The sequence below is a fragment of the Tinamus guttatus genome, unplaced genomic scaffold (assembly GCF_059628265.1).
Source record: "Tinamus guttatus ecotype Peru unplaced genomic scaffold, ASM5962826v1 Tinamus_guttatus_pri_ptg000356l, whole genome shotgun sequence".
Classification (NCBI taxonomy): domain Eukaryota; kingdom Metazoa; phylum Chordata; class Aves; order Tinamiformes; family Tinamidae; genus Tinamus; species Tinamus guttatus.
In genome coordinates this window covers 2,888,100-3,028,258 of record NW_028288890.1, presented here as the reverse complement: position 1 = coordinate 3,028,258, position 140,159 = coordinate 2,888,100, and the positions used below count along the sequence as shown (strand labels likewise).

The 140,159-nt window shown below is 50.7% G+C and overlaps 3 protein-coding genes and 1 long non-coding RNA gene across 4 annotated transcripts; 2 read left to right on the top strand and 2 right to left on the bottom strand.

Moving 5' to 3' along the window:
• Window positions 1–36,206: 36,206 nt before the first annotated feature.
• On the bottom strand, window positions 36,207–81,012 carry MYBBP1A (MYB binding protein 1a). Its single transcript, XM_088529952.1, has 27 exons — window positions 80,869–81,012; window positions 80,702–80,797; window positions 80,164–80,247; window positions 79,705–79,779; window positions 79,340–79,447; window positions 79,065–79,255; window positions 78,559–78,726; window positions 77,951–78,068; window positions 76,318–76,607; window positions 75,706–75,813; window positions 75,103–75,228; window positions 74,498–74,704; window positions 73,741–73,849; window positions 73,255–73,342; window positions 72,778–72,929; window positions 71,961–72,053; window positions 71,128–71,268; window positions 70,423–70,587; window positions 69,545–69,702; window positions 68,544–68,678; window positions 68,295–68,406; window positions 66,052–66,183; window positions 64,422–64,490; window positions 47,803–47,916; window positions 38,008–38,109; window positions 37,349–37,473; window positions 36,207–36,794 (listed from the first exon to the last, which is right to left on the bottom strand). The coding sequence occupies exons 1-27, from the start codon at window positions 81,010–81,012 to the stop codon at window positions 36,326–36,328; spliced, it is 3,879 nt and encodes a 1,292-aa protein (XP_088386078.1). The 3' UTR covers window positions 36,207–36,325.
• Window positions 81,013–81,925: 913 nt separating this feature from the next.
• On the top strand, window positions 81,926–92,766 carry EIF4H (eukaryotic translation initiation factor 4H). The gene is made up of 7 exons (XM_088530098.1): window positions 81,926–82,071; window positions 87,194–87,375; window positions 88,343–88,407; window positions 88,513–88,609; window positions 89,275–89,340; window positions 91,299–91,457; window positions 91,584–92,766. The coding sequence occupies exons 1-7, from the start codon at window positions 82,013–82,015 to the stop codon at window positions 91,718–91,720; spliced, it is 765 nt and encodes a 254-aa protein (XP_088386224.1). The 5' UTR covers window positions 81,926–82,012; the 3' UTR covers window positions 91,721–92,766.
• A 14,667-nt stretch (window positions 92,767–107,433) lies between these two features.
• On the top strand, window positions 107,434–112,827 carry LOC148593667 (uncharacterized). Its single transcript, XR_015913656.1, has 5 exons — window positions 107,434–107,504; window positions 109,045–109,110; window positions 109,694–109,756; window positions 110,638–110,710; window positions 112,308–112,827. It is a non-coding gene; the product is annotated as an uncharacterized LOC148593667 (long non-coding RNA).
• Window positions 112,828–115,551: 2,724 nt separating this feature from the next.
• On the bottom strand, window positions 115,552–122,238 carry RFC2 (replication factor C subunit 2). The gene is made up of 11 exons (XM_088530085.1): window positions 122,057–122,238; window positions 121,612–121,681; window positions 121,010–121,051; window positions 120,521–120,627; window positions 119,427–119,528; window positions 118,702–118,802; window positions 117,839–117,996; window positions 117,418–117,483; window positions 116,926–117,006; window positions 116,605–116,718; window positions 115,552–115,889 (listed from the first exon to the last, which is right to left on the bottom strand). Exons 1-11 carry the CDS (start codon window positions 122,170–122,172, stop codon window positions 115,779–115,781), a joined length of 1,068 nt encoding a protein of 355 aa, XP_088386211.1. The 5' UTR covers window positions 122,173–122,238; the 3' UTR covers window positions 115,552–115,778.
• Window positions 122,239–140,159: the final 17,921 nt, after the last annotated feature.

Sequence of the window (140,159 nt, the reverse complement as noted above, 5' to 3'; positions counted from 1 at the left end):
TGCATCCGCAGCCTGCTCTGGACCTGCTCTCCCAGCTGCAGCCTTGAGCGGGGATGAGGGTCTGCGCCCCGGAGCCTGCCAGCTCTGGCAGCCGCGTGCGGTCCTGGAGGCCGAGGCCTTGTGTGGGGCGGCCCCCCGCGCCGAGGAGCCAGTTTCCTCCGCCGCCTGCTGTTATCGAAGAAGCTGGAGTCGGATGAAGACGACGACTCCTCGGAGCTGGAGTCCCAGAGCTTCTTCCACCCCTCCGCCCGCAGCCAGCGCTGCCTCTCGTGGGCAGCCTCGCTGCAGGGCCTGCAGCTCGGGTCGTAGCAGAGGAACGTGCCAGGACCCCTGCAGCCGAACACGCGCTGCCCTCCACCTGCAACACAGCGGGGAGCATCCTGAGCAGGGCCGAGGGCAGCTGCCCTGCACGCGGCCCCGAGGGGACGGTTGCGGGTTTGGTAGTGGGGAGCAGAGCTGGGTGGGAGCAGGGAGCAGGGCAACCCTCCCCTGCACAGGGCCCCGAGGCGGCCCGCAGCGAAGAGTCCCCCACCCCGGGAACGGCCCATCCCCACCAGAGCCTCCTCCCGCAACCCCTCGGCAGAGAGCAGGGACACGGCGGGCTCTGCGCTGTCCCCACTGGGAGTCAGCCCACACGGCGCAGCCTCACCTGGCTCCTGCGCGTGCGAACGCCTCCCCTCGCGCCAGCTCCAGCCAGAGGCCTGCAGGCAGAGGGGTAGGGGCAGCGTGAGCACGGCCTCGGCCGAGCCCGCCCTGCCCGGGCCCGCGGCTGTGCGCGGCTGGCCGCCCTCCTGCCGGCTGCACAGGGGAGACCCCGAGGCGCCCTCCTACCTTACGGCCCTTGGTGGAGCGGCTGTGCCTCCTGTTCACGGCATCCCAGGCCTCTAGCAACAGGAGGAAGATGGGGCAGAGGCAGAGGAACCAGCCGCTGCCCCAGAACAGGGAAGCCCAGGTGTGCAGGGCCATCCCAAACATATCCAGCATGGCTGGACGAGTACAGAGGGTTCAGGAGCAGACACAGCCCTTTGGAGCTGCTCGCACTCCCCACGCAAACCCTCTGCGAGGCAGGGCCGGGGCCGGCCCGCTTAAGTCCCTGCTGCAGCACTGTGAGGCCACAGAGGGCATCACAAAGGCCCAGCAGAGGGGACAGCTGCGGGGGGGGGCACGAGGGGAGGCCATGGCTGGGCACCCGGCGGACGCAGGGACCGTGAGGAAGGGCCCAGACGCACAGAAGGCTTGAGGGTGGACGGGAGCTCCGGCGAGCAGCCGCCCTGCTCAAGCAGGGTCGCCCAGTGCTTGGTGCCCACGAGCCAGCCCCTCTGAGCACAGAGACTCCGCGACCTCTCGGGCCTCCTGCTCCACTGCTCTTACTGCTGCAGGAATCCACTTTTCCCTTGTGTTCTCGCAGACCTGCCATGTTTCACTTGGTGCCTGTTGCCTCTAGCCTCTCACTGGGCACCCCAAGAATGGAGCCTGTCTCCATCCTCCTTGTCTCCTCCCTTAGAGCCTGGGACACACTGGTGGGATCCACCTCGGCCTTCTCTTTCCCAGGCTGAGCAGGCCCGGCTCTCGCAGCCGTTCCTTGGGAGTGAGAGAGATGCTCCACGGCCGTCATCCTCTCGGCAGCCCTTTGCCGCACTGGCTCCAGTGGCTCCCTGTCTCTCTTAGCCTGGGGAGCCCCGCACTGGACACAGCACTGCAGGGGTGGCCTCAGCAGTGCTGAGTAGAGGGGCATCCAAAGCCGATCGCGTCCCCCTGGCTGCGACACTCTCCTTCCTTATGCTTTCCTGCCCAAACTCCCCTCCGCGCCACTCTCCTCACCCGGCCCGTTTGTGCCCGTTTTCTCTTGTCCTGTTGGTGGCCAGCGCTGAACACAGGCCGGTCCCATCCTCCTCACTCCCTCTCTTGTGGTATTTCTATACACTGCTCAGGTCCCCTCTCAGCCTTTTCTTCTTCAGGCTGAACAGGCCCAGCTCTCTCCACCTTTCCTCTCAGGGCAGATGTTCCAGGCCCCTGATGGTCCTCGTAGCCCTGCGCTGGACTGTCCCCGGTAGCTCCACATCCTTCTTGTACTGGGGAGCCCAGAACTGGACACAGGGCTCCACACGTGGCCTCACCAGGGCTGAGTAGAGGGGCAGCATCACCTCCCTCAACCCCTCACGGAGACGCTCTCCGTGACATCCCTTATTTGAGCCCCTGGCGGGCATGTCTCCTGGATTGTCAACCAAACTCTTCTATGTGGTGGCCAGTGGCAGGACAAGGGCTAACGGGTGCAAGTTGAAACCCAGGAAGTTCTATCTCCATGGGAGGAAGAACTTCTTTCCTGTGAGGGTGCCAGAGCCCTGGCACAGGCTGCCCAGAGAGGCTGTGGAGGCTCCTTCTCTGGAGATCGTGAAACCCACCTGGATGCCGCCCTGTGCCCTGTGCTCTGGGCGTCCCTGCCGGAGCAGGGGGCTGGACTAGAGGATCTCTAGAGGTCCCTGCCAACCTCAACCATTCTGGGATTCTGGGATTGTCCCCAGCCGTCCCCCCTTGGCCATGTTGCTCCCCTTCTGTCCGCTTTCCTCCCTGCATGACCCTCTGCACTCTTTTCACCGCATGGCCGCTTTCGGGGGGCTCCTGGGTCCCCTCCCCACATCTCCACTTGCGGGCCCTAGTGTGCATCCCATGTAGGTGCGAGAGAAAACAGTGTACATTTTATTTTTCTACTAACAGATCTAAAGGGGATAGTAAAGTGTGGAGTAACTAAGGAGAGCCTTGACCCTTTGTGGTGGATCTCACTGGCGAGGGGGTAAGAGCCAGGTCTCTCTCCTTGGATGGATGGAGTTGCCAGTTGAGATGTTCCTTCCTTCTGGCTTGGGTCCTGGTGGTCCCTCCGCCTGTCCTTGCCCCCCGGTGCTGGCCGGCTGTGCTTAGTCGAAGGAGCCGTTCTTCAGGCGGGTTAAGCCCAGGATCCTGAGGATGATTGCCCTCAGGGAGCGCAGGTTGGGGGTGAGCCGCTGGGCCATGTAGATGACGAGGCCCCTGGGGTCGCTCAGGCTCAACCTCACGCCGCGGGTGCCCTCTTCCTCCTCCGAGTCGCTGTCCTGCTGCCTCTTTGGAGTGAGAGGCCGGCGCTGCAGGGCGGTGCACTGCTGGGCGGCCTGCGCAGGGCAACGCGGTTGTGGGATCCGGCGCTCTTCAGCCTTTGGAGCGGGCTGGGCCTTCTTGACCTGGCGCTCTTCAGCCTTTGGAGAGGGCTGGGCTTGCTGCACCTGGTGCTCTTCGGCTTTTGGAGCAGGTGGCTGCAGCCGGCTGCCTTCCTGCTCTTGAGTGCCTTGCTGGACCCGTCCACTTGCAGATTTTGCAGCGGGGAGCTGGACCTGGCTGCTTTGAGGAGGCCGTGGTGGCACTGGGAGCAGTGCGTGACGCTCACGTCCCTGCTGTGACTCTGCAGCCCAGCCCCACTGCTGCTGCAGCCTCTTGGCGCGGATGTGGAGCTCCAGGGTCTCGCGGGTGTCGTCGGGCAGGAACAGGGCCTCCGAGGCGTGGAAGTAGCGGGGCATCCTGCCAGAGCGCCTGGGTGCAGGGGCTGTATGACGCACCCATCCGCGGGCCGTTATCTCGTGGGATCGTCTCACGAGGATGGGGAATCTCCTGAGAAGGATCTCCAGAAGCTTCCTCCTCAGGTGCATCCGCAGCCTGCTCTGGACCTGCTCTCCCAGCTGCAGCCTTGAGCGGGGATGAGGGTCTGCGCCCCGGAGCCTGCCAGCTCTGGCAGCCGCGTGCGGTCCTGGAGGCCGAGGCCTTGTGTGGGGCGGCCCCCCGCGCCGAGGAGCCAGTTTCCTCCGCCGCCTGCTGTTATCGAAGAAGCTGGAGTCGGATGAAGACGACGACTCCTCGGAGCTGGAGTCCCAGAGCTTCTTCCACCCCTCCGCCCGCAGCCAGCGCTGCCTCTCGTGGGCAGCCTCGCTGCAGGGCCTGCAGCTCGGGTCGTAGCAGAGGAACGTGCCAGGACCCCTGCAGCCGAACACGCGCTGCCCTCCACCTGCAACACAGCGGGGAGCATCCTGAGCAGGGCCGAGGGCAGCTGCCCTGCACGCGGCCCCGAGGGGACGGTTGCGGGTTTGGTAGTGGGGAGCAGAGCTGGGTGGGAGCAGGGAGCAGGGCAACCCTCCCCTGCACAGGGCCCCGAGGCGGCCCGCAGCGAAGAGTCCCCCACCCCGGGAACGGCCCATCCCCACCAGAGCCTCCTCCCGCAACCCCTCGGCAGAGAGCAGGGACACGGCGGGCTCTGCGCTGTCCCCACTGGGAGTCAGCCCACACGGCGCAGCCTCACCTGGCTCCTGCGCGTGCGAACGCCTCCCCTCGCGCCAGCTCCAGCCAGAGGCCTGCAGGCAGAGGGGTAGGGGCAGCGTGAGCACGGCCTCGGCCGAGCCCGCCCTGCCCGGGCCCGCGGCTGTGCGCGGCTGGCCGCCCTCCTGCCGGCTGCACAGGGGAGACCCCGAGGCGCCCTCCTACCTTACGGCCCTTGGTGGAGCGGCTGTGCCTCCTGTTCACGGCATCCCAGGCCTCTAGCAACAGGAGGAAGATGGGGCAGAGGCAGAGGAACCAGCCGCTGCCCCAGAACAGGGAAGCCCAGGTGTGCAGGGCCATCCCAAACATATCCAGCATGGCTGGACGAGTACAGAGGGTTCAGGAGCAGACACAGCCCTTTGGAGCTGCTCGCACTCCCCACGCAAACCCTCTGCGAGGCAGGGCCGGGGCCGGCCCGCTTAAGTCCCTGCTGCAGCACTGTGAGGCCACAGAGGGCATCACAAAGGCCCAGCAGAGGGGACAGCTGCGGGGGGGGGGCACGAGGGGAGGCCATGGCTGGGCACCCGGCGGACGCAGGGACCGTGAGGAAGGGCCCAGACGCACAGAAGGCTTGAGGGTGGACGGGAGCTCCGGCGAGCAGCCGCCCTGCTCAAGCAGGGTCGCCCAGTGCTTGGTGCCCACGAGCCAGCCCCTCTGAGCACAGAGACTCCGCGACCTCTCGGGCCTCCTGCTCCACTGCTCTTACTGCTGCAGGAATCCACTTTTCCCTTGTGTTCTCGCAGACCTGCCATGTTTCACTTGGTGCCTGTTGCCTCTAGCCTCTCACTGGGCACCCCAAGAATGGAGCCTGTCTCCATCCTCCTTGTCTCCTCCCTTAGAGCCTGGGACACACTGGTGGGATCCACCTCGGCCTTCTCTTCCCCAGGCTGAGCAGGCCCGGCTCTCGCAGCCGTTCCTTGGGAGTGAGAGAGATGCTCCACGGCCGTCATCCTCTCGGCAGCCCTTTGCCGCACTGGCTCCAGTGGCTCCCTGTCTCTCTTAGCCTGGGGAGCCCCGCACTGGACACAGCACTGCAGGGGTGGCCTCAGCAGTGCTGAGTAGAGGGGCATCCAAAGCCGATCGCGTCCCCCTGGCTGCGACACTCTCCTTCCTTATGCTTTCCTGCCCAAACTCCCCTCCGCGCCACTCTCCTCACCCGGCCCGTTTGTGCCCGTTTTCTCTTGTCCTGTTGGTGGCCAGCGCTGAACACAGGCCGGTCCCATCCTCCTCACTCCCTCTCTTGTGGTATTTCTATACACTGCTCAGGTCCCCTCTCAGCCTTTTCTTCTTCAGGCTGAACAGGCCCAGCTCTCTCCACCTTTCCTCTCAGGGCAGATGTTCCAGGCCCCTGATGGTCCTCGTAGCCCTGCGCTGGACTGTCCCCGGTAGCTCCACATCCTTCTTGTACTGGGGAGCCCAGAACTGGACACAGGGCTCCACACGTGGCCTCACCAGGGCTGAGTAGAGGGGCAGCATCACCTCCCTCAACCCCTCACGGAGACGCTCTCCGTGACATCCCTTATTTGAGCCCCTGGCGGGCATGTCTCCTGGATTGTCAACCAAACTCTTCTATGTGGTGGCCAGTGGCAGGACGAGGGCTAACGGGTGCAAGTTGAAACCCAGGAAGTTCTATCTCCATGGGAGGAAGAACTTCTTTCCTGTGAGGGTGCCAGAGCCCTGGCACAGGCTGCCCAGAGAGGCTGTGGAGGCTCCTTCTCTGGAGATCGTGAAACCCACCTGGATGCCGCCCTGTGCCCTGTGCTCTGGGCGTCCCTGCCAGAGCAGGGGGCTGGACTAGAGGATCTCTAGAGGTCCCTGCCAACCTCAACCATTCTGGGATTCTGGGATTGTCCCCAGCCGTCCCCCCTTGGCCATGTTGCTCCCCTTCTGTCCGCTTTCCTCCCTGCATGACCCTCTGCACTCTTTTCACCGCATGGCCGCTTTCGGGGGGCTCCTGGGTCCCCTCCCCACATCTCCACTTGCGGGCCCTAGTGTGCATCCCATGTAGGTGCGAGAGAAAACAGTGTACATTTTATTTTTCTACTAACAGATCTAAAGGGGATAGTAAAGTGTGGAGTAACTAAGGAGAGCCTTGACCCTTTGTGGTGGATCTCACTGGCGAGGGGGTAAGAGCCAGGTCTCTCTCCTTGGATGGATGGAGTTGCCAGTTGAGATGTTCCTTCCTTCTGGCTTGGGTCCTGGTGGTCCCTCCGCCTGTCCTTGCCCCCCGGTGCTGGCCGGCTGTGCTTAGTCGAAGGAGCCGTTCTTCAGGCGGGTTAAGCCCAGGATCCTGAGGATGATTGCCCTCAGGGAGCGCAGGTTGGGGGTGAGCCGCTGGGCCATGTAGATGACGAGGCCCCTGGGGTCGCTCAGGCTCAACCTCACGCCGCGGGTGCCCTCTTCCTCCTCCGAGTCGCTGTCCTGCTGCCTCTTTGGAGTGAGAGGCCGGCGCTGCAGGGCGGTGCACTGCTGGGCGGCCTGCGCAGGGCAACGCGGTTGTGGGATCCGGCGCTCTTCAGCCTTTGGAGCGGGCTGGGCCTTCTTGACCTGGCGCTCTTCAGCCTTTGGAGAGGGCTGGGCTTGCTGCACCTGGTGCTCTTCGGCTTTTGGAGCAGGTGGCTGCAGCCGGCTGCCTTCCTGCTCTTGAGTGCCTTGCTGGACCCGTCCACTTGCAGATTTTGCAGCGGGGAGCTGGACCTGGCTGCTTTGAGGAGGCCGTGGTGGCACTGGGAGCAGTGCGTGACGCTCACGTCCCTGCTGTGACTCTGCAGCCCAGCCCCACTGCTGCTGCAGCCTCTTGGCGCGGATGTGGAGCTCCAGGGTCTCGCGGGTGTCGTCGGGCAGGAACAGGGCCTCCGAGGCGTGGAAGTAGCGGGGCATCCTGCCAGAGCGCCTGGGTGCAGGGGCTGTATGACGCACCCATCCGCGGGCCGTTATCTCGTGGGATCGTCTCACGAGGATGGGGAATCTCCTGAGAAGGATCTCCAGAAGCTTCCTCCTCAGGTGCATCCGCAGCCTGCTCTGGACCTGCTCTCCCAGCTGCAGCCTTGAGCGGGGATGAGGGTCTGCGCCCCGGAGCCTGCCAGCTCTGGCAGCCGCGTGCGGTCCTGGAGGCCGAGGCCTTGTGTGGGGCGGCCCCCCGCGCCGAGGAGCCAGTTTCCTCCGCCGCCTGCTGTTATCGAAGAAGCTGGAGTCGGATGAAGACGACGACTCCTCGGAGCTGGAGTCCCAGAGCTTCTTCCACCCCTCCGCCCGCAGCCAGCGCTGCCTCTCGTGGGCAGCCTCGCTGCAGGGCCTGCAGCTCGGGTCGTAGCAGAGGAACGTGCCAGGACCCCTGCAGCCGAACACGCGCTGCCCTCCACCTGCAACACAGCGGGGAGCATCCTGAGCAGGGCCGAGGGCAGCTGCCCTGCACGCGGCCCCGAGGGGACGGTTGCGGGTTTGGTAGTGGGGAGCAGAGCTGGGTGGGAGCAGGGAGCAGGGCAACCCTCCCCTGCACAGGGCCCCGAGGCGGCCCGCAGCGAAGAGTCCCCCACCCCGGGAACGGCCCATCCCCACCAGAGCCTCCTCCCGCAACCCCTCGGCAGAGAGCAGGGACACGGCGGGCTCTGCGCTGTCCCCACTGGGAGTCAGCCCACACGGCGCAGCCTCACCTGTCTCCTGCGCCTGCGAGCGCCTCCCCTTGCGCCAGCTCCAGCCAGAGGCCTGCAGGCAGAGGGGTAGGGGCAGCGTGAGCACGGCCTCGGCCGAGCCCGCCCTGCCCGGGCCCGCGGCTGTGCGCGGCTGGGCGCCCTCCTGCCGGCTGCACAGGGGAGACCCCGAGGCGCCCTCCTACCTTACGGCCCTTGGTGGAGCGGCTGTGCCTCCTGTTCACGGCATCCCAGGCCTCTAGCAACAGGAGGAAGATGGGGCAGAGGCAGAGGAACCAGCCGCTGCCCCAGAACAGGGAAGCCCAGGTGTGCAGGGCCATCCCAAACATATCCAGCATGGCTGGACGAGTACAGAGGGTTCAGGAGCAGACACAGCCCTTTGGAGCTGCTCGCACTCCCCACGCAAACCCTCTGCGAGGCAGGGCCGGGGCCGGCCCGCTTAAGTCCCTGCTGCAGCACTGTGAGGCCACAGAGGGCATCACAAAGGCTCAGCAGAGGGGACAGCTGCGGGGGGGGGGCACGAGGGGAGGCCATGGCTGGGCACCCGGCGGACGCAGGGACCGTGAGGAAGGGCCCAGACGCACAGAAGGCTTGAGGGTGGACGGGAGCTCCGGCGAGCAGCCGCCCTGCTCAAGCAGGGTCGCCCAGTGCTTGGTGCCCACGAGCCAGCCCCTCTGAGCACAGAGACTCCGCGACCTCTCGGGCCTCCTGCTCCACTGCTCTTACTGCTGCAGGAATCCACTTTTCCCTTGTGTTCTCGCAGACCTGCCATGTTTCACTTGGTGCCTGTTGCCTCTAGCCTCTCACTGGGCACCCCAAGAATGGAGCCTGTCTCCATCCTCCTTGTCTCCTCCCTTAGAGCCTGGGACACACTGGTGGGATCCACCTCGGCCTTCTCTTCCCCAGGCTGAGCAGGCCCGGCTCTCGCAGCCGTTCCTTGGGAGTGAGAGAGATGCTCCACGGCCGTCATCCTCTCGGCAGCCCTTTGCCGCACTGGCTCCAGTGGCTCCCTGTCTCTCTTAGCCTGGGGAGCCCCGCACTGGACACAGCACTGCAGGGGTGGCCTCAGCAGTGCTGAGTAGAGGGGCATCCAAAGCCGATCGCGTCCCCCTGGCTGCGACACTCTCCTTCCTTATGCTTTCCTGCCCAAACTCCCCTCCGCGCCACTCTCCTCACCCGGCCCGTTTGTGCCCGTTTTCTCTTGTCCTGTTGGTGGCCAGCGCTGAACACAGGCCGGTCCCATCCTCCTCACTCCCTCTCTTGTGGTATTTCTATACACTGCTCAGGTCCCCTCTCAGCCTTTTCTTCTTCAGGCTGAACAGGCCCAGCTCTCTCCACCTTTCCTCTCAGGGCAGATGTTCCAGGCCCCTGATGGTCCTCGTAGCCCTGCGCTGGACTGTCCCCGGTAGCTCCACATCCTTCTTGTACTGGGGAGCCCAGAACTGGACACAGGGCTCCACACGTGGCCTCACCAGGGCTGAGTAGAGGGGCAGCATCACCTCCCTCAACCCCTCACGGAGACGCTCTCCGTGACATCCCTTATTTGAGCCCCTGGCGGGCATGTCTCCTGGATTGTCAACCAAACTCTTCTATGTGGTGGCCAGTGGCAGGACGAGGGCTAACGGATGCAAGTTGAAACCCAGGAAGTTCTATCTCCATGGGAGGAAGAACTTCTTTCCTGTGAGGGTGCCAGAGCCCTGGCACAGGCTGCCCAGAGAGGCTGTGGAGGCTCCTTCTCTGGAGATCGTGAAACCCACCTGGATGCCGCCCTGTGCCCTGTGCTCTGGGCGTCCCTGCCGGAGCAGGGGGCTGGACTAGAGGATCTCTAGAGGTCCCTGCCAACCTCAACCATTCTGGGATTCTGGGATTGTCCCCAGCCGTCCCCCCTTGGCCATGTTGCTCCCCTTCTGTCCGCTTTCCTCCCTGCATGACCCTCTGCACTCTTTTCACCGCATGGCCTCTTTCGGGGGGCTCCTGGGTCCCCTCCCCACATCTCCACTTGCGGGCCCTAGTGTGCATCCCATGTAGGTGCGAGAGAAAACAGTGTACATTTTATTTTTCTACTAACAGATCTAAAGGGGATAGTAAAGTGTGGAGTAACTAAGGAGAGCCTTGACCCTTTGTGGTGGATCTCACTGGCGAGGGGGTAAGAGCCAGGTCTCTCTCCTTGGATGGATGGAGTTGCCAGTTGAGATGTTCCTTCCTTCTGGCTTGGGTCCTGGTGGTCCCTCCGCCTGTCCTTGCCCCCCGGTGCTGGCCGGCTGTGCTTAGTCGAAGGAGCCGTTCTTCAGGCGGGTTAAGCCCAGGATCCTGAGGATGATTGCCCTCAGGGAGCGCAGGTTGGGGGTGAGCCGCTGGGCCATGTAGATGACGAGGCCCCTGGGGTCGCTCAGGCTCAACCTCACGCCGCGGGTGCCCTCTTCCTCCTCCGAGTCGCTGTCCTGCTGCCTCTTTGGAGTGAGAGGCCGGCGCTGCAGGGCGGTGCACTGCTGGGCGGCCTGCGCAGGGCAACGCGGTTGTGGGATCCGGCGCTCTTCAGCCTTTGGAGCGGGCTGGGCCTTCTTGACCTGGCGCTCTTCAGCCTTTGGAGAGGGCTGGGCTTGCTGCACCTGGCGCTCTTCGGCTTTTGGAGCAGGTGGCTGCAGCCGGCTGCCTTCCTGCTCTTGAGTGCCTTGCTGGACCCGTCCACTTGCAGATTTTGCAGCGGGGAGCTGGACCTGGCTGCTTTGAGGAGGCCGTGGTGGCACTGGGAGCAGTGCGTGACGCTCACGTCCCTGCTGTGACTCTGCAGCCCAGCCCCACTGCTGCTGCAGCCTCTTGGCGCGGATGTGGAGCTCCAGGGTCTCGCGGGTGTCGTCGGGCAGGAACAGGGCCTCCGAGGCGTGGAAGTAGCGGGGCATCCTGCCAGAGCGCCTGGGTGCAGGGGCTGTATGACGCACCCATCCGCGGGCCGTTATCTCGTGGGATCGTCTCACGAGGATGGGGAATCTCCTGAGAAGGATCTCCAGAAGCTTCCTCCTCAGGTGCATCCGCAGCCTGCTCTGGACCTGCTCTCCCAGCTGCAGCCTTGAGCGGGGATGAGGGTCTGCGCCCCGGAGCCTGCCAGCTCTGGCAGCCGCGTGCGGTCCTGGAGGCCGAGGCCTTGTGTGGGGCGGCCCCCCGCGCCGAGGAGCCAGTTTCCTCCGCCGCCTGCTGTTATCGAAGAAGCTGGAGTCGGATGAAGACGACGACTCCTCGGAGCTGGAGTCCCAGAGCTTCTTCCACCCCTCCGCCCGCAGCCAGCGCTGCCTCTCGTGGGCAGCCTCGCTGCAGGGCCTGCAGCTCGGGTCGTAGCAGAGGAACGTGCCAGGACCCCTGCAGCCGAACACGCGCTGCCCTCCACCTGCAACACAGCGGGGAGCATCCTGAGCAGGGCCGAGGGCAGCTGCCCTGCACGCGGCCCCGAGGGGACGGTTGCGGGTTTGGTAGTGGGGAGCAGAGCTGGGTGGGAGCAGGGAGCAGGGCAACCCTCCCCTGCACAGGGCCCCGAGGCGGCCCGCAGCGAAGAGTCCCCCACCCCGGGAACGGCCCATCCCCACCAGAGCCTCCTCCCGCAACCCCTCGGCAGAGAGCAGGGACACGGCGGGCTCTGCGCTGTCCCCACTGGGAGTCAGCCCACACGGCGCAGCCTCACCTGGCTCCTGCGCGTGCGAACGCCTCCCCTCGCGCCAGCTCCAGCCAGAGGCCTGCAGGCAGAGGGGTAGGGGCAGCGTGAGCACGGCCTCGGCCGAGCCCGCCCTGCCCGGGCCCGCGGCTGTGCGCGGCTGGGCGCCCTCCTGCCGGCTGCACAGGGGAGACCCCGAGGCGCCCTCCTACCTTACGGCCCTTGGTGGAGCGGCTGTGCCTCCTGTTCACGGCATCCCAGGCCTCTAGCAACAGGAGGAAGATGGGGCAGAGGCAGAGGAACCAGCCGCTGCCCCAGAACAGGGAAGCCCAGGTGTGCAGGGCCATCCCAAACATATCCAGCATGGCTGGACGAGTACAGAGGGTTCAGGAGCAGACACAGCCCTTTGGAGCTGCTCGCACTCCCCACGCAAACCCTCTGCGAGGCAGGGCCGGGGCCGGCCCGCTTAAGTCCCTGCTGCAGCACTGTGAGGCCACAGAGGGCATCACAAAGGCTCAGCAGAGGGGACAGCTGCGGGGGGGGGGCACGAGGGGAGGCCATGGCTGGGCACCCGGCGGACGCAGGGACCGTGAGGAAGGGCCCAGACGCACAGAAGGCTTGAGGGTGGACGGGAGCTCCGGCGAGCAGCCGCCCTGCTCAAGCAGGGTCGCCCAGTGCTTGGTGCCCACGAGCCAGCCCCTCTGAGCACAGAGACTCCGCGACCTCTCGGGCCTCCTGCTCCACTGCTCTTACTGCTGCAGGAATCCACTTTTCCCTTGTGTTCTCGCAGACCTGCCATGTTTCACTTGGTGCCTGTTGCCTCTAGGCTCTCACTGGGCACCCCAAGAATGGAGCCTGTCTCCATCCTCCTTGTCTCCTCCCTTAGAGCCTGGGACACACTGGTGGGATCCACCTCGGCCTTCTCTTCCCCAGGCTGAGCAGGCCCGGCTCTCGCAGCCGTTCCTTGGGAGTGAGAGAGATGCTCCAGGGCCGTCATCCTCTCGGCAGCCCTTTGCCGCACTGGCTCCAGTGGCTCCCTGTCTCTCTTAGCCTGGGGAGCCCCGCACTGGACACAGCACTGCAGGGGTGGCCTCAGCAGTGCTGAGTAGAGGGGCATCCAAAGCCGATCGCGTCCCCCTGGCTGCGACACTCTCCTTCCTTATGCTTTCCTGCCCAAACTCCCCTCCGCGCCACTCTCCTCACCCGGCCCGTTTGTGCCCGTTTTCTCTTGTCCTGTTGGTGGCCAGCGCTGAACACAGGCCGGTCCCATCCTCCTCACTCCCTCTCTTGTGGTATTTCTATACACTGCTCAGGTCCCCTCTCAGCCTTTTCTTCTTCAGGCTGAACAGGCCCAGCTCTCTCCACCTTTCCTCTCAGGGCAGATGTTCCAGGCCCCTGATGGTCCTCGTAGCCCTGCGCTGGACTGTCCCCGGTAGCTCCACATCCTTCTTGTACTGGGGAGCCCAGAACTGGACACAGGGCTCCACACGTGGCCTCACCAGGGCTGAGTAGAGGGGCAGCATCACCTCCCTCAACCCCTCACGGAGACGCTCTCCGTGACATCCCTTATTTGAGCCCCTGGCGGGCATGTCTCCTGGATTGTCAACCAAACTCTTCTATGTGGTGGCCAGTGGCAGGACGAGGGCTAACGGGTGCAAGTTGAAACCCAGGAAGTTCTATCTCCATGGGAGGAAGAACTTCTTTCCTGTGAGGGTGCCAGAGCCCTGGCACAGGCTGCCCAGAGAGGCTGTGGAGGCTCCTTCTCTGGAGATCGTCAAACCCACCTGGATGCCGCCCTGTGCCCTGTGCTCTGGGCGTCCCTGCCGGAGCAGGGGGCTGGACTAGAGGATCTATAGAGGTCCCTGCCAACCTCAACCATTCTGGGATTCTGGGATTGTCCCCAGCCGTCCCCCCTTGGCCATGTTGCTCCCCTTCTGTCCGCTTTCCTCCCTGCATGACCCTCTGCACTCTTTTCACCGCATGGCCTCTTTCGGGGGGCTCCTGGGTCCCCTCCCCACATCTCTACTTGCGGGCCCTAGTGTGCATCCCATGTAGGTGCGAGAGAAAACAGTGTACATTTTATTTTTCTACTAACAGATCTAAAGGGGATAGTAAAGTGTGGAGTAACTAAGGAGAGCCTTGACCCTTTGTGGTGGATCTCACTGGCGAGGGGGTAAGAGCCAGGTCTCTCTCCTTGGATGGATGGAGTTGCCAGTTGAGATGTTCCTTCCTTCTGGCTTGGGTCCTGGTGGTCCCTCCGCCTGTCCTTGCCCCCCGGTGCTGGCCGGCTGTGCTTAGTCGAAGGAGCCGTTCTTCAGGCGGGTTAAGCCCAGGATCCTGAGGATGATTGCCCTCAGGGAGCGCAGGTTGGGGGTGAGCCGCTGGGCCATGTAGATGACGAGGCCCCTGGGGTCGCTCAGGCTCAACCTCACGCCGCGGGTGCCCTCTTCCTCCTCCGAGTCGCTGTCCTGCTGCCTCTTTGGAGTGAGAGGCCGGCGCTGCAGGGCGGTGCACTGCTGGGCGGCCTGCGCAGGGCAACGCGGTTGTGGGATCCGGCGCTCTTCAGCCTTTGGAGCGGGCTGGGCCTTCTTGACCTGGCGCTCTTCAGCCTTTGGAGAGGGCTGGGCTTGCTGCACCTGGCGCTCTTCGGCTTTTGGAGCAGGTGGCTGCAGCCGGCTGCCTTCCTGCTCTTGAGTGCCTTGCTGGACCCGTCCACTTGCAGATTTTGCAGCGGGGAGCTGGACCTGGCTGCTTTGAGGAGGCCGTGGTGGCACTGGGAGCAGTGCGTGACGCTCACGTCCCTGCTGTGACTCTGCAGCCCAGCCCCACTGCTGCTGCAGCCTCTTGGCGCGGATGTGGAGCTCCAGGGTCTCGCGGGTGTCGTCGGGCAGGAACAGGGCCTCCGAGGCGTGGAAGTAGCGGGGCATCCTGCCAGAGCGCCTGGGTGCAGGGGCTGTATGACGCACCCATCCGCGGGCCGTTATCTCGTGGGATCGTCTCACGAGGATGGGGAATCTCCTGAGAAGGATCTCCAGAAGCTTCCTCCTCAGGTGCATCCGCAGCCTGCTCTGGACCTGCTCTCCCAGCTGCAGCCTTGAGCGGGGATGAGGGTCTGCGCCCCGGAGCCTGCCAGCTCTGGCAGCCGCGTGCGGTCCTGGAGGCCGAGGCCTTGTGTGGGGCGGCCCCCCGCGCCGAGGAGCCAGTTTCCTCCGCCGCCTGCTGTTATCGAAGAAGCTGGAGTCGGATGAAGACGACGACTCCTCGGAGCTGGAGTCCCAGAGCTTCTTCCACCCCTCCGCCCGCAGCCAGCGCTGCCTCTCGTGGGCAGCCTCGCTGCAGGGCCTGCAGCTCGGGTCGTAGCAGAGGAACGTGCCAGGACCCCTGCAGCCGAACACGCGCTGCCCTCCACCTGCAACACAGCGGGGAGCATCCTGAGCAGGGCCGAGGGCAGCTGCCCTGCACGCGGCCCCGAGGGGACGGTTGCGGGTTTGGTAGTGGGGAGCAGAGCTGGGTGGGAGCAGGGAGCAGGGCAACCCTCCCCTGCACAGGGCCCCGAGGCGGCCCGCAGCGAAGAGTCCCCCACCCCGGGAACGGCCCATCCCCACCAGAGCCTCCTCCCGCAACCCCTCGGCAGAGAGCAGGGACACGGCGGGCTCTGCGCTGTCCCCACTGGGAGTCAGCCCACACGGCGCAGCCTCACCTGGCTCCTGCGCGTGCGAACGCCTCCCCTCGCGCCAGCTCCAGCCAGAGGCCTGCAGGCAGAGGGGTAGGGGCAGCGTGAGCACGGCCTCGGCCGAGCCCGCCCTGCCCGGGCCCGCGGCTGTGCGCGGCTGGGCGCCCTCCTGCCGGCTGCACAGGGGAGACCCCGAGGCGCCCTCCTACCTTACGGCCCTTGGTGGAGCGGCTGTGCCTCCTGTTCACGGCATCCCAGGCCTCTAGCAACAGGAGGAAGATGGGGCAGAGGCAGAGGAACCAGCCGCTGCCCCAGAACAGGGAAGCCCAGGTGTGCAGGGCCATCCCAAACATATCCAGCATGGCTGGACGAGTACAGAGGGTTCAGGAGCAGACACAGCCCTTTGGAGCTGCTCGCACTCCCCACGCAAACCCTCTGCGAGGCAGGGCCGGGGCCGGCCCGCTTAAGTCCCTGCTGCAGCACTGTGAGGCCACAGAGGGCATCACAAAGGCCCAGCAGAGGGGACAGCTGCGGGGGGGGGCACGAGGGGAGGCCATGGCTGGGCACCCGGCGGACGCAGGGACCGTGAGGAAGGGCCCAGACGCACAGAAGGCTTGAGGGTGGACGGGAGCTCCGGCGAGCAGCCGCCCTGCTCAAGCAGGGTCGCCCAGTGCTTGGTGCCCACGAGCCAGCCCCTCTGAGCACAGAGACTCCGCGACCTCTCGGGCCTCCTGCTCCACTGCTCTTACTGCTGCAGGAATCCACTTTTCCCTTGTGTTCTCGCAGACCTGCCATGTTTCACTTGGTGCCTGTTGCCTCTAGGCTCTCACTGGGCACCCCAAGAATGGAGCCTGTCTCCATCCTCCTTGTCTCCTCCCTTAGAGCCTGGGACACACTGGTGGGATCCACCTCGGCCTTCTCTTCCCCAGGCTGAGCAGGCCCGGCTCTCGCAGCCGTTCCTTGGGAGTGAGAGAGATGCTCCAGGGCCGTCATCCTCTCGGCAGCCCTTTGCCGCACTGGCTCCAGTGGCTCCCTGTCTCTCTTAGCCTGGGGAGCCCCGCACTGGACACAGCACTGCAGGGGTGGCCTCAGCAGTGCTGAGTAGAGGGGCATCCAAAGCCGATCGCGTCCCCCTGGCTGCGACACTCTCCTTCCTTATGCTTTCCTGCCCAAACTCCCCTCCGCGCCACTCTCCTCACCCGGCCCGTTTGTGCCCGTTTTCTCTTGTCCTGTTGGTGGCCAGCGCTGAACACAGGCCGGTCCCATCCTCCTCACTCCCTCTCTTGCGGTATTTCTATACACTGCTCAGGTCCCCTCTCAGCCTTTTCTTCTTCAGGCTGAACAGGCCCAGCTCTCTCCACCTTTCCTCTCAGGGCAGATGTTCCAGGCCCCTGATGGTCCTCGTAGCCCTGCGCTGGACTGTCCCTGGTAGCTCCACATCCTTCTTGTACTGGGGAGCCCAGAACTGGACACAGGGCTCCACACGTGGCCTCACCAGGGCTGAGTAGAGGGGCAGCATCACCTCCCTCAACCCCTCACGGAGACGCTCTCCGTGACATCCCTTATTTGAGCCCCTGGCGGGCATGTCTCCTGGATTGTCAACCAAACTCTTCTATGTGGTGGCCAGTGGCAGGACGAGGGCTAACGGGTGCAAGTTGAAACCCAGGAAGTTCTATCTCCATGGGAGGAAGAACTTCTTTCCTGTGAGGGTGCCAGAGCCCTGGCACAGGCTGCCCAGAGAGGCTGTGGAAGCTCCTTCTCTGGAGATCGTCAAACCCACCTGGATGCCGCCCTGTGCCCTGTGCTCTGGGCATCCCTGCCGGAGCAGGGGGCTGGACTAGAGGATCTCTAGAGGTCCCTGCCAACCTCAACCATTCTGGGATTCTGGGATTGTCCCCAGCCGTCCCCCCTTGGCCATGTTGCTCCCCTTCTGTCCGCTTTCCTCCCTGCATGACCCTCTGCACTCTTTTCACCGCATGGCCTCTTTCGGGGGGCTCCTGGGTCCCCTCCCCACATCTCCACTTGCGGGCCCTAGTGTGCATCCCATGTAGGTGCGAGAGAAAACAGTGTACATTTTATTTTTCTACTAACAGATCTAAAGGGGATAGTAAAGTGTGGAGTAACTAAGGAGAGCCTTGACCCTTTGTGGTGGATCTCACTGGCGAGGGGGTAAGAGCCAGGTCTCTCTCCTTGGATGGATGGAGTTGCCAGTTGAGATGTTCCTTCCTTCTGGCTTGGGTCCTGGTGGTCCCTCCGCCTGTCCTTGCCCCCCGGTGCTGGCCGGCTGTGCTTAGTCGAAGGAGCCGTTCTTCAGGCGGGTTAAGCCCAGGATCCTGAGGATGATTGCCCTCAGGGAGCGCAGGTTGGGGGTGAGCCGCTGGGCCATGTAGATGACGAGGCCCCTGGGGTCGCTCAGGCTCAACCTCACGCCGCGGGTGCCCTCTTCCTCCTCCGAGTCGCTGTCCTGCTGCCTCTTTGGAGTGAGAGGCCGGCGCTGCAGGGCGGTGCACTGCTGGGCGGCCTGCGCAGGGCAACGCGGTTGTGGGATCCGGCGCTCTTCAGCCTTTGGAGCGGGCTGGGCCTTCTTGACCTGGCGCTCTTCAGCCTTTGGAGAGGGCTGGGCTTGCTGCACCTGGCGCTCTTCGGCTTTTGGAGCAGGTGGCTGCAGCCGGCTGCCTTCCTGCTCTTGAGTGCCTTGCTGGACCCGTCCACTTGCAGATTTTGCAGCGGGGAGCTGGACCTGGCTGCTTTGAGGAGGCCGTGGTGGCACTGGGAGCAGTGCGTGACGCTCACGTCCCTGCTGTGACTCTGCAGCCCAGCCCCACTGCTGCTGCAGCCTCTTGGCGCGGATGTGGAGCTCCAGGGTCTCGCGGGTGTCGTCGGGCAGGAACAGGGCCTCCGAGGCGTGGAAGTAGCGGGGCATCCTGCCAGAGCGCCTGGGTGCAGGGGCTGTATGACGCACCCATCCGCGGGCCGTTATCTCGTGGGATCGTCTCACGAGGATGGGGAATCTCCTGAGAAGGATCTCCAGAAGCTTCCTCCTCAGGTGCATCCGCAGCCTGCTCTGGACCTGCTCTCCCAGCTGCAGCCTTGAGCGGGGATGAGGGTCTGCGCCCCGGAGCCTGCCAGCTCTGGCAGCCGCGTGCGGTCCTGGAGGCCGAGGCCTTGTGTGGGGCGGCCCCCCGCGCCGAGGAGCCAGTTTCCTCCGCCGCCTGCTGTTATCGAAGAAGCTGGAGTCGGATGAAGACGACGACTCCTCGGAGCTGGAGTCCCAGAGCTTCTTCCACCCCTCCGCCCGCAGCCAGCGCTGCCTCTCGTGGGCAGCCTCGCTGCAGGGCCTGCAGCTCGGGTCGTAGCAGAGGAACGTGCCAGGACCCCTGCAGCCGAACACGCGCTGCCCTCCACCTGCAACACAGCGGGGAGCATCCTGAGCAGGGCCGAGGGCAGCTGCCCTGCACGCGGCCCCGAGGGGACGGTTGCGGGTTTGGTAGTGGGGAGCAGAGCTGGGTGGGAGCAGGGAGCAGGGCAACCCTCCCCTGCACAGGGCCCCGAGGCGGCCCGCAGCGAAGAGTCCCCCACCCCGGGAACGGCCCATCCCCACCAGAGCCTGCTCCCGCAACCCCTCGGCAGAGAGCAGGGACACGGCGGGCTCTGCGCTGTCCCCACTGGGAGTCAGCCCACACGGCGCAGCCTCACCTGGCTCCTGCGCGTGCGAACGCCTCCCCTCGCGCCAGCTCCAGCCAGAGGCCTGCAGGCAGAGGGGTAGGGGCAGCGTGAGCACGGCCTCGGCCGAGCCCGCCCTGCCCGGGCCCGCGGCTGTGCGCGGCTGGGCGCCCTCCTGCCGGCTGCACAGGGGAGACCCCGAGGCGCCCTCCTACCTTACGGCCCTTGGTGGAGCGGCTGTGCCTCCTGTTCACGGCATCCCAGGCCTCTAGCAACAGGAGGAAGATGGGGCAGAGGCAGAGGAACCAGCCGCTGCCCCAGAACAGGGAAGCCCAGGTGTGCAGGGCCATCCCAAACATATCCAGCATGGCTGGACGAGTACAGAGGGTTCAGGAGCAGACACAGCCCTTTGGAGCTGCTCGCACTCCCCACGCAAACCCTCTGCGAGGCAGGGCCGGGGCCGGCCCGCTTAAGTCCCTGCTGCAGCACTGTGAGGCCACAGAGGGCATCACAAAGGCCCAGCAGAGGGGACAGCTGCGGGGGGGGGCACGAGGGGAGGCCATGGCTGGGCACCCGGCGGACGCAGGGACCGTGAGGAAGGGCCCAGACGCACAGAAGGCTTGAGGGTGGACGGGAGCTCCGGCGAGCAGCCGCCCTGCTCAAGCAGGGTCGCCCAGTGCTTGGTGCCCACGAGCCAGCCCCTCTGAGCACAGAGACTCCGCGACCTCTCGGGCCTCCTGCTCCACTGCTCTTACTGCTGCAGGAATCCACTTTTCCCTTGTGTTCTCGCAGACCTGCCATGTTTCACTTGGTGCCTGTTGCCTCTAGGCTCTCACTGGGCACCCCAAGAATGGAGCCTGTCTCCATCCTCCTTGTCTCCTCCCTTAGAGCCTGGGACACACTGGTGGGATCCACCTCGGCCTTCTCTTCCCCAGGCTGAGCAGGCCCGGCTCTCGCAGCCGTTCCTTGGGAGTGAGAGAGATGCTCCAGGGCCGTCATCCTCTCGGCAGCCCTTTGCCGCACTGGCTCCAGTGGCTCCCTGTCTCTCTTAGCCTGGGGAGCCCCGCACTGGACACAGCACTGCAGGGGTGGCCTCAGCAGTGCTGAGTAGAGGGGCATCCAAAGCCGATCGCGTCCCCCTGGCTGCGACACTCTCCTTCCTTATGCTTTCCTGCCCAAACTCCCCTCCGCGCCACTCTCCTCACCCGGCCCGTTTGTGCCCGTTTTCTCTTGTCCTGTTGGTGGCCAGCGCTGAACACAGGCCGGTCCCATCCTCCTCACTCCCTCTCTTGCGGTATTTCTATACACTGCTCAGGTCCCCTCTCAGCCTTTTCTTCTTCAGGCTGAACAGGCCCAGCTCTCTCCACCTTTCCTCTCAGGGCAGATGTTCCAGGCCCCTGATGGTCCTCGTAGCCCTGCGCTGGACTGTCCCTGGTAGCTCCACATCCTTCTTGTACTGGGGAGCCCAGAACTGGACACAGGGCTCCACACGTGGCCTCACCAGGGCTGAGTAGAGGGGCAGCATCACCTCCCTCAACCCCTCACGGAGACGCTCTCCGTGACATCCCTTATTTGAGCCCCTGGCGGGCATGTCTCCTGGATTGTCAACCAAACTCTTCTATGTGGTGGCCAGTGGCAGGACGAGGGCTAACGGGTGCAAGTTGAAACCCAGGAAGTTCTATCTCCATGGGAGGAAGAACTTCTTTCCTGTGAGGGTGCCAGAGCCCTGGCACAGGCTGCCCAGAGAGGCTGTGGAAGCTCCTTCTCTGGAGATCGTCAAACCCACCTGGATGCCGCCCTGTGCCCTGTGCTCTGGGCATCCCTGCCGGAGCAGGGGGCTGGACTAGAGGATCTCTAGAGGTCCCTGCCAACCTCAACCATTCTGGGATTCTGGGATTGTCCCCAGCCGTCCCCCCTTGGCCATGTTGCTCCCCTTCTGTCCGCTTTCCTCCCTGCATGACCCTCTGCACTCTTTTCACCGCATGGCCTCTTTCGGGGGGCTCCTGGGTCCCCTCCCCACATCTCCACTTGCGGGCCCTAGTGTGCATCCCATGTAGGTGCGAGAGAAAACAGTGTACATTTTATTTTTCTACTAACAGATCTAAAGGGGATAGTAAAGTGTGGAGTAACTAAGGAGAGCCTTGACCCTTTGTGGTGGATCTCACTGGCGAGGGGGTAAGAGCCAGGTCTCTCTCCTTGGATGGATGGAGTTGCCAGTTGAGATGTTCCTTCCTTCTGGCTTGGGTCCTGGTGGTCCCTCCGCCTGTCCTTGCCCCCCGGTGCTGGCCGGCTGTGCTTAGTCGAAGGAGCCGTTCTTCAGGCGGGTTAAGCCCAGGATCCTGAGGATGATTGCCCTCAGGGAGCGCAGGTTGGGGGTGAGCCGCTGGGCCATGTAGATGACGAGGCCCCTGGGGTCGCTCAGGCTCAACCTCACGCCGCGGGTGCCCTCTTCCTCCTCCGAGTCGCTGTCCTGCTGCCTCTTTGGAGTGAGAGGCCGGCGCTGCAGGGCGGTGCACTGCTGGGCGGCCTGCGCAGGGCAACGCGGTTGTGGGATCCGGCGCTCTTCAGCCTTTGGAGCGGGCTGGGCCTTCTTGACCTGGCGCTCTTCAGCCTTTGGAGAGGGCTGGGCTTGCTGCACCTGGCGCTCTTCGGCTTTTGGAGCAGGTGGCTGCAGCCGGCTGCCTTCCTGCTCTTGAGTGCCTTGCTGGACCCGTCCACTTGCAGATTTTGCAGCGGGGAGCTGGACCTGGCTGCTTTGAGGAGGCCGTGGTGGCACTGGGAGCAGTGCGTGACGCTCACGTCCCTGCTGTGACTCTGCAGCCCAGCCCCACTGCTGCTGCAGCCTCTTGGCGCGGATGTGGAGCTCCAGGGTCTCGCGGGTGTCGTCGGGCAGGAACAGGGCCTCCGAGGCGTGGAAGTAGCGGGGCATCCTGCCAGAGCGCCTGGGTGCAGGGGCTGTATGACGCACCCATCCGCGGGCCGTTATCTCGTGGGATCGTCTCACGAGGATGGGGAATCTCCTGAGAAGGATCTCCAGAAGCTTCCTCCTCAGGTGCATCCGCAGCCTGCTCTGGACCTGCTCTCCCAGCTGCAGCCTTGAGCGGGGATGAGGGTCTGCGCCCCGGAGCCTGCCAGCTCTGGCAGCCGCGTGCGGTCCTGGAGGCCGAGGCCTTGTGTGGGGCGGCCCCCCGCGCCGAGGAGCCAGTTTCCTCCGCCGCCTGCTGTTATCGAAGAAGCTGGAGTCGGATGAAGACGACGACTCCTCGGAGCTGGAGTCCCAGAGCTTCTTCCACCCCTCCGCCCGCAGCCAGCGCTGCCTCTCGTGGGCAGCCTCGCTGCAGGGCCTGCAGCTCGGGTCGTAGCAGAGGAACGTGCCAGGACCCCTGCAGCCGAACACGCGCTGCCCTCCACCTGCAACACAGCGGGGAGCATCCTGAGCAGGGCCGAGGGCAGCTGCCCTGCACGCGGCCCCGAGGGGACGGTTGCGGGTTTGGTAGTGGGGAGCAGAGCTGGGTGGGAGCAGGGAGCAGGGCAACCCTCCCCTGCACAGGGCCCCGAGGCGGCCCGCAGCGAAGAGTCCCCCACCCCGGGAACGGCCCATCCCCACCAGAGCCTGCTCCCGCAACCCCTCGGCAGAGAGCAGGGACACGGCGGGCTCTGCGCTGTCCCCACTGGGAGTCAGCCCACACGGCGCAGCCTCACCTGGCTCCTGCGCGTGCGAACGCCTCCCCTCGCGCCAGCTCCAGCCAGAGGCCTGCAGGCAGAGGGGTAGGGGCAGCGTGAGCACGGCCTCGGCCGAGCCCGCCCTGCCCGGGCCCGCGGCTGTGCGCGGCTGGGCGCCCTCCTGCCGGCTGCACAGGGGAGACCCCGAGGCGCCCTCCTACCTTACGGCCCTTGGTGGAGCGGCTGTGCCTCCTGTTCACGGCATCCCAGGCCTCTAGCAACAGGAGGAAGATGGGGCAGAGGCAGAGGAACCAGCCGCTGCCCCAGAACAGGGAAGCCCAGGTGTGCAGGGCCATCCCAAACATATCCAGCATGGCTGGACGAGTACAGAGGGTTCAGGAGCAGACACAGCCCTTTGGAGCTGCTCGCACTCCCCACGCAAACCCTCTGCGAGGCAGGGCCGGGGCCGGCCCGCTTAAGTCCCTGCTGCAGCACTGTGAGGCCACAGAGGGCATCACAAAGGCCCAGCAGAGGGGACAGCTGCGGGGGGGGGCACGAGGGGAGGCCATGGCTGGGCACCCGGCGGACGCAGGGACCGTGAGGAAGGGCCCAGACGCACAGAAGGCTTGAGGGTGGACGGGAGCTCCGGCGAGCAGCCGCCCTGCTCAAGCAGGGTCGCCCAGTGCTTGGTGCCCACGAGCCAGCCCCTCTGAGCACAGAGACTCCGCGACCTCTCGGGCCTCCTGCTCCACTGCTCTTACTGCTGCAGGAATCCACTTTTCCCTTGTGTTCTCGCAGACCTGCCATGTTTCACTTGGTGCCTGTTGCCTCTAGGCTCTCACTGGGCACCCCAAGAATGGAGCCTGTCTCCATCCTCCTTGTCTCCTCCCTTAGAGCCTGGGACACACTGGTGGGATCCACCTCGGCCTTCTCTTCCCCAGGCTGAGCAGGCCCGGCTCTCGCAGCCGTTCCTTGGGAGTGAGAGAGATGCTCCAGGGCCGTCATCCTCTCGGCAGCCCTTTGCCGCACTGGCTCCAGTGGCTCCCTGTCTCTCTTAGCCTGGGGAGCCCCGCACTGGACACAGCACTGCAGGGGTGGCCTCAGCAGTGCTGAGTAGAGGGGCATCCAAAGCCGATCGCGTCCCCCTGGCTGCGACACTCTCCTTCCTTATGCTTTCCTGCCCAAACTCCCCTCCGCGCCACTCTCCTCACCCGGCCCGTTTGTGCCCGTTTTCTCTTGTCCTGTTGGTGGCCAGCGCTGAACACAGGCCGGTCCCATCCTCCTCACTCCCTCTCTTGCGGTATTTCTATACACTGCTCAGGTCCCCTCTCAGCCTTTTCTTCTTCAGGCTGAACAGGCCCAGCTCTCTCCACCTTTCCTCTCAGGGCAGATGTTCCAGGCCCCTGATGGTCCTCGTAGCCCTGCGCTGGACTGTCCCTGGTAGCTCCACATCCTTCTTGTACTGGGGAGCCCAGAACTGGACACAGGGCTCCACACGTGGCCTCACCAGGGCTGAGTAGAGGGGCAGCATCACCTCCCTCAACCCCTCACGGAGACGCTCTCCGTGACATCCCTTATTTGAGCCCCTGGCGGGCATGTCTCCTGGATTGTCAACCAAACTCTTCTATGTGGTGGCCAGTGGCAGGACGAGGGCTAACGGGTGCAAGTTGAAACCCAGGAAGTTCTATCTCCATGGGAGGAAGAACTTCTTTCCTGTGAGGGTGCCAGAGCCCTGGCACAGGCTGCCCAGAGAGGCTGTGGAAGCTCCTTCTCTGGAGATCGTCAAACCCACCTGGATGCCGCCCTGTGCCCTGTGCTCTGGGCGTCCCTGCCGGAGCAGGGGGCTGGACTAGAGGATCTCTAGAGGTCCCTGCCAACCTCAACCATTCTGGGATTCTGGGATTGTCCCCAGCCGTCCCCCCTTGGCCATGTTGCTCCCCTTCTGTCCGCTTTCCTCCCTGCATGACCCTCTGCACTCTTTTCACCGCATGGCCTCTTTCGGGGGGCTCCTGGGTCCCCTCCCCACATCTCTACTTGCGGGCCCTAGTGTGCATCCCATGTAGGTGCGAGAGAAAACAGTGTACATTTTATTTTTCTACTAACAGATCTAAAGGGGATAGTAAAGTGTGGAGTAACTAAGGAGAGCCTTGACCCTTTGTGGTGGATCTCACTGGCGAGGGGGTAAGAGCCAGGTCTCTCTCCTTGGATGGATGGAGTTGCCAGTTGAGATGTTCCTTCCTTCTGGCTTGGGTCCTGGTGGTCCCTCCGCCTGTCCTTGCCCCCCGGTGCTGGCCGGCTGTGCTTAGTCGAAGGAGCCGTTCTTCAGGCGGGTTAAGCCCAGGATCCTGAGGATGATTGCCCTCAGGGAGCGCAGGTTGGGGGTGAGCCGCTGGGCCATGTAGATGACGAGGCCCCTGGGGTCGCTCAGGCTCAACCTCACGCCGCGGGTGCCCTCTTCCTCCTCCGAGTCGCTGTCCTGCTGCCTCTTTGGAGTGAGAGGCCGGCGCTGCAGGGCGGTGCACTGCTGGGCGGCCTGCGCAGGGCAACGCGGTTGTGGGATCCGGCGCTCTTCAGCCTTTGGAGCGGGCTGGGCCTTCTTGACCTGGCGCTCTTCAGCCTTTGGAGAGGGCTGGGCTTGCTGCACCTGGCGCTCTTCGGCTTTTGGAGCAGGTGGCTGCAGCCGGCTGCCTTCCTGCTCTTGAGTGCCTTGCTGGACCCGTCCACTTGCAGATTTTGCAGCGGGGAGCTGGACCTGGCTGCTTTGAGGAGGCCGTGGTGGCACTGGGAGCAGTGCGTGACGCTCACGTCCCTGCTGTGACTCTGCAGCCCAGCCCCACTGCTGCTGCAGCCTCTTGGCGCGGATGTGGAGCTCCAGGGTCTCGCGGGTGTCGTCGGGCAGGAACAGGGCCTCCGAGGCGTGGAAGTAGCGGGGCATCCTGCCAGAGCGCCTGGGTGCAGGGGCTGTATGACGCACCCATCCGCGGGCCGTTATCTCGTGGGATCGTCTCACGAGGATGGGGAATCTCCTGAGAAGGATCTCCAGAAGCTTCCTCCTCAGGTGCATCCGCAGCCTGCTCTGGACCTGCTCTCCCAGCTGCAGCCTTGAGCGGGGATGAGGGTCTGCGCCCCGGAGCCTGCCAGCTCTGGCAGCCGCGTGCGGTCCTGGAGGCCGAGGCCTTGTGTGGGGCGGCCCCCCGCGCCGAGGAGCCAGTTTCCTCCGCCGCCTGCTGTTATCGAAGAAGCTGGAGTCGGATGAAGACGACGACTCCTCGGAGCTGGAGTCCCAGAGCTTCTTCCACCCCTCCGCCCGCAGCCAGCGCTGCCTCTCGTGGGCAGCCTCGCTGCAGGGCCTGCAGCTCGGGTCGTAGCAGAGGAACGTGCCAGGACCCCTGCAGCCGAACACGCGCTGCCCTCCACCTGCAACACAGCGGGGAGCATCCTGAGCAGGGCCGAGGGCAGCTGCCCTGCACGCGGCCCCGAGGGGACGGTTGCGGGTTTGGTAGTGGGGAGCAGAGCTGGGTGGGAGCAGGGAGCAGGGCAACCCTCCCCTGCACAGGGCCCCGAGGCGGCCCGCAGCGAAGAGTCCCCCACCCCGGGAACGGCCCATCCCCACCAGAGCCTGCTCCCGCAACCCCTCGGCAGAGAGCAGGGACACGGCGGGCTCTGCGCTGTCCCCACTGGGAGTCAGCCCACACGGCGCAGCCTCACCTGGCTCCTGCGCGTGCGAACGCCTCCCCTCGCGCCAGCTCCAGCCAGAGGCCTGCAGGCAGAGGGGTAGGGGCAGCGTGAGCACGGCCTCGGCCGAGCCCGCCCTGCCCGGGCCCGCGGCTGTGCGCGGCTGGGCGCCCTCCTGCCGGCTGCACAGGGGAGACCCCGAGGCGCCCTCCTACCTTACGGCCCTTGGTGGAGCGGCTGTGCCTCCTGTTCACGGCATCCCAGGCCTCTAGCAACAGGAGGAAGGTGGGGCAGAGGCAGAGGAACCAGCCGCTGCCCCAGAACAGGGAAGCCCAGGTGTGCAGGGCCATCCCAAACATATCCAGCATGGCTGGACGAGTACAGAGGGTTCAGGAGCAGACACAGCCCTTTGGAGCTGCTCGCACTCCCCACGCAAACCCTCTGCGAGGCAGGGCCGGGGCCGGCCCGCTTAAGTCCCTGCTGCAGCACTGTGAGGCCACAGAGGGCATCACAAAGGCCCAGCAGAGGGGACAGCTGCGGGGGGGGGCACGAGGGGAGGCCATGGCTGGGCACCCGGCGGACGCAGGGACCGTGAGGAAGGGCCCAGACGCACAGAAGGCTTGAGGGTGGACGGGAGCTCCGGCGAGCAGCCGCCCTGCTCAAGCAGGGTCGCCCAGTGCTTGGTGCCCACGAGCCAGCCCCTCTGAGCACAGAGACTCCGCGACCTCTCGGGCCTCCTGCTCCACTGCTCTTACTGCTGCAGGAATCCACTTTTCCCTTGTGTTCTCGCAGACCTGCCATGTTTCACTTGGTGCCTGTTGCCTCTAGGCTCTCACTGGGCACCCCAAGAATGGAGCCTGTCTCCATCCTCCTTGTCTCCTCCCTTAGAGCCTGGGACACACTGGTGGGATCCACCTCGGCCTTCTCTTCCCCAGGCTGAGCAGGCCCGGCTCTCGCAGCCGTTCCTTGGGAGTGAGAGAGATGCTCCAGGGCCGTCATCCTCTCGGCAGCCCTTTGCCGCACTGGCTCCAGTGGCTCCCTGTCTCTCTTAGCCTGGGGAGCCCCGCACTGGACACAGCACTGCAGGGGTGGCCTCAGCAGTGCTGAGTAGAGGGGCATCCAAAGCCGATCGCGTCCCCCTGGCTGCGACACTCTCCTTCCTTATGCTTTCCTGCCCAAACTCCCCTCCGCGCCACTCTCCTCACCCGGCCCGTTTGTGCCCGTTTTCTCTTGTCCTGTTGGTGGCCAGCGCTGAACACAGGCCGGTCCCATCCTCCTCACTCCCTCTCTTGCGGTATTTCTATACACTGCTCAGGTCCCCTCTCAGCCTTTTCTTCTTCAGGCTGAACAGGCCCAGCTCTCTCCACCTTTCCTCTCAGGGCAGATGTTCCAGGCCCCTGATGGTCCTCGTAGCCCTGCGCTGGACTGTCCCTGGTAGCTCCACATCCTTCTTGTACTGGGGAGCCCAGAACTGGACACAGGGCTCCACACGTGGCCTCACCAGGGCTGAGTAGAGGGGCAGCATCACCTCCCTCAACCCCTCACGGAGACGCTCTCCGTGACATCCCTTATTTGAGCCCCTGGCGGGCATGTCTCCTGGATTGTCAACCAAACTCTTCTATGTGGTGGCCAGTGGCAGGACGAGGGCTAACGGGTGCAAGTTGAAACCCAGGAAGTTCTATCTCCATGGGAGGAAGAACTTCTTTCCTGTGAGGGTGCCAGAGCCCTGGCACAGGCTGCCCAGAGAGGCTGTGGAAGCTCCTTCTCTGGAGATCGTCAAACCCACCTGGATGCCGCCCTGTGCCCTGTGCTCTGGGCGTCCCTGCCGGAGCAGGGGGCTGGACTAGAGGATCTCTAGAGGTCCCTGCCAACCTCAACCATTCTGGGATTCTGGGATTGTCCCCAGCCGTCCCCCCTTGGCCATGTTGCTCCCCTTCTGTCCGCTTTCCTCCCTGCATGACCCTCTGCACTCTTTTCACCGCATGGCCTCTTTCGGGGGGCTCCTGGGTCCCCTCCCCACATCTCCACTTGCGGGCCCTAGTGTGCATCCCATGTAGGTGCGAGAGAAAACAGTGTACATTTTATTTTTCTACTAACAGATCTAAAGGGGATAGTAAAGTGTGGAGTAACTAAGGAGAGCCTTGACCCTTTGTGGTGGATCTCACTGGCGAGGGGGTAAGAGCCAGGTCTCTCTCCTTGGATGGATGGAGTTGCCAGTTGAGATGTTCCTTCCTTCTGGCTTGGGTCCTGGTGGTCCCTCCGCCTGTCCTTGCCCCCCGGTGCTGGCCGGCTGTGCTTAGTCGAAGGAGCCGTTCTTCAGGCGGGTTAAGCCCAGGATCCTGAGGATGATTGCCCTCAGGGAGCGCAGGTTGGGGGTGAGCCGCTGGGCCATGTAGATGACGAGGCCCCTGGGGTCGCTCAGGCTCAACCTCACGCCGCGGGTGCCCTCTTCCTCCTCCGAGTCGCTGTCCTGCTGCCTCTTTGGAGTGAGAGGCCGGCGCTGCAGGGCGGTGCACTGCTGGGCGGCCTGCGCAGGGCAACGCGGTTGTGGGATCCGGCGCTCTTCAGCCTTTGGAGCGGGCTGGGCCTTCTTGACCTGGCGCTCTTCAGCCTTTGGAGAGGGCTGGGCTTGCTGCACCTGGCGCTCTTCGGCTTTTGGAGCAGGTGGCTGCAGCCGGCTGCCTTCCTGCTCTTGAGTGCCTTGCTGGACCCGTCCACTTGCAGATTTTGCAGCGGGGAGCTGGACCTGGCTGCTTTGAGGAGGCCGTGGTGGCACTGGGAGCAGTGCGTGACGCTCACGTCCCTGCTGTGACTCTGCAGCCCAGCCCCACTGCTGCTGCAGCCTCTTGGCGCGGATGTGGAGCTCCAGGGTCTCGCGGGTGTCGTCGGGCAGGAACAGGGCCTCCGAGGCGTGGAAGTAGCGGGGCATCCTGCCAGAGCGCCTGGGTGCAGGGGCTGTATGACGCACCCATCCGCGGGCCGTTATCTCGTGGGATCGTCTCACGAGGATGGGGAATCTCCTGAGAAGGATCTCCAGAAGCTTCCTCCTCAGGTGCATCCGCAGCCTGCTCTGGACCTGCTCTCCCAGCTGCAGCCTTGAGCGGGGATGAGGGTCTGCGCCCCGGAGCCTGCCAGCTCTGGCAGCCGCGTGCGGTCCTGGAGGCCGAGGCCTTGTGTGGGGCGGCCCCCCGCGCCGAGGAGCCAGTTTCCTCCGCCGCCTGCTGTTATCGAAGAAGCTGGAGTCGGATGAAGATGACGACTCCTCGGAGCTGGAGTCCCAGAGCTTCTTCCACCCCTCCGCCCGCAGCCAGCGCTGCCTCTCGTGGGCAGCCTCGCTGCAGGGCCTGCAGCTCGGGTCGTAGCAGAGGAACGTGCCAGGACCCCTGCAGCCGAACACGCGCTGCCCTCCACCTGCAACACAGCGGGGAGCATCCTGAGCAGGGCCGAGGGCAGCTGCCCTGCACGCGGCCCCGAGGGGACGGTTGCGGGTTTGGTAGTGGGGAGCAGAGCTGGGTGGGAGCAGGGAGCAGGGCAACCCTCCCCTGCACAGGGCCCCGAGGCGGCCCGCAGCGAAGAGTCCCCCACCCCGGGAACGGCCCATCCCCACCAGAGCCTGCTCCCGCAACCCCTCGGCAGAGAGCAGGGACACGGCGGGCTCTGCGCTGTCCCCACTGGGAGTCAGCCCACACGGCGCAGCCTCACCTGGCTCCTGCGCGTGCGAACGCCTCCCCTCGCGCCAGCTCCAGCCAGAGGCCTGCAGGCAGAGGGGTAGGGGCAGCGTGAGCACGGCCTCGGCCGAGCCCGCCCTGCCCGGGCCCGCGGCTGTGCGCGGCTGGGCGCCCTCCTGCCGGCTGCACAGGGGAGACCCCGAGGCGCCCTCCTACCTTACGGCCCTTGGTGGAGCGGCTGTGCCTCCTGTTCACGGCATCCCAGGCCTCTAGCAACAGGAGGAAGATGGGGCAGAGGCAGAGGAACCAGCCGCTGCCCCAGAACAGGGAAGCCCAGGTGTGCAGGGCCATCCCAAACATATCCAGCATGGCTGGACGAGTACAGAGGGTTCAGGAGCAGACACAGCCCTTTGGAGCTGCTCGCACTCCCCACGCAAACCCTCTGCGAGGCAGGGCCGGGGCCGGCCCGCTTAAGTCCCTGCTGCAGCACTGTGAGGCCACAGAGGGCATCACAAAGGCCCAGCAGAGGGGACAGCTGCGGGGGGGGGCACGAGGGGAGGCCATGGCTGGGCACCCGGCGGACGCAGGGACCGTGAGGAAGGGCCCAGACGCACAGAAGGCTTGAGGGTGGACGGGAGCTCCGGCGAGCAGCCGCCCTGCTCAAGCAGGGTCGCCCAGTGCTTGGTGCCCACGAGCCAGCCCCTCTGAGCACAGAGACTCCGCGACCTCTCGGGCCTCCTGCTCCACTGCTCTTACTGCTGCAGGAATCCACTTTTCCCTTGTGTTCTCGCAGACCTGCCATGTTTCACTTGGTGCCTGTTGCCTCTAGCCTCTCACTGGGCACCCCAAGAATGGAGCCTGTCTCCATCCTCCTTGTCTCCTCCCTTAGAGCCTGGGACACACTGGTGGGATCCACCTCGGCCTTCTCTTCCCCAGGCTGAGCAGGCCCGGCTCTCGCAGCCGTTCCTTGGGAGTGAGAGAGATGCTCCAGGGCCGTCATCCTCTCGGCAGCCCTTTGCCGCACTGGCTCCAGTGGCTCCCTGTCTCTCTTAGCCTGGGGAGCCCCGCACTGGACACAGCACTGCAGGGGTGGCCTCAGCAGTGCTGAGTAGAGGGGCATCCAAAGCCGATCGCGTCCCCCTGGCTGCGACACTCTCCTTCCTTATGCTTTCCTGCCCAAACTCCCCTCCGCGCCACTCTCCTCACCCGGCCCGTTTGTGCCCGTTTTCTCTTGTCCTGTTGGTGGCCAGCGCTGAACACAGGCCGGTCCCATCCTCCTCACTCCCTCTCTTGCGGTATTTCTATACACTGCTCAGGTCCCCTCTCAGCCTTTTCTTCTTCAGGCTGAACAGGCCCAGCTCTCTCCACCTTTCCTCTCAGGGCAGATGTTCCAGGCCCCTGATGGTCCTCGTAGCCCTGCGCTGGACTGTCCCTGGTAGCTCCACATCCTTCTTGTACTGGGGAGCCCAGAACTGGACACAGGGCTCCACACGTGGCCTCACCAGGGCTGAGTAGAGGGGCAGCATCACCTCCCTCAACCCCTCACGGAGACGCTCTCCGTGACATCCCTTATTTGAGCCCCTGGCGGGCATGTCTCCTGGATTGTCAACCAAACTCTTCTATGTGGTGGCCAGTGGCAGGACGAGGGCTAACGGGTGCAAGTTGAAACCCAGGAAGTTCTATCTCCATGGGAGGAAGAACTTCTTTCCTGTGAGGGTGCCAGAGCCCTGGCACAGGCTGCCCAGAGAGGCTGTGGAGGCTCCTTCTCTGGAGATCGTCAAACCCACCTGGATGCCGCCCTGTGCCCTGTGCTCTGGGCGTCCCTGCCGGAGCAGGGGGCTGGACTAGAGGATCTCTAGAGGTCCCTGCCAACCTCAACCATTCTGGGATTCTGGGATTGTCCCCAGCCGTCCCCCCTTGGCCATGTTGCTCCCCTTCTGTCCGCTTTCCTCCCTGCATGACCCTCTGCACTCTTTTCACCGCATGGCCTCTTTCGGGGGGCTCCTGGGTCCCCTCCCCACATCTCTACTTGCGGGCCCTAGTGTGCATCCCATGTAGGTGCGAGAGAAAACAGTGTACATTTTATTTTTCTACTAACAGATCTAAAGGGGATAGTAAAGTGTGGAGTAACTAAGGAGAGCCTTGACCCTTTGTGGTGGATCTCACTGGCGAGGGGGTAAGAGCCAGGTCTCTCTCCTTGGATGGATGGAGTTGCCAGTTGAGATGTTCCTTCCTTCTGGCTTGGGTCCTGGTGGTCCCTCCGCCTGTCCTTGCCCCCCGGTGCTGGCCGGCTGTGCTTAGTCGAAGGAGCCGTTCTTCAGGCGGGTTAAGCCCAGGATCCTGAGGATGATTGCCCTCAGGGAGCGCAGGTTGGGGGTGAGCCGCTGGGCCATGTAGATGACAAGGCCCCTGGGGTCGCTCAGGCTCAACCTCACGCCGCGGGTGCCCTCTTCCTCCTCCGAGTCGCTGTCCTGCTGCCTCTTTGGAGTGAGAGGCCGGCGCTGCAGGGCGGTGCACTGCTGGGCGGCCTGCGCAGGGCAACGCGGTTGTGGGATCCGGCGCTCTTCAGCCTTTGGAGCGGGCTGGGCCTTCTTGACCTGGCGCTCTTCAGCCTTTGGAGAGGGCTGGGCTTGCTGCACCTGGCGCTCTTCGGCTTTTGGAGCAGGTGGCTGCAGCTGGCTGCCTTCCTGCTCTTGAGTGCCTTGCTGGACCCGTCCACTTGCAGATTTTGCAGCGGGGAGCTGGACCTGGCTGCTTTGAGGAGGCCGTGGTGGCACTGGGAGCAGTGCGTGACGCTCACGTCCCTGCTGTGACTCTGCAGCCCAGCCCCACTGCTGCTGCAGCCTCTTGGCGCGGATGTGGAGCTCCAGGGTCTCGCGGGTGTCGTCGGGCAGGAACAGGGCCTCCGAGGCGTGGAAGTAGCGGGGCATCCTGCCAGAGCGCCTGGGTGCAGGGGCTGTATGACGCACCCATCCGCGGGCCGTTATCTCGTGGGATCGTCTCACGAGGATGGGGAATCTCCTGAGAAGGATCTCCAGAAGCTTCCTCCTCAGGTGCATCCGCAGCCTGCTCTGGACCTGCTCTCCCAGCTGCAGCCTTGAGCGGGGATGAGGGTCTGCGCCCCGGAGCCTGCCAGCTCTGGCAGCTGCGTGCGGTCCTGGAGGCCGAGGCCTTGTGTGGGGCGGCCCCCCGCGCCGAGGAGCCAGTTTCCTCCGCCGCCTGCTGTTATCGAAGAAGCTGGAGTCGGATGAAGACGACGACTCCTCGGAGCTGGAGTCCCAGAGCTTCTTCCACCCCTCCGCCCGCAGCCAGCGCTGCCTCTCGTGGGCAGCCTCGCTGCAGGGCCTGCAGCTCGGGTCGTAGCAGAGGAACGTGCCAGGACCCCTGCAGCCAAACACGCGCTGCCCTCCACCTGTAACACAGCGGGGAGCATCCTGAGCAGGGCCGAGGGCAGCTGCCCTGCACGCGGCCCCGAGGGGACGGTTGCGGGTTTGGTAGTGGGGAGCAGAGCTGGGTGGGAGCAGGGAGCAGGGCAACCCTCCCCTGCACAGGGCCCCGAGGCGGCCCGCAGCGAAGTGTCCCCCACCCCGGGAACGGCCCATCCCCACCAGAGCCTCCTCCCGCAACCCCTCGGCAGAGAGCAGGGACACGGCGGGCTCTGCGCTGTCCCCACTGGGAGTCAGCCCACACGGCGCAGCCTCACCTGGCTCCTGCGCGTGCGAACGCCTCCCCTCGCGCCAGCTCCAGCCAGAGGCCTGCAGGCAGAGGGGTAGGGGCAGCGTGAGCACGGCCTCGGCCGAGCCCGCCCTGCCCGGGCCCGCGGCTGTGCGCGGCTGGGCGCCCTCCTGCCGGCTGCACAGGGGAGACCCCGAGGCGCCCTCCTACCTTACGGCCCTTGGTGGAGCGGCTGTGCCTCCTGTTCACGGCATCCCAGGCCTCTAGCAACAGGAGGAAGATGGGGCAGAGGCAGAGGAACCAGCCGCTGCCCCAGAACAGGGAAGCCCAGGTGTGCAGGGCCATCCCAAACATATCCAGCATGGCTGGACGAGTACAGAGGGTTCAGGAGCAGACACAGCCCTTTGGAGCTGCTCGCACTCCCCACGCAAACCCTCTGCGAGGCAGGGCCGGGGCCGGCCCGCTTAAGTCCCTGCTGCAGCACTGTGAGGCCACAGAGGGCATCACAAAGGCCCAGCAGAGGGGACAGCTGCGGGGGGGGGGCACGAGGGGAGGCCATGGCTGGGCACCCGGCGGACGCAGGGACCGTGAGGAAGGGCCCAGACGCACAGAAGGCTTGAGGGTGGACGGGAGCTCCGGCGAGCAGCCGCCCTGCTCAAGCAGGGTCGCCCAGTGCTTGGTGCCCACGAGCCAGCCCCTCTGAGCACAGAGACTCCGCGACCTCTCGGGCCTCCTGCTCCACTGCTCTTACTGCTGCAGGAATCCACTTTTCCTTTGTGTTCTCGCAGACCTGCCATGTTTCACTTGGCGCCTGTTGCCTCTAGGCTCTCACTGGGCACCCCAAGAATGGAGCCTGTCTCCATCCTCCTTGTCTCCTCCCTTAGAGCCTGGGACACACTGGTGGGATCCACCTCGGCCTTCTCTTCCCCAGGCTGAGCAGGCCCGGCTCTCGCAGCCGTTCCTTGGGAGTGAGAGAGATGCTCCAGGGCCGTCATCCTCTCGGCAGCCCTTTGCCGCACTGGCTCCAGTGGCTCCCTGTCTCTCTTAGCCTGGGGAGCCCCGCACTGGACACAGCACTGCAGGGGTGGCCTCAGCAGTGCTGAGTAGAGGGGCATCCAAAGCCGATCGCGTCCCCCTGGCTGCGACACTCTCCTTCCTTATGCTTTCCTGCCCAAACGCCCCTCCGCGCCACTCTCCTCACCCGGCCCGTTTGTGCCCGTTTTCTCTTGTCCTGTTGGTGGCCAGCGCTGAACACAGGCCGGTCCCATCCTCCTCACTCCCTCTCTTGTGGTATATCTATACACTGCTCAGGTCCCCTCTCAGCCTTTTCTTCTTCAGGCTGAACAGGCCCAGCTCTCTCCACCTTTCCTCTCAGGGCAGATGTTCCAGGCCCCTGATGGTCCTCGTAGCCCTGCGCTGGACTGTCCCCGGTAGCTCCACATCCTTCTTGTACTGGGGAGCCCAGAACTGGACACAGGGCTCCACACGTGGCCTCACCAGGGCTGAGTAGAGGGTCAGCATCACCTCCCTCAACCCCTCACGGAGACGCTCTCCGTGACATCCCTTATTTGAGCCCCTGGTGGGCATGTCTCCTGGATTGTCAACCAAACTCTTCTATGTGGTGGCCAGTGGCAGGACGAGGGCTAACGGGTGCAAGTTGAAACCCAGGAAGTTCTATCTCCATGGGAGGAAGAACTTCTTTCCTGTGAGGGTGCCAGAGCCCTGGCACAGGCTGCCCAGAGAGGCTGTGGAGGCTCCTTCTCTGGAGATCTTCAAACCCACTCTCCTGGGCCCCATCTGCCACGGCAGCATCGAACGGCTCCACATCCCTCGCGCGCCACACGTGGCCCCCTGCAAAGGAGGGAGCGAAAGGAAGGCCGGTCCCTGCTGAGCCCGGTCCGGGGGCACCAGCCCTCCTTGGCTGCCCTCGGGCACCAGCCAGAGTTCCTGGCGAAGTGCAGCAAGAGCTGGACACTCGACACACAACGAACCTGGCACTCGCCGATGGCGCTCTGGCACTTGGAAGCTCCTGGAGAGGTGAGTGATGCATTTCCAAGCAGTCACTTCATGGGCTGCTAGCGGCTCTTAGCAGGGGCCTCGCAGAGCCAGGCAGACAAACAAACCCCTGAGCAGCTCATTTGTTTCATGGGCGTTAATGGTGATGCCTCAGTAGCCTGAATTCGACCTATTTAAGCCCATTCTGAGCACATGCAGACTCGACTAACCCCCATCCATTTGAGGGGGTCGGCAACTCCCCATCTGGCAAAGGGGAGCGTTGCTGGGTCGGGGCAGGAGGGAGATATCCTCGCAGGGGTCACTTCTGAGCCGGTCCCAGGGCCTGACTCCCCAGGTCAGCAGTGCCCAAACGCCCAGCACTGCTCCCCAGGGAATCCAAGGGCCATCGAGGCCGGCAGAGCCCCAAGTTCTGCCCTAGGAAAAGCAAAAATAGGAGCCCCCAAGCACAGAGTGAGCACCTGCCAGAGCCTGCAGGGGCTCCGACCTTCAACTCTCCCTGCACTTAGCTGAACCACAGACAAAAGACAGTCCTGCAGCTTTAGAGCTCAGTGTCATGGAAAGTTTATTAAAATTCAAGGAGGATGTAAAAAATATAGTTATGTAAGTATTAAAACAGTCCTCCAAGCCACACTGGCCATGCCAGGCCTGGGTGAGTCCACGGAGTTTACTCCTGCAGCACTGGAGCCTTTTTCACTTTCCTTTTCATCTTGGCTTTGCCCTGTTTCTGTTGGGTCTCCTGGCTGACATTCCCTTTGGCTTTCTTTGCAGCTGGAACTTGCTCAGCTTCATTCCCTGCATCCACCTTCCTTTTTCTGTTCCTCTTCTTCCTCTTTTTCTTGTCAGCCACAGCATCTCCTCCATTAACGGCTTCTTCCCCACTGCCAGCCAATTTGTGTTTCTTGTGTTTCCTGCTATTCTTCTCCTCAAGGGTGTCTGTTCCCCCAGACTCTTCCTCTGGGCCGGCTGCGGCTCCATCTCCACCAGCCCCGGGTGTTACCCCGTTCTCCTGGACGCGCTTCTTGCGGTTCTTGCGTTTCTTGCTCTCTGGCAGGAAGCCTTTCCTCTTCCGCTTGAGGGGCTCCACTCCCTGCGCCACCTTATTGGCAACCGCCGTCTTCTCTTTCTTGGGCTTCCTGCAGAAAGAACACCGAAAGCCAAGGGCAGCTCTGGTTATGGATGGAGAACAGTCTGTCTGTGCTACAGGCAGGCACAAGCAGGAGGTGCAGGCACCCCACAAGGACGGGCGCTACCTTCAGCCCCGGTCCTCGCCCCACACGTGGGGCTGGACCAGGATTCAAGCAGGAACAACCTGAGAAAGAGCCCCGCTTCCCCAGATGGGGTACGGCTGCATTCACTGCCTTCTCCAGCCTCACGTTTGTAGTAGCAGCTCAGAGCGATGCGTTACAAGCCGAGGCGCATCACGCGCCAGAAATCCCTCTGCGCCTTTGGTGGCACCAAGCACCCCTCAGAGCCCTGGCAGAAGGGGCTCCACACTCGAGCGATGAGCCCTTCTCTCCAGGCCAGGGAGCAGCCAGATCTTACAATCCTTCCTTGCAAGGATGAACCCTCATCATGTAAGGACCCAAAATAAGTTCAGCCTGTGCTCCTTCCCCACATCAACGAAGATGAGTAGAACAAGCACTGGCCCTCCAGGCAAGGCAAGGGGCAGAATGCCATGGGTACATACGTGTAATTCAACCAGCGCATAACGTTCCAGTAGAGAGAGTCGAGACGAGCGGACGTCCCAAAACCTTCTTGCTGGGGCAGAGCTACCAGCACTTTGTCCACCTCCACCAACTCCACACGCAGCTTCTGCGAGAAGCAAGTAAAAACACCATCAGTGCTGAGAGGAACAGCAGAGCGGGCACTCACGGCATCAAGGCACAGGCCGGCCTCAGGATCGAGCGATGCCAGGAACACCCAGACCTGCCCAGTTCCTCCATGCTACCACCCTGAGCAACATTTAATCTGGGGGAAAAAATCAGTGAGTCCCAGCACGCCACCAATTACAGCTGCTTGCAAACTGCGCCTCTAGCATGAGAGCTCAGACAGCCAGAACTGCACTGGCATCAGAGGTGCTTTGGTCCTTTCTCCTTCCCAGCTAATGGGAGGGAGGAGACACAGGACTACGTGTCCATCTGAAAGATCAACTTTCAGCCTGGTTTCTAGAGGGCGCAGACATGCTGCCTCTGACTGCTGCTTACAGCAGTCCCACTAAAGCGGCCAGAAGGTTACTCAGTTCCTACACAAGCCATGAAAATAATCTCTCTCCTCCATCCACTTTGCCATTAGGTCTTCACAAAGAAACAGGCTCAGCTCCTCGGTAGGAAACGGGGCTTCACTCACCTGCTGGGTCACGGTTTTGAGGAGGAAGTTCAAGAGCTCCAAGTTCTTGGCAACTTTCTCCTTTGCAGCCTTCACCCGAAACTGGTCGGTCCCTTTCAAGCTCTGCAAGTCACAGAGGGAGGTGGAGGAAGAGCATATGTTAAATGGAGAAGCGAATCCCTCTGCTCAAGGATAAGCGGAAAATGAGCCATTAGCAGGATTAATGTGTCACCAAATAACTGTGACCAATAACCAAAATCCAGCAAACTCTGGAAATGTTTAGGAGAGCAGGTGGGAGAAGTGTTGTTGCTGAAGTTAATTAAAAATCAACTGGACAAAGCAAGAGCAACGCACAGCCCTGCTGCTATCCCTAGTTTCTAAGCCAAAGCTCATCTGGGAACACAGTGCTGCCTCCTGCAGAGAAGACGAAAGGCAATATCCCTACCACAGAAAGGCCAGGAGACACTAAACAGCCGCCTTGTATGAAGCTGGGATTTGCACCCAAAGCACTAACGCAGAAACCCATTAACGCTTGGGAATCCCAGTGGGATGCACTAGAAGAGCGCTTGTCGTTCAAGCTTAAATTCACTGCAAAGGACTGGGGGAGGAAAATTTCATCCTTTCTCTTTATGCTGCAGGGTTTCTGAGACACTGAAAGGGCTGGCTTAGAGGCAAATCACTCCAGAGGGAGCTCAGGCAGAAGTCAGGGTTATTTGCTAGTGCAGAAGGGCAGAAAATAGCCCCGAAAGGCAGCAGGATCAAAGATGTGGCCCAGGTCGCTTTGCTGCTGGTTCCTGCAGTCCTGCTTGCGCCGGACTTTCCTTCCCTATTACGTTTCGCACGTAAACGGCCACGTGCCCAGCGGGAAACGGAGCTCCCAGCCCAGCATGACCCGGCCGCTGGTGCCTCCACGCGTCCCAGCGAGGCCAGTTTCACTACGGGAAGCTGCTCCGCCTCCTCGAACTCGCCGGCCCCGCGATGGGCAACGTCCCCGCAGCCTCGGTGCCACGGGCACTGTCAACAAGTCACTCCACCAAGACGAAGCGCAGCGGCCGGGAGCCAAAGGCTGCAGGAGGTGCAATCCCCCGCATGGGACCAACTGCAGAGTTCACTCGGGTCAGACTAGGGGCAACTTCAAGGGCTCTCAGCAAGCTATTTCTGGTCTATATTGGCATAAAGCAGGCGTCCTCCCAGAGGACAGCAAAGAAATATCCCCCAAAGTGAGCTCCAACTCACACAACAGAACATGATGGCCAGCAAGAAAAAGTGGAAAGACCTGATAATGTAACCACAGGAGTCGCAGCTTCCACATAGAAGTATTCACTACCTGTACAGGATTCCACACCCTGTGAGTATTCTTTTTTTTTTTTTTTTTGACATAATAGATCAAACAAGTCCTGTATTAGAAAGTCACCATGATCTGCTGGCTGCAATTCATGTTGCAACTTCATCTGACTATCAATAACTTGCTAATTACTCCCTCTCCATAGACGGAAGCGCCACAGCCCTGCTCCAGAGCTGTCATTACCCAACAAGGTCACACGATTCAGTAGCTCTAAAGTCTCCAAGGTAAAAGGAGAAACAAACATTCAGATGGGGAATTAAAAATACGCACATGCAGGGTACATCCTCCTGTGGGCCATGCACACTCCATTTATTACACTTTACCACAGTAAATAATAATAATAATAATCAGCAAATCAATTATGAAAACCAGGCTGATTTGCATAAAATTTTTCTTTGCAATGTTAAAGAAAAAACCACACAACAGGCTGACAGACGTTATTTGTATTTCAGGGAGCTTTCAGAGCTGCTATCTACATGCTGATCGCCAGCCTGCGACGCTGCGTGCAGGTTCGCAGCGGCAGTCGGAGCAGACTGGCAGCTCTCGAGGACAGAAAGTGGAGGATGCAGGGCAAGAGCCACAGGGAAGACAACTATCATTTGATCTTTTTAATATACACGTATTTTGGAACTAAAAAGGTGTTAAAAATAAATCGCATTCTCTTCTCCCCATATAGGAGGCATCCATTTAAAAGGCCCAAGGCTGAGGATGTATTTTCCTGCTGACACATCCATGCCTCAAATCACCCTGGTGTTTTCCAGCAAACCGTGCTAAAGTCAGTAGGAAAGCCCCATAGCTCTGAGCAGCCCTTGAGGGGCTGCTTTCAGCAGCAGTTAACACTTGTGCCTCTTCCCCATGGTCCACAACCTGCTCTCTGGCATTTGGGAACCTGGAATGTGCATCTGCTTTGGTGGCCAGAGTTAATTCATGCAAAACAGCCCAACAAGAACGGCAGCTTGCGAGTCTGCAGACACCAGCGGTCCAGCAACTTCATCAGTGCAGGAAAATGAAACATCTAAATTGAAGGAGGTGTTTTGCAGGAGCCTGGAAACATCAGCATAAGCACTGATAGCCAGAGGCAATCCAGCAGAATGGGGATGCTGTGCAAACAAATAACCCTGCAGCAAAATGCATCATTGTAAATGACTCTCAGAGACCAGGAAGGAACAAGGAAGTGGGTGGGGATGCAGGGAAAAGCAGCAAAGCAGCAGCAAGTAGTTAATTGCTACAGGATACACCACTTCGCTGGATCAGAAGCTGTATGGCTCTGCTCTAAGGAAGCTCGATCCAAATGAAGTTTTACCTTCTGTCTCTCAATATATGATTTTTCCCTTTCACTATAAACAGCATATCAGAAATTTGCTCCAAAGAGCCCCAAAACTCCTGTGACTCGACATCTGTGGTATAGCTGAGATGCTCAAAGCTCCTCAACAGCTTGAGTCCAATTCCTGCTCACCCAGGGGAGCATTTGCAGAGTACCTGTCAGCCCACGACGTCGACACAAACATGCTGTGCCCTGGCTACGTTCAGAAAGCTGCTTTTCAGCTGCCTTTAGGAATGAAATCCCAAGGCTCTTCAACAGGACCTGGGTCCAAACCTCATGAGCACCTTTCCCAAGTATTTGCCCTAAATTCTTGCAGCATAAGCTATTCCTTGCATGGTGCGGGTCTGCAAAGCTGACGGCTTCACTCTGCGCTGTAGTACAGCTCTCTGAGAGACACCATCAGCTTTGCCACCCTAATTGTGCAGGTCAATCATTTCACAGACCTACTGCAATTTCCTTCGGAGAACATAAAGTATACGGTGACAAAAATAAAGCAGAAGCGATTATGCAACAGATGGTGAGCTGAAACACATGACAAACACGCCTAAGAAAGAAAAATAGTATTTCAGTGATCTGCAGCATCCTAAGCGAGCCTCAAACACTGATTAAATTGTCAAAGACTTGCACAAGGTGGGCAAGCACCCCCATTTTGCATAGCAAACTGAGGCACCCAGCAGTGGTTTTCCTTCCAGCCATGCTACCAGCCAGGGGTGGAAAGTTAAGTGAAAACCCAGAAGAACTTGTCTAACCGCTGCTCTGTGGTGTTCTGCCCTGTGCTGTTTGCAAAGGTATCAAGCCCTTCTTTCCCCTGCCCATTAAACACAGGAGTGAGGAGCTAGGAGTCAAATAACCCAATCGCTTCCCACTAAAAGCAGTCAGCACATGGAGTACATTCCACAGCCTCACTTGCACCGTGTGTCGATTATATTATTTTTATGCCATATTTGGCAGCTGCTGCTCAGCTGCCTCAGGACCGGCCCGTCCCACTTGATGCTGAATCGCAGCCAGGTGATACCTGCGAGCGCATTCCTGTACGGCTGAGCTGCCCGCGGATCCGGGCAGGTCCTTTTCCAAAAGGAAAAGAAAATAGAGTGGCAGTTTTCACAGCGGCAGCTCCCATCTTATCTCAGGCCAACAGCTCCACGCTTCCTGCCTCAGCCCGTGCGTGTTCGGCTGCCCGAGATGGTTCTGGCCTGGTGGGACACGCGTTGCCTCCAAAGGCCTCTGGCTGTTTCTGGGGCCTAGAGCTCCTGGAGCTTGGAAGTCTTCAGCTTCTGGGATTTCTACTTGAAGACCAGCACACCCCCAGCATCTTACCATTCAATACTTCTTCTTACATTTTGAATTCTTGGCTCAAATATACATGTCACCCAACTACTGCAGCCAAACCCTCTCCTCCATCTCTTGTTGCATTCATAAGCATTCCTTCATCTTCACAGTGTCCACATGGAATACCTGTTAGAGACCATGAGCTGCTCCGTCAACAGCGTCAGACAAGGAGGACAGTTAGGTAACCATAGCTAAAACGGGCTGTTAACCACACAACGCCTTGCCTCAGATTCACAGGTCTGAGTCCAAGACCTTACAGGAATCTCCACAGAGCAGAAGGTGGGACATGTATGTCTAGAGGCAAAGCTGACACCTTGGCTACCGGGGGATCGGCCAGCCGGCTCCGCCACTGCTCTGGAGCGGAGCGCTCCGGCCAGCCCACCTTCTCTGCGCACGCGGCGCTATCTCCTCCCACACAGCAAATGCGATGCAGATGGAGAACCGTGCGGATTCCCGGCTCCATCCCATTCCACTGCTTCTGGACCCCCCCCGCCGCAGGCCCTGGCCCTGGCACAGGCCCGAGGCTGCAGCAATCTCTGGACTCCAGCAGCTCAGCGAGATGCCTGCCCGCCTGAACGTGCGCTGAGATCCTCCCTCAAGATGGCGACCAGCCTCACACACTCCGTGCTGCGCGCCAGGAGCCAGCCGGCCTTGGCCACAGTTGGGCCTCACTCCCTACAGGGCACTGGCCCTCAGCAGGGTCCCCGTGAGCAGTTTTGGGGCTCTAGCAGCACCTCCCCTCCCCAGATGCCAAAGTTCAGGAGTTCCCATGTCAACACCCAGGCAGGTTGAGAGGTTTGGAAAGGGCACAGCCTTTGGCTCTTGTTTAGAGACAATCACCAAGCAAAGACCAAATGAGGTATTTTCGGATTCTGGATGCTTATGGCTCCTGTTATTACCCCACGTAGGCACCTTCTCTTCGCCTGTAATTGCTTTACAGAGGTAACATGCATGAGTCACGCGGGCTGCGACACAGCCAGGAGCCAACTCCAAGCTTCTTCAAAGCCCAACAAGCCACCTCCAACTAATTCCTTTCAAGACAATATTCGCTATACCACAGAAGAAGCCCGGCTTGAATCTAGGGCCGAATAATGGAAGACAAAGGGAGAGGAGGGAAGAGTATCTATTTCCTACCAGTCTCCATTTAACCACCAAGGGAGGTCCACCTACCAACTCCGTGTGTGCAGGCTCGTTTCTGCAGGGACAGGTTCTCACACCATCCGTCCAAACAGCAGTTGCTCCCAAGAGCTCAGAAAAGGAATAAAACCACTGAAAATCCTTCCCTGCTCTATTCTCCTTCACTGAATTTTCTACAGACTGAAAGTCCAAATCTTATTTCCTTGTGTCTCTGCAGAAAGCGCAGAGACAGGACCCTTCACCAGCAGCCCACGTCCATTCTGAAGCAGGGGGTGAAAAAGAGGTTCTGCCTCGAGCACACACCTTGCCATGGGGATGAGGCAAGAGACGCTGGATGAGGCATCACTGTCTTGCATCTTAGTCTGCAAAAACCCTGAACCAGCAGAAATGGGTCATCAAAATACTCAACTGGGAAGGAAACCACTAAACTCCTGCTTTGTCCCCAGCCACGATGGAGAGAAGGAGGGCAAGGGACTAAGCAGACCCATATGCCGAAGGGTAAAAATAAGGGCATTTTTTGCAATGTTTATTTTGGCTGTTATTAGAGGGAGGAGTCCAAAAATTGAGAAGCCATTCTCACAGAAAATGTCAATGCTTTCCCAAGTTTAAAGATCTGAGATCTGATCTTTTTTTTTTCCATAGACCATAAAAAATGCAGCAGGGTAAAACCATAGAGGACAGATGAGGGAACAGACGGGAATTAATTCTCCACAGAGACATCCAGTATTCTGAAAGCAAGTCAAAGATATCAGCTAAATAACTACTGGCCTCATTTTACAACCTAAGAGGCTGAGAAAGGGCAATGAATTAAGAATTTATAAGAATGGACAGCTAACAGATCAGGCAATTGTCAAGAAAAAAAAAAGTGGCTTTTTTTTTTTTAACAGATTTGATGAAGTCACTGTTAATAATTTATCTCCATACAAATTAATACACTGATAGTCAAATGTGATGTCCTTCAGAAAAGGAGGGCATGCCTATACTGGAAGGCTACACGATATTACTCATCCCATATGCTCAGTGGCTCCACCTAGTTAATCTCAACCTCTTGCTGATCACCACAACCTCAACAAGACTCTCAAACACCACACAATAAACCTTTAGGGAGCGTATTGTAGCTTTTGGACTGTGTAAGTCCTGAAAAAGAGGTCTTGGGTAACCTACATCACCCTTTATACAAATCATAGGACATTAGGTCTTCCGATGTCAGTCTACATTGATACCTTTCTACTCAAAAATGTGATCCCACCTAGTCCCAGTCATGTGAGGTATCACATACGTCTCGTTAGGATTAGGTGCGTATTTATCTGAGCATCTCCAGTACTGGTGACTGGAAGCACTTCGGTCTTGCACTCGCTTGCTCAAAGATGAGATTTTGTTGCGAGCACTTTTACATTCCAGGATTTGTCGATCTCATTTTGGTTTCAAAGCAGTCAACTCAAGCACTGCTCTCCCCCTCCCTCGTGCAGGATACAACACCGACAAAAAGGGGAAGGAAAACAAAAAAAAAGAAGTTGGGCCCTTCCTATTATGTACTTACTGCATAAGTCAGACAAAGGAAACCCTCCGGAAACTGCCCTTTACACACCATGGAAAGCAGTTTTACCGGCACTTTGTTCTGAGGTCTGCTTTGTTTTGAAATTGCTCAGTTGTGAAAATACACTTTTTCTGGAATATTCCTCAAAATCCTTTTCACTTCTCTCTGACTCTCAGATCATAACTGCAAGTTTCAGCATAAGGCAGAGGAGCTACACAGGTGTGTTGGTCCAGAGGGCAAGCAAGTGCCTGGGAAAGGTAGTGAAAATATGTATTCAGATTGGAGCTTCCTGCCCCAAATCTGTCAATGAGTTGCGAAAAATCTGGCATGCCTTCGGGATCATGCAAAAGCCACGACAGCAGTAATATAAGATACCAGACAGTAAACAGAAGCATACCTAACAAGGTGGAGAAAACCCAAAACATGCCCACAAAGAGAACCAGGAAAGAATAAAGACCACTTATCTCTGCTGAGCTGGAAAGACCAAAGTCAGAGGAGCTTGCTAAGGACACAGAAATGTTGTGTTGGAGCCCTGGAACAACCCTAAATAGCCAAAATTTGGGGACGGACTTGGTGAGACAGGGAATTTGTATCTCCCAGGTTCTGGCACTAGCCTCATTGCAAGTTCCAAGCAGTCCATTTGAACCCAGAGTAACCAGCATCCTCCAGAGATAACATGGGGATGGAGATCACTATCCAACACGCTGGGCTGTTCGGAAGCCGAGTTGGGAAACAGACTGTCCTAGCAGAAAGAGGGTGTCTGGGCCCGCATCAGGAGACCCAAGTTTGATTTTTGCTTCAGCTCCCAGCCAGGTGTGTCACCTGTAAAAACAGGGAGAGCAACTGTAGCAAACCAAACACAATAGCTCCTCGGTTTCTGCAAAATACTTTCTTCATGACATCTACAAGCCACTGGTTGGAATTTCCTTTGTGAAGCTCACTGAGACCTACCGATAAAAGAACAAAGCACAAGAGGAGGGAGTTTCTGCCAGATGCTCTTGCGTCTATGAAAAGTAACCTATTTTGGTTACTTTGGGAGGTCAAAATAATGCTAGAGCTATCACTGTCTCACCTTTGCCTGCTGCGTAGTAATAACAGACACAGAGTAACCCCAGGGCCCATGGATGGGGTTTTCTGTCCCAGTGACCCAGAAGAACAAGCCCAAAGCACCAAGAGCAGCAGGGCTCTTCCAAGAACAAACCCACTCCAAAGCACCTGCCAGGATTCCTGCTTACCCTGACCAAAGGAGATGGCAAGCACGAATCCCTCATGACTGTGATATATATTTTATAAGCAAGCTTAAACATCTCGGGAACAAATAAGGTCAAGCTGGCTTACACAAGCACAAGAGCCATTGCCCGCAGCAGCCGGAGCTGCTATTTGAGGGAGCTGTCTCTTCATTTATAGCTCCTACTCACTGATGCTCTCTCATCTGCCTCTTAGTTTTACAGCAATAATTCAGTGATATCCAAGACTGCACTTTTCTCAGATTACTTCTTTCCCAAATCCAGCACATATCATGGCCTAAAACCATCCCAGGCTCCCTGCTCACCAAGAGATCTGCAGGTAGGGAAATCAATCGCTGAGACAAGATGAGAAAAGAGGTATCAGGAGAGAGCATCCCACCCTCTCACCTAGCCTCCTGCTTGCAATGGCAAACCTCTGGTTGGAAAGGACAGCTGGGAAGGACTTGGACTTTCCAGGTTTTTTTCAGACTTCTCTAGGTCAAAAGAGGGTACAAAATTCTGCAAATCGATATATCCACTTACAGAGCACCCTAAAAACACTGTATCAGGGCTTTTTCTGAGCAACCAAAAAGGAGAAGTGGCACCCAAAGGCCATTGCCCATTAATAGTATTCAAGGGCCTGCTGCTGGCAGGGTACCTTGAACACCTGAATAAACCGCCAGTATTTCCCAGGAATTTTTCTTGTAACACAGATGACCACAGAAATGAGAAGCACAGTGGAAGCTTCGCGGGCAAAGCTCATTAAAATGTTGGATGAGTTGCAAGATGCTAAACTTTCCCTGACAAGGGCAATATAAAGGAGTTGCAAATGTCTGTGGTTTCCCCGTGAATCACACCAGCTCCTACAGGTATCCAGCTTCTGGACAGAACCCGGAGATGACAGGCTTGGGAGGAGTGGTAGCCTTTATGTAGCTGGAAAATGAAATCATACCTGACTCCACCTATTGGGCTTCTGATGCAATCATGAAATAAAACCTATTTAATGAAACCCAGGATTACCTGCTTCCTCAGGAATTATAAACACTACCTCTGAATTCCTTGAATTAAGTTTGCCTAGATTTTGTTCCTACTAAACAAAGGAAAACAGAGCTAATCGGTCTGTTCCAATATACTAAATTATAGAATGGCCTAAATTACCATGTAACTGGCATTTAAAAAAAAATAAGAAGGAAAGCTACATTTAGAAAGGGTAATACTACAGTTACGTAGAAAAACCAAGACTGGAAACTCCCATGTCATCAAGTTTGAAGCTATGATGTGTCACCACATCATAACATTAGTTTGAGTGTTTGGTTCCCCCCATGTCAATCCACACAAGTATAATTGGATGACATTTGCTCCATCAGACTCCTGTCCACAGCTCCTACAAAATAGCTGCACCCACAAGCTGTCTTTGGGTACAATTTGTACTTACAACTGCATCAGAAGCCCTGCAATCTTTGCATAATTTTTTTTCCCCTGTACAAAATATTTCCCAATGTATTTTAAGGTTTCCTTGCTAAACAATATCAGCAAGAGCCTGGTTCAGAAAGCCCGCAATGCCCCAGGATGCTGAACTCTAGGGATCCAGACCTCAGCTCTTGTTGGCCCAGGAGTTTATCCAAATACAGAATTTCTGTAATACTTTATGAAATTAAAGCGGTATTCATGATAGCTTCCAGTTCAAAACTTGTTTTAGAAACCACCTAAATCAGACCTGTGCAAGTACCTTCCCTAAATCTCAGGCTCTGTCTCTTGGGTCCATACGCATCACTGTGGAGCTGTATCAAGCACACCTCTGACACGCTGTATAAATACACCCGAAATCCTGGAGGGAGACCTGGGGCAGGCAGGCACAACCCCACTCGCACCAGTTAAGCAGCTGCCTCTGTCAGGTGCCACCCGTCCAGCCCGTTACCTTCGTCACTTGGCGGACGCTCTCGCTGATCAGGGCCTCCCACTCCTCCTCCGGCATGGAGAGCTTCAGCTCGCGAAGCGGCAAAACCTTCTGGAGCAGCAAACATGCCAGGGCCTGGGAGAGAAAGGTGGAGAAGAGATGAGGACACACGTTTAAAAGGGCCAAAGAGGAGGAAAGGCATCGTCCTGCCTCCAGATTCAGCTGTTAGTATCTGAAATGTGTGGTAGTAGCTGGTTTGAGTGCATCACCTCCAGTCAACAAAAGTCTTCAGCTGCTTCTTACTGTGCCCTGACGATGCAGTTGGCACAAATAAACAAAATGCTTCATTTCAGATGGAACCTGGATGAAAACTGCTGCTCAGAGCAGCACTCAGCCTTGCCCTGGAGTCAAACTCCTTCATTAAATTTATACGTTAGCAGAGCAATGAAAAGAGGAGCCACTGGAAAGCCAGCAGTAATCTGCAATCTCCTCACATGTCCTTCTCTCCCAGATCTCCCTTGTTAAGGCTTTCTTAGGGACAAGGAAAATGCTGCAATGCACAAAAGCAAGTTATAGAAAATCATGTAGAGAATCACTGTAGAGAATACAGTAATAAGCACATACAGTTTAACAGATTTGAAGGGGACATTTTCTTAACAGCACAGAGTCAACAAGCAAATTCTACCCACCTATAAAGACAAATTGCTGCCTCCAGCTGCCATCACATAGGCCTAAATTGAATACAGCTATAAATACCAAAAATCATTGGGAATTATATCAGGAATTAACCTCTCTCAGAAAGCATCTAACCATGCACTGCAACTGAACCTACCCTAGAAAAAGCAACCGAGCAGAGTTTGTCAGACTCTTCAGTGAAGATACCAGTGAGTATCTTCAGTATCTGAAAGTCTAAGAGACCTCAAGGAAAAAAAAATCAGCATGGTAATACCCAGCCTGGGCTCCACACACCCCCAGGGTCCAGGCAAAGCAACCTAGAAAACCTATAATTAGGAGGCTTGAAACTATTTATTGAAGAATTCAAAGAGGAGGCAAGTGAAGAATCCCTGCATTTCCAAGAGCAGCAAGACCTTCCCAAGCTACAGGCAGTCAGGTACAGCACATCCAAAACCCGGGGGGCTGCGTTTCCCATCCAACCCCTACTTCGGGTTTCTGTGACTGAGGGTCAGGGATTTCGCATAGCCCAGGTGTCCCACAGGCACCAAATACAGCCTTTTTTGACTGAAACATGGGCCTGTATAAGCTCACTTCCAGTTTACACTACAGCACAGCATCATGCATTGCAGTAGAGCCCAGGAAGAGAACTACACCTACAGAACAAGCCTTCGATCACCAAGAGCACTTCTGCTGCAGAAGTTACGGCATGGCCGCACGCACGAGCCAGACGTAGTGCAAAGTCACTCCTCTGCAATTCCAAAGAGTGTGTGACCTCCGGAGTAAATGAAAGGCCATAATTCATACGGAAAGGCTCAGGAAGGGTCATAAGCCTCAAGGTACCATCTCTTCTTTAGCAATTACAACAGACATTCATGCTGCGGAGGGGAGCAAAGGGTCCTTTTAAGCAACCCTGGAGGTATCTCGGGACACCAGCTTTGCTCAAGACGCTCACGGAGCGCTGGAGGCAAGAGTGACCATGGTTTGCACAGAAATCACACCAGTGAGCACTGCAAATCTGTGGAAAAAGAGCAGATGAAAAGAAATCAAAGCCATCCAAACAAACAAGGGGCTCTGGACACCTGAGGCTCAAATGCTGGACTGGCAGAAGAGACCCTGAAATGGGCTTAGGCCACAGTAAGCATCAAGCATGAACATGATTTAAATGATAATAGAAAATCCCTCTGTGTGTAATAAATTGGGAAGTCTAAATCCCCCGTGCCTGAGGATCCTGGCCATTGCTATCACTTTTTAGCAATTTTGTCACACTCATATGGCTTTCAGGCCTCCAGCTCATGTTAGATCCAAGCAAAGAGAAAATAAGTTTTGTTTCATGTAATTAAAACATTGCTATTGCTGTAATCAAAGTGCTACTGTGTTTCCTGATTGCTTTTTTACTTAATGAGAATTTAGCACCAAGTGTGAATCCCTTCTCTCACTTGAAAGTGCAAAATAAAATAAAAGATTTGTTTGTTCAGTGGAATCAAATGCGCTCAGCCAGACAACAAACGTGACACTAATAATTTCCATTTCCTCAGTGCCCAGTACCCATGGTGTGCTGCAGTGCAAGGTTATCGTATTTATCACACAGTCGGTGACTCTTCTGTTACTGGAGCTAATAATTAACACATAGCTCTCATGCAGTCTATTTTTCCAGAGCAAACTGTATAGTTACCTCCTTTGGCAAATGGAGAAAATTAAACCATGGGGAGAAGAACTGAAGTGAATCAGTCAGAAAGATCGGCGACAGGAACTAAATCAAAATTAAAACATTGTTCTTCAGTGCACAGACCCTCATCAGCTCTTGACTTTGGGGGCTGCCAGGACCCCGCTGTTCCCAGGGACCCCATAGCAGATTCTCTGCATTTGCTCAGCACCAAATGGAGCTTGCTGAGCTCCTGGCAGCCCTAGGAGAGGCAGGTATCCTTCAAGCCCTTCTCCTTGATTTCAGCTAAAAAAAAAGGCTATAAAATAGTACAGCAACAAATAAAAGCGGAGTTTGCCCAAACAAGGAGTTCCACACATATACTCCCACACGTAACCTGCGTTTTCCTGCTGGCTTTGTTCCTTCCTTTCTCACCTACAACGATTGCACCAAATGCCACTCAGTATAAATGGTCAGGATTTCTTTCCGACATAGCAACCGGGCTGAGAGGTGCCAGTAATTCCCAGCTGGGCTCACCTGGGGATGGAGCAGCTTAGCGAGCGGGGTTACACATCCCATCTCCACCCGTCTCCATAAAGGGCAAGACGTACAGCCTGACTATTTAAAAAGGCAAGCAATGGATTAACCCCTGCCCCTTCGGCTGCTGTTTTCTTTTATTGGAAGCAAACATCTCACACTGGTAGCGGAGGGGTCGGAGCGGCGGCTCCCGAGTCCCCGCGCGGCTGCCGGCAAACACACCGACGTGGCCTTCGATCGCAGCCACCGTGGGCGAGGAAGCCAAAACCAAACAAGCCTTTGCAGTGATGCTGGGATTTGTGCTTGCAGTGTTCCAGAGCTGCAGGCACGACCTAAATTCGGGGCTGTTTTTCAAAGAAAAGCATGCTGCTGCTAGGAGGTGCTTCTTTCTGATGCCGAGAAATGCTTTTGAGTCCTGAGTGTTTTGCAAGGCAAGCTGCAAGAGAGATGGGGAAAAAGGATGCCACACTAATGCACTCCCATCGGGGCCACCATCAGCAGTCACCCAGCGTCACCATCAGAGGAGCAAGAACCTGAGGACGCGACCCCACCGCGGCACCGCAGACACAACATCAGGATTGTCACCCAGCCCTTTGGCCCGACGATCTCAAAGCAGCTTGGGACGAGGAGAGCACTTGAGCTATGTCAGAGCTCACACACCAGAACAGTGGAAGTGGGGAGTCTATAAACCTACCAAAGACTCCCAGGTGGATTTTGCCTGCCTTATTCCTGTCTTTTTTTTGCATTGCACACAGTTTTACCAACACGAAGCATGCCTCTATTTTTTACTACTGAGGCATCAGCAGCATCCTCCATGCTGATCATTTCACTGCTCTTTAAAGCCCAGGGGACAAAAATATGCAAGCGCTATCACACCACAGAACTAGTGGTATTTCAGAGCAGAGATGTCTCCTTGCTGGTGCACCAGCTAGGGCAGCAGGCAAGCACATACAGCAGACCTGCATGCTGGAACAACAGCCCTCAGGACATGATCTCCAGCACTGAGGTTGCTCTGCAGCCACTGGGACATGGCGAAAACTAAGGACACTTCTAAAACTCTCCTACCAAGTCCATTTGAACACGGGGGCTTCCAAAATACACCTCTTACTACATCACATCTGTCTTGTGCAAACCCCAGGTAACGCTCTAGATCTACCTCCTAAACCTCCCGGCTCACAGAAACAGCAGCATTTTCATGCACACTCCTGACTGCAAAAGCTCCTAGTCTGAACACAGGCTTGTGCTGCCATCCCACCCCGGTCCCACTGGCTCTGCACCGTCCCCTGGAGCCTGCAGTCACAGGGATCACCTGCTGCACTCGTGGAAATGGCACCTGCAGAGCGGGAGTGAGGGAACATGTTCCAAGAACGTGGAAAACACTAAACGCGCTTTCTCTTGAGCTTAAGAAACAGTCAGGTTTCCCAGTGAGCTGCAATTTGTGGCATGGTAAAACAAAACAAAACAGGGCACGAGCTCCCGCTAACAAGTGTCTTGATTATAGGAGCATAACCTGCCATTTGTTAGCACTGCACAAGCCAGCGGAGCCCTAGGGTGAAAGTCCCTTCCAATTACCATCGAAGCAGCCACGGAGAGCAATGGAAGGGCACACAAAGCCACGGGGTGAGCACCAAACCGCCCCCGTTTCTACTCCCATATTCCCAATACTCTATTTTTACACTTGCACTGGGTGTGGGATGGAAAGAAAGGCCCCAACAGAGCAGCCTGGGGTTTCGGGTTTGCTTTTCATTTCTCTACCCTCTTGCATTGTCCCGTTGCCGCGCCTGCACGTTATGGGTTTCCTTGCTGACTGTTTTGTGGGCAGATCCCAAGCTGGGAACAGCCTGGGAGCTCCAGAGCTTACTCAAAAGGACAAATTATCAGAGGAAAAGGAAAAAGAGCTGACGACAGTGGAGCAGATTTGCACCATGCAATGCAGAGAGAGCAGCAATCTCCTACGTGCTCTACATATATGCAGCCCTTCCCTAATGTACCTTGGCACGTTATAATCAGGACTGCAAGAGATGGAGCTGCCCCGCCGAGCCCTCCCGGGGACAAGACAGCCGATTTTGCTGGGAACTGCTGTGTTTAACAGGGCTTCTGCTCGGGACAAGCTTTCAAGCCTGAGTTTCACACAGCCCGCTGACCCGACCGGAGCAAACTGCAAATCCCCTGGGGAGTGCAAAGAAGGGGAGGGAGAAAAGGACCATCCTGCAAAATCCTTATTCAGTATCGGCACTGAGCTAGCAGCAAGAGACAAGTATACAGCACACAAAACCCTTACTTGAAGGCTTGAGGAGGAACAAGGTGACTGCAGAGGCTGCTAGGAAACATTTGCCAGAGCAGCTGCCCTCAATGCATGAGGAGCACTCAGCACAGCCAGGCCCAAAACTGGGATCTACCCGCCCGAGAGCTGATCCTCCTTGCCAAAAAGGCATCTGAACCAACGCTACTTAACAGCTTACATTAAATTCCTGCAGCAAATGCATGAGAAAAAATTTGCAAGGCTGGCTAATTACGAGATGTAAAGCATTTAGGCGAAACCTAAATCACATTTTACAACCTTTGAGGGGTATGGCAATTTGTTCAGTATACTCCCACCAAGCCTCCTAGCTCATCGAGCTCCTGCAGTTCTCAGGGCTCCTGAATAAGCCATTCTGTCTTGCAACCACTTGCATTCAAGTAGATTGTACTTGTTTCTTCTTCCTAGTGATAATGCAGATTTTCACAGATATAGCAGGATGCTTTTCATCCAGGATCCTTTAAATACCTCACAACAGTTTACATATTACCACTTTTTAAAATAATTCTGACACACAAGACACATTTTGCCCCTATATGAGATGCAGGTTATTTTTTTATGCCTTCCTAGGGTGCAAAATCGATCAGAGAGTTTATTTTTGATTTCATTTTAGTCAATTATTTTACCTTTAAAGCTCTGCAGTAGACACTGTCCCTCTCTCTAGCCAGTTTCTAAAAAAGACACTCTCAAAAGTAGAAGAAAACCAGTCACCCAAAACTGGTGCTTCCAAGTCTCAGATCCTGGTTGTGGTTTGGTAGCTCTGCTTCTGCATTTGAAATTTCATTATGCTACTTGCTGGGAAAGAGCAAAAGCCCCTGGGAAGGCAGCAGCCAAAGCAAAAGTGACCGGAGAGAACTGTGAAGAGATCTTCATCTCCCTACCCTTCCTGCTGACTTTTCCTGCTCTCCTCCCTTTTTCATCTGCGTTATTGTTCAAACACTTCCTCGCCCATGGAAGCGCATGCGGGTGAGGAACGCCGCTCCAGCGGCTCCGGACAGCGGCCGTCGCATCCATCGGATGGGCTGCGGTCCCAGCTGCTGCTGGGGAGCACCTGGCCGCGATATGGGCAGTTTTGTTCCATTCCCTCCACTGGCACCTCCTCCACAATGGGAAAATGGCTATTCCAAGACAGAAGCTCTTAAACCACCATTGCTCAAACTGGCTGGAAAAACAAGAGGAGACATGCTCAGTATGAGCTGCCTCCATCTAATACAACTATTTGTTGTATCTAATACAACTATTTGTTGTATTAGATGCTACGTAACAGCTACAGCTATTCCAGCCTTTGCCCGGCTGGTTATAACCATCATTCCCTTCACTGCAAAGCCAAACCAATAGGATTTTTTTTTAAAATATACCTGAGCCAGCAGAAAATCTAGGAGTAGCAGTCAAGAAAATCTAGGAGCAGCAGTCAAGAAAATCTAGGAGCAGCAGTCAAGACACTGGAGCAGCTTGCCTGCAGACCCGGGCATATACACTTCACTTAAATAAAAGTTTCTTTATGCCCTAACCCAGCATTATTGGTCGTCCGGGGACTCTGCAGTCGCTGGGAAGTGTCCTCTCCACTGCTGCCAAGGGATTTTTAACACGCTCGGTTTCCAAGCATGGAAGAAGGCTCAGAGGGCTCTGGGGGATGCTCCTGTCAGAGGAACAGCCCCATCTCCTGCCCATCTAACGGAGGAGCCCCACGGAGAGAGGCTGCTTAGGACGGGGGCAGCAGACACACGTGCCCCGTGCTCCGGGACGGCCTCACAGCTCCCTCCTGCAGCCGCCATGAGGCAGCGGGAGCTGCTCACAGAAATGAGGGGGTTTTAGCCCGCAGCGCGCGCCGGGATTCCACACTGCCACTTTCCAGGGAATAGCGGCACCTCCAAGAGCAGCCTGCCCTGCCAGGTTTTCTGCCCGAGATAAAGGGTCTGCAGGACGCTCAGCATTCAAAGCACAGAAAATACAACACGACACACCGGGCCAGACCAGGCTGATGGCTTTGAATGACATTAGCTTTGACCACGTCGAAGACACAGGACTTAAAGATGCAGCTAGTGAGCAGGGGGGATTGGGGAATACGTTATTTACTTGCGCTCTCCTCGCACCAGAGGCCCCGAGCGGCCCTGCAGGACAGGGCCATCCACGCTCCACGATCCCGATATCCCACGGCTGCTTTGGTAACAGATTTGTTTCTCCCCGGGGAAACCACCCACCGCATCAGAAGGTCCAATCAGACCTAATGCCTCCTTCAAAAACATCAACAGCTTATTAGCTCAAGTTCTTGAAAAATTAAAAGATGCATAATTACTAAGCAATTCGCATAAAAAAAAATGAGATAGGTCACTAGCAGAATGGATTAGCACCCATGGGCAGTGATGTTTTCTTGCTTTCTCTGTAATGCTCCAAGGAATAGGGTTGTAGTTAGCAGGGAATATTGGTATCACTGAGACAAGAGTTAAAGAAAGCAACGGATCCTACGCAATGCATCCAAACCTCTCCTTTCCCACATTTAACAAAATAAAATAACAATATTAAAAAAAAAAACCCAGGAAATATGCTTATTTCCCTCCACACTGCCAAATGTTTTCCAAAGTCAAAACAAAGTCGCAATAAAAAAAGAACTATCTAAGACAATTCGGTTTCTTAATACAGGCCTGCTGATTTTGGAGCATTTCCCCTTTGCGTTAACAAGCTCTTCTGTCTGAAGGACAGAGCTAAAAATGTCCTTTTGTTATGAAAGCAAAGATCCTCCAGAGTCTCCAGGAGCTGAGGTTCAAAGAAATCGTGCCAAATGTCACAAAACCTCTTACAAAATCATTATCTGGGGCATTACCCTTTCTCTTGACCTTGGCTTTCCTCTGGAAAAAAAATGCACCCCATAAAATCACTGTTGACAAAGTTTATGTAAACTTTGATTTTACTGACAGGCACATGATCAAAACCTGAGGAATTCCTGCGGCACCTCAGGTTAACTGCACATATTTGGAAACCAAAACCGGAAAGATGTCCTCTCCAATTCCCCCTTCTTCCTAAGTCCAGTGTCTCCTCAGCACCACAAAGCCAATTTTCCCCAAATACAGAGTCATACAATAGGATTTTCTTATGCTATTTTGAAGGCAGCTACTGTATAATGTAGTCTATTCAGAGAGACTCTGGTAAGGTCAAATTTAATAATTTAAGATATTTAAGAGCAGTATGTATTCAAAAAAGCCCATGTTGCCTATGCTCTGTCTGTCTTCTAGCTGCAGTCCCCAGTTTAGTAGATCACAGTCTTGCTGCTGCAGGGACAAAGGTTTGCCTCTTTTAAGAGCATTTATCAGCAGATAATGAGGAATTAGAATTCCATTCACTCAAACACCAACTTTTGAAGTTTACCTTTCAAGTCGTATTAAAAAAAAAATGTTCTCCTTGCACGTCAGTAGAATTGTTTGCAAGGAATACAAAAATACACAGTGCTGCTAAGCAAAATTAAAAACAAAAGTTCGATACGGCACCGGCTTGAACTTTGTAGACGCATCGATTGGGATGCTCGCCAGCCCATCCCATCGTTTTGCAGAACGTGGAGGGAAGTGTCGTGACATGAGAGGCTGCCGCTGCCCCGGGCACGATGGCCACGGTTTTGAGCCCCACACTGCAAGGCACCACCTGGAAACCCTGCACAGAAACCCTTGCTCCTGTCTTGGGCTTTATCTCTTTTGTGATGGTCAGGAGAAACCAGTGATACCTGAGAAATCAGTCAAACTGCATCCCTAAAATCAGAGAGTCACAGAATGGTTGAGGTTGCAGGGGACCTCTAGAGATCATCTAGTCCAACCCCCCTGCTAGGACCACCTTCTAGTAGAGCTCATGAGACCACCACACAGGTTAACACTTGCCACTTCAGAAGCCCTCATCTTTCTCACTGAACCAAACCAACCTTCCAACCTGCTTGCTGGTGTTCCCAAACTCAGCTGCAATAGCCCCATGTTCACACAGCCGCAAACATTACCCAGAAGTTCAACAAAACAGGATTTGGTCCTGGTGCTTTTATAGTATTTTGTAGCACGCAGTAGTAACCACCAGCTCCCTGTGTGAGGTGGCAATTCAGGAGGCTTGGAAATAGCCCAGTCCTGGGAAATCACTGCAACAGGGACTATGTCTAACGCAGCACCCTCACCCCAGATGCAAGGCTGTTAATGCGACTGTTCAATCCCAGCCTTGGAGGACCTTTGCCAGCGGCTGTGTCTATAGCACCAAGCACAATGTAGTGAGCTCTTAATTTTCTTAATGCCTTCCCAGATAAGACCATGTTTCCTCCCTCACTCAGCATAGACAGTTGGCACCACAAACTGATGAGCAGAATAAATATCTGTAATATCCAAGGAAGCAGAATAAAGGCAAGTAGGAACCTACTCTTGCTCTCTCTGTGCTGCACCAGCCACAGCAGAACAAGGGATAAGGCAGGGAATAACAGGGCAGTTTCTCTTGGCTGGTTGGTTGATGCCTGGTGTAGTTATGGATTTCTGTGTGGGAAAGGCCGGTGTCTGTTTGCTGCAAAACACTCCCACGGGGGGCATTGGAAGGCACCAAATACCCCATGTGAGGGAAAAGCAGCTCAGCCAGGAGCGCCCGCACGCGTCCTCGTCCACCTGCGACCTCACACACAGGAGCTGGCAATGCAAACACAGGTGAAACCTCCTGATGGGGGACTTCAAGCACTCCGCTTAACCACAGTCAGGGGCGGCTGAAAAATTTAAACAGCTTTTTAAATTTTCAACCATCTCACATAAGCTAGGGAAGAAGCAGAGAGAAACTCAACTTGGAAAGCAGTTTGTCACAGGCAGCTACCTTTCACCAGGGCATCAGACACCTTTCCAAAGAACATCAGAGACTATTTATAGCTGCTGTCAACATCCTCTAAAGGAAAACAGTTTCTTTGAGCTCTCCTAATGCAACAGAAGCTCCCAGAAGCAAAAACCTGGGCTGCAATAATCCACATCCACAAGCACCCTAAAGGTCTAGGAATTAAAAGCTTGGTCCTGAAATGCAGAGCACCCTGGCCATGACACAGCAAAGCACTTAAACATTCAACTGTTTCCCCCTTGACTTCAGAGGGACCCTTTTCATGCCTAGTCAGCCCATATCACAGGGCCTTGCTGGCCCGTGATCAAGGTTGTGCAGGAGTCAGCCCCTCATTCAGCTTTACCTTCCAAAGCACAGCATCTCCCTGCCCATCCCACTAAACAGAATGAACACGGGAATATGAAAGCAAGATGCAAACTCGGGCAAAATATCCAGCTGCAAGTGCCTCCTCTTGCAAGGAGAGGAGTTTTCAAGACAGGATACCCTTGAGGCCCCAGGCCTTTTGCTTGGCTAACGCCAGGAGCCTGCTCCCCATTTCAGACAGAAAAGAGGTAGAGTCCAAGGGGTGCCCGTGCTCATCCGCAGAGCTTTATTTGGCTTCGGTGGCAGCTGCAGCTAATGCAAAATATTGCAGGGCAGGTCTCGGCCGTGCCGCATTCAGGGAGCTGCATGCAGGGAGCTGAGTGCAGGGAGCTGCGTACAGGGCGACTGTGGCGACCCTCTCGCTTAGCACCGCACCCAGGGGCTGTTTTCCAAAGCTGTGTGGGGCTTTTACGGCTCTTGCTGCATTAAAGTTTAATTACTTTTTAACTTAAGATATTTATATCAAACACAAACTGTTCAGACAGATACCTGTCAACCAGCCAAGACCACTTTGGCAGGACTTTGGGATCATATTTTATCCTCCTGATGATGGCAGGTCGGGAACCGAATTGCTTCAGTTGTGTAAAATTATTTCTATATATGTTCGATCCCTTTGGGAAGACCGTCAAAATAACAAGATTAATTAATAACTTACCTAAAATATACTCTCTATCAGATAGATCTTATAGGGCTCCTTGTCACAGACTACTTTATAAGAACATATTTTGAAACATAAATCAATCTATAAAGCAAAAGACGACACTTTGTTTCAGTGCTGACTCTAATCTCCACACTAAGTAAAATGACTTTTATTAGTTTTGTAACAGCTCTGGGCTAAGATCACTGCAGAATTCTAGCCAAGCCAAAAAGAAACTCTTGATGGACCAATACAGCATCATTATGCTCCCAGCTACTGCAACACCCTCAATCAATATAGCTTTAAACATAAATAACATGGGGATGCATTCAGACTGATTGGTGACCACGGCAAAAGTAATTAGAAAGGCTCTCAGGAACAGTGTTGAAATCCATGTACCTTAACGCATTTCCCAAAGGAGCAGAGCAAGGGAGAGGTATCAATTAATTTGCCTAAACCCTATGAAAAAGTTACAGATTGCAAATGTCTGCCAGGACAAGTGAGATGTGGACAACATCTTACTCTGATAGCAAGACATGTTTCACTTCCAAACTGGCTGGGACCATAAATAAAATGATGATTTTCATCAACCATCAAGCCCAAAAGAGGTGGAGTCTCTTTTGAGCCACTTACTCTTAGGAGACTCTTGCACACCAGGGGATACCCCACAGCATTGCAACTTAATTAAACTCAACAAGAGCCAACCCTTAAAGGGTTTCCCTATAGAGGTCACCACTTAAACACGGTTAAGGTGTGCTCAGCTGCTTGCGTCGCAAACAGAATGCTCTTTTATTTCTGCTTGCTTCAGGAGCAGCAGGGACTTGCACATCCTCACAGGTGCTTGGTGCTGTATTTTTATGAGCCACAACACACAGAATACCCTGTTAGTGCATCCACTAACAAGATGATTTCTAGCATAGAAAATCAAGAAAGCTCCATAGAGCACTCGTAGAAGCCTGCATCAGCAATAAACCTGGCTGCTGCAGTGCAACCAGCCTCATCTTTTCCTTCTTCACCTCTTCCTTGGACTAACAAAGGGAATTGCTAGGGAAAAAGCATTAGCTCCCTGACTCACCCAGCCCTTTGGCAGCACGAGCATGATTGAGAACACATAGGGAGTATGGAAAGAGTGCATGGAGGGGCAGAGGGGGAGCTGCTTCAAGAGGCTCACCATAATTAACGATGCATCTCCAAAGGACAGCCCAAGACCACACACAGCTCCTGAGCTGCTACTGCAGTTACCCTCCGCATCCTGATGCTGCTAAAAATACAGCAGGAAGACATTCCTCACCTAAGGCTCAGGAGGGTTCTGGTATGTAGCTGAGTCATGCGACAATCATTAAATTAAACACGTCTTGTTCCTCCGTTTACACTCCATCAGTGCAAGTCCAAAAAACAAGCCGTTTGTGCACACTGAAAAAGCGACACTGCACCCACTGAACCGAGGTGCAAGGAAGCAGCGTGAAAGCCAGGGTCTCCAGGAAAACAACTGCAGTGCTAAGATCAAATTGTATTAAGAAAGGAGGAAGTGAGACCCAGCTCATGCACATTTATTTCCAAACAGAATTGCATAAAATGTGCCTGGTGCTTGGAGAAGACATCAGCTTGACAGCAATATCCTTAGTTCACAAAATAGCACAGGAGCCTCTCCCCCGTTAGCAGCGCGCACATTCTGCTCAGCTAATTGCAAGGCTTTGCATTGCCAACAGGATCATTCGTGCCAGCAGCTTATTGCAATTTATTAGCACTAGGTCAGTGCAGAGGTTTAACACAAGCTGTTTCAATGACATGTCACTTCCCCATCCCAGTCTGATCACTGGAGAATATTTCCCAGCTGTCATTTGCACTTAATCAGTTTGAAGAACATGTGCATGTGGTTTGCATGCACAGAAGGGATTCTCAAAACAACTGCTGCTCTTTACTTAGGTGTAAGCTCAGTCTCAGCAAAAGAAAGTCATCATATCTGCCCATAGCTACTGGAAGACTTGGTGTGTGCACTGGTTTCGCAGTCCTGTCACTGAAGACCTTTCTCCTCTCGCTACGTGGGGTGCAAGATCATGAACAGCATGATTGATTTTCAGGGCCTCTTTCCTCAGAGCTGCATCTAGCAAGTTGGATTAGACCCTTCAAGAAGTTTTATTCTTTACCATCTTGTCTTTTTATCATTGCAACTTATAGCATTCCTCTCAGATCTTAAAGGCTCCCTTGGAAAGCTTTGCAGTAAATACATATAATCTAGTGATTTCTTACAATTGCTCTTAAGCTTTTCCTACTGTAGACAACAGCGCAACTCAGATCACAGACATGCAGAAGTCAGTATTTTGGGAAGACCGTGCATGACAGCTTTAAGTTGCATGCTGGTTTAACCTACACATATGGGAAAGCAAAAACCAAGCAGGATTTAGGAAAAGGAATCTGACGGTTAGGATTAAAAAAAAAAGACATGGCAAATCCCACAAGATCTCCTATTTAAGTACAAAAAAAACATTCAAACAGCCAACGTGGGTAACGCTGACACCAGGGAGTTACAGTGCACTTGAACAACCAGCAGGAAAGGATCCACGCTGTCCAGCAGCCAGGCTGGTCTCACAGCAGGAGGGAGGCCCAGCTCAGATGCAGGAACTGCCAAATACAAGGTGATTTTGCAGGTCTGCTGCTGCACAGAGATCCATCCTGTATCTTTTTGACACACAGGCTACAAGAGGTACCAAAATGAATTCAGGCCTGGCTGACATCTCCCCTTCCCAGGTGAAGCCTTTGTATCTGCACCCACATGAACACCAATCTGTCCAGCTCCTGAAAAGGGAAATTGTGGTAGGAGAGTCCCTGCAGACGACCCTGAGCCAGGAGTAACCTCCCTGGATCAGACCTTGCCTGCATGTACAAGCTGCAGTTTCAAGTTCAATCCCCGAGCACTGCAAATTAAAGCAGGTTACACAGGCTGAGCTACCAACTCAAGCACTGTAAGCTGGGTTTAAAAGTGCCTTAAGAGCTCTCATCCTCCCAAGTGCTGTCTGTTTCATCTCACAAAGTACTTCGCTATGGAGGTGAAGAGCTTTATTGTTGCTTTAGGCATGTGGGAATAGTGGTAAAGGATCCAACGTCATGCTAGTCTCACTAAATCTTATTTTTGCAGCTTCTTTTTTTTTCCTGCTAAGCTTTGCATAGGATGCCCCCTCTCATACACTCACATCTGAGAGGATAATTTCACTAGGTGACTCTTTGATATTCTCTGTGTTCTGAAGGAAGGGGACGAAGGCAGACAGGTTGCACAGAAAGGCTGTGGCATTGCAACACTTTGCTGTCGCAAAAGCTTCGGGCCACAAACACTGTGTGGCAAAGCCCAGCATTGCCCTAGTCACCGCTGGCCCTGCACTGACCATCCCTGTGCCACGGAGGAAACCAGGGAACGACCACAGTTACAAATAACGCAGCAAAAGGGGTATGTATCCAGCGGGGAGTTAACTTCCAAACGAACTACCCTCATGTCCGTTTGGCCACACAACTGCACAAATACTCAGGCACTGGACAGCAAAGAGGTCTCCAGGGCAAAGGGCTGGGGCTCTCCAAGGCACCGCTGGTTCCGCAGCGGCTGAACAGCAGCGGCGTCTCCCAGGGGAAGAGCTCGCTGTCCCGGGCGGACGGAGGCTCCCGGCCCGCAGCAGCTCACAGCGGCAGGAGCAGCAGGGTTTGCCTCAGTGCTCCTCACAGCTAGACATGAGCACCAGCACCCGCAAGACCTTACCTGAAAACTCCGGGGCCAGTTTTGCTGAGAGGAGAGACAGAAGAAGCTCCCCCTGTCTCAGTGCCGCTCTCGCAAACTCCTAGGTATTTGGGGAGAGGGAGAAAGGAACCCCATCTTTCCCTCCTCCCCACAAACCGCTTTGCATTTAAAACTACCTAAAAAAACTGGACCTGCAGGTGCCTCCGCTTCTCCCTGCCTCCTTGGGAAGGGTGTCCCATGAGCCAGGCGCTGGGGCCCGTAGCGGGCGGCCAAGACAAGACACGGGCCGGAGCGCCGGGCCTCCCTGCGCCTCAGGCACCGAGCAGAGCTCTCCCCCTGCAGCTCCGGCCTGCAGGCTCCCGGCCAGCCACTGAGCTCCCGCCGGGATTAGCTGTTCACACAGACACAGGAGGCTCGGCCAAAATGATCGTAATTAATAACAGAAGTGTTAGAAGGAGGATTAGGCCTCATGTCCCAGAGATTATGTTAGTTTAATGATTAGAGGTCCATATTTGGGAGTTGAAAATGGCAGACTACTCACTCGTCTCTGAAGCACCGGGGCTGGCCACAGTCAGGGTGCCAGGAGACTTTAGCACCCTGAGTTAGGACAGTCCTTGGCTATAGTTAAGCCTCTCCCTGCCCACCTCTCTATCCCAGAAGCTGCCAGGAGCTGCAAGATCTTCAGGGAAGTTATCCCGCCGCTTCTTCCACAATGTCACTTTGCTACCTATGCCATGTAGTTTGTCCCTGCACTTGCCTATCCCTTAGGACACCATCAAGGCACATTTGCACTGAGGATCAGTGGGGAAGATTAATTCTCAACCTGAGGAATTAGGCATTTGGTGGGGAGAAGCCTGAATTCCAGAAAAGGAAGCAGCTTGCAAAAATGTAAAGCTGCAACTCCAGCGGCTTTACAGGGCTTACTCTCCATGCTGCCTTTGTTTAAAAAGTAGCATATCCATGTTCTCTATCCGCTCTCCCACACACAGCACGCTGCACGTCTTTCCACACTCCTCCCACCCACAGATAAACAGACTCTGGAAACAAAGCGCGAGCCGATAACTGTGGGAGCCCTGAAGGAAGAACAGGGCTATTCCCTGCAGGGAAGCAAATATACACATGTGAATTACGCTGTTTGCTGAGGATGCTGCCCTGGTCTCTTGAGGATAGGATCAAGTATGTCCTTTCTAATTAATTTGATTGTTATTTGTGTAACACATCCTTGTTTCTATCCACTGAGATTACTAATTGCTTAATTCTCTTTGATTTTTTTTTCTTTTTTGTTTAATCAGAGCCTTTCTTGTCGGGTAAAAGAGCCTGAAAGCAGAAATAACTGCAGTTTGCACTAACAATGTAAAGCAGCTTTAGAGTAAACACCTACCCAGCCTTCCACATCCCATCTAATGATCAGAAGCAATAAAATAGCTTTTTTATGAAAAAGAAAGGTCAATTTAGATGCACTTCTGTGGGAACAGATGCAGGTTACAGCCAAGAGGTGGGAAAGTTTGAGACACGCTTCTACTGGCCTAGAGGGGTTTTAGTTACCAAAAGGGGACCAGAATCACAGCAGGGTGCACTAATACATAGGAACAGCTTAGATAAGAAAGTAATCAAGGCAAAGATGACTAAGCGAAGCAGGCCTCAATCCTGCAAGCTATGGATTTTTTTTTTTTAATGGAGCATGATTTTTAAAAGAGATGTTACCAATGAATGTGTGTGACCGAACACACAGGCCACTTCCACAACTTCAGTCACACACCTGATGCGGCAAGCCAGTATTTGCAAAACCTCTCCTCCCAGGAAGCTCATATCTCAAAAATGGGCAACCCTAAAGGCAGCAATAAGTGTATTAACCACCATCCGAGCTGCTGTGATTAAGTGCTTTTTCCAATTGACTGTTCAATACAGCAGCTTTGTTTGCGTTCGCTCTTACCTGCTGATGTTGCCTGGCTCCCGCAGTGATAGACTTGACAAGAGTGTCTACTAATGGCTTACACATGATCTGCAATAAAGAAAGGGCCAAACTGTTACTGATTTGCTGACAAGACAAATTTGTTTTTCAAGAAAACACTATCTGTATTTTACACAGCTTCTTGACCAAGAAAAAGATGACAAAAGAGACACAAATGCCCAACTAGCAACAGCTGCTAGTTTTGCTAGCTGGTTTGAAAATTATCAGCTTTGCTCACACCAGCCCCAGATGAAATCTTGTTCACAGTGAAATAAAAATTAGCAAGGCTCCTGACCTGGAAAAATCAGGTCAGGATTTCACCTCCTGGGTTCTGCCTTGTTCTTGATTTAAGTCTGCATCTGCCTATGCTCTACAGAGGCACAGTCCCAAAGGCAAAGGAGAATATGCTGACCTAGACTGGAGAATGTCAGAGCTTGGGGAAGGATCTGATCCCACACACTCTGTGGGGAGAAACCACCATTTCACACGGATTAGGCTATTCTAACAACACCTGACAAACACCTCGACTGTGGCCCTACAACATCATCTATCAGACAGTGGAAGATGCAGCCCTAACAAGACATGGACAACAGTTTGCTGCACAGTTCACACATCTTCCATGAGTGTCTGGCTATAGCAACCACACCACCCAAAATGGCTTCTTTTTTGGGTAAGAAACTACTAAAATAGACAAGTCTAGCAAGTGGTTAAAACCTAGCTTTAAAACAGGCCAATACAAGGGTACAGCCTTTGTTTTATAAAAGGGATGTGCTCAAAGATTTAAAGGACAGTTTTGCAAGCAAAAGAATCAGAGGCTCTGCAAATCTGCAGGTCTTAAATGTGCTGCTTCAGGCAACAACATAGGACCTCTTTCCTCTCTGTCTCACTAGCCAGGGTTAGTGTTATCCCAGCCCATGAAACTTGGTGTGAGAAAGAATTCCCTCTTGGATGGATTCCCTTGCAGTACAGATCATCTTCCACAGTTACACAAGCCTACATCTCCTCCCTCCCTCCTTTCAGATATCACTTCTAGGAGGTCAATGATGCTTGAGAAAGGGCTTTTGGCAACTCACTGCATCACTCTTACTGACCTAAAAAAACCCTTAAGTATTGTACCACATTGCACTGCCTTCATAGGGGAGGCCAGTCCTAGGCATGAGTCAAGTTTGCAGGAAATTCCCCAAAGATTTTGGACACTGACACTGTTTAAACATCTTGTTTTGCAGATTAGATTACTCCATATCCTGTAGCCTCCTTAGAGAAGCTGCCTCCCTGCTGCCTGTGTCCAAGCTCTGTTCATCCACATTGTCTTGAATGTGAGTAGAAAAGTAGGGTTTCTTAAGGCATTCTATAAAGAGCAACCTTCTAGCTACCCGCACTCTCCATGCACTATCCCCAGCCCAAGCTGTAACCAAGATCCTGCTCTTCTGCAGCAGTGACATCAAAACATGCAGCACGAGGAGCCCAAGCAGATGAAGATCCCTGAAAATCTCAGAGCAGTTTCCAAAAGCCTTGCATTAAATTGCAAGTTTGTCACCCTGTTTTCCCCAGGCTTACAAGTGCACTTCAGAGCCACTGGAAAACAACGTACCGCACAGGTAGCAACACTTACCGGGAAGCGGCTGAAAAGATCAAGGAACATCGAGGCTGTAAGGGCACTGTTTCGCTTAGACAAGAACTGTGTCAGGGCTTGCTGATATATTACAGTCACCCTATCCACATCCAGGCTGCCTGTGCTCAAGAGCTGAAGGGAAAAAGCAGAACAAAAGGAAAAAAGACACCAGTAAAACACAAGGATCAATCACTAGCAATGAAGCAATTCATTTCTACCAGGGCACATGGAGATTTTTCCAACACCTAGATATCCTTAGGTAGTTTATATGATACAGGCCAAGTTCCATGAAGAACTGTCCATGAAGCAGCTGCACTGTGAACACAGGGTTCTCAGCCGTGATGATGTATAGAGCTACATATACTTTGCAGCTATACCCATGATTTCTAGGTCCACAGCAGATAAGTTGTAGTTCTGAGCAGAGATGCAAAAATCCCAGAAATGTGTAAAATAATATCCCCCTCTGGTGGGCAATGAGCAAAGAAGACATGCAGCCGCGAACTGAGACTTGTACAGTCCATATACATCAAAACTAATGTCACAGGGATGAACAAGGAACACGGCATCACATCCTGACTTTCCCTCCTGTTATCCCATTGCCAGGGAAGCACAGCTTTCTAGGGGAGAGACAAAAACTAATGTCCAGTAGATTGAGGCATGGTTTCTCACAGCAGTTGATAGATCTTTTGTGCATGTCTGCCCAAGCAATTTGTCCAAGGCTTTGCAGCAAGGTAAAGCCAGGTAAATATTGTGTACATTCACAGGCCAAACTCCCACTACTACCCTAGCTGGATGCAGACTAGAAGGGATCAGCGGAGGTGGATCCTAAAATACATGACCTCAGTTTCCTAGTGAAGAGTCTACACCTGGAACTTCTCTGAAATGTTTTTATATCTTTGGGAGAAAAAAAAAATAAAACACAGATCTCTCCCATGCAGACGTTGCTTATTATATAAAATTTCTTCTGTAGTCACAGGCTCTCCCCTAAATTTGGCCACTGCATCATAGGACCTCTAGTAGCCCCACGCTGCTGCTTATTTGGCCACTGCATCATAGGACCTCTAGTAGCCCCACTCTGCTGCTTACTGGAAAGCTCTAGAGCTCTTGCGAAGTGCTGCTCACTGGAAACACATGATGCTTCTGTGCGTCCCGTGCTGCAAAGCCTCAACCCAGCATCAGCACCAGCAGCACCGTAACAGCCAAACTGTGCCACTTCCCTCAAGCTGGCAATTCAGCTGAGCTGCTGGCTGCACCTTCTGCTGGACGAGACCACAGCCCTGTTCCTGCGCACATCCTCCCCTGGGAAGTTGCATGAAGATGCTGTGGAGCACCCTCTTGACCTGGCCTCAACAGCAACTGGATTGTGTATATTACAAAAAGCTCCAACTTTGTCTTTCTTACCAGGAAGGCCCAGCATAGAGTAAGAGTTGCTCAGACTAATACTCTTGGTCTCTCACTAAGTCCCAAAAGCACAGGCTACATTTTCTCAAGGTTTAGAATTTCCAGGTCTTCTCTTACCCTGAGGTAACCCGTTTTTTAAGGGATAATTCCTGCACATAATTTAAAAATTCTGAGGCAAGCATTAGAGCAGGCACAGAAACCTTGCTCCCTAAGCTTCTAGTGGAGATAAATGCCCTGGATCATCAAGTTTACAGGATCGTAAACTTCAGAGACCTGTGAAATTCAGCAGAGAGAACAAAAAGGGCAAAAGGGAAACCAGACAGTAAGGCTCTCTGAGTGATAACACCTATAGCACAACTGGCTGAAGAACATATACACAACTACCACTGAAATCAGGGCTGCTCCACTCTCTCCTCACCCTGAGCTAACTCAGCCCAAACCTCAGAGAGATCAGGAGTTCACTCATACTCATCTCTACCTCAAGGCTCCTCAACATTCTCCCCCCAAAGAATGAGTGACCAAAGAAGTTAACTGAAAAATAGCAAACTAACCAGCTGAACAGCATAAAAACCGATCACACTTTTTAGGTAATTAACCTAAGATCCGCTGTCCATCAGCAGCCCCTGGTGGCTGTGCACAAGCAGGCCCTGCAAAGACAGGAAGGACAGTGCTGGAAGTGCACAAGGAATGTGACAACTTAGGGCATGGAGAAGAAAGCCTGTGGATGGGTATCTGCAGGCAGCAGGTACAGTGAGCCTGGGTGAGTGATGCCCACTCAGAGAAATGGGGCAGTGCAAACTTACTGACAAAAACTCTGCTGCAGGAGCAGCCTGCTGTCTTACCTGAGAAGCCTGCGGGATGTTGTTGTCCTGTTTCTTTGGCAGAGGGGTAGGAGGAGTCAATGTTTTATCAGACACATTTCCCTTCAATACTTTGAGCAGGTATAAGGATGCACTAAGACAGAAATGGAAAAGGGGAGAAAGCAGCAGTTACCACAGCATCACATTAATGTGCAACACAGTGCATGTTTTCAGACCAGCCATGGTCACAACCCTGCCCACAGCACAGAGAGGTTCTTTTTTAGTACTCACCTGAAATAATAGAGTGCCACGGAGGAATCAGTGTGCTTGCGTGCTTTTTTCACAAGCCTCTCCACCAAGGCATGCAAATCTTCCTGCAGGGTATCCACCTTCCTGCAGTACTGTTTAGTTCGGCACAAAGAGTTCCTAAAAAAGAGCATGAAGAACAAACCATGCCCTAAGCACCTAAAGCTACTACCTGCAGAAAGGGCTCTGTGGAGCCCATGGTTATGAACCCTTGTCACTGAGCTGAGAGCAAACTAGAGTCTCCCATTGCTGAAAACAAAATGAGTGCTAGATATGGGCAAGAAAAGAGGCAGTTACTGCAAGCAGGGTGAGGATATTCAGTGCTCTTCACCTTCAAGCAGCTCATTAGGCAGCAGTCAACTCTCATCCAAAACTCACACAAAGTAGAATTGACTGCCTCAAACACTGCCAGCACAGAACTGCTTCTCCAGCAGGGGTGGACAGCAGTGCTGAAGATCCCACGGGAGTGCTGGGCATGGCAGGGACACAGAGGATGCATCACACAACATGCACTGCGCTTGCATCTCGCTTCTTTGCTTGTGTCTAGCTCACTTCTGGCCACGAACAGAGAGAACTTGGACTCTGCAAGAACTTGCACTCTAATGAGATGCTGGCAGTTTCAGTCCAGCCACAGCAACATCTCTGTAAGCGTGGGGAGTTGTTTGAAGGTCTGACAGAGCTCAAAGGCCCATGGAGATTTTCAGCAACACAGTCCTACACTTGTAATACCAACCCTTCGATCTACAGAATTCCACTTGCAAACAGGTTTGACACCTGAAGTCACCTAGATCATAGAACCCAGACAATAATTGTTTTTTCTGCAGTATGACTAATCACTGGCAATGGGGAACAGTTCTACATATTCTATAAACATAGAAAATCCCTTGCATCTTAGAAACACCCAGTTCCAGAGGAGAAGTTCAGTCAAGATCATTGGTGTCTATCAAAATCCCTTGCCTACTCGTTGAAGGACTAAGGACACTCACGTGAAGATATGGGCTGTTTTCTGGAGGAAGTCAACCTCTTGCTTGTCAGAGTCTGAGCTCATGCACTGTTCAATCACCTGAAGCAAGGGCTCAATGATGTCAAACACCAAGGGGTTCTCTGGCTGCTTGCTCAGGAACACTTCAATCAGATCCAGCACCTGCAAATATAGAGTTACTCAGCTGGGAACTCATGTAAACAGGGAAACATGGATCTATGCAGAGCAGCTCCTTCAGACTGGAGCAGGGCACACAGCAGGTGGAGGGGGTTGAAAAATAAAAATGCTAAAAACCCCATGGCTTGTTTACACCATTCAGTCTCCTGCCGAATCTGACACCAAATGTTTCTGTAAGACAGTGGCTGAAGCCATCCCTGGATGCTGAATATCCTGGACAGACCATGCTGACACCAGGTGGCCCAAGTTTAGTATTACAGACACTAATAACAGGTGGGAGTTGGAGCATCTCACCATGATCCTCAAGATTTTATTAACATAAAAAAAGGAGAAGAAAGCAAAGTTACCAGAGGGATTTTACGCACGTCATGCTACAGTATGCCAGGTTTGTCCAGTTCACAAAAACTGACAGACACCTATAACTTTGGAGAGGTGTGGAAGGGAGCTGAAACATTTCTGTTTAGCAAACAGAAACTGTTCACTTTTTGACAGGACAACCACTAGTTTTTGTTTAGAAGTAAGTATCTGAGGCTACATTTGCTGACCATGGCCTTACTGTGCCAGGTGCTGCACAATCTAGTCTCAGCCTCTAGAAGCTTACAGCTTAAGTATACATCCATGTTTTTAGTCTAGGTAGCTGACTGCATGCAGGAGACTATACCCAACAGGCTAGCAAGGCCTTCATACAAAACACTGATCTCCCACCTTAATCTTAAAATCCCTCCGTAGAATCTTCTCTTTTCGCATCCTGTTTCTCTCATCCTTCTTTGCCTGGATCCGTTTCTGCTGCTCCGCAAAGAGGGCTGAGATGTTCTTGTCAAGAGCCATCATAGCCTCATCATCCATCTCTTCATCACTCTCATCTCCTTCCTTCCGTTTTATAGAATACAAAAACTGCATGTTATTTCACGCATTTCAAAAATAAGATCCTAACGCTCACTTGCCCTTGACTGTCCTAACCCTGCAGGGCGAGGAGGAGCACAGGCATTTCGGGAACAGACTCGCAGGAGGGATTTGGCCATCTCCAGACTCCGAATAGCAACAGGGGGAGACACAATGGGAACTCCTGCTCATGCTTCCAATGATGCTCCAGTCAGGTGTTTCCAATATAGACATCATATAGCAGCATCTCAGTGTTTTAGTTCACATCAGTCTCATTTATGGCAGGCAAGAATCCAAGATACCAGGCTAAAATTGCCAAGTCAAAGCACTTAAGACCACTAACATTAAATAAGAGAACAAATTCCCACAGTTTTCTTTGAAGAAACCTGACCTCTTGCTTCAAGTGCCACAAAAGATGACTGTCAGGGCTCTCCCTGCAAAAGCTTAAGCAGAGTATAGGCATTAGATAATTTTTCACCACCCCACACTGCCCGGATACCCGTATCAAGCCAGACAGTCAAAACATACCAGCGCATTCCCGGCTTGGAGAACATTCATCAGCTGACTGCGGAAATTTTCGTCAACTTCTTCATTTTTATCCTCATCTCCACTGTCATTCTCTTCCTCAGAGCCATCTTCATCTGAGGAGTCCCCACTTCCTTCATCATCCTGAAAAGCAAAGTTCATCTCCTGAGCCCACTGCTCCATCCTTCTCACTTCCCAGGTATGTCAACTCAGAAACAAAATCACAAGCCCCATCCTTGCCTACAGCCCTCAGGTACAAGTGAGGACCCCTCACACAACAGGACAGATAGGAGGTCTGCACAAGACCTAAGAGCAGAACATAATACTCCTCTGACATATTAAATGAATCTCAAAAGGAAGCCTCCAAGGAGGACCCAAATTCCTCCTTTATTCTACTCTCCTTTTCACTAATGCTGAGAAATAGTTTATGAGTCAAATCTTTGCAGCTCTTAAAACTCGAGATTTTGAATCCAGGTGGTTATACATCACAGCACGATTCAGGCTGTGGCTGCAAAAAAAAGAGAGGTCCTGTAGGAGTTTCAGGACATGGTCATTTATTGCCAGGAAGTCATCTATTCAAACAGCCATACTTCCAACAAGGTCATAAGGTTAATAAACAAGCACTTTCAACATGATATTTGCACTTAGTACGTTGAAAATAAACATTTTCATTAAAATGAAAAAAAAAAAAACATTTTCATTAACATTAGCAGAGCAGCAGCTATTTTGTAAGACAGGAAATGCAATTACATCTATTACCACAGATCAGAAAGAGCAGATTTTTAAGCAGTGCCAGCCTGAAAAGTATTTGGTGCAAGTAATGATGCATCCATTACCGTGCCCTCTAGTGAAGCTTTGGTCTTCTTGTCCGATTCTTCCATCACAACAACTGCACTCTCTTCATCCTGATCTTGGTACGGGTCAAGAACCTGCAAAACGGGGAGGAGGGGGACAGAGAGTTTGCTTGTTTAAGTGTTTTATTTTGATACATTTCTTGTGCGCAACAGACATTGATTTCAGCACAATAAGCCAGGTGAAGGATGACATAATAAGTAACAACATTCATCTTTCTGGTTTATAAAGACACGTTTGTACCAGCTACTTATGGAAATCCATAATGTGCTTTAAGTTCCGTCTATAACTAAGAAAAAGGTGGAAAAAACAGAAGAGAGAGGAGACAGATCATCATTTTGATTTGTTACAAATTATATACTAGATGTATTGTATAAAGTGCCTGATGGCTGATCTTTGAATCCATATATTACTGTCTCAGAAGACATCACTTTACTCAGAGATGTGACCAACTCAGATTTTCAATGTCAGCTATTTTTAGCACTTCAGCGCTTAGACTATCTAGAAAAAAAAGAACAGCTACTACTTATATTCATGCACAAAAAACTACCAGTTATTAAGCCTGATGCAGGAATTTCCTCAGCCTAAAACTACCAAAGAATATAGCCAAAAATGAGTAGATCCCCAGCTTCCATAAATACTTGTACACTACTTTTAAAACTCAGTTGTGTATATGCCAGACCTGGTTCCTAAATCAAGAATCATTTAATCCCAAAACAGAGAATAGTCAGCAGACATGCTTCTATATCTGTTAAGGGCAACCCAGGCAATCAGTAAAATCCCCTCTTGTGTCTCACTTACATCCAAGATCAGCTGCAGGCCTCTCTTGGTCAGATTAGGACATATCCTTCCAAACACACTCTTGGAGATCCGACGTATGAGCAGGCTGGGCTGGGCAAGCAGAGAGAGAAGGATTTCCACAATCACCTCAACCCATCCTGGCTCCAAGTTCTCTGCATGGGAACATACAGCTATTCAGCAAAAGTGTATTATTTCATAGTGTTTCCCATCAAATCCAGAATCACAGCAGCCTGTGAGAAGTGCAGCGGTTTGAGAGAGGTCCACAAGCCCAAAAGTTTGGGACCCTAGTCTACATACAACCATGCCTTCAGAGACCTATGGGTGTTATTTTCACAGTACCTTCAAATTTATATAAGGATTTAAAGAGAATAGTAAGACCATAGTTAGAGAGGAAGTCAGAAGAACAAGCCAGGTTCTTTGCTGGTTTTGCAGAGTATTACTAATCCCATCCCATCTCTTTCTTCAAGAAGGACTCACCAGTGCTTGTTTTCTTGGGTTCCTTGCTAAAGGCCCTCTCTGTGCAGTCCAGAAGGTCACTCAGAAGTTCCATTGTTTCATCTGGATTCTGTTTGATAGAAAACAAACAACCCTGTGAACTTTCTGCTATCAACGGCAACAAAAAGAATATTCCCTGTATCCAAGGATTTCTTCAAATAGGTACAGATTAAAATCAGTTACAACAACTCCTTTGCTGAAAAAATATGCAAATAAGCAGGACGATTTCACCCATGCAGCAAGTCAAAGGCAAAACCACTGCTTAGGCCACGTTTTACCCTCACAGGTTGATGTCTACAGTCACCATAAGAATCACAGCTTATTAACTGCCAATTGTCTGTCTTAAGAAGTTAGAGGCTTCAGAAGATTGGATCTTTGAACACAAAGAAAATCTCTAGCTGAATGTTCAGAAAGCGCAGCAGCTATCAGCCTGTTGTACACCACTCAAATGCGTTTCAGAGGTGTTACCTTGAACAGATGAATGGCCATTAAAAGCAGAAGTTGCTGGAAAGCAAAGATTTTGGCACTGTCTGATTTATTTTCCTTCTTCTGTAAATTCTTCACAGATTGAAGTGTTCTGAGGAAAGAAATACTTATGAGTCTTTCTCTATTACAACAGTGAATCCTCTTCTGTGAACAAACTAAAAGCCACATCCACTACACCATTTTCATCATTTAATTTATAGGTACTGGGCTTGCAAATGTAAGATAAAATCTTAACCCAGCAATAGCATCTCACCTTCTGTGTAGCTTATGAAAACCTCTGCATTTGAGCACAGGCTGAATTCTTAACACTATAGTCAGGGGTTAGCCCTTAATGGGAGACTGAATCAGAAAAGGGCAAGTTGGAACAACTGGGAATTCAGAATAGACATTATCAGGAGGAAAAATTATCAGACTTGGAATGACTATGAATGAAAACAGAAAAGGACATGGCCACCTGTAGACATTTAGCACACAGAAAGAACATGAGTGGGGTGAAATGGAACAAGAAGGGTCCCAAACAAGTCCCCAGATCCCGTTCTCAGGTCCTGCATCCTCACAAAGGGAAGAAACAGAACTGCCACGGCCTGTGAAATGGTTCTACTACAGCAGCCAGAACAGTCAGAGGAGAACTTTGAAATACAGGCAATATGCTTTTATTGGCCCAGAAAGAGGCTAAAACTAGGGCTTTTCCACTTTCCTCATCCCAACAACTCAGCACCCAGCTTCCCAAGCCTCTCACCTCTCCCAGGCATCCTTCTGTCCCTTGGTAAAAGGCCTCACAGCTTTGACATGCTTCTCGTTGGAAAGCAGCTCACTGGCATATTCCACAAGGAGAAAGATCCACAGCTTCCCATCTGCAGTCACGCCATGGATGTGCTTCTCCCTCAAGGCTGCAGCCTTTGCTGAATCCCCCAGGACAGCCAGGGTGTTTAGCGTCTGAAGTAACCTGCAAAGGAAGCAACCAGCACGTTGGCATGAGCTGGACCAGGTGGCATTTTCCTTTTCAAAATGCCCAACACAGGTAGAGCACTTTCACCTCAGAGCTCTGGTCACACATGTCAAACCTTATTCACAGAGCCTAAGTTTCAACCTGTTCCAAGGACAGTAAGGGCACACTTTCAAACAGATCATATTAGGGCAAAAAAAAATATGGGGAAAAAAAAGAAAAAAAAAAAAAACCCATAACTCATTGTCATTAGTGTTGACTCAAATTTGTCAAAGCCAAATTGGGCACCAGTGCTAACAACTGAACCTGAACCTCTTGCCCTGCCATTTGCAGAGTGACCTTATCCTCAGGGAAGAAGACAAAATTCCATGCTTAAATCATGCAAGCAAAATCCTTACCCAAAGAAGTAGTTTGCTGCCAGTGAACGAGCCTGTTCATCTAGGGGCACTGATGGAAGGGCATTTGTCTCAGGTATTTGGGAAACCTTTTTCTTGGTCTCAAAGAAAGCATGGAAGAAGCAAAACCTAGAACAGATAGAAGATGAGAAAAAAAACAAGAGTCAACTTTGAAATAATAAAGCAAAAATAGTGCAAACCAAATAGAACACCACATATTTACCTAGCACTCATCCCAAGCTGTCAGATTTGTATTATATTCTCTAAGACATTTAAACTGATAAATATTATCAAGATTTGATGCAGGTATTAAAAATAATATTTTCAAAATAATCTAGGTAACAAGGAACCTTAAGCTTCCTGAAAAGAAACAAGGCTGAGTTGATTTTAGTGCCTAAATTACTTTGGCCAAGTATGCAGCTAGGTCTGCAGAATTTATTTCTGAAAACAGAATGCAATTTTCTAAATGACTAGATATGCTGGAGTTATTTCCACTGATCAATTTGTCTAGTCCCATGGAGACAATTTAGCTCTATAGCACTACCCCAGCTAAAAAAAATTACTCCAACTACATGTGACATTAAACTGTCTTTAAACCATTCCCACCTGGAAATGTCCATCACAAGGCTCTCTTCTTTCTTCACTTGGCTTTCAATGATACTAACAAGTCGGTGGATGATCCATTTTCTCAGTCGAGCCATCTTATGTTGAACTCTTTCAACAAGCAAGGGGACACAATCAGTAATTTGAACACTACACTAATTACACAGACCACACAGTTAACTGCAGCAAGAGGTGACACTAGATATAGTTCTGTGATTTACATCATTTGAAAGAGGCCTCCTAGCAAGCAAGCCAGTATCCACAGCACCAAGATAGAATATTCACTGAGCAGTGACAAGGGGCAGTGACGAGGCAGAAAAAGCTTCTTTTCTGAGAAGCTACAAATTGCTACAAGTTGCTACAAATACACAACAAATATTTACAGGCTGCTCTTGGGACATGGAATTAAGCAATCTGCTATGTAAGTCTTGCCCTGGCAGAAGAGTCAGATACCAGGGTTGATGTTCCAGGACACAGGAACCACAACAGAAGACCATGGCCTGGCAAAGAATCAGCTAGTGCAAACGCTGGCTTCCCAAACCAATCTTCACACAAGTGGCTGTACTAATTGTAAGTCAGAAGAAGAAGAGGAAGATCCATCATTAATGCACTCACGTGTTTGCATTTTCTTGGTTCTGTTTTTGACGGTTAGTTGAAAAGTCTAAGCAACAGTCCAAGTCTGGTCTAAGGAACATGTCTTTGAGCCAACTGATATATTCCTGCAATGCCAGTGGCTGCAGGTGCCTCACTACCCTCCAAATGCTGGGCACCACTGGATAACCTTGGTTGGTGAGGGTGGAAAAGCCGATCATCACTGCCAGCTGCTTCTCCGGATCATCACAGCCACTCAGAAATTCATCTACATACGCTTCCATCTCTGGAGCAAATTTAAATCGGTCTGGAAGCTGAAACACACAGTCCAAGCAGGTTAGAAAACACAGACCGAGCCCCAAGTGTCTACAGGAACCCAAAACATTGTACAGATTTGACTGCAATGTGAAAATTAAAGTTCTGTTAAAAGTCCTGTCTGAACATAAGCAAAACGATCAACTGCAAACCATCAACTTCATCTTACAGGCAGCCAAGCTGCTTCCTCACATACGTACCAAGAGGCAACCACAGAATTCTGTCATATTTGACATTCTCACAAGGGGGTTCACTTTCAGCTTAGTCAGACAGTCTTTTAATCTTCATTAACTTTGTATGTTTCCAACAGAAATTTAATTAACAAATGCTTGATGTATATGGAAGAACACAGCCTAGTTCACTTTGCAAGAGCCACGCAAAACAAGATACAATAAAACAACTGAGTCTGCAGATGAGCCCTGGAGAAAATTGTTCCATTAAGGGAAGCACTATGGTAAGCATTTTCCAGAGAAAAACAGCATTTCTGATGATGTCCTAGTACTAGGACAGAAAGACTGTTAAGACCCTCCTTTCCCAAAAAAAAGGAAACAACTTTGATGTCCATATCAGAGGTATTAGCATTAAGTTAGCAATGAAAGCCAAGCTCAAGTCTGTTCTTTATCAGTCTTCCTTTTTATTCTTCCTCCTTTTATTGCAGGGCTTATGTTGCTTGCTTTCTTACCAGGAGGGAGGAAGGAGTTCCAAAATCCAATAACCAAATCAAGTTTGAATTTAAATCTCAAAGTTGTTTATCAAAAACAGAAGTGAGTACACAAAAGCATGAGTTATCCCTCTTCACTGTTGCCTTCAAATGCTCATGCAGCAGCCAACACAATGACAGCTAGAAAAGAAGCTTCTGGACATGCAAAATCGAACACACTGTTAAAGGCTGCCGTATGACATTGTCAGTGTGCTGAGGGCAGCCCTTGCCCTGCCTCCACCAACATTAGAGCTTTCTCAGCAACACCAATGCAAGCAGTGGGTCAGTGCTGAACAATTTCAAAATCCCCTAAAACAAGTTTGAATAATAACACACAACAGGTAAAGATCAAATAAGAGTTTATACTCAGCCTGTTACAACAGGCAAACATCCAATAACTATGCTTTCCATAAAAGTCAAAGGTCTAAAGCCACCTAGACTGACTTATACAAAAACATCAATAACCAGGATTTGGGAGGAAAGATGAGGCACTTAGGGACAGTTAGCAGGTGTGGTGTTGAAGGGTTTACAGTTGGACTCAATGATCTCGAAAGTCTTTTCCTGCCACAATGACTCTGTGATTCTATGATTTGCTATTCAGTACAGTGTCTTTAACCCTGTAATGGTCTCAAGAGCACTTACCTGACTTGTTACCACATGTTCTCCATACTGCTGCATCACCCTCCCTTTAAGAACCATCCGTAGCTGATCCAGGGACAACAACGGGAGAGCACGGCCCAGCAGCCGGTAGCACATGTAACTGGATGGAAATAAAGCAGATTCTCAGGTAAAGGCACAGCAGACAAAGTACAAGCTTAACAGTATAAAACACAATTTTTAGAAATAGAGTTTGTATGCACAGGAGCTGTGGTGCTAAAATAGCAAAGCAGAACAACTCTCCCAAACCCTTAGAGGGAAACAGTTCTGCTTAGCCTAGAAAGAGCAAGCTAACAGCTTTACACCTGATGAAGTCCATCATCTTTATGTGTTGCCTTTATCAAATTTAAGCCCAAAGTAGTTAAATGTCAGAATTGCAACAGAAGTCTTACTGATAACTCCTGGATTTAGGCTATTAAGTTTCTCACAAATACCCAAACAATAAAAAGCAGATGTTATCACACTGTTCAAAAGAAACCATTTTTTCCATCCTACATCCTCCCACACAGAAGAACTCAGGCAAGAAACATAATAATCAGCTAGTACTGAGAACAAAACAAACAGACAAACAATCAGCTTGTTTTAAAACAAACCTCACAGGTCCTGATTTCTCCTTGACTAGCCCATTCTCCACAGCTTCTTTCCAGAAGAGCTCAAAGGCACCTTCCTTTAGTGAAACGTGTAGTAAATCATACCCTATGCTAGGCAATTTCTTGTCCTTCTTCTCAGATTTGGCAGCACTTTGCAGAAGTTCTACAAGTCTAGGGAAAAAAAGTGTGTATATATATATATATATATATGTATATGTGTGTATATATATATATATGTACACCCATGTATATATATATACATAAAAATATGAGAGATCTGACTTGAAAGACAATTGTTGAATGCCAAATTCATCCTGCTGAAGGGAGAAGAACATTTCTAGAGCATCGCATGCTGTAAACAGCCAGTACCTCTGGGAGGAAAAACAGAGCTATAATTTAGGAATCTGATTGTGAATACAAGCAAATATCAAAATGAAAACTACATTTCTCTCACAGCCATCCAAGTGACTGAGGACATTGCATTTAATGTTCCTTACTCAAAAACTTACCTGGGAATATTCTCTTCATTTACAATAGTAGGTGAGCCAAAGAGCTTCTTCAGCTTTTTAGGTTTCAGAACACCAGGGAACTTCTGTATGCCCACAAGCAAAAGATGCAAATTCTCTGGAGATTTGAAGGCTGAAGTGATGTCAGCTTGCAAGATGCCAAACAGAACCTCCTCAAACACAGCTTCAGGAACCTAAACAGCAATGCATTTTTCATTGGAAGAAGCAGTCCTCTAAGCAAAGTCCTCCCTCCCATCCAACACCTACTGTGTCTTTACCTCAGAAAGGATGTCAACAAGAGTTTTTGCAGGGAGATCTTTGAGGTATGCTTGGTGTTGTGCTAACTGCTGCAGAAGCTGGATGCTCTCCAGCAGAGCTTTCTGGTCCTAGAAAGTCAAAAAACGAGACTATATAGGCAAGGTAAAGCTGAAGGCACAAGTAATAATCACACCTGACACCTCTGCTCTGAATCAGGAGTAGACATTTAAAAAGCACAGCAAGCCTAAGTAAAAGGCTGAAGAAGTGAACTAGACTTGATGCTCCAAGTCCCATCTCATGCACTAGTCAGCCTTTCTCTCTAGATCCTCTCCCCATTTCAAGACAACTCCAGAACCATTGCTGACAAATACCACACTAAAGTTACCTTAATAAGTCGGCCGGATTGAAATAGAGCCATAACTCCAAAAAAGTTTCCAAAAGCAGCATTTCTCACAAGTTTCTGAAAAGAAGAAAGATCAGAGTTACAATTCACCCCGCTGATGGGTTAGATCTGACATTTCGCTATAGTTCCTATAGGCAGAAGAGATTGGCTGGAAGACCTGGTCTGCACATCCTTCCCTATGAAGGTAACATAGCCAAGAGCAAGGCCCTGCATCATGTTCACAAACCACTATCCTAGATTGTGTTTCAGTCATGTTTGCAAGTTTCCACTACAGCAAGGCAATTCCATCAAATTCCAATTTCCACAAATTTCCCAAGTCCAGTTGTAGGTCATTTGTCTTAGAACTACAAGAGCTATGGCATGCAGATGTGAAACCTTCAAAGGACAGACAGCAGCTCATCTAATTGCTCCATTGGCTGACGCTGCTAGGAGCCCACTTACCTTTTTCACTTTTTCAAGGTTGTGTTTTTCTTTGATCTGTTCCAGGACGCTGCACACCGGGATCTCCTCGAATGCCTGCAGCACCTGGGGAGACGGACGAGACGGCACAGCTCGCAGCTCACCTCCTGCGATGCGCTACGGAGCTCAGCCAGAGCTGAACGCAACACGCAATGCGCTTCCCGGTCAGGGAAACGCGGGCCTGAGAAAGAACTGGTCAGGCTTAAACACTGCCTGTTTTGGGAGTTGTTTAGGGGCTTTTGTGGTAACGGCATGACCCCAAATGAAGACGCAAGACCCTGGTCTAAGCAGGAAGCACCGGGGCTCATCCTCCTTAGCGGCACGTAGGTGGCAGCCAGGCCGGGGCTATGGGACGCTCGGGGAGCGTGGAAAGGTCACAGAAGTACAGTGAGAGCTGCCTTCCCTTCTAGGCTCTGCTGCCAAAGCGCCTGGGAGGAATCCCCGGGAAAAACTTGGGAAGGGAGAACGGGGCAGGGCACCCCCCTCCCGCAGCCTCCCCACGGCTACCGGGGACACTCACCTGCGCCAGGGCCAGGCTGAAGCCGGGCCGCGCTGCCTCGCGCGTGGCCGCCAGCCCCTCCACGAGCCGCTTCAGCGCGTACTGCAGCTCGTCCTCCTGCAAGGCAGAGCCGCGCTCAGGGACGGGGACGAGGACGGTGCCGGGGCCGCCGCCACCCCCGGCCTCACCTTGCCGCCGCCGCGCAGGTGGCGCAGCAGGCCCTGCGTGGCCGCCAGCCGCGCCTCCTGCTCGGGCCGCGCGATGTCCCAGAAGAGGTCGAGGAAGGCGCGGCCCTGGCGCAGCACCCCGCGCGGGTCCCGCTCCGCCGCCATGGCGCCCGCAACGCCAGCAGCGCCGCCGCCGCCGCCGCGCACGTGGGGCCGCCCGCCGGCCCTGCCCGCCCCTTCCGCCCGGGCCTGCCCGCCCCGGCCTCGCCTCGGCGAGGGGTGGCCCCTGGGCGACGTTGTCCCCGCGGCCTCCCTTCAGCACCACGAATTCGCCTCAGCTCCGGGACCTCCCCTCGGCCTCCCCTTCGAGTCACGTTCCCCTCCGCCCCAGGGTTTCCCCCCAGCCCCGGGCCTTTCCGTCAGCCCCACGTTCCTCTCAGCCCCACGGCCCCGCCTCGGGGACACGCGCCTCTCAGCCACCCCCGAGGCTTCCCCTCCTGGCAGAACCGGCACCCCAGGCCTCTCCACCCCGGCCTCCATCTCCCCAGGCCCTGTGTCCCGCCCGGGGGCTCGGTTCTTCGGCCTCTTCACCCTGGGGGAAGCGGGGCTGTGGGGCGGGCGCTCGGCACCCCGGGTGCGGGAAACCCCACTGCGGTGCTGGCCATGGCGAGCTCGGAGCCTCAGCCGTCCCCCTCCGGCACCGCGGGGACAGCTCGGCCGGGGACACCGAGCCCCACATCCCTTGCGACAATAGCACAGTAAAACACGACACTTTTTTTTTTTTTTTTTACACGCATTTATTACAAAACAGACGCGCGGGCGCGTTCCGAAGGGCGGTCAGGGAGCGGAGCGGCCGCCCCCCCCACCCCGACTTCTGGCCCGGGGCCGGCCATGGCTCCGAGGTAGCGGCGCGGTGACAGCAAGGGCGGCCTTGGGGACACGGAGAGCGGCTCGACACGGAGCGAGGCCGCGCGGGCCGCGCTGTGACGGAGCAGCCGCGGGCGCTGCGCGACAGGCAGCGGCGCGGGCAGCCCCGGCGCGGCGCGCGGAGCCGCAGGCAGGCAGCGCGCGGGGCAGCCCGGCCGCGCTGCGCCATATATAAGCGGCGCGGGGTCCTGCGGGCGCGCTCCTGTCACGCTCGCGCGGGGAGGAGGCTGAGGTGGCCATGGCGGATTTCGATCCTTACGACGATCGCGCCTACAGCAGCTTCGGCGGCGGCCGAGGGTGAGCGCGGGGCCGCGGCGGCCTCGTGGGGCGAGGGGAAGGGCGATGGGGTCCCCTCTGGCCGCGCGAGGAGGGGCCGCGGCGGGGCCGGGCCTGCCCCTTCCCCTGGGGACATGGCGGCGGGGGATGGGAGGGGGGAGCCGCCCGCCTTCCCCCTCGCGGCCCCCGCCGCTTTGTGAGGCGGCTGCGCAGCCCCGCGTGGAGGAGGGTCGCCCCGGCGGCTCAGAGAGGACGCGGGTGTCGCTCGGAGCGGGGGACAGGGAGGCGCTGGGTCCGAGCCAAGGCGGGCAGGGCCGCGCGGAGCCCCCGCGGGGCAGGGAGCGCGGCCGGCGGGCGCGGGGAGGAAATGGGAGGGCTCGCCGGGGCCGCCGCTGGCGGGCGGGCGCGGGGCCCCGCGTGCTGGAGCTGTCTCTAAAGCGGGGTCCGGATCCTCTGCTTGCAGCTGAGGATGAAGGGATCGAAGGGGCTGGGGCTGCAGAAACCCCTTTGGGACGGCCTGCCAGAGCCTCCTTGGGGAAAGGCTGGAGATGAGCAGTTAAGCGCTCGGTCCCTCCAAACTTGAGTTATCCATCTTCTCCTTTCTGTTTTTTCTTTATTTATTTTTTTAATCTATTTTTTAATCAAAAACAATAACTAGCAATTATTAAACTTGCTTGAAATCAGATTGGGAAGGTACAGGTGGGATTCTCTGAAGGTTGCATTGTACAGCTCTGTCTACACTAAAATGAAACAGCCGTGTAACTGCAGAATAAATGGTCTCTCTAACAAATCTTAACAAGTATGCCGTCCTGTATCCCAGTCTTCCAAGACATATGTCTGGATCATGATCTGGATGTGTTTTTTGTCCTTTCATGTAGTTAGAGGAATACAGTTTCGTTTCTCGACTGTTTAAGCATTAGGGAGGAGCTGTTACTGTCAACAGGATTTTTTTTTTCTCATACTCTCATATAGTATGAATTTTGTAAATTTGATTCCTTTTTTTAATTGCTTTTTTTAAATGTTCAAACACCCTTTGTGTGCAGAGATCCCAGGAAAACAAAACAAAACAGACAGCATAACTACTTAAAGTTTTGGTGCTTCTTATACTCTGTATAAGAACCTTGGCCTTGAAGCCAGTCTGAAGTGGTACTTGTGTAATAAATCCTGATGCTGCTTTGCATCCCAGACCAGGAAATGTAGGTATCTTCTATGGAGTTGTAAAACTATTATCTTCATATTCAGATTTTTTTTTTAATAGAGCACTTAAACTAGCTCTCAGGCAAGACTTGGATACTGGTTTGGGTCAGCTAGAGGTGTCCTGCTGATGAGGAAATGCCTCTGCAGATGAGGAGGAGCACATACTGAGTTAACTGTCATTTTAAGCTTTAGATGCTACTAGTATTAAAATGGGATGCAACTTCCACTAGCATCTAACTTACAGCTCTTGCTACAAAACAAATTCATGGGGCTAGACCCTAACAGGTCACTGTGCTTTGTACAAAGTCTTATCATATTTGTAGTTGAACAAGAACATGACTTGTGTTCTTGACAGTTCTGAGAAAAGGATCATTTCTCAATTTAAAAGGTTTTTTACCCATTTCTAGGCCATGCAGCACTGTTGGGATAGTGTAAACACTGTTGAGACTTGATGGTTTCTCTTGAATTTGCATTTGAAGTAACAATTGACCTGTAGGGAGAGTTAACTTAGCGTTTAAGTGAGGTACGTAGAAAACTAATTATTTCCTGGCAAGCTCTAATCCGTCTAGAGTGTTTCTTAGGCTTGCATTAATAGTATCCTGATAGTGCCTAAATAGTATCATGCTTTTGCTCTCAGAGTATCCACTTTACCCCACATGGGTGCTGTGTAGCTAACATTAAATAACAAAGACTGAATGTTAAAGATGGTGATGTTTTGAAGTCCAAAAGCTGACACTGAAATCAGTACCTGAGAATACTGTGGCCTTGCTGAGACTCTCCGAACATCTGTAGAGCTTCTCAGAGTTGAAGGCAATTACAAGCATTTGTCAGCCCTGATTTGCTAGCATGCTGTTTATTTAGGTGTGGTTTTAAGCACTGGGCTTTACTGGAAGATTGAACGTCATCTGCTGAAGTGTTGTACCATTAAATGAAAATAGAGACCCAGTCTATTTTGTTTTGGCATACTGGATCTTGTGTCTTGGCCATTTGCTGTTAACAAATGCCTCCTAACAAGGTTTTCTTGTAGATATGTGATACTATTTTGGGTTACTTGAATAAAGTAGGTGCATATTTGGAGTTAGGTATGGAGACTCTTGACAGATCTTGCATCCTGGTGTTCCTCATGGCATCTGTAATAAAATGCTAACATTGGAATCATATTAGGGACAACAACCTAATCAATAAAGGCAAATAGTGAATTATTGTTTTGGTTGTTAGTTGAAAGGCTTTTAAATTCAAATCCTGTCTAAAAGATGTCAAAAGGTTTTGAGCCTTTGGCAGATTTTAGTTTCTGGAGAAGGTAACCGAAACTTTCCAAAACAATAGCTTTAAAATGATTATTTGATTGTTACTACTTCCCTATTAGAGATGTTTGCTTCTGTCTCTGCTAGAAGCGAGCTTTCTTATTTTGCTTTCCTTTTCATTTTTCTGAAAAAAAAAATACATGTTTCTTAAGGGTCCCATATTAAGGTGACATAGTTATTACCTAATTGTTGGAGTTAAAGTTATACTGAGCGGAGATATCAAGTACTCATTTAACATTTTTGATGTTGACCTGGTTCACTTAGTCCAGAAATGTTCTTAATTATAGCTGCTTCTCGTCCTATTGTTATAAGTGAGTGTCTTCATTCCATCTCATTGTTTGTTTATTGAAATCAGAAGTCAGTCTTTTGGGGCTCAATTTTTGCTTTAAAAAAAGAGAAGCACAGAAAAAGTTTCTTAAAGTACTGCAGCTGTATCTAAATTCTGTGGGAAATTTAGTTTGGAACTTGGGTGAGGATCATGGCTGCAATACAGCAGCCCCATGAAATCCTTGTATGCTACAGTAGAAAAAGTTTATCATCAGAGCAAGATTAAAATGCTGTAGGGACTGTTGGTTGTGAACTTGAGGGTGTGGTTTCAGAAGCATTTTGATTTGATCCAGGGAGAGGCTGCCATCGAGAGCAGTAGTTCCTGTGCTGACTTCTATTCCTCTCCTCCTGTGTTGGCACTTGTGTCCTTGCAGCTGGCCAGATCACCTCACCAGTCTGGCTGAGAACCCATTTTTAGGTGAGTTTTCAGGTGAATCAGCTCACTGTTGGAGATGATTGGCAGTCCAGAGAACATGGCAGAACATACAGAAGGGGAGGAATATTCCTCTTAAGCTCTACCCAAGTGGTTCCAATGTTCATGATATAATTTACAGCCAAAGTCTTAGATTTTGTATTCTATGTGTGGTACTTTAGTAGTTGTTCATAAACCTGCAGTTGAGAATGAGGAATGAAGTCATGATGGAATTGATTTTTACATGCTGCAGAGCTCTAAACAGATAGCTCTGCTTTCTTTCTTGGAACTCCTTAACTTTAGTCTTTTTTTTTTTTTTTTTAATGCTGCTGTTTATATACAAGCATCTGAATGTTGACAGTTTCACTCTGGGTTACTTGTGAGTGAGGTGAAGATAGCATTTTTAGCTGTATTTATTTATCTAAAATATGAACTTAGGTAGATGTGAATATTAAAAATGATATGTAGGTTGTGATTTGATTAAATGTAGCAGCATGCTCTTCTGATGTCAAATGACTCCTGGACAGAGCTGCTACCATGAATAGGCATAAATGACAGGCTTATCTAGAAAGTGTTAGCAGAAATTTTTAATGATTTTTCTTACCTGATTCATTAACAATAATAGAACACTTATCCTAGGATGTGAAACAAAGATGGACAATGATTACATTGCAGTGTGCACCCAGACAGTCAGAGTAAAAGAATAAAATTATTGGATAAGCCTTTGGCAGACTAATCTTAAAATGAACTAATTAGCCCATGTCACAGTAGCTAATCCTGGTTTGGTACACTTTATGTTCCACTGTGCTCTTAAATGGTCAGTGAGCCTTGGGAGAAGGGTGCAGGCATGGACAAAACGCAGTACAAGCAAGGTGTTAAAGGAGCGCCTGAGCAAAGCATTACACAAAGCATCCCTGGGAAGAGTTGAACACAGGCAAGGGAATGACTATTGAAACCAATGACAGTAGCATCTTCTGGTCTAGAAATTCTGTGGAACTGTTAGGACTTAAGGTTGCCTTGTGTCCATGATAAAACTTTGTGTTTGTAAAGATGGTCAAATTTTAAAAGCTTAGGAACTGAATGCTGCCGTGTGTGTGTTGCATTAATACAGTAATGCAACTGTATTAGCTTAGTTGGCTTCGTTTCTCAGCAAAACAATGTTGATAGCCCTAGCTGAGGATAGAGAAAAGATAGGAAAAGGCCACCTAATCTTCTTCAATTTGTAACTCTCAAGCCATGAAGAAGTAAACTTCCAAATATCACAACCTCTTGATTACTCTGCTTTAGAGTTTCTTGCTCAAACAAGCTTTTTACTGTGTTCAGTTAGAGCATTCCAGTCCAGGTACCCTTTAGGTATCTGACAGTTGGTCCTGGCAATAACTTTTCAGAGCTAGAAAATGCTTCTATTGAGTTAACACCACTGAAATAATTTGGATGACTGTGGAGTACCTTATTTGGTTGAAAGTATTATGCTCAGTTTGATATCAGAATGCAATGAAGAGGCTGTGCCATGCAAATATTTCTTTACTTCTGTGAATTATTAGTGTTTCAGTCTGAAATGTATTTTTGGGAAGGGATGGATGGGAGCAGTGCAGATAACTTCATTGCAGTCTTTTCAGTGGATTATAAGGGGAAGTTTGCTGATCATTTCATTACTGAGTTCACCTGGAATGTACTTAAACTGCTGTTTTGTTTAACCCTGCCCTATTACTGATCAAATAATACTGAAAAGGCATTGGCTGATGCTGGGGATGACATGTCCAGACAAAAGGATGGAGAAACTAACTATAGTTGTGGAAAACACCTCTTTCAAAGTCAAAAAGCACCTGATGATGCTAAAGACTACATTACTGGCTTTCTGGGAATCATGTGCCAGAGTCTAACACTGCTTTTTTTTGAACAGGTCCCGTGGTGGCGGCCTTGGTTCCCGCAGACAGAAAGAGCTGCCAACAGAACCCCCTTTCACGGCATATGTGGGAAATCTACCTTTCAACACTGTTCAAGGAGACATAGATGCTATCTTTAAGGATCTCAGTGTAAGGAGTGTACGACTAGTCAGAGACAAGGAAACAGACAAATTTAAAGGTGAGTATTCAAAACTGTTCTAGACGTGGATGGCTGAACACAGGGGAGCTGGTGTACTTCTAAATTCACTGTTCTGATGGTGAATATCAGTCTTAACTCTCAAGTCCCAGGTAGCTTGTCAGTGTAGGCTTGTTATTCTATGTTGACTTACACCAGTTTCTTTCACTAAAAAATATCTTACTTGAGTGAGATTCACAGGTGAGAAGAGGCAAAATTTACCTTACCATAGAAGAGCTTTCTCAAATCTTATGCTTTGCATGGATTATAACAAACCTTATTGAGTTCAAAGATATCAAAGTCTTGAGTATCCTCACAGTCTGTTCTAGCTTCCAGGACTCCCACTGATGCCCCTCTGCCATTTGGTGACTAGGGAAGAAATGCAGTTAGGCCATTCAGGCAATGGTATTACAGGAAGCAAATATTTTAGAAGGGTCGCAGCTTTTTACGTTGAGGTTGTGGCCATGGGAAGAGTGGTATATTATTGGTAAGCATTTTTTTTTTCTATTTTAAAGAAGAGAAGCCTAACTCAAGTATTGAAGGGTCTCAGAAAAGAAATAGCAAATTCGCTAAATATGGTGACACAATTAGATTGCTGTTCAAGCAGATGCTTCAGCTTCTTGTTAAAAGATGCTAGCACCCAAACATCAGTGTCCTACTAAACAGCTGATTAAAGGCATAGCTCAAAGCTAATCTGTAATGAGAACAGATGAGGAAAGGAATCTAATCAGAGTCATAGCAAATGTGTAGTGTCCATATGAAGAGCTATATTGCAGAGCTATATTGTCCCAGCTGTTAGTAGACATAGGTAATACATTTGTCCTTAGTGATGTCTGGTTCCTGAGTAGTGTACATCTTGCATTTATCCTAGGTCATGGCTGAGAGGAGACTGTTAGCAGATAACGTAGGAAGAAAAACTTATAAACGGCTTTTCAATTGCTGATATTAACTTGTGAGGCTCTCCTTACAGGATTTTGTTACGTGGAGTTTGATGAGGTGGAATCACTCAAGGAAGCTCTTACGTATGATGGTGCAGTAAGTATACTTCAAATTAGTGTGTGAAACAAAGATGAGCATGAGTCTCAGACTCTTTAGACACTTATCTGGCAACTTCTGAAAATAGTTTCTTTCATTTGACAGCTTTTGGGTGACCGATCACTCCGAGTGGACATAGCAGAAGGCAGAAAACAGGATAAAGGTGGTTTTGGCTTCAGAAAAGGTGGACCTGATGACAGAGGTGACTTTCTTAACTGTTACATTTAAAGAAAATTCTTATCACTGCTGGTGCTAACTAATGCTAAGACAAAGCATGCAAGTAAATCTCCCATGAAGAGTATATGGAAGTAGAAATTGTGCATATTCCTTTCTAACCTAGTTGCTGCTCCTGAGATATCTGGAATAGATGCACTTTGTGTCCAAAAGCTGAATGTGTTATTCCTAGCCCAGGAAGTGAGACCAATACCACTAGTAATGTACAGTGTCTTGCAGAGGACAATCGTAAGCCCAACAGTCTGATCTGCTACTATTTTATTGTTGTGTAAGACAGTGGGTAAGCCACGTAAATACAGGCATACAAATAGTTAACTTGAAATATCTCATGTTCCAGTGTGAAAATAGGCTTTGTCTAGTCATAAAGTTTACCAGAACTAGACTCAAGTGCATTTCCAAGTGCATTTCTAAGTGTATCTCTAATGTATGCTAAGGAAGATTTTTTTTTTTTTGGCTACATATTCTTGGTTAGCTCTTTGTTCCTGTCCGATGGAACTAGATAACTACTGAAACGAAAAGTTTTTCCAACAGCATGACTTCGGCTATTAAAGGACTGAATCTTTGGTTTGGTCTCCCCTTGATCAGTCTTTCCCACAGCTTCAGACCTGAACACAATTGTGGCTTTTTTCCTAGGAATGGGAGGAGGTCCCCGAGAATCCAGAGGAGGTGGATGGGATCCCAGAGATGACTTCAATTCTGGTATCAGTATTAAAACTTTATAGACAGGCAGCCTAAAAAGCACAGAAGTGTTCTCATTTTCATGTCAGCTACATTTGTCCCCATTTGCTGTTTTCATCTACTGTGTGCCAACTTGAGACATCCTACATTTGCAGAAGGATCCTTTCAGGGAAACTTCTATTGCTTTATTACAGTTTTGACTGTAAATTTTACGAAACAGTCTTAAATGTCAGAATAGTTTTTCAAATGTAGCTTATGTTGCCTAGAGGACTAAATTTCTCAGACGTAAGACAGCGTATATTTTTGAATAGTAGCAGAAGCAGACAAACGTGGTGGGGGAAAAAACTGATACCAGTGTTGTATTCTCTTGAAGCAAGGACTTTGTTTAGAAGGAGATGTAACATCCCTACATGGTGCATCCATTAAAATAATTGACTTCAAGGACATGTTAGGGTTCCAAACACTTTTTTCTTAAACATTCAAAATGCTTCTGAAGTTTCTAGGTCTGTTATGGCAGCAAAAAACAGAGCTCGCTGCCTAAAAGCTAGCTTTGGAGCTGCCATGTGTGGTGATGTTGGGTTTGTCTGTTTTTTTTTTTTTTTTTTTTCTGGCTTTGTGTTATCAAATACTTTGCCAGATGCTAGACCCCAGGGGGTGACACCAATGTGGTGGTTTGTCCTCTGAAATAATGGGTTTGGTCCATTTTCTGATGGGGAGATGTGTGCAGATGCTAACATAGTAGTGTCCCTGCATGAATGGAATGGATGAAGTACAAGGAGAGGGTAACAAAACGTACCCTCTCCATGCACACAAAACCTTATGCATGGTGTGGAGAAAACAAGCTTGCTGCAGTGCTATGCTTAACTTGCCTTCATAGCTAAGCATTATGGTGTCTTAAATTGCACTTTTTTGTAACTAAATAGACATATTTCAGCTGGTTAGATGCTGGAGTAGTCACGTGTACACCAAAAGTTTAGCATTTAGCTGCTACAGAAGCTTTTTTCCACAGGTTTTATTATCTTGTTCTGGATCCAGTCTTCAAAGACTGCCATTCTGGAACAATTCTACAACTCTGGCACATATATTGAAGCCCAGGAAAAAATGTCAAATGCAAAGAAAACAAATTTCCAGGAAACTTCTGAAAAACTGAATATATTCCCCTTTTGATATCCTGCTAGTCTGAAATATCCTTCTCCTGTTGAAGGCAGGTGGTGGTGTACTCTAGATATCTCTATAATATAGATCAAGATAGTTATTGGTACAGAGCAGTTCTGGTTCTTGATATTTTTTCCTTGATACATACACTGAAGAAGCGCAGCCAACTTCATATTTAGCCTGAATTGTTTTGTTTCCTGCCGTTTGTTAGTCTAGTAAAAGGTCTGCTTAGCTTAGTAATAACATCTGTGACTCACTTTTTCAAAGATCATTGACAGGTAGTCATAGTTTAACTGGAAAGCCATGGGACTGTGGTCTTTTTGTTTTAAGGCTCTTATTTTTTTGTTTTGCCTTTTTTAATTTTTCTTTAAGGACTCTCATCTCTTACTTCTAGCTCTTATTCGTTCTGCTCCTGTAAATTTTCTGTTAAGGCTGTAGCCAATGTGATCAAACAGTTTCTACTGTAGTCTGTCAATTCACCTCATGGTGTTAATCTGAAGTTGAAGCTGAAACTCATAGTTTTCCTCATTTTGGAGGCTGACTCAAAGATTGAGTATGAAATAAGCCTCTAGATGGATGAGGCAGGCTCTGAATTCTGGGATGCCATACTTGGTTTCAGGTGGAATCTCTATGATGGCCACGGTGTGTTAGAGATTTGCAAAGCAATCTGCCTGCAGACAGAGGATCTTGGTAAAGTGTCAGGTGCAACATCTTGGATTTACAGCAATAACATGCAAGATTTTCCAGTCACCCAGAATAAAAAAAAAAAATCTTGAGAGGAAGTATTGCAGAATGTGTTCTTTAAATACACCATCTTCCTTCAGGATTCAAAGATGATGACTTCTTGGGAGGTCGGGGTAGAGGAACTCGTCCTGGAGACCGGCGACCACCTGGTGCCTCGATGGGAACTGGTGGCACTGGTCGCTTCAGAGATGGGCCTCCCCTTCGTGGATCTTCCATGGACTTCAGAGAGCCAACAGAAGGTAAACTAGAAAGTCTTCTGGAATTCAGCCCTCCTTCCTTTAGAAAGGAAACTCCTGCTTTCTCCTTTAGGCTAAAGCAACCCTCCATGATGGACAAATCTTAACGCTGACATCTTTTTCTTTCAGAGGAAAGAGCACAGCGGCCCCGACTTCAGCTCAAGCCTCGAACAGTTGCTACTCCCCTCAATCAAGTAGCCAACCCCAACTCTGCTATCTTTGGTGGAGCCAAACCCCGAGAGGAAGTAGTAAAAGAGCACGACTGAGCTTGGGGTTGAGAGGGAATGGGGAGGCGGGAGAAAAAGCAAGACAGTACAGAGTGACTAGCTCTGCTGGAATGTCAACCCTGCAGTTTACCATTCCTGCCATCTGGCATTTGTCCTCTTTAAAACCGAAAACACAGAGCTTGTGAATGCATGTCAGCTGTTAACAAGTGGTTTTTAGTACGTTCTTGGCTTTGCTGTATCTAGTGCCTGCTTTGTGCTGAGTTTCCCTCTTCTGTTTCCTTCCAAGCAGCACACTTGCCAGTAGCTAAGGCAGTGTAGCTGCTTCCACCAGTGCGGAGGTCTCTGGACAAATGTGCTGCTTCACCTCCTCCTTTCTGGGTTTGTTTTACTTTAGAAGCACAGGTTAGGCTTAGTTACTACCCTGTATTGTTTCCTTTTACTTCCTCAGTGCTCCTCTTCTGACCTGCATGTCTTGTTCTGTATTGCTGTGGCTCTGAAGAGGAAAGCTGGAGAGTCCAGACAAGTTGAGCAGTTAGAGTAATTTACAGTTCTAACCATGTAGTGAGATACCATTGATGACAATTGATGATAGAATTACTGTATACAGCATAATTCTTTATTAAAATCGAGGGGGATCACTGCCCTTTCACGCAGGTCACTGTGAAATACCAGCTTAATAGATGCAAATAAAATTAGCTGAGAGTAAACCTGGTGAATTGGTAGCATCTCTATAGATAAAGCATCTGCCAGTAGACTTCTGGCTTTTGACTTCAAAATGGCATAACACTACACTTCTGAGCTCAAGGTTAGTGCTGCAAAAATGTGCCTGTTTGAGCACAACTCACTGGCTCTTCCTGCTTAAATTTCTTTGGGTTTTACATGTTTGGTAAATTTTTAAATGAAGTTTATACAAATAAAATTGACTTTTTTATTTTTGTTTAAGGAGTGTATACTTTGCCATGCAATATGTAATTGCCATTATCCTCTGTATTTCTTCAGCTAGTGGTGTACAGTTTAAGACCTCTGCTTTCAGAACGCCTTGAGAAGGGGCAGATAAGAATCCAATATGCTTTAGATCCTGCTCATGTAGAAGTTTGGGTAAAAAGCCACATCTCTCTGAACCTGAAATGTTTCTTGCCGCTGTTCCTGGGAGTGCATGTGTGGGAAGAGGGAGGTGAGGGAAACGGGAGGCTGGAGCAAAGGGGGAGAGAACGTATTCGTGTTTAGAACCAAAACCTGTCTCTGTAACACTCTGTAGACAGATCTGCATGGGAAGAACTCTTGTCTTGCCCTAGTGCTAGTGCTGATAAAGCAGCCAACACCAGAATATTCACAAGAGGAGTTAGGAGGCATGGCTGCTTTGCTACAAGCCTCACTGCTAGTAGTGAATTTCTTCCTTAAAGTTACCTTTTTGTCACATCAGAGTCCCAGCAATTTACAGAACTACTTTCCTTCCTTCTGCCTGTCACTTAATCTGCTTCAGAGATAAGAACCATTTGTCTAACACTAATACTTAATTTAAGACAGACATGCATTTGTGTGGTTGTATTCCAAACCAATGATCGACCTATTTACATCTTTAATGTGGAAAAGATTTTAAGAACAAAATTCCCATATAAAAATTCACCTCTAGTCAAGACAGTTGACTTTTAAATGTAAAAAGAAAACAAACAAAAAAAAGGAAAAAGGAAAAAAAATTCCAAACACTTAACACATTCTGCTTCATAACAAAATAAATTTATGGATATGGTATTTTGTGAATGATCTTTTAAATAAAAGAAAACATTAAGTAATATTTAACATGGGTCTTTATTTAAGTCTGCTGTAGCTTCTTTTGTTTTCCAATTCTCCAATGCTCAATTGATTGGAAATTTGGTTCCCTAAATCTTTTAGGCCAACTTTTAGTATCAGCCACACTTGCTGTATATGTAAGGAGGGAGGGGAAGAAAGCAGGAGTTAGGAGTCAGACAAGTGCTGGGGACATGCGGGTGGCAGAAACCTTGGGCAGAGCTGGCAGTAAGCTCAAGTTCTTTGTCCTGGGCTTCTGTATGACCTTAGCTCTATGCCTAGCACTTGCTTTTGCAAAAGTTTGGAAGTCTTGCAGTTTGTAGAGCTCTTGGTACTGTCCCTTTTCCAGAGGCTGGGTTCTGTTCACCTCAACAACCCCTGCCTGGTAAAGGACAAAACTGTGACCTCCCGGTTTGAGCTGTGACAAATTTTTAATGTAGTGGCTTTATATGCTGTGACAAAAATGAAAAGATCGGATTGCTGCTGCTCTTCCCGTTTCTCCCAAGCCTTTAGCAAGTCTCGTTCCCCTAGGCCCAGCTGTTGATGAGACTGTTGCCTTTTGTCTTGGCTGAGTGCAGGCTGCAGGGTAAGCTAAAAGAAGGAAAGGGGCTTTTGTTGAGGAAACAAGCTCTAACCTTCCCACTGGACTTGCTGCCTTCCCTTCCATGGAAGGATGGAAGGTGTATCTGCCTTCCAGGCTCAGACCACCCTCCGTGTCTGCACGTGCTCCTAGGGCAGCTGGAGCCGCGGATCCACATCCCGCTCTGGAGCATCGTGCTGAAGCGCTCTGGCTGTAGGTGAACAGTTACTGGAGGGGCAGGGGTAGGGCTGACTGACTTGGGGGGAAGATCCTCTCCTGCCCCTGCTAGATGTGCTCAGGACTGCTCCTTCCAACCTCGTAGCGGTGGAGGCTGCCGTTTCATTGCTCTGCATGGAGAAAAGCAGCCCTGCTTTGCGAGGTGGTAGAGAGGTGGGAAGTGGCTCATCTTGTTCTAATAAATAGGTTTTGGTACCTATTAATTCTTATTTGGTCAATCATTTTCCAGCAGTGAAAAAGGCTTCATGCTGATACTGTTTATTACCATTTTGAACAGCGTTCCTTAGATGCTTGCATTGGTTTTTGCCTGGTTTCTTTGGAGTATCCTGCCTTATGCTTCTATGGTTTAAGGTCACGCTCTTCCATTTCTGTTTTGTTCCCTCTTTAAAATCTTGTTTAATTAATCACTATTCTCAAACTATAACTAAATTATTCCAGCACAGAAATACAGCGAACTAGCTCCTGCCAACAGCTGACAACTATTTTCTTATGAACATGATATTTACATTTGGTAGGGGGAAGCAGGATTTGCCCTACTGGCAAAATGCTGTTAATGGATGGACTATGATGTAATTTACCTGCAACTTTAAGCTAAATACAGCATGGCTCAGCCTAGACCATGAAGGTTGCCAGCGGTGGCAACAAATCCATAATTCACTCTCTGTCTATGTTCCTGCTGTTAAGCTTGGTGGTTGTGCAGAGCTTTCTTGAAGCTTGAATTCGAAGTCAGTAACAAGGTTACTACCAACATACACAGGGAATAGTGAAGAACTTCCAGCATTGACTGAATTTCAGGAGTCCTGCTGGACATAACCCGAGCTGGTTGTGACCAAGGGCATGACCAAGACACTGTCCCAACACAATCTGGATGATGCTGGTATTTTTTTTCAGTCTTTGTGCTAATATTATAGTTTAGTTCAAGCCTGCCTTTAGCACAGAGTATAGCAGCTTATTTGCCACCTGTGGTATAAGGTGCCGATTTGTCTTCAGGAACAAATGATAAAATCTTGAGGATTTTGGAACAAATCCTATAATATTGCAACTCAACCTTTTCAAAAAGTGTATTAATAAAGCAGGCAGAGTTCTGCAATGCCTGATGCCCCCCTCGTCACAGCAGTCGAGGTGGTTACGGTCCAAGCAGCCCTTGTCCTGCTGAGCGCTTTGAACGAACTATTTGGAGTGACTTTTTTTCCCCAGGGATCTCACTGCTCCTGCCAAGCTTGTCCTTGGACAAACACTGCGTGTGTCGAGTCTGCTCCGAGCCCTGCAGTTCAGAGCCAGACGTAGGTCACTGGTTTTCTACCCTGACCTCATTCTTTCTTGCTCTGTGGAAGTACCCCTCATGATGATTCAAACTGGCTTTCAGCAAGAACCCAGTCAATGAGCAGTTACCTGCAGGCAGCTTTAAATTGGCGTTGAAGTTTTTGCTTTATTTTCTGGTGTTATTTTGCTGTATTTTACTACCGTGTGAGAGCAAAGGCTCTGAAGGAGTGAGGGGGTTAACTTTGTCCAGACGTACTCCAGGGCAGAATCAGTTACTTTTGCACTTCTCAAGGGCATTTCATTAGACTTGATTCTTGTGATGCAATTTCTGGGTGTTGCTTGTCTTAAATTTTCAGACAGAGGAGTTGCTGTGGCTGAAGAGGAATTTGATTTCCAGATGAGACAGGACTTTTCTAATCTGGTAGCTGAATCCTTCCTCCTCAATACCATTTTACCCATTGTAAGACTTTAAGGAGTCGAATATACACAAAACTGCAGCGGTTTTCTGCATTAGCATTAGGTCCATGATCACGTTCCCCCTGTAGCTCTCTGGCTGACTGACTCAAAGCGTTTTATGGTTTCCTTTTACACAGCTGCAACAACTCGGTTGCATAAGCTTGCTTGCTCAGCAGCAAGGTAATTTTAATGTTGGCTTTCCTCCCTTCCATCCTCCTCGGAGCAAAGGGTGTCCATGGGCTTCAAGGGTCTGCAGCACCAGTACAGAAACAATCTGCTCACCTGCCAACTACCCCGTGCTCATGCGAAGCTGTAGCACGTCCCAGGGTCTCTAGGTTAGGAACAGGAGCTCTGGGAATGCTGCCTGGAGTCGCTCCAGCTGCTTCCCATCAGGGAGGTTTCAGCCAGCGTGGAGCAGAGGGATTCGCTCCCTACCAGGGGGACGTTCACTTGGTGCCACTGCTTCCCAGCAGCTGCCTCTTCATTTGAAATGCACCAAAAACTTCCAAGTACCTCTATAAACCTGCAACATCTGCACTGTAATGAATTTGGGTAATTTGTACTGCTGTATAAAAAAATCAAATAAAAGCATTCAAACCTTCTAGGATTTGTGTGTGTGCGTGTTGAAAAGGAGGAATTATTTTGTCAACAACAATGAACTAAGGGAGAATAAGAAGAGGAAGAGGCATTTTCGCAGCCCAGGGAGAAACAGGAATAGTCTTTGCAAACCCTGCTGGGCCGCTTCTTGCGGAGCACCTAGGAACATGAGCCACGAGCTTTCCTTCCACTGGGTGGTAGCAGAATGTACCTCAGCTGCGCCGAGGAGCGAGCTCGGCCGTGGGCAGGGAGGAAGGCGGCGCTTCCTCTTCCGCAGGGCAAGCGCTCGAGCAGCGGAGCTGGGAGGAAAGTCGCTGCTCGCGCTTTATGGAAACACACACATGCTGCTTTGTCCAAAAAGCTCCCCTAAGGCGACACTTTCATTAAAGCTCCGGGGTATTTGGTAAAGCTCAAGTCACTCCTAGTTGGTACAAGATGTGTTTTATTCTAATCCCATAGTTTGTTCCAGCAGCGCTGGGTGCTTCACTCACCTAGTGCATCAGCTCTGGGAGAAAGAGGGTGTGGGAGCTCAGAAACTTTTCCTGAAAACTCCCCACCTGCTCTGTTTGGCTATAGATGGGCCATTGTCATAATTCCTGATTTCCTAATCACTTTTTACTGAGAATATATGATGAGTATTAGTCACAACATCTGCCATAAGCAAATGCAACTGGTTTGTAATCAGACCCCACCTTCGCCTGAAAGGATTTAGCCCAGTCCCAAGGGACCAGTGAGCCTGGTGCTCCCAGATGCAGCAGGTGAAGCAGGGAGGGGAGCTGCTTTTACACAGCCCATCTGGGTCTTGGGAGAGTTTTCTGCGTTAGGTTGGCTGTACAACACAGGAAAAAGAGGAGAAAAAAGAATAGTTCAGTAGATAAGTAGTTGAACTGACTAAAGGAACAAGTATCCTGTACTTTGCCAGTGAAAAACGCTGAGGGGGAGAAGTTTTCAAAAAGGATGGAGAAAAATGGAATAGCAATGAGAGGTTTTATATAATTTACTGCAGCGGAGGGAGAAAAAAAAAAGTGCTTCAGTGGCTTTGACCTTTTGTTAGAGCAGAAATGGCTTCTGGCAGCAGGCCTGGATGGAGTACAGGGATTACAGGAGAAAGAGGTTGGATTGGTGCAGAGCTGGGCGCACCGGCTGCCTGTGCTGCTGAACAGCTCCTGTCTGCTCCCCAGCCAGGGAGGAGGCCGGTTCTTGCCTCCCAAAAAGCAGAATTTTAGTTGTGTTAGTAATTGCTTGAGGCAGGGGCCATGGTCTGACCCTTGGGATGTTCAGCAGGTTAAATCTAGCTTTTCTTTTGTTAAATATAGTGATGCTATGATAAAATAATATCATGGTGTGTCTATGAATGTAATATTGCAGTAATTATACTCCGATCAAAGTTAAAAACTGAGGTGGGGAGTTTTTGAAAGACACCAAGGTCTTTGAAGGGCACCTTTCCCCCAGGGAGCTGCTGTGACATCCTCTGGGCATCCCCTGCGTGGCGAGGTCTGAAGCTGCTCTTCAAGCATGGAGTCAGTGTGACCGCTGTGGAGAGCGGGGCCCGTCGCACACGTTGTGCTCTGGGAACCCTTGGGTGACTAACGCGAGGGGCTCTGCTGCAGCCGTTGCCAAGGGTGGTAACGTCCCTGGTGAGGCTGAGTCATCTGTGGAGCTGCAAGACCAAAGAGAGAAGCCACATGCAAGGGGTTGTTTTTCTCCCCTGGCTGTCCCTAGTAGAATAACAGTTGTTTTTTTTCTTGAAACAAACAAAAAGACAACATGCCATCCTCCCCAATGCGTTCAGAGCAACGGTTCTGCTCTAAACAGCATTTTTGCAGTTTTCTATCATCATTGATCACCAGCTTATATTGAAATATTAAAAAAAAAAACTGTTAAAAATCACTTAACAAAGTGCTTCCTAGCAAAGACCTCTGCTAGGAATGCTATTCCTCCAACAGCCGCATTGCAGTCAGAAATACATTTCAGGTTATGGGGTATCTGTCCCAGAGACCGCAGCCAACCCCCAGACCATCCCAGCAAACTCAAAGCTCTCCCAGTCTGCAGTGCTGAAGGTACGTGCTGATTTCATGACAGGCCTCTGCACCTGGAGGCTGTGTGGGAGCTTCTCTGGAGGGAGCAGGAGCGCAATGTTCCTTTTGATCCGCGGGTTAGGGGTGGAATAGGTAATGCTTGAATGTATTTGCATGTGTGCAAACCACAGTTAACTCCCTTAGACTGACGTTTCCTCTGTATGTTTGATAGCGGAGTTCCCAGTTGCAAATAGTTGTCTTTTTTCAGTTGTTTTCAGCATTAAAAAAAAATGCCACCTACTTGATGAGAGCGATGAATGTAGCTGACTAACTGTGACAGCTTGAGAATGACCCATGATATATTTTGTTAAATATAACAAAAATCTGTTCCTTTTTCGGATAGTTTAGGTGGCTGTATGTCAGGAAGGTAGCGTGGACCCTTCCTTGCTGCAAGATATGTCTTTCTGTACAGCTCTGAAGCATGTGTGTGGCTGTCCCTTCTCCTCCAGCAGCTACAAATACGTGGGACTGTTGCATGCACGTGCAGGCGAGAGCAGGACACAGCTCTCATGTGCCACCTCGGGGCTTAAAGCCAGGAAATAAATCCACAGTCATTCATAAAGCCTTGCTATGCTGCTCAGATGCAAAAGAAGATCCACGAGGTGCTTTTTAAAACCGCAGTGAAATTGTTTCTGGTATCTGCAAAAAAAATCAATGCTGTGGCAGGGAGGCTGCTTTTGTGCTCGCGGCTCTGGGCAGCAGCAGGTTTGGGGTTGGCTCTGGGCTCTGCCTGCAGCAGCAGCAACCTCGGGCTGGGGGCTGTGTTTTTGGGCCTTCCTCTTCCTCTCTGCAGAAACGAAGCACACGCTTCCTTTCGGCCCTCTCCACCCTGGGCCGTTCGGGCAGCATCTGCCGCAAGCAGAACTCGGTGCAAAGTTAATTCCCGCAGAGGCCGTTTGCAAACAGGAAAGTCGCTGCCTTCGTCGGTCCCCGCAGGGACAGCAGCCAAACCTCAGGGCCGCAGGGCCGCGTGGGGCCGGCGCTGGGCAGCCCCGGCCGCGGTCACTGGTGCTTCCTCTCCCCAGCGCATCGGGGCCGGCGCCGCTGGGATGCGCTGGTGTCAGCGCCGCGGGCCGGCCCCCCGCACGGGGCTGACCGGGCGAGCGGCGGATGTTGGGCTTGCTGATTCAGATGGGACAGGAAACCAGAAACTGGTTTGCGATTCCCCCAGAGGAACCGGGGACGCTGTTGATGGCCACGAGCTGAGCGAGGACACGGGGCAGCCGGGCAAGAGCAGCTGATGCTGCCGGTAAGGGGGACGGGGCTGCCGCGTGTCTTTGAGCGCGTGGATTTTGCGGGCAGGTCAACCCGCAGATTTTGCTCTGAGAGGCCGGAGCTCGGCAGCCCTTGGCAGAGGGTTGGGCTCACCCTTGCTTTGCCTTCTGCGAAGCAGCGTGGCTGGATGGTGTTTCTCCTTGCTGCTGCTGGGGAGGAAGACAACCAGACAACTATCATCTGACATGCTCCAAGGTATGGAAATGATCCAAATACGTCTTCTCCACTGCATTTTGTACCTGTTTGAAGCCTGAGATGAAAGTCTGTCCACTGTGATCTAGACTTTGAACAACTTATTTTTGCATCTCCTTACCCAGGCTGCTGAAAAACTTCACCATGACTTTTATGTTTTTTTTTTCTTATTTCTACATTTACATCCTCTAAATAGTTCTGGAAGTCCTGAGGTCCCCCTGCAACAAGCTGTAGGGAGCTGCCCTCATCTCCAAACTGATCTTTCCTGCTCTGGCTCCTGCATGGCTGCAGCCTCCATGTATCCCCCACCAAGGCCCTGTCCTAGGAGCGTGAGCTTCTCCTTGCACCTGCCTGGTTTCCCCCCAGTTTGAGGCTTGATGGGCATCCTGTACAAATGCATCTACTTTAATGCATGCGAGTACTTGCAGTTTCTAATGTGAGATGAAAAATGTGCATTGTCTCTGCATCGCTTTTCCCTTTGCTCAGCATTCAGTATAACATGGGCTGGGAGGTAGAAGCCCTAGCAAAACTGGTGTGAAAAGAGGGGATAATCTTTTTTTTTTGGTTCATTTTAATTCCCCTGGACCAGATACAATGATATATGCATACACATTGTCCATATCTGTGCTACTAATCAAGAGTCTGCCACGGAGTCTACTGCAACAGCGAAATAGGCTGTGTGGCTCTGCTACTGCCTGAAACAAGGGAAGCTGAGGACAATTATAAGATATTTCCATGAATTATTTCCTCCTGTTGACATGCCCATTATGATTAGGATTTTACGTTGTATTCTCCAGCTAAATTTTTGAAACATTTTGCAAATTGATAGTCTCTGTGAAAACTCTGATTTATGAACTCAAATTTTCCCCCTTGTCCTAAGCGTGATAGATGCATGTACTGCTCCCCTGGCAGGCAACAGAGTATGCTCTATTCAAATATCATATAAAAGTAGGCTTTATCTATATTACTGCAGCCTTCCTAAGAAATTTTACATTAGTCTAAGCTGTGGTAAGAAGAAGGATGTGCAGAACTCTGGAAAGGAGCCTTTCTGAAATTTCAAAGCTGGTCACTGGAGTGGCTCCAACTGCAGGAGCTGCTTCTGTTCTGATGCTTTAATTTCTAAATTGATTAGACTTTGTGTGGAAATCTGTGCCATATTGACAAGCAAAAAGTACCCTTTCTTTTCTTAGAAATGTTAGAGACACTGAGTCAAGCTGAATATTACATCAGTTCACTAAGTCCTTGTGCTAAATTTTGTACAGCGAGTTTTTATGTTTCATTCCAGTGACTCATGCAATCGGTCTGAATTAGTCTTAATTTATGGCAAATGAGTGCAGGCTACGACAATGACTTTCTGCAGGAAAGATGGTGGTCTTTGCCTCTCGGACATTTCTGCTCATAGGTTTAGCACTTGACTTAAAATAGCAATTTCAGTCTCCATCTCACAGTGTAAATTTGCTAGGTGGGAGCTTGACTTCTACAAAGGCTTCACTAGACTGACTTCGCTAGAAAAGGTCTTGGAGAAAAATAGCTGTTATCACAGATGGCCACACCAACACATTCCTCACCTCTTGGGGATTTCCGTAAGGATAAAGTAAATATTAAAGAAATACTTAAGAGTACTTTAAAAATTAAGTAAGCTTTTTTTTTTTTTTTTTTTTTCCTTTTTTTCCTGCTGTTGGAAAGCTGGCCCAGAGTTTCCACTGCTGTGATGATTAGGAATTTTATATCTAGCTTGTATGTATCAATATGCGGGTTACGGCCACTTGCTTTTATGCCAGTGTGTCCTTCAACTTTCAATAGCTCTGGTCGCTTTGGTGTTTTGCTCTCAGATACAGGGAAAAAGCACGTTAAAGTGTGCTCACTCTCTCCTTCAGACTTAAAACCTGAGATCTTTTGGTCTCCATTGATAAAAGAGATGTTCCATTCCCTTGATTTATATAGTGTACTCTTTTACTGGGGACTACCTTGAACCTCACTAAATCCTTCCACAAGGATGGATTGGAAGGACGTGTAGCCTGTATGATGTTTTGCAAGTTTTCTAGCTCTTACTCGATAATAATTCTCTTTAAGAAGAAGTCTCCTTTTGCTTTCTAAAAACATCTGAGGGCATGGAAGAACCCTTCCTGTGTCTGGAAAAACATCCTGTTGGCACAGGCAGGTTTCCCCTGGTGCTGCAGGGACAGCTGCGTTACCCATTCCTGGGGCTTCGGGGCTGTGCTTGCGCTTGGTGGCATGAGACCACCGGGAAGGGCGCAGGCCCTCGCTAACATCAGCTTCCTTGCGCATGGAGAAACCTCAGCTAGTGCAAAAAAGGAGGAAAAATGCTCTTTAAAAAAGAACAGAGACCTTTATAAACAGCACAGGCCGTTTTGATACCCTCTGAATTTCACTCTTGAAGACCTGAAACTAACATAGGAGCAGGTTGTTTTCTCTGTGCTCAAATTTAGCGTTGGGCGCCCCGGGTCAGCGGCGCCCCTCAACTCCCTACCAATGTGTGCCAGCAGTGGGAGGTTTGGGATGGCGGGTGTAAGCTTTTTTCCCACTCAAAGCAGTGTCGGGAGTTTAGCATTTGGAGCAAGTGAGAGCTAGAGGTGCTACAGGGAGTGAGTCCAGGTGGATCCTCCTTGAAAACACAAAGAGCCTCGCTTTTGACCGCTTCTCATGGGTGTTAAAGGGGGTGGAAGTAGCAGCAGTGCTGGTTGTGGGGCTGGGGGATGAAGATCCTGTGGGTTGTGGGGAGCGGATCTAGCCGTTGGGCTCACGGATTCTCCCTGGTGGCCACATTTCAGGCTGGACATGAGCTGGGCCATGGCGCAGGCCGAGGTGCTCTGGGCAGCCGCCTCGCTGATGCTGCTGGGGGCCGCCGTGGGCGCCTGCGTGAGGTGCCAGCGCTGGGGTAAGGCACCGTGCCGGGACAGGCGGGGGGAGCCTGCGCCATGATGCAGCGCTGAGGCGGCCGCGCTCCCCAGGGCTGAGGAACGGGCTCCACGCAGGGCAGGAGCACCTGGCTCAAGCCAGGGGAGGGCAGGCGGGGGGACTTCAACCACAAACAGCTCCTGTTTGAGCCCCGTGTCAGCCCAGGGCGTCCTGCGCGGCCATTTCACCCGTGTTGGGCTCAAAAGCCCCTCGCTGGCATGGGTCTCTGCTGGCATCTTGCACGGCACTGGGAGCTTCTGTGCGCATGTTGAACCACTCCATCCCCCTCTGCTGCTGAGCTCCCCAGTTGTCTATTTCTAATTGCCTTTTTTTTCCCTCCATTTTCTTTCAGCTTCCAAGCGAGAAAAGCAGCAGAGTGAGTGGAGGAGACAGTAAGTCACGTTTCACCACTGCGCTTCTCCTAAGCCGCCTGGCCTGGGGCCAGAGCCAGGCAAAGGATGTGCCTCGTCCGTGTGCTCCCAACCCCAGCCTAGCTGAAAAAGAAAAGACTGTAAAAATAAAAATCCCCCAGAATCTCAGGCTGTAGGTGTGAAGAGAATCCCCCTGAGACCTTGGAGAGACTGCACTGCCCCCAAAAGAGCAATCCCAGAGGGGACAGGAGCTCTGGCACTGTGAGTTGCTCATTGGGTTGAAAAAGCTAATGGTAAAGAGGAAGGGCAGGTTCTTATCTCGTGCCATCACATGCCAAGGCAAGGTAGGGAGACTCAGCAAGCACAGTCCTGTGTTTGGCGCTAGTTAGGACACGTATCAGAGCCGAGCACTGAGCTCGCAGCACCGATGCCCAAGGAAAATACCCCAGAGCGCACACGCGTGCAGCCCGCCTTGTTTCCTTCAGTAACAGAAAAACCGCAGCTAATCGTAACCTTCCACGATGGAACAAACCTGATGCAGAGGGGCTCTGCAGTGACTTCTGTGGGGCCAGTGGTGTTTGGGGGGGTTGTAGAGGGCTCCAGAATGTCCTGCCAAAATGTCTTGGCTTGTCGAAGTTTTATCTGGATTAGGTCATTTGACTGCAGGCTTGTGATACTGTGTGTTCTTCTCCCCTAGATAAGTTTTGTTGTGGTTTTAGCTTTTTGCAAGCCAAGTGATTTAACTAGATGTGCTTGTGGATTTTGCGATTTGATTGATGCCTCCCCACCAGCCCTGCACCATCAGCACCAGCCCAAGGAAGAGAAGTGACCTGAATAAAGGCGAGGAAAGAGCAGAGAGACTCCCAAAGTCCCCAGATTAGATGTGATTAGATTAGATTGGATGTTTATACCCATCCATGGTTGAATGGGATTTGAATCCTTCTGTGCACTGGAGAGGAGCTCTCCTGCTAAATAAAGAGGAGAGAGGATTATTGATGGTGCATATTATTTCTGGTCAATATTAAGGGATCCTGGGAGCAGGTGGGATAACAGATGAGGTGAGACAATAGGAATTTAAGACATTCCACAGGTTAATGCCTTTTATTTATTTTTTTTTCTCCTGGGTGAAAAGGAGATGCTGGTTTTTCAAGATTAATTTAAATACAGCTTAATCGGTGCATAAAGTGTCAGAGTATGAATTAATCCTAATAAATGCTGTTTTCCTCATCCCTGGTCCTTCTCTTAGCCAATGTAGGCTGCTCTGCCAGCAATCCATACACTGAAGGGCAGGAGAGGAGGCCAAAATGAGACTTCAAAGGAGAAGACCTCTATATGTCATCACAAGCAATATAGCGAGGGAAAGAGTCAGGAAGCTGCTCCCAGTTTCCTTCTGTCCTTGCACGAGAAGCTGAGCCACAGAGGCGTGATACTCCACAAAGCTCAGCTCAGTGCTGCGCTCCCCTTTGCTTGCCAAAGAGCAGAGTCTATTTCACCCTGTTGTATCCCTGCAAATTCAGCCTTGTTCTTTTATTATTTATTATTATTATTATTATTATTATTATTATTATTATTATTTTCCAGATTTGAAAATCCACAGAGCTTTGAGGTGATTCGATCCCGTTCTAGTAAGTATGGGGCTCACAGGCCGCTCGGGGCATGTTGGCCAGGGCAAGCCTCCCTTTCTGCAGTGCTTAAAACAGCAAATATTGCCTTAAAAATAAAAGGGTGGCCTCAAAAACAGGCTGCCTGATGACACACTGCTTAAGTTTTCAAAACAGCCTTAGATGCTTCTAGGGATATGAATTCCTAATGCTAAAAAAAAAAAAAAAAAAAAAAAAAAAAAAATTCCTCCACTTTGAAAATCAGTCACCAAGCCGGTGCCATTGAAACATAAATTGGAGCGTTCAAAACCCACTGCTCGCACTGTGGAAATGGCAGCGTGGGATGAACCTGAATTGATATGTGTGACTCACTTGTCGTCGTCGTCCTTGTACTATTTCCTGCGGCAAATTTGGTTACACGCTGACCTTTAATTTTTATCTTCAAGCAAGCTGTGAAAGCAGGGGGAGCTCCAGGGCAGCTGCTGCAAACAGCTGTGTGGGGACCAAGTCCTGCGCCCACCTTTTGCTCCAGGTGGCCTGAGGGACAACGGCGGCTGCAGCCAAAGCTCATGCACTGGAGCTGCATGTCTAGTTGTAAGGGAAGGGCATTGAAGCATGGAAGATGCCAGCAAATCAAGCAAGATTGGGACAGATTAGGAAATAAGATAGCAACTAGGACACCCCTCTGGTGTGTGTTTGCTGGCTCTGCTGGCCTTAGACCCAGTCTATTTGCTTCCTGTCCTGGCCCACTGTATACTTCTGAGGAGTTATTTGGAAACTGTTTCACCCTGCCCTAGATAAATGGTTGCCAGGACCTGGAAATCCCATAAGTTTGATGCTCAGTGGTCACTTTGCAACATCTGCTGCTGCCCTAATCCTAATACCTGTTTTTCTTATTAGTGCTAGCCACAACAAGAAGACTAGAACAAAATAAGGAATGGGAACACTCACCAGTTACAAGGTAGGTAAAGGAGTAAAACAAAATCTAGCAATAGAGCTAAGGCTGGATAAAGTTTACCCCGAATATGGGTGTGTTCAAAATGGGCAGGTTCTGGATCCTATAGATCTGTTTTGGGCTATACTGGATTTATTGCCAATCCCTAGTGGTTTTAGACTTTCTTTCTTGATTTTTCTTCAGTCTAACTGTATTCTACTAATAACTATTTGAATCAGAAGCAGGGAAATGAGCTGTCATTATGCACAACATGCACGCAATGAAAAGGGAACTGTGTTCTTTGCTTATGACCAGTTTGACATGAGAAATCTCATTTTCCCCCTTATCGTAATTCCAGGAAATACAGGGCAAAAAAACTCTGCTGGAATATCCAGGCATAGTTATTCCCATCTTGGGGTTTTATACAAAACTGTTGGTCCCACTGGTTGGCATATTATAAGTTTTCATGTAGTTTCATAGGGCATACTCCTTGCTTAGGTTTTGCTGTGGTTTGTGATGTGTAAGACAGTTTGAGCAGGCCCTTTTGCTGTGATTCCAAGCTATGAGTGGATGCGCAGCAGCATCTGCAGAAGCCTGCAGTGGGTTTCTTTCTTTCAGGAAAACCAATGAGGAACTCAATGCCACATGTCGCATTGGAAGTGGTGAGTGTTTCTACCAAGAGGGTCATTTATTTAAAACTCTGTCAGTCTGTCCATGAGTGGGGGAAGTAAAGCAAAACTCAGAAATGGGAAGGCTGCAAATCTCTGCTCACTTACGTAGCTGGGAGCTCCCAGCAGCTCTGGAGAAACGGAGCCTCTGAGAGGATGTTCACGTGCGAGTTAGGCAGCGATTGCGGGGCTGCCCCTGCAGCCTGCAGTTCTCCATGGCTTGGGCCATGGAGGCGAAGAGCTGTGTGGGGGAAGAACTGCTGAGGGTAAAACGTTGGTGGCTGCATCATCTAGCTGCCCCCAGGGTTTTTGTAATGCAAACTTGTTCTTTTTTCCAGAGGGCAGGGCTGAATCCCGATACCAGAACTTCCTGAAAGGTAAATGCCGCAGCATAAAAGCATAAAAGGGGATGAGTATTGAGGGGCAGGAGCCACTGGAACCAGGAGAAGTCACTCCTATATCTGCACCTGGCTCTGCTAGCAAAATCGCTCAGCTCTGTCCTCAGCCGGTGCTCCGGGGCCCTGCGGGGTGCCCGGCTGCTGCCGCCTTCACCCAGCTCCGCTTTGTGTCAGGGCTTGCAGCTACACAGTGTTACCGTACACTAATGGCAAAACTGTTTGTCCCTGCAGAAGAGCAGCTGCACGAGGAGGCCACCTACGTGTAAGTCACTTGTCTCCCAGCCCCTGCACCCCTGGGATGGCTAGAGAGGCAGTTAGTGGCCACCCCGAGCCCCTTGAGCAGGGGTGTCACGGCCACGAGCAGCCTGTGGCCCCCATGCAGACGGAGCTAATGGAGGCGCTTCTTTCCACAGCGACCCGATATCCTGGGATTACTACAACTGTGTGAACCCCGTGTCTCCCCATGGTAAGGTTGTGGAACGTCTGTTCAGGCTGTCCTGGGGACCCTGGGGCTCCAGCCACATCTTCCTTCTCTACATTTGTGCTCCGTTACCATATGGCCTAGAGCAAACATGAGTCAAAAAGGCACTTTCATTAGGGAACGTAGCTGTGTGTCTGGGCGTTAGGGCTGAAGAGCCATCACAAACCATTGCAGGAAATGCAGCCACCCTCAACGGTGCTGCAAACCCCCACGCTCTCACATGGCCACCTCCTGCTTGGCCCTTAGCGTGCCAGAAGGACAGTGACAGAAGAGATGCTAAAGCTACAGCAAAGTGGTGTGAGGTGGACCTTGTGTTTAAGTTATTTAGCAGCGCAAGCCCAGGCAGCAGGTTGCACCTTGCTGCATGGTGGAAGTGTTTGTTGCGGGCGTCATAGGTGGGTTCAGGAAGGGATTGTGCAAGTCCAGCGAGCATCAGCCCATCTGCTGGTTACAGACACCACAGCCCAAATGCAGACCTGGATCGGGAAGCTCCAGACTGCAAGAAACTCTTTATTCTCATCCCATTTCTGCAACAGCTGAGGAAGTAGCTATAGGTGGTGCTGGTGTGGGCAGTGTGCTTGGTGGACTTGTGTCCCTCTGACCAGGGTGACTTTGGGAGACTGAGCCCTCGCTGTGCTGCACTGACTGTCCCCCAGGGCTGGCCCGAGCTGGGGCCATGAGCTTGGTGCATGTGCCCGCGGGCAGGCAGCTGGCTTGGAGGAAAGTGGAAGAGGGCCAGGCAACGGCAGCTGTGTTTACCCCATCTGCAAAACCTTTCTAGCTGGGGCTCCGTGACCACGTCGACTGTTGGAGCTTCAGTTTTCGGCACCTGTGGATGTAATTTTGAGGTAGCAAATGAGGATTCAGTGTTGCTGTGAGTGTCCAAGCGCCAGCCTGCAACCCAGGCAGGATCAGGTCTCTGCTCTGCCTCACACTTCCTGTGTGACCCTGACCAAGTCTCAGTTCCTTCTTAAGCTGAGAATAAGCCCAGGAAAATGCAGCAGTCACCAGCTTAACACCCGCCTGGAAGGAAAAACCTTCCCCAGCCACTAGACTGGATTCCATGCCTGGAGACTGACTGCCTTCTAGGACCGGGTCTCCCCCTGCTTGCTTTAGGAGCTGTTTTAGGGGTAGTAACTCTGCTTAGCTTTTATTCCCACTTGTAAGAGGAGCTCCGAAGAGCCTGCTTTTATTTTGGCTCCTTTGTCTGAGGTCACTCAGGAAAAAAATACTGTGCAAACCAAGGCTTAGCTGCTGTCAGTGGAGCTGGCAGTAGCATTTCAGTGGGGCAGAGTTTGCCCAGTTTGGCTGTGCTAGGGATGTCCTAGCCCTAGTTCAGGACGGCCTGAAGATCACAAAGACCTAAGTGTTTTTTTTTTTTTTAGCTAATGTGTGTGTTTCGTTCTAGTAAATAGCCCTTTCCTATAGGCAGGTGATACCTGTATCAGGTGATACCTATCCCTGCAGACACTCCCTGTATCACCTGCATTTCTCAGATCTTTTCTTTCTTTCTTCTTTCCGCCAGAAAAAGAGGAGGATTCCTATTCCTATCAAAATGTGATCGTTGGGGCATGTCTCAGCTCCAGTTCAGGTAAGTGTGTTGCTGCCATGGCTTATGTGTGTTGTACAAAGGTATCTAGAAGCCCAGATGTGGACCAAGATCTGCTCAATTAGGAGAAGAAAGATTAGTCCTTTCAGTGTTGTTATAGCCAAGATCTACTGCAGTTTCAGGCTCTAGCTGAGGTTTCTAATCACTTCCAGACCAAGAAAGCAGCAGCCAGTAAGGCCCTGGAGCACATACCAGGCTTTGAACCCTGAAGTCCTGGGATGTTGCTACCAAAACAGGAAGCCAACTCAGTTTCCTTCAGGGAATTATGCAATGTTTTCTACACTGATAAACCTGCTCCTTTTTAGCTCTGTATGGAGTGATTAGAGGAGGCAGGAGTAGCAGGAGCCACTGTGACCCCTATCCAAGCCTACAAAACACAAGGCATGTGGTCAGGACTGGAAAATAGATGAGGCAGCATCAGGAGACCTGCAGCCTGGACAGCCACGTGCCTGGCTGGAAACTCAGCCACGTGTCTGTCACTGGGTGAGACGGTAGGAAAGGGGTTCACAGAGACCCATTTTTAGTCCACCTATTGTTTAGCATCATCTGTCCCAACTTTTCTTAGCCACAGATGACGTGGGAGACTATGAGAACAGCACAGCAATCCACATATGGACACTGCAGCAAGGTATGTTCTCAGCAGCTATTTACTGTTTATTGATGGGGCTCCCAGGTACAATGCCAGTTGTGCTAGACCAGTATAGATCATGATGATGCAGACACCACCACTCTCCTGAGATGTTTTTCCCAGTCATCCATGATAAACACTTAAGATCATGTGCAAACTGCTGCAGACACTGCAGTTGAACTCTGACACTTACTCTGATGAGGTCTGGTGTTTCCGGTTATTTCCCAGTGCCTAGGCCCAAGATCTGACCACAGGCTGCTACAGAAGGATGTCCCTTTCATATCTTATCCTCTTAAATTTTGAAGTATCCCTGATTCAGATTTAGCCTTGTACTGTAATCCCATAAGACGAAGAAATGCACGACATGCATATTCAATGTCACTAGTGTCAATACTGTCAATATCCTGCAGTAACTATTGGTATTATTTCTTAAGATAGCCTTTAAATAACAGAGTTTAACCTATCGTGGGGCTTCCTACACGGCGTACAGGGCAGCCTGGCCTGGGGGATGCTGGTGAATGCTTATGTGTATATGTAAGAGCTTTCTGGGGCTGCTGCACAAGCTGCCTAAGCAAACTGGTTCTTGTTACCCTGCTTGTGCACTCTCTGTGTACTCTCCAGATTAAATCTAAGTCCACGTGTTTGTCTCTGAAGAAGTCTGTCAGAAATACCTGCCTGCAGAATGTGTGCAAGTTTGCTGTGACCATTCTGAAGGCCATTGAAGGAAACCTTGACCCTGTGATATGGTGTTTCTTAGCCTAGCAGCAGAAATGTTTTGACACTGAAGGTTAAAAATATTGCTGTACATGTATGGTGTGTGTATGTGTTTAAATCAACCCACTTAGTGATCAGAACTTTCTTACTAGCAACTGCGAATATAGAAAACCCTGACGAGGAGCCAGATTATGTCAACACGAACCCTGCATCAGGCCTTGCATCTCTGCCAAAGCAAAGGTAACGAGACCAGACACCTGATGTGTGTTTACTTAGGGGTGGGAGCATCGTGTGCATTCGTAGGAACAACTCTGCAGCTTACAGCAGAGAGAGCATCCGTGGTGCCCTGCAGCCCTGCTGGGTGTCACTCACCAGCAACGCCAGGTTTTAGCAGCCCGTGGGGCTGTACAGGAAGCCAGGTCTGTCCCTAAGCACATCCCAGCCTGCTTGCTACCTCTTTAGCCAGTGCTAAGCCACATAACACAGACCATGGAGACAAATTTGCCCCATCATTGCCCCTCTGCAACACGCAGGAGCTCAAAGGTTTTAGAGTGGCTTTAGGCAGCCCTGTGGCCAACGGAGCCTTGCGCTGCAACGCGCCGAGCACAGGAACACCCAAACCCCTCTAGTTTGTGCAGCTCGGAAGCAGAGCACCGCAAGGGATCCCTGGTGTCAGCTGAACTGCTCTGATAATGCTGAATATCCTGCCCTTCTATCAGCAGCAAGTGGATGTTGGTGATAGAGTTACTCTAGTCAGTTAAGAATAAGACCTGCTGCAGAAAGATCTCATGCCACTAAATGAGTGGGTGATAAAACGCAGTGTCAGTGAATGCACAGAAGAAAAACAGCTCCAGAGATATCGTGCACAGCGACAGGTTCTGCATCAGCTACTGCAGTTCAGCTCTTGCAGTCTCGGGGGACAGTTCTCAACAAACATCTGCTGAGCTCAGCAGTTACCAAAAAAGCTGATGAACGTGTATTATAAAGAAAAGAGGAAAATCCCCCAACACCCTGCTAATGTCTAAATTGGGGCGTCCCCACAACCTCATTACTGCATAGTGTTTGCCACCCTGCTCCAGACTGGCCAAGGACTCCAGCTGGGAGATGTTCTGGGGCAGAATCCCTGTTTTTTCTTGATTTTCCTCTCTGAGCACCTCCAGAGGCCAGGTGTGACTGTCCTTATGACAAGTGCTGGTGGCTTCAGTTCCAGGAAATTACAGGCACCAAACTGGGAGCACCCATGGTGAGCCACCAGCACCCAGCAAGCCCTTTCTGAAGCCATACAGAATATTTAAGACCTGTCCCACCCATCCAAAGCATAGTCACACTAGCCACATGTTTCAGCAGCTACTTTAAACCTGAGCACCCTGTCCCTGGCAGCATTAACTCTGGCTCATAGAAAATCTGCTAGAGGGGAAACTGAGAAAGAGACAGGTCATATGTTTTGGTCAAGGACTTTAGCATGTGTTGCCACCTGTGTCATGCAAGTCACTTCCAATGCCACATCCCCATGCTCTGCCCAGGGAGGGGAACAGCTGCCTGGGCAGCAAATGGAGCCCAGGGTGCAAACGCCTCCTCCCTGTGCAAGTTCAGCGTGGGACCAGCCCCGGAACACCATCCCTGTCACAGCAGGACTGCACTGTATGTGTGTGTCTTTGCTTTAGCTGGAGGAAGTGAAAATAATATTGTAGAAACGGGCTGTTTCAGATCGAGTTGTAAAGAAGAACCCTTTTGGAGGGTGTAGCTCACTACTTTCCACTGGAAGGAAACAGGCAGCAGCGTTAAAGTGGGCATTAAAAGGCAGCAGACTCACTATTTTTTCCCCTCTTCTTTTAAGTACATCACATAAAATCTAAAGAAGCCTTTTGCCAAGCTGTAAAAGCATCCCCAGCGAACATGTATATAAAGGGGAATCTCCAGTTCTGCAGTGAAATCTTTTCTCCGGATCGTGCCCAAGCTTCCTCGGAAGGGATGCAGCGGAAGGGCAGGAATGCTCTGCTCGAAGTCCCACCAAACTCCGGCTGCAAACACAGGATGGTTGGTCTGTGCAACGTTTTCTCTTGTCAAGCATGAAATGAATCTCCGAATTGCTGAGCAGTCATGCAGCCAACTACTTATTTTGTCTCGCTGGGTCATGCAAGGTGCTGCTAAAACATAAGGATTATGGTTCCAATTTAGTTCCTACATTCTCCTCCAGGACCTGTTCCCAGCAAAAAGGGAACCTGCAGGAAGAGGTCAGTTTTACAACAGCAGTGGTTTTCTGGAGCTGAATAAGATGCCAAATCATCACAAAAGCTAAGGACTAAAGAGGATTAAAACCCTGCTTTATCCCTAGCTAGTAATTCAGAGTATTTATCTATGGTGATTCTCCTTGTGCTTCGGTATGTGTTTTACAGCAATACAGAAACACCGTAACACCCGAGCAGGGATGACTTGTTACTGCCAGTCTCAGAACCAGCTTTCAGCGCTGCTGCAGGAATATCACGCCTGGAACTTAAGCCTTGTCTCTTGAGCCCTCATGCACAGATTTGTCACTCTTGTCCCACTTATTTATTAAAAGTGAAAAGCCTCCAAAGAAAAGCCAGTGTTTTATTGCACCTTGATATGAAACATATGTTGTGTTTTTGGATGAGACAGACTGGGATGTCCTCATTAGTGGTAAGAAGGAGCAGAGGAGATGTAAGGATGAGTGAGAGAAGGGGACGGCAGGAGCTTCCTGCTGCTAATGACTTGGCTGTATTTTTAGCTGGAATTAATGAGGACGCACTACTCGTGTTTCTGTATTTTGTTTCTGTATATGTTGTTTGATGTGTGACATAAGAGAAGATTTACTTGTAGCTCCTCTGAATCCATTTATCTGTCTTTCCATAGGATTTTTGTAACACAGAAAATCCCTAGGGAAATCATTTCCAGGGCTGGGTGTGCAGTGAGCAAACAGCCTGGCTTTCTGCTCACTCCAGCCCCTGCTGGTTCCACTTTGAAAGCTGCATTTTTCTGAGGTTTCAATGCTGTGCAAAAAAAGCCTGCACCAACAGGGATGCTGACCAGAGAGGAGAACATCTGCTTCCCAGTGAGCCTGCAGCGGGCACAGTGACACCCACAGCCTGCGCTGGCTCTGCGCAGCTTCCCAGAAACGCAGGGGAATGACAAGGACATCTTTGTTACTGAAACTCTGTGCCCAGCCCTGAAATTTCCATCCTTGCTGACTAATATAACACTTGAGGAAGCACTCCATTTTCTTTAAATGCTGCAGAGTGCATATTTTTCAACATCTGTAGTCACTGGGGGCAAATGGAGACTTCCCTTTGCAGAGATGTGTGTTGATGTTATAGCTGCTTGTGATTCCGATCTCATAGCTGGAGGGAGCCATTAAATGCTTAGGATGAGATTAACAGCTGAAAAAGATCCCTGGCACACAGTAATATATACAGTTAATCACTGCTAAAGAACTCCCAGGAAGTTCTAGCCTTGAATACTACAATGCAAGACTTAGTGCTGCCCGTGCTAAGCAGGGTGGTGGGTTAAACCGATCACTTCCTGCTGCAACATCTTCCCGTTGCCAGGATTTCCCCTGGAAGCTGTGGAATTGGAGCAGGCTGAGCCCTGTGCCGCCACGGAGCACATTCCCCTGCTGCATTGACTGTCTGGGCAGCTCCACTTTTCAGCACCCCAGAACAATCGGCTTTGGAGAGGGCTAAATCCTGTCCTAGTTTGTAAAGCTCTGGATGTACTTTCCAGCCAGTGATCTCATTGTGCTGGAAGACAACCAGGGAACGTTACAGGAAGTTTCATCAAAGGTGCTATAATCTCGTTCTGAAATCCTTCAAGTGTGCAAGGATTTTTAGTGCTAAATCGCTGAACACCAAGAAGAAAACCATTTGGAGTAGGTAGGACTTGCAATTCTCCACGTTTCTTCCTCTGGCACCATAATAAGCTAAGCTGAGATAGGAACATCCAGAGCCGGTATGGAGCAGTGCAGCTTGTTTGGTATCTTATGAAAGTGCAGCTGGAACACCTCTTCCTTCTGCTCAGCAGTGAAAATGCTAAACCAGAACCCAAAGGCAGGGGAGGCTGCTGGAACACACGGCCAAAGGAAAACCAGCTCCTCTTTAAAGGTTCCTTATTTAAGCTTTTAGGGAGAAAAGCTGTGATGCTCTAACTGTAGAAGACTCAGCAGCTTAAACCACTTACTGATTTATTAATCATATACGTTAACAATGTTTGTGCTACTAGTGACAATTTACCGGTTGGGAATCAAAAGGTAATTTTGATAGAATTTAGTGAAAGAAATACTTTGAGTATCACATCCATTATTCTTAGAGCTATTTCCTTTATTCCATTCAGGAACAAGCTTAAATGCATCTGTGCTTCTGTTGTCAATTAATCTGCTTTCCTGCACTCTGAATTAAACAGGATTGTCTTAAAGCCCTGTCAGGTGAGCTTTGGGAAGCCTTGCTGGGGCCATTTAAGCTGTCATTACCCTGCAGCTGAGTCAAGAAAGGAGGCTGTCCCCAGTCTCTGCTTCAGGGCAAGAGACAGTCTTTTAGATCGAAGCTGACTTCTGCTGCCAGCAAAGATCAGTTTGGCACAAAATGGGCAGGGTGAAGGGTACACAGCTCTAATGCATACATCCAGCTAAACTTGACTGTCATCATCAGAATATACTGAATATAAATAAGGGCTCTGCTTGGAAATGTGTGTCTCAGAGCTAAGGTGGAGGCTGTCAAGTTCAATTTATACTTGTTTTTGCTCTGCATTTCACTTTATTGCTCTTCTGTGCTTACAAATGTTACTTTTTTGGAAAACAAGTGTTTTCTAAAACTGAAAAGCAGTAGTGATTTTTTGGTAAGCTGAAACTATAGCTAAAAGATAATGCCCAACCTGGCCAAATAAGAGCAGGGAGGGTACTCAGATGTAGAACATCCCAGAAATTGAGAGATTCTTTAAAGATTCAAAATGGATTATTTGGATGGGTACTATTCTCAGAAGCAGTTTTGCAGATGTAGTAGACAGAAAAACTTAAGTGTTCCTCCAGACTGTCACAGTCCTCTCTTCCACCTCAGCTGTATCACACACAAGAGTTTTGGTTTAAAGTAGATTCAAAAGCTTTATTAATCTAAATAAAAAAATACAGATAATTTTTTACAATAGAACCTGGTTATTTTTCTGACATTTGTTAAAACCAGAGGAACAGGCTCTTTGCAGGCAGAATCTGGGGGACATGCCACTCTTACACACACATAGTCGCTTTTCTCACACCATTCCTTTGTCTTCCAGAAGGAGGGAGTCTTTCAGCTCAGTCAACACTCTAGCTTGCTGCAGGGGCTGCAGTCTTCTGGCACAGCCTGGCTAGCAGTCCGGCCATCTGCAAGAGCGAGTTCACCCCTTCCACTATCTTCATATGAGTGTACCCAATCTCCTGGTGACAAAGATATTGTCAAATTTCCTGTTCTTCTTAGTCTGTTTGATCAGCAAAATATTTTCTGGTCTATTTTCATTTCTCTCAGTCTACATCTATTAAGACTAGTGACAGTCCACTAAAAATCTCACTGCTAAAAGATTAGCTTCAGAGTCATTTGACCTTAAGTCTATCTTCTAAGAGACACCTATAGCACTCAGTGTTATCACCTTCTCATGTAAAACAGCTGGAATACTATTCTTTAAAAATCTGTATTTCTCCACTTACTTTGCAGGGAGCAAAGTGCATGTATTTGAGAACAGGTTTTAAATCTAGGAGTGATTCTATTACATCAGTTTACCATTTGTCAACTAGCTGCCAATATAATTTAATATTTCATGCTCTATTGGGCTACAATCAAATGTGCTCTTGTAAAAAGTTCTCAAAGTTAATCGAGCCTTTGGATGTAATGGCTGCCTGAATTTATTGTTTATACTTGTTAATAATTCCACTTGAAAAATATAGTGACATTCGTGATTAGATTTTAGTCTTCAAGTAACCATTCTTACTGACAAAGAGATGAAGCAGGGTGAGAAAGGAAAAAATAATAAAAAGTTTGTTTTTTTTTTCACTAATACCTAGCAAATCTCAAGTGGAAAGCTCCAAGGCTGCTGCTATATTATTGTCCTTTTAAAAAGGCTCCCCAAACCCCAGCAATAACCACGTTACTACTAACCTTGATAAATTCCAATTTCAGATATTCTGGCATTTGAAAGGTTTTACACACGCGGAAGATGTTGCCGATCACATCTTCTGGAGAGTATCCAAGTCGCCACAGGTGGGCAAGAATCTGTGTAGGTAAGGATAAGTGAACCTTTATCTAGAAATTATCAGATGAGTTAGGTCTGTGTTCACTTTTGGCACAGCTGCATTCAACAGCTCATCTGCATAGCTTTGCCCTTATCTTAAGAAGTAGAGCATGCTGTGAAGTTTTCAAAACAAGCATTTTGTAGAGAAAAGATGTCTGACCACACAGACATGCTGCATGAAGACCAACCTTGTATGCTTCATCAATATTTGCATTGATGCAGTGTTGTATCATTTCTTTCACAAGCAGAGGATGAGGCTCGTCACATACCTGTGCAAAAGAATATTAAATTTCAAGATAATAGAACCTTCTGTGCTATACCACCCCAGGAGCTTCAACAAGCTTCTGTTCAGTTGAAGAACTGAAACAAACTTATCCTACAATACAGGTTAAATTCACTATAGTTTAAGTAATTTGACTCAACAGCACTAGGTGAGATAAAGTAATAGACTGAGATAGGTGTACAGCCAAAAAGTCTCAGAGGTGCCATTAGGGACTGCAGGTGCTCCCTTTCTTTCCAAAAGGCAAAGGGACCTATTTTGCTTAATGCCATAATTGCTGCATACATTGAACTGTCTGCAAACTGGTAAAACACTTTCTAAGTTTTGCATGTCTCGAGGAATGTCTCACACAATTACAGGTGCTAGACTTCTGGCAGTACTGTTTTACACTATTACTAACCTTAAAAACATTTTCACTGTTTATAAAGCCAAATCCAGAATAGGTGGACTGTAAGTTGTTTAATGCCTGTGAAAACAAAAATTAAGATGTCAGTTACTTTCAGGATGTGGGATGTTCCTTTCAGGCTTCAGGATGAAGTGTAGACTTCTCAGGAAATTATGCTAAATAAGCAGTTTTCATTTAGACAACAGAATAAACACCCAATGTATGTACGATCTGTTTTCTCTAACAAGTCAGTGTCTGATTTTTATCAATTATTTTCTAAGCAGGAAATCCACGTTTTAAGCCCTGCAAAACTAAACAGTTCAGCTACTCTTGTGCCTTAGATCACATTCCCTTTACCTTTCTTCTCCAAAGCTAAATCCTCAGAGTTTTTTGCTCTAAATGTTTTACAGATGTTTCACTGCCTTTCCTCTTTTACCTGTCTCATATCTCCTTGGGCTGTGAAGATAATGGCTTCCAATCCATCATCTGTATATGGTACATCCTCCTTCTCAACAATTTTCAGTAGCCTTGCAAGGATTTGTGAATCTGTCAGCTTGGTGTAACGCAGCACTGCACACCGAGACTGAATAGGTTCTGAGGATACAGATGTATAATTAACATTTCAGTTTGTTTTTTTAGGACATTTATTTTCAACTTGGAAGAAAATATCTCAGCTTCCAACTCTTAATTCACAATCTTCTATTACAGAAAAATAATCTTTCAGCTCTGGACAGAATATAGTATCTCCTTCAGCATATGCACTTACATTATAGTCCTTCACCTGAGTCCAAGTGCACTACTTGATTCTGCCTTCAATTTGCAAATATATATCAAGCTCAGTTTCTATTCTGCTGGTTTTCTAAATGTACGTGTTTATCACACTATCACACTCCTGTACAAAATCAGTCTAACTGTCTACTATGTAGGCAGTTAGGCAAACTTTAAGATTTTATCATAAGAGGCAGGACAACAAGAGGGGTTAATACCCAGTGAACAATGCACCAAACACGTTTTAAACTGTATCAGAAGCTGGGCAGAGATTAAGCTGAGAGGACTGAAAGTCTGTTTCTATGCAGAGATGCATAACACTATCCATTAAAAGCAGCTGTTCAGTGAAATCACCAGTTACTCAGATATGCTCTTTTCTTACTATTACCTGAATTTTCAAGTGGTTTGAATTTCAGAAGTACCAACAGCCTCTTCCAATAAGCAGATTCAAGGTATTTCTGAAAACTACTTTGAAAGGTAGCCAATAGCATGGAGAAGGTATTACAAAAGCAGGAATTGGCAGCACTTTACCTATGATTTTATCAGAGGCGTTGCACGCAAGTGCAAAGCGTGTTGTTTTGGAATAAATTTCCATTGTTCTTCTCAATGCTTGCTGTGCTCCATCTGTCATGCTGGGTGAAAGAAAAAGGATTTAGGACAGATTTTGCCCTTCGCTGACTTTTAACTGCAGTCTAATAACCATTTTTGTCCTGGCTTCTGAGTTTACTCTTACAGTGCTCTGTAAATCACTTGATATTCTGGCTTGGTAAGCTTGTTAGTTTTTGCTAGGCATTTAAGCAGATCACCCTGCAATACAGTTGCTGAGAATTCTGTTAAACTAGCATACAAAGTTAACATTAAATCATTAATAGTCTGGAAAATGCTGCTAAGAATATACTAAGCACAGGCAGATGCAGTGCCTGTTTTTGTCCAGGGAAATCAATAGTGTCTACAGTAAGCGGGACTCTTTTCAAGCAAAAATAGTCGTTGAACTGGATGATGCTATTTCACACTCAGATAGATCCCAGAGTGTTTCAATCCAGTATTCAGTTTCCCTTTAAATTCAGCAATTTCTGCTTGATATAAGGAATCTCGTAACAGTGTTTCTTACTGCAAATCTATTTCTTAACAAATTATTTCTGATAGCCTGATAGAAATAGCTAAGATTATTTCCGATAGCCAGTTTGCAGATAAGAAGACAGACAGAATATTCATATTTCATGTGGTCAAGAGAGGTCAAGAGAAAAACAATGTACCTGTCTGCTTCATCAAGGATGATTATTTTATGCCGACCTTTTGGAAGTGTGACCTTCTGCTGGGCAAACATTTTGATTTTGTTTCTCACAACATCAATGCCCCTGGAACAGTAAGGAATTCAAGATCAGTTAGGCAAAACTTAATTATCAGATCTTATTCTACAGCAGAGCCATTTCCAAGCACCCCATTCTCAATCAGAATCACAGAATTAAGATCGGAAGGAACCTCTGGAGATCCCAGAGGCAAAAGGCAAGGTTAAGAACTGAACAAGGGCAGAAGCTTTTAAAACTGCTTTGCCACTTTGCCAATACTTTACATAGCTATGTCCACAGACACAGCTATAACGCAGAATAGTTTAAGAGAAATAGCTGGACAAACTGCATTTTACTAGCACAACACGGACACTTTCCTACACAAAGTCCCACCAAAGATTTGCTTTGAAAACATAAATGATTTTATATTTATTCTGCCTTGACATGAATGTCATAATTCTATAGTTCTTCTGTAACCAAGATTAACCAAGGCAGTATAATGTATTATACTCCTATACAACCTTTCATTATCATCCTCAGAATACTTCAGGATACACTCTGCTAAAGGACTTTGGAAATAATACAATTAGGCATTAGCACCTGATCCTTGGAAAAGATTTACGGCCCTCTAAATAAACACATCCTACAGTTTAATCATCTAACTTCACAGCTCTGGCTTCTATCACATTTTGTACTACGCAGTGAATAGCGCAATTCTAAGTCATCCTCTCTTTCTTTTTTGGAGGATTTTTATGAATGCAAGAAACACAACTCTAACGTAAACTTCAGAAGGAAGATGACAGACTCTGTACTCCATCTGTTTATGTTTTTAGTGTTTCAAAGTATCTGTCAAGTTTGTCATCAGATGATAATAGGTCTATTAATAAATGGATAGCCAAATATCATCTAACTGAAATGGAAAAGCTGCATAAAAACACAGTATTAGAGGCATCACTGAAGCACTAAGCCCATCAAGCCTGTGTGAATTCAATTAAAAATAAAAGCAGATACGAGTTGCTTCATCAAGACTCTGCCTAGACATACACAGCTGTCATTCTCACCTGTCATTTGAGGCATTCAGCTCCAGAACAGCATCCTTTAAAGCAGGACCAAGCAGAGCACGAGCCAAGCAGAGGATACTGGTGGTTTTGCCTGTTCCTGGAGGACCCTAGGAATGCAATGATGGCTGTTGAGTTTTATGCCATTTTCTAGTTTGGACTCTCTGCAATCACCGCATTCATGAAAAATAGCTGCAACGCAGGAACAGGAGGGAGAATCTTGGACTAAGGGGTGTTCAAGTTCAGATCCACCCCCAGCAGCAAGCAGAGGTGCTGCAGTGAGAACAGGACATGCTCCAATGGGCACCTAAAGACCAAGTTAATTCTCAACAGAAGGATATTTCTCATGTATTCTGCCCAGAATATTGCTCTGTGACCAGAAAATCATGATTTCCTGTACCCCCACATTTAGGAACCATGCAAATCTACTGACTGTGGCTCGAGAAGCCAGGACCAACATGGTGGAATACAGTGTGGCACAGCAATACTTACAGCAATTATAATATTTGGTACATTCCCCTCTTTTGCAAAGACCTAAGATAAAATAGAAAAAAAAAAAGGTTTAACAAAACTGGGACCAAATAGGACTCATTTTTAACCACGAGAAGACAAACTAATCATTTATTCTCTTCCCTCCTGCTTTCATTTTTTGAACCTCATTGTTTTCATGTTTTGTTTTAATTGTCAGTTAGAGGTCAACCCCTAGAACAATGAGAAGATTTAAAAAGCATTTATTATCCAAACTTTTAGTATTCTTGCATTCCATGTGCTTTAATTACTTATTTGCTGGTATGTGCTTTCTGCTAACAAAATGATATAATCACCAGCTAATTTATCAAGGATTCTTTTTTTTTTTTAGAATAACTCCTAAGTATCAAAACTGGGCCAAGATAAACAACATCACAATGTTGTAAGGAATATTTCTTTAGCAAACCAATCAAATATATTCTAAAATATATGATTTCTACATGAAGTCAGGATTATTTTTTTTTCCTCCCACAAAACTGTGGGCTTTTGTTGTTGTTGCTGTTGTTTGTTTGTTTTCGTCTGGTTTTCTGAACTAGCTTATAAATGACAAAGGGGAAGCCACACACCTCCAGCCTGCTCACGGTGTCCTCGTTCCCAACTATTTCACAGAGCTTCACTGGTCTGTATTTCTCCACCCTGTAAAAGTCAAACCCCAAGGCTAGAGCGCATTTGAACAAGTTTTTTCATGGTGTTCTACACGGTGTGCAAAAGGAGGGCTTCATGCCGCGGCACTGACTCCTCAAGCCGTGTTTTGTCGCGACGCCGGCGAGAACAAGGCGGGCAGACAGGGGTGCTCCGGGCGCTCGCACCCGCCTGTGCCCGCTCACCGCCTCGGGCGCCATCGCGGCGCCTCACGGCCCTCCCCGACGAGACGCGACGCGACCGCCTTCCCGCCAACGACCAACGGCGCATCCCATAGGCTGCGCCGCGCCAAGACCCGCCTCCCGCGCCGCTCTGCTCCAATGGCCGCGCGCCCCCGCCTGCCCCGCTCCCTCCCCTCAGGGCCCTCACCAGGGCAGCTCGTAATGGCCGCTGGTAGCGGCGGCGCCTGCGGGCGGCTCGGCGGGACCCCGCTTCTCGCCCGCCGCCGGCCCGGCCTTCTCGTCCCCCGCGGCCTCCACCTCCATCCCGGCGGCAGCCGGCGCGGCGCCTGCCTTCCCGCAGCCTCCGTGAGGGGAGGGCGGCGCTGCCGGGCCCGCCCTGCGGGGAGGGTCCCCGGCGGCCCGGCCTCCTGGGCGGCAGCGGGAGGAGCGGCCTGCGGAGGCCTCGGGCTGGGCCTTGCTAGGCCGGGGCGGGTGGCGAGACGGCGGGGAGGTGCTCGGCGCTGCTGGGGGAGCGCGGATTTAGGGCCTCGGGTTTGGCCCTCAGGGGCCTTTCATTTATCCATATAAAATACAAAACAAAACTAAGCCGCCTTGTAAAATAAGTTATGCTACTCCAGGTGGGAGGTTGTGGCCATGCTGTTCAATGTCAGGGTTTGATGCATCAGCTGTTCCAGGGGCCTTGGTGCTGTCTCAGGCTGCACTCATGGCCTGCAGGGTCAGTGGTGCTGCCGTTGGTTTAGCAAGCAGGGGTTTTCCTTCCATCCAGGATTTTGCCCTTTAGGAAGTATTTCTGATTTAAGGTCAATGCGATGCAGGAAATCAGTACTGGTCATATTTCATCTCCTGTGCATGTGGCCTTGCTACCCATGGAGGATGTGGCATCCTCTTAGAGGATGTCTTTGCAACACTCACCAAGGTGTTGGCATTCGAGTGTGCTTATTTTAAGGGCTGGTGCTTGCTGCTTGATTTTTGAGGTTGGCGCCTGGGTGTTTTAGGTGAAAGTGTTGCCCTTGGCATAGCTTGTTTCTGTGGCCCGGTGGTGCTGGCAGATGCCAAGTTTTTCATGAGATTTCAGAATTCTGCAGGCTGCAGTTTTTGCTATGCAAAGTGTAGTTTTGTGTCTAAGCTTTTATGTAGGCGTGGTGGTTGGTGGTTTAATTTTATTTTGTTTTTTATTAACAGCTGACTGCTGCTCAGAGTGGTTTTGCGACAGGTGTTGCCTAAGGGTGGAATTGTAATTGATCTGCAGATTGTATGTGGCCATCTAAATTAACTGTGGGTTTCACCCATTGGAGGTAAAGTAGGAGAACAAAATGCATAAATATGTGGCTTTTGAGGGCAAACAGACAATTTTCAGTGCTTAGTCTGTTCCTAGAACACCTACTGGCTAAATACATTGTTCTAGTAACACATTAGGCTTGCTACATTACTCCAGCCTTTGGATTTAGCTTACTGCAGTGTTCAGCAGAAGCCAGCATGAGACAGTGAAATACTGCAGCTGCATTCGGCACTGCTGGTGGTAAAAGTCAGTGTAATGCCCTGGACACGCTTTGCTTCCTTGCCAAATTAAGCAGTTGTTACACTGCTAGGGAGTGCCAGCCTCTAGATAAGACACAATTTCCCTGGCCTGCATTAGTTCTCCCATTATATGTGCAATATTGCTGCTGATAAGAACCCAAAGGACCGTGAGAAAGACCATTCATTAGAATTGCCGCCAAGAGCCTGATGACAGATTTTGTGATACGTTTCTGCTAATCGGTTGCAAAGCGCGGTTCTTGGGTGTGCAGTCTTGTAAAACTCTGCAGTCCTGCGCACCCCTCTGTAGACAGAAGCTCCTCACATTTCCACAGTGATGCTCAGGTTTGTCAGAAACAGAGCAAGTAACTGTTGAGGGCACAAGGGTATTAACAGTGATGCATGGCAGGTGGCCCTATTTTTAATGTAGTCTCTGTTGAAATTACAGGATATGTTCTGGATAAAATATTCCAAATTCAGTGCTGAAAAGGCAGAATGATGCTTTTGAGGCATCGTCAAAGATGTACGAGCGTGCCTGAATGCAGTACATGTAAGTGTGTTATCCTGAAAGGGGAATGGTCTTGAATTTAAGCCAATGCCTTCCTGCCTCCCTCTCCAAAACATACACGCAAGAAGTTTGTGAAATATCTGTTCTAGAATCCAGATACACACTTTTCACCAACAAGTTTCTAGGAAGAGGAGTGCTCGTCTTGGATTCAGTCAGTGACTGCAGATGTTATGGTCCTCCCAGGAGGGATGACACCCCAGCTGCAGGTGCTTAATGTAATAATGAAAGAGTCCTTTAAAGACCATTTGGAGTCTCTATTCTCAGAATGGCTCTGGTCAAGAATTTGTGCTTTGGCCCTTAGGGGAAGCTGAAGAAGGAGAGGGTAGCACGTTCAAGCGGGTCAAGCAAAAATTACAACAAAAAGGGTTTAAGAAATCCTTCATATTATATGCTGTGATAGGAACTGAAGGTAGTTTGTTAGATGTTGAAGAAGGCGAGACACTGAAGTGATGCAGAAGTTGAAGACAGTGAAGAGTGACAGTGAAGAAATGATGATGTGAAGTGTAAAAACCAAAAGGCAATACAGGTAAAGCCTGAAAGAAGCAGTTAACTTCAGGCAAGTCATTAGTGAAAAATATGTATCCATATTGTGTGTTCTTTAGAGAAAATAATAAAAATCTTGTATACAATCCTTTTTGGAGGGAGATGAGGATAGTCTTATATTCAGGGCTGTTTTGCTTTTGGAGTAACGTTGTATTGAGACCTTGTTGGGGAAAGTGCGAAGCTCCTTCAGCTGCTCATTCCTTGTCCCCCCCAGCCCTGCAGCCCTGCCCAAAGCTGTCACCTCCTATTGCAGCGCGCTGCTGTTCAGCCACCACAAGTAGGTCATGCAGCACAGATGGCCGCGCTGCCAGTGCCATGTGGAGGCTGCGGTCCCCTTTGAGGGTGTTCCCTGCTCGCGCTCTTTCCCACTGTTAGTTTGGAGAGAGTGGGATTGGTTTTGATGCTACTAACCATTTTAGCTGGTGCTGCAAATGAAAGCGTCAAGGAAAGGTGATGTAAAAAGCACAGTGGCAGCGGTGATGGAGGTTGGACTGGTGCTTTATGAAACACAGTCACTGTGTCAGTGGTTCCTGGGCCTGGCACGTCTGGGCCCAGCTGACAGAGGCCTTGATTCCTGTAGAGCTGCAGGGTTTGAGCTCTGAGAGAAACCCAGTTATGATGGCCTGGGTATGCACAGGGTAGTAACTTGTCTTTGTTCTAGTAGCATCAATGCACCACTGAGCTTTGAATATGTAGAATGTCCATGGAGGTATGGTTGCATTGTTTTATAATTATGACTAATAGGATGACATGTTATTTATTAGTTATCTGAGCCAATGTTCTGTAAATTGTTTAAATTTTTGGCAGCTCATCAGAGCAGTCTGCGTAAGTACAACATGAATCTGTTGGTTCTGTCACCTGGACATTCCCATTTTGGACTTGTGATTGCTTTTTACATTTTAAGTGTCTGTCATGGTTTTTGCGTTGTCACCTGAAGTTGCAAACAGCAACAGCTTGCTGTTTCACTCAGCAGCAGATAAACTTACACTGCTGAGGGCCAGAGCAGTCACACTGAAGGCCATTGACCACTGTGAAAAAAAATAGATGCAAAGATCAATGTCAGGTTATTGTGATCAGGAAGATCTCATGTTGTAAATGTTTAAAATTATTTCCTATAACCATATACAAAGAATAGATTTAGATCATGACAATTTAAAGTTGTGGAAGTATTACTGTGATTTATTTATGCATGTGTTGATGCAAAAATGCAAACTGTCCAATGCTTAGGATGCAAGAGCAGTATTCAAGAGCAGACTTGCAAGGCCTGTTCTCTCAGCCTTCTGATGCTTAAGGCTAACCATGCTGTTGAAATTTCCATTTTTTTCTGAAGCATGTAGGAACCCAGCACCAGACCAGACATGTGGTTGCAACTTTAGTCAGTAGAGGGAGTATGGACATCTCTGTTAAAGGACACGCAGGTTACTTGTGACAGCTGTGAGAACAGACTCTCCGCAAGCCTCCTTTTGTTTCCAAAAAAGGTAACTATTTAAGCATACTTCTTTCTTTTTTCTAGAAACCTGCGTGCAGGTAGTGGCTATTAACACTGTTGATAAAGCTGTTAGAGAAGGGAATGCTGATTTGTGCTTGTCACATATTTATCCTTTCAGTGTTGACACATTGAACCCTTTAGCTACTCACACCTGTACTTTGTGGATGACTGGAGCAATCCCTTTTCTCATGCCATAAGGAGTTTCATTTGCATAAATGCCTGCCTCTAGGGGGATATGGATCCTCCCATTTCCCTAAGGATGCTGAGGAAACAATTGCATGCCTGACTTTTGTTGCCACACATAAGCATTGCAAAGGGCATTTGCAGCAGAGAGAGGCTTCATCCATTCTTTTACCAGGGCACCACCTTATTTGTGTTTTGGGGAATACCGCTTGGCCTCTGTGGCCTCCTTTTCCCGTGACAATGGGAATATGATCTGATACTTGACTGAATTAATTACCAGAGATTTCAAAACTTTGCAATGGGGTTAGTACCAAGTTGTGTTCTGGGATTTTTTATTATTTTTTAATTTATATATATATATATATATATATAGCTGCAAAACTTGGTCAATGTTTGACTGAATGAAACAAAATAAATCTTAAGTGGAATCCATTTGTGCTCATTTTCTGTACGTAAATGATGAAAATATAATAATGTAATTGTTTATCAGGAGCCCAAGAATTACCAGGCTGCAAGAACTCTGAATTCTTTATCGTCTTCAGAGCCTGGATTTAGAAATGTCAAAAGGAAGGGTTGCAGTAATCAAAACAGGAAGTGCTCAAAGTATAAAGAAGAATTTTAGCGAACGATTAAACTAAGGGTGGGCTCTAATTGCCTTGTAGAACTTAAATGATAGAGAAAGTGAGGAAAATCAGAGAAGAAGCTGTTTGTGGTTATTATCTTCAGACTCTCTGTACATGGATGGATTTTTCTCTGAAGGTTTGGTGTGCCTCTGCGTAGTTAAACTGAAAAATAGGACTTGTGCTCTTCAGATTGGTTTCAGAGACTGAATGACTATTTGGGATTTAAATGATGAGTCGGTAGATAATAAGATTATATTAAGCATAACACCAAAATGTGCATTCAGAACTTTTGTTTTCCGAAGAGAAAATTGCTTGTGAATCTTACCTTCAAAGCATGAAAAGAAATGGTCCTGAATTACTGGGTGAAGCTGGATTAGTTCTTTTTTTATATGGTTAAAGTCTAGTACGTCCCAGGTGCTGCATGCAGTGGGGATCGTCGCTCCCTGGCATTGTCTGATTTGGGCTGGCAGCAGTGCCAGGAGGGACCCCAATCTTGCAGGCAGCATCTTTTGGCTTACACAAGAGAGGGGCACCCTGCTGAGGGAAACTTTTGGGTTTTAACCATAGAATCCAGATTCCTACCACAGCTAACTTCCTAAATTTCAAACTATCTCCTTAAATTTCCCATGCTTTAATTAAGTTTAATTTAATCTACTATTCAGGACATTTGCCACTGATTATTGCTGGCGCTGCAGTGTTGAGCCAAAGTTGTCAGAGAAGAACTCTGCTGAGAGATGGGAGAGGAAGTAAAACTTTCTCTTTCCTGCATTAAAGACATGTGGGTTTCTGTTTTACCCCTTCCGAGTGAAGGAGTTGTGTCAGACAGGGCCTTCCTGGGTAGCTGAAACTTCTCTGTAAGTTTGAATACAGTTAGGCTTGAATATCTTTTAATGTGTAGTGACTTTTCCTGAGAATACCTGATTTTCCTCCACCTGGGCTGTGCTTTTCCTACTGACCCTCTGCAAGGTGTTGTTCCTCTGAAAACAACCCCACAAAAAACTCAGTAAGCTGCAGTGTAGAGAGGGCTCCCCTTCAGCAGTGGAGTAATTTGGCAGTTCGTTGTAATTGCATTAAGTACTGTGCAAGAATGTAGGACTTTAAAAGCAAAATCAGACTGTTTGGTATCCTGTAAATCTTGGTTTAATGGTATATCGAAGTAACAGACTTAAGCTAATCAAAGTTAAACATTACCTTAGCTCTTTGATACTTTTTTTTTATTATTATTATTTTTACCTGCCATTGCTCGAAATGGCTTTAACTGTGGCAGGAGGAGAAACAGTATCAGTCTGCCCTGTTTCATGTGTCTGAAATCATCTAAGAGTACTCTGTGTAAAAAACTGTGTGTATCAGCTTCCTAATTTTTCTAATCTCAATCACAGATACTTACAAGTAATTTTTACTGAGGGGGGAATTGGGATGCGTACACTGGTAGGGAGGAAACTGACTGTAACCAATGAACAGGGAAATGTCCTGGCCCCAAAAGCTGAGGTTTCTGATGCCAGCTCAGAGTTTTCTTGCCTAAGCTTCAGATTCCAATGGGCTCTGAACATTTACTTCTTTTTTTAAGTTTCTTTCTCCAGTAGTAATTTTAGCAATGCTTGCTCTGAAAGAGTGATTTCCTCCTTCCTCCCCTCCACTACCATGAAGGGCACATTAGACATTAATTAATAGGTTAATAGACATGCCACCACATGCTATTATTAATCCATATACTTTAAGGACACCAGGAAAGCTTTGCACACAAAATGTTGGCATTTTAAACGAGTATTGGCTGCTGCATCTGAGGGCGCAGAGCAGTGCAGTGACTGCCTGGAAACTCCATAGGCTGGACCTTTATTGCAGGACGTAAGCAGAGTTTGTTCCTGCTGCACCCACTGATGACACTCAGGGTTTGCCCTTTGTGAGCCGCCTTCCTCCTGCGGCAGGAAGGCTGGGAGAGAAGGGGATCTCCTGCCTCCAACCTCTGCTCCCTCCTCTGATTCTTGACACCTTGGACATTTGCCAGATTGTGACTGGATGCCCCCAAGAAATATTTACGTCCTGTCTTTTTTGTCTAGTCCTCCAGAGGCCTCATTTTTTCGTGAATAGAATATGAGCCATGATGGGAGGAAGCCCTGGCCAGCTGGTGTGGCCACTGCTCTTTACTGCTGAGGTTGCTGCTGTCTCCTCCCTCGCACAGAGGGAGGCTGGAGAAGAGAGGAAACAATTCCAGGCCTCAGGCTGTAGTCTATTGACCGCTTCCAACGTAAGCAGTGCTGCCTGCAGTTAATACCAAGGAGGAGCTCCCTCTTAGTACCTTATTTCAAGCAGTCTGCAACAATGACACAGTTAAATGTTTGTTTGAACTGAAGTTGTCCATGGTATATCTACTGAACGGAGCACATGATGGGCTTATGTTCCCTTTTCAGACTGGGATAACCGGAGGCTTCTTTCCCTGTGTTCTTGTCAAGGTGAGTGTAGAGTTGTACAATCATTAATATAAGGTAACACTGCTGCACTAAAGGGAGATTCTTAATCAGGGAAACTACTTCCCAAGCAGATAGAGTTATCTAAACTTGAATGCTCTCTAAGTCTGCTGCCATTGTGCTTTATGTTTTTCAATGTGACTTTCTTTTTCTAATCAGTGAATTCCTAATTAAGCCCTGAAGTGCATGATGACACCACTGCACACGGGTGCTGAATGACCAGCACCTTACACATGGACTCTTGCTAAACTGGAGCCTCAATTCCCATCTAAATCAATAATCTGGGAGCCTGAAGTACTTTCCAGGCCTAGGTGCTTAGGTGTCATTTCATTGTGGTAAGAGATAAAAGCTGCTTTCATATTGGTCTGATAAGATGGTGTGATGTACAGGCCAGAGGGTTGTAGAAGTAGGAAATGATCACACAGAATCTGGTGCTGTAGAGATCAGAGTTTCTGCCTTCCAAGAGAGCTGGAGGGCACCATGTCCTGGCCAAGCCTGTGGTTTTGGCAAACTGTAGGCACGGTTCCTGGGAGATCAGATGCAGAGCTGTTGTGGGACAGCTCTGGTTTTGTGGTGGAAATGACACCTGTGCCCTTCAGCCCTTCACTGTATTGGAGAAATATTTCACCATTCTGTCTGCTTCTGTGTTACAGACTGACCGTTCAGCACTCCATACCTCTCAAAAATGTACAGTGAAGGCAACAGAGGAGGGATGAGTCCTTTCTAAGACTGAAGTTTATTTTCATTTACTGCCCCAGATTGTCCTGTTTGCATTCTTGTGGATATACAAGGTACACAAACTGAACTTTAAATATAGTGATGGATTTGCTGCCCTGTGGGAATAGGGAGAGTGCAGCTGGCCTGTAAGTTATCAGTGCACAGGGTTCGACATCTCACATCCTGTTTATTTTCTGTGTAAGTGACTGCAGGACAGACCCCTGCACCTCGTGTCTCTGCGGCTTTTCTTCCGCACGTCGGTCTGCCGGCCCCATGAAGGTTGGGGGCTGTGAGTGCAGGACTTGTCAGCCGTTAATTCCTTGGCTCTTTGGAGCTGAAGGTCATTGCAGTATGTCATTCTAAAGGCAATTTACTCTGGAATTGCAATATGCTCGTGGCTTTGTGTTATGACCTTGATGCTACAAACTATTTATGATCTCTTAATATAAGCCCAGCAGCAAAAGGAAAAACTGTTTCCATGACATTTCGAGCCTAGTTTTGCAAATCTCTCTATGAAGATACAAGCCTAACTCTGGAAATAATTATAGAATCTGTTCAAAATAGTGTGTGTTTTTAAGACATTGTGGGGACCAATAGGTTAGTGGCTGCAGTGCACCTTAAAGATCAGGACTAGCTGTTGGTTCTGACATGACTGAGTAGGAGTGAGTGTTTGCAGCTTTTATTGGGTTTGACTGTAAATATATAGGGCTGAGACAAATATTATAGTCTTCACCATAAGCTATTTTAATGCATATTAGTCTGGTCATCTCATTTACAGATCTCATCAGGATCATTGTTCCATTTTGCTTTGGTGAAAGCAGTTAAGTTGGATGGGTAGCAGCACCTCTGAGTTTCCATTTAACACCAGCAGCAAAACTCAAAACTAGACTAGAGTCTAATTTTCTTGTGTCCCAGTACTTTGCTGTACAGGAAGCCACCCTAGCAGGTTTCAAGTGATTTGTGATTTGTTCTTATTGGGACACACAATGCAATTTATATAGTGCAATTAATGGAACAAAATTAGCAGGAAACTGAAAAAGTGTGTGCAGAGTTCCTGGATCTGGGTTATATCATGGCATTTGACCGACAAAATTTACATTCTAAAGGATTTTGCATAGTAAGTATCCTAAAATGAAAAGGAATACATGGCAAAGGATCTGGCTTCTAGCCTTTGTGTCCCTTTTAGTAAGACTGAATTTCTGGAAGTTTTGTCTGCCCTTTCTCTCTGGCAATCACTGTACAGGCAATATTTAAGAAAGATCACTCACAGTCTTTGCTTGAAACCTGTCCTATTAAAACAGACATGTTTGGGGGAAGTAGAGGGCAGCTAGTGATGCTGTGGATTGGCTCCCAGCTTTTCCCTATTTTCTGCTTTATGCAGGAATATTGCTGTTATTCCACACCTCAATATGGAGCCAGCACAGCTCTAGCAGGACTCGCTAACACAGCCTTATCTTTAACCTGCTTGTGTCTCTCTCAATGTGCACAGTTCATTGGGAACAACTGGTTTATCAGGTAGATTAGTTAGGAAATTGGGAGACTAAGTGATGCTGCATGGGAATGCGACTCAAGTAAACTTCTTTATACTTCATTTTTCTCACCTGCAAAGTATATGAAGATTTTCCTGTTCATTTTGGGGCCTCCTGAGGTAGGGAGTCCTATATTAAATTACAGTGCCCTTTCTGGAGATGGCCTTGCTCTTCTGGGGAATTAAGGGCTGAGGAATTAAAGTGTCAGGTCTGTATTTTCTGGTATTTGGTATTTTGTGTATTTTGGTTGGTGGCTGCAGTCAGGCCAGCCTGGTCCAAAATTCATTGTCCTAAATGTGCTAAAGACATTTTAAAAGTCTGGCTTTTCTCTAAGTGTCAAAATTGGAGCTCATTTTTCTCCTCTCCCTAAATAAATACAGTTTCATTTGTAGATACTGAAATTTTTTTTTTTTCTTCTTCTCACTTTTTTCTTCAATTCTAGTCACAAATAGGAAACTTTTCTCAGCCTGGCTCCCATCCCTTGTCTTTGATCTTCTAACACACTCCAGTTTACCCAGCGGAAGTGGGAGTCCCTGGCCTCCCACAGGCCCTGCACACTCTAGCTCTGGTACCAGAAACATCTGGTGCTTCTATTCAGTCTGAAATAGCATTTGTGTCAGGTCCAGACAGCAGCAAAATAGCCTGTTTTATTTTATTTTTCTCATGCTCTGCAGTGTGTCTCCAGTTACAGGCCCCACTCCACCAGGCCAGAGAAGATAACGAATCTCTGCAGCCAAGACCAGTGAAAAACTCTGATGGTACTTGGAGCAGTGGCAGAAGAGGGAAATGGTGCTTTTGACATAGAGTGAAAACTAGTCATCCTTAGCAATGAACCAGAAGCATAGCTGTGCTTTGGAAAACAAAATTACAACTCAGATGCTTTGCTGAAACTACTGTTCCTGTTATATGTGATGGTTTGGCAATTGGAAAAATGCATAGTTTCCTCTTTATGACAGCTCTTTTCCCACATGTATTTTCTCCAGGGTACAGTAAACTAGAAAGAGAGAATTACCAGAGGTTTTAGAAAATAGGTTGCAGCTTTATTTAATGAATAGAGTGTATAGGTTTGAGAGATCTATGACTGGCTTTCTTCTTTGACTTGAATGTATGAATTGAGTGGAGGGATAACTTCAGAATGACCTGAGTCTGGCCACCTAGATTCTATATCCAGCTGTGCTACTGAATTCATGTGAGTCTTGGGTAGATAAGTTAATTTCTCCCAATTTCAGTTTCCCAGTCATGAAAATATTTACTATTTACTTGCCTTTGAGGTAAGTGGATGTAAGAGTTCTTTCTGTCAGTGCAAGCCAGGCACAGGGCAACTTAACAACTGTCCTGATCCTTAAAGGAATGGACTAAGCAAAGTACAGCCCTTTGGTGTTTATTCAGACAAGCAACAAATTTCAATAACAAAAATTAAAGAAATGAAAATAAATATGCTGTACTGTGTTGGGATGGGTGGGCTGCTTTGAATGGCTTACTACTACTTAACCTTTCCTCCCCTCTGTATCAGGAGTGAGATGTTACACTAGTTTGTGCCCAATATCCTTTTAGCTTCTCCATATTTTGATCCTCCTTTGTTATTTTGTCTTTTGATTATGCTTAATTAAAAGACGTTTGGTGCTGAAAGTGCAGATGTCAACCAGCGTATTTCTCTTTCTGCTGAGTGATGGTGGATAAATGATTTTTCTCTTTCCATGATTCTGTTATCCCATCTGTAAAGAAGAGCCAGTAATAGTTCTCATCTTGGTAAATTGACTTGGTGTGAAGAAAAGATCAACTATAATCTACTGACTAAAACAGAGCTATTCCAAACTCTCTCCACTGCTAGTGTGATTTTGTGTAGGTCATTTGGGCAAGAGTTGTATTGGAGGACAGAATTTAGGAAGGCTTCACTCACTGCATGCTGGACTTCTCTGAAGGTTCGCTTGCTCTTTGGCTGGTGCATAAGGAAAATTCCTTGAAAAAGAATTATACTATGTCTTGTCATACAGTGTGGTCTATTTTATTGTGTTGTACTTGTGTTATTTTATTATACTGGTATTTGTGTGCAGTTGTCTCACGTTCTTCAGAATCATTGCTACTGCTGCAAAGAAGTTTGCTTTAAAAAGGTAGAGCAACAAGAAATAGAATGTGCTAATGATTAAATTATGCCAATGGCTGAAGTTTAAATAGCAGTTAATACACTAATTTCATTTTGGGAAATATAGAAATATACTAAAAAGGGCGTAAAGTTCCTCTTGATCCTCATAATTAATGAGAACTGCCATGATCCTTCAATATATTTCCACCCACGCTTTCTTTAATGTTAACAAATGTGTAGGAATGCACAGCAGTCAGCCCTGTAGAAAGCCATTTTTTCAGAGCACTTTCAATTGCTCTGTGCAAGGCACATGCACTACCCTGAGCAACCCTGGAGCCAGATCTTGCTCCTGTTGAATCCTGGCCAACTATGTATTTTTTTTTTTTTTCCTCATGAAAGAGAAGAAAGTCCAGGCTTAAGAACATAAATAAAGTGGATGTCTAACCTATTTGTACCAAAATAAGCACAATCAGTCATGCTGAGCATTTCTGGAAGGAAGAATAGTGCAATTCATATCACTTTAAACATCTCTTTTGACCTAGTTCTAAACCACCTCTACAATTCATGGATAAAAACGGGTTTTGTTAGAGTTTAATCTGAATTATTTTAGAAGTCTGTGGTGCTATGAAGGGACTCACACCCCAGAAGTACTGTTTCTGTGCCCTCATTATATAGGAATTCTGGTGTGTTGGCTCAGATGTGGATGGCTGAAGCTAGATGAGAGAGTTTTTTCACCTAAGGAGTTGAAACAGAATCTGTTGTGTACTGGGGGCTTTGCCATGGCTCTGGGAGAGCATGTGCCTCAAAATGTGGCGCCACTGGGCTGAACAAATGTGCAAACTCTTAACAGTCTAAAAGCTGTTTAGAAGAGGTTTCTGAACTCCACTCTTGGCTTAGAGCAGGCAAGGCCTAAAGCAGTCACTGATCGTCAAAATAAGTTCTTTCAGCAAGTCTGTAATCAAAAGGAAAAAGGCTTTTCTTTAAATTACTGCTTTAATCTTGTTTTTCCCCCCAATGTCGGCATTTTGTGCTCTGCCACTAAAAACAGCAGACTATTTATAGTGTTGGCTTCAATGAATAGGAAGAACTTGAGCTCTTGTTGTGGCTGCATCTCTGAGATGATGGAAATCACATAACTGAAAGAACACAGCAATGAAATTACACAACGCTTCCAAATGTGTTGGTTTCTGCGCTTGTTCTATCAGTCCCACAAAGCAAAAGGGCAGGGCAAGGGACACTTTGACAGGAATTTCTGAGCATATGGTAGGGAAGAGACTGAAAGAATTCAAATTGGAAACTTCTTTTGACATCTGAGGTCTTGAGGTCACCTCTGTGGGTGGCTTTAAATGTTGGCTGCCTTTTGGGAACAACTATAAGCCCATCAGGACTTATAACCTACTGGGGAAGCATAACCTATTGGAACATGACAGATAAGTTGTCCCATCAGGTCTCTTGGTGCTGAGTAATAAAATAGCAAGATTTTTGAGTATTTTGGTCATTTCTTATCTGTTGTCTTTATTCAAACATAGCAACCCAAGCAAGGCAAAACACAAAATGTATTTATTCTTTTTGTTTCCCTAGATGCATGCATGAATATTCCCTTGGTTTTTACATTGCTTTATCCCTGTAATGTTTCAATTTGTCAGGATAATTTAGAAGGAAAAAGGCTGTGAAGCTTTTCAGGGATCTCAGCAGCTAATGGAAACAGTCAGCGATCAAAATAATCTGTCAAGTGGAAAGAGTTTTGACTGTCTATGAGAAGCTACTTTTCAAGAAAAAAAAAAATATATATCCTATCATCTAGAACAGGAGGCTGGTGTATGCCAGGAGGTTTATCAGACAAATGTGATAGCTCAGTGGCCTTCCAGCTTCCTCCATGTAATCGTTTTGTTCAAATTCATGCCTTGCTCACCTAAGTAAAACTAGCAAGAGCCCATATGTTCATGGGCTGAAATTTAAGTGTCTTGCGTGTTTCTCGGGAGTCAGTCCGGCTGCTTCAGTCATGGATGATCTTTCCCTCTCTCCCTGGATACTGCCCTGAGAAGGTTTAGTTAGAGACAGATTTGTTGAAATGATTCAAGGAAATGACTTCAAAGCTGTGAAATTTCCCTAATTTCATGTTATTGGAGCGAAGGGACCTGGTTCTCTCTGTTTCACATCAGTGTGGCTGGATATGCTGGCATGAGTGAAGAGGGCTCTGACTTGGTGGTGAAGGTCTGAAGCCTCTTCTTCTCCTGTGTGTGCAGTGCCCAGCACAACAGCCTGAGATCCTCGGACTCAAGTCACTGTGTAGCACAAAACAGATGATAGTCTTTGTAGTCTATAGCTATTTACTCAAAGCCCCTTGGGATGACTGAGTTTTAATGAAAAGTCCTTTTAGATGTGAATTATTCTCCTGCTGAAATGTAAAAACACCCAGGAACATACCAGCTTGCAACATTGTTGTCCTGAAAGCATTTCAGGCCTGGGCCCTAATCCTGTAAAAATACAGAACTGAAGGCAGGAAATGACATTGGGCCACCACGCATACCACCAACTACTGGCGGGCAAAATCTAACCCCAAACTTGCTGACCGCACTTGTAATGGGGACATAGGACTGTAAATTAAGTGTTTCTATGGATATTTTAACAATAACAACAAACTAAGATATATAAGATACAATGTAAAATTGTGCGACTGATCAAAAATGAGGAGGTTTTAACTTCTGTGCAATAGCTTACAAATATCCTCCTGCTGGATCCAGTGTGTGCTACCACGGGCGCTTTCTCTTCCAGCTCACTTCTTGGTGACACTGTGTCTTCCCAGGCAACTACAGATTAGAAAGATGAACAACAACCTTGTATCCAGACCTACAAAGCCATGGCTTGAGTTGGGATGTAGGGAAAATACCTGGGGAACGCCGCCACTTTGCTTTGCTCTTCTCTGCAAGCTGCGAGGTGAGGGTGCTGGCCTGGCCGGGTTGTCCTGCTCAGGCCACGGCTGTTGACCTTCCTGCTCTGACCGCTGCTCGGTTGCTGTGCTTTGCTCTTCCCCGCTTTGCGTGCACCCTTCCTTCCCTCGCAGCTCCCGGGGCCTTGGTGTGAACACTCTGGGCCTGTCCCAGGTATGGGGCAGAGCTACAGCCCCAAATTACAGGACAGGTACCAGGTGGGACTCCAAAAAGCCTGACTTGTGACCTTCCACCCTGTAAGTTGAAAGACAACAACTCATGCCCTGTCCCTTGGGGGACCTGAAATAGAATCATAGGATCATTATGGTTGGAAAAGACCTTGAAGATCACCGAGTCCAACCCTAAACCCTTCACCACCATGCTTGCTAAACCACATCGCTAAGTGCCTCATCTACGTGTTTCTTTAATGCTGTCTTGAGCATCTTGAGATGTCGGGAAGTATCTGAGCTGGAGTTGTGGCCCATGTACAAAGCACTTGGACTCCTGTACACGTTAAAGGCACAAGGCCAGGTGACAGAAGATGCATCTGTGGCCCCGCACGGCACAAATCCGCCTGGTGACAGCCCAGCTCTGGCCCTAGGAGGCCCGCAAAAGGGGCAGGCGATGGCTGGTGCTCATCATGGTGCAGGTGCTTTCTATTTGTGGGCTCCCTGGGAGTTTCCTGCTGTTCCGGCCATCTCCTGCTCACAGGAAGCATCTTCAGCACCTCCAGCTGCTCTTCCCACTGGATCCGTGTGGCTGTGCTGAGAGCTGCGCTTCCCACTGGATCTGTGCTGCTGTACCGAGAGCTCCTCTGCACTCGCCGCATCTGGAGCAGCCAGGGCGGAGGCCGCGTTTCTGCAGAGCGAAAGGTGCCACTTATCGTTGTTTCCCCCCTTCTCCTTATTCAAACAAGCGAATGAAAATCCAGGATTCGGGGATTTTATTTATTTATTTATCTCTGCGGCCGCCCGGGAGCCGCCCCGCGGCCGCGCCTCCCTCTCGCAGCCTCCCACGCGCTTTGCGGCCGCGCCGGGGCCCGGCAGGCAGCGGCGTTTCGTGCGCGGGGGGCGGCGGCGGCCGCCGGCCCCTTTGTTCGAGCGGCAGCGCGGAGCGGAGCGGCCGCCGGGCCCGCGGCAGCGCGGCCTTCCCGAGGGGAGAAGGTAGGAGCCGGGAGCGGGGCTGGTGCCGGGCCCGCCACAAAGGAGCGGCCGCGGCTCCCGCGTGAGGCGGCGCCGGCCCCGTCGCCTCACGGCGGCCCCGCCGCGTCCTCGCCCCGCGGCGCCGCCTCAGGCTCCGCAGCGCCTCGCCGGGCCCCTCCGTGCCGGGGGGATGGAGGAGGCGCTGCTGCCGCCGCCGCGCGCTCGGGGCCGGGCGAGCCGGGCTTTGGGGCGGCGGAGGGGGGCGGTTTCTTTTGTCTGCTCCGGGGCTCGGTTTCTCGCCGCCTTTTTGTCCGCCCGCGCCCTGGGCAGCGCTGCCCGCGCCTTGGTGCCGCCCGCGCGGCCCGGCCTGCTCCGCCTGGCGGCCCCGGGTCCCCGCGGGCTCGGCGGGCAGCGCCGCGCTCCGCCCGGGTCCCGAACAAGCCGCTCGGGCAGCATCCCCGGCGGGAGCGGCCGGGAGCGGGGCGGCCGGCACCTGCTGGGGGCGCAGCCCCTGTCAGCCCCGGCTTCCCCCTGCGGCGCTGCTGGCCCCGTCCTGCAGCCCCTGTCCCCAGCCCTGTCCTGGTGCAGCAGAGGCCGAGTTTTGGTGGCCCAGGCACCACTGCCTGCCAGGGGCTTCCTTGAGGAGGGCTTGTGTTTTGAGGTGAGTCTGCGTTTGGACAGGTCTTTAGTGCAGGCTGTGGCTGACCTGACACTGGGAGGTGTCATTTAGCGTTTTAAGAAACTGCCCGTTGCCAGAGCCTGTGAGGCTAGGGAGGAGAGTCTGCGCCAAGTGCTGTGTCCTCGCCCAAGGGTCTCCCGTGCCCACCAGAAGCCCCCAAGAGCACCGGCCTCCAAAAGCTCCAAAAGGATCCCAGGGAAGCGCGAGCACCGGCCGGTACAGGTGTGTGGAGAGCAGCGGGGCTGGGGATGGAGCTTTGGGAGCACCAAGGGCAAACCCGGGCGCCTCAGGGAATGCTCCTGAGGTGAGTCTGGACCAGATTGTCTCAGGAGGCCGAGAGTTGGTCCGCACTTCTCCGCTCTTTGGCTTCTTGCCGCCTCTGTAGCCTTGGAGCTGCCTTAGTTTACTCCAGTAAGTGCCGGTTCCCAGGTTGTTTTTTCTTCTTCTCTTATGTTACTAGCTGGTTAAGGGTTTAGATTCTGCCTCGTGTGGGAGGTCGCTATTTTTAGTTTATCAAAATGTCCCTCTCCAGAGGGAATTGAGGAAACCTCAGTTGTTGCTGTCATCCTGGTAAGGACTAGGGACAAGAAGAAAAATCCCAGCCCCTGGACACGTGGGGTTGGAGCCAGAGGCCGTGCAGTGCAGGGCAAGGTTTATAGACTCTCTATAAAGCCCTGGGGAATCTGTGGCACAGGCAGCCTGGCCCGACGTGACTTGTTGTCTCTGCTGGACACTAGCTGTCTTGGAGGGTACTTGGAGATAGCTATTTTTTAAATAAATATTTTTTGTGAACCATTTCCCACCTCCTGCCAAGGGGTCTCAGCACAAGAAGGGCTGAGGAAGCTGTTGAAAAGGGGCAAGAAGCACCTTGTGTTCCCTTTTCTGCTCTATTGCTAAGTCAAAGACGGTTGGGAATGTCTGTCACTTGTTCTTTTATCACCATTCGCATGGTATTTGCAGGAGAATTTCAGGGTTTGTTTATGCAGGAGAGCTTTGGCTGATCATTGCTAATGTCAAACCGAAGCAAGGAGATTTGCTGCACTAGTCAGCCCTTTAAAACAACTGAATTAGGTGAGTTACTGAGTAAAGCTAGAAAATCTGCCCAAGGTCACCCCAGAAGTCCAGGTCAGGGAAGGAAGGGACACGCTGCTCCTGTGGCATTGATGTATGGATCCTTTCCATCATTCCCAGAGTGCTTCCCAATGCTCTGGTGAGGCCCAGTGCACTTGTGTTTCACTGTACTCCCATAAACGAGCAGACAAATTCACTTTCTGTGTCGATGGATTTAATTTCTTGCTCTCTTAATTAGTGTGTAGTAGCTCTTGCTATAGCTACCACTGGAAAGATGACTTCATTGCATGTGACTCTGAGTCTGGCACCTTAAATTGATACTTGCTGCTTTCCCTGGAAAAAAAAATAGAGAACCCCCCCTTTTTAAAAAAAAAAAAAAAAAAAGACAGTATTTCTGCACCAGACTTTCTTTGGAAACTGCTTTTGTTAGCTCTTTTAAAAGAGTAAGGCAGTATCTAGAAAATACCACAACTGTTCCAGACACAGCACGGAAAGATGTGTGAAGAAATGAAACGGAGCTTTGTCACATGTCATTATTGCAATTGAACATGATGTCGGCTTGGAGCAGGGCTGAAACCACACTCTGGGCTCTTTGTGCTGGTTTAGTTTTATTATGTCAGTATTTACCCACCTAGATAGGGGTTGTGCTGAAGCACAAAGGGCATTTGCAATTTTTGTGCGTTAATGCACTCATATCTGATGTTGATTCCCTTGATAACCCCATTTATGCCTGGGAAAGTTAGCTGGTTATTT

What these genes read in the sequence shown, in the direction of transcription:
- MYBBP1A (XM_088529952.1), bottom strand. Translation starts at nt 81,012, where the DNA reads ATGGCGGCGGAGCGGGACCCGCGCGGGGTGCTGCGCCAGGGCCGCGCC. An exon ending in ACCTGCGCGGCGGCGGCAAG is followed by an intron (nt 80,798 to 80,868) that starts GTGAGGCCGGGG and finishes TCTGCCTTGCAG; the next exon opens with GAGGACGAGCTGCAGTACGC. An exon ending in TCAGCCTGGCCCTGGCGCAG is followed by an intron (nt 80,248 to 80,701) that starts GTGAGTGTCCCC and finishes CCGTCTCCCCAG; the next exon opens with GTGCTGCAGGCATTCGAGGA.
- EIF4H (XM_088530098.1), top strand. Translation starts at nt 82,013, where the DNA reads ATGGCGGATTTCGATCCTTACGACGATCGCGCCTACAGCAGCTTCGGC. An exon ending in CTCTTACGTATGATGGTGCA is followed by an intron (nt 88,408 to 88,512) that starts GTAAGTATACTT and finishes TTCATTTGACAG; the next exon opens with CTTTTGGGTGACCGATCACT. An exon ending in AGGTGGACCTGATGACAGAG is followed by an intron (nt 88,610 to 89,274) that starts GTGACTTTCTTA and finishes CTTTTTTCCTAG; the next exon opens with GAATGGGAGGAGGTCCCCGA.
- RFC2 (XM_088530085.1), bottom strand. Translation starts at nt 122,172, where the DNA reads ATGGAGGTGGAGGCCGCGGGGGACGAGAAGGCCGGGCCGGCGGCGGGC. An exon ending in CTGAATGCCTCAAATGACAG is followed by an intron (nt 119,529 to 120,520) that starts GTGAGAATGACA and finishes TTACTGTTCCAG; the next exon opens with GGGCATTGATGTTGTGAGAA. An exon ending in TGAAATTGGAATTTATCAAG is followed by an intron (nt 115,890 to 116,604) that starts GTTAGTAGTAAC and finishes CTTTGTCACCAG; the next exon opens with GAGATTGGGTACACTCATAT.